Source organism: Sebastes fasciatus, chromosome 15 (assembly GCF_043250625.1).
Source record: "Sebastes fasciatus isolate fSebFas1 chromosome 15, fSebFas1.pri, whole genome shotgun sequence".
NCBI classification, from domain to species: domain Eukaryota; kingdom Metazoa; phylum Chordata; class Actinopteri; order Perciformes; family Sebastidae; genus Sebastes; species Sebastes fasciatus.
The window spans coordinates 10,683,732-10,805,722 of record NC_133809.1 but is presented as its reverse complement, the minus strand read 5'-3'; the positions used below and the strand labels follow the sequence as shown (position 1 = coordinate 10,805,722).

General features: G+C 41.4%; 4 protein-coding genes across 13 annotated transcripts; 2 read left to right on the top strand and 2 right to left on the bottom strand.

Annotated features, from left to right (window-relative positions):
- Positions 1 to 6,181: 6,181 nt before the first annotated feature.
- On the bottom strand, positions 6,182 to 79,364 carry ppp2r3a (protein phosphatase 2, regulatory subunit B'', alpha). Of its 10 annotated transcripts, none has more exons than XM_074661449.1 (14): positions 79,070 to 79,364; positions 78,696 to 78,840; positions 35,473 to 38,896; positions 15,791 to 16,099; positions 14,582 to 14,685; positions 14,389 to 14,491; positions 14,179 to 14,253; positions 11,928 to 12,171; positions 11,351 to 11,399; positions 11,163 to 11,252; positions 10,846 to 11,021; positions 10,584 to 10,702; positions 9,617 to 9,723; positions 6,182 to 9,446 (listed from the first exon to the last, which is right to left on the bottom strand). In XM_074661449.1, exons 3-14 carry the CDS (start codon positions 38,179 to 38,181, stop codon positions 9,350 to 9,352), a joined length of 4,182 nt encoding a protein of 1,393 aa, XP_074517550.1. In that variant the 5' UTR covers positions 38,182 to 38,896; positions 78,696 to 78,840; positions 79,070 to 79,364; the 3' UTR covers positions 6,182 to 9,349. The 10 variants fall into 10 exon arrangements, with proteins under 10 accessions (XP_074517550.1, XP_074517551.1, XP_074517549.1 ...); XM_074661450.1 differs by having other exon boundaries at positions 78,706 to 78,840; XM_074661448.1 differs by lacking the exon at positions 78,696 to 78,840.
- A 16,458-nt stretch (positions 79,365 to 95,822) lies between these two features.
- LOC141783859 (neutral cholesterol ester hydrolase 1-like) lies at positions 95,823 to 103,554 on the top strand. The gene is made up of 5 exons (XM_074661447.1): positions 95,823 to 96,110; positions 99,457 to 99,712; positions 100,145 to 100,214; positions 101,070 to 101,241; positions 101,339 to 103,554. The coding sequence occupies exons 1-5, from the start codon at positions 95,970 to 95,972 to the stop codon at positions 101,957 to 101,959; spliced, it is 1,260 nt and encodes a 419-aa protein (XP_074517548.1). The 5' UTR covers positions 95,823 to 95,969; the 3' UTR covers positions 101,960 to 103,554.
- Positions 103,555 to 107,977: 4,423 nt separating this feature from the next.
- LOC141783841 (tumor necrosis factor ligand superfamily member 10-like) lies at positions 107,978 to 113,667 on the top strand. Its single transcript, XM_074661416.1, has 6 exons — positions 107,978 to 108,248; positions 109,751 to 109,882; positions 110,321 to 110,366; positions 110,476 to 110,592; positions 112,227 to 112,477; positions 112,855 to 113,667. Exons 1-6 carry the CDS (start codon positions 108,135 to 108,137, stop codon positions 113,062 to 113,064), a joined length of 870 nt encoding a protein of 289 aa, XP_074517517.1. The 5' UTR covers positions 107,978 to 108,134; the 3' UTR covers positions 113,065 to 113,667.
- A 56-nt stretch (positions 113,668 to 113,723) lies between these two features.
- msl2a (MSL complex subunit 2a) lies at positions 113,724 to 120,758 on the bottom strand. The gene is made up of 3 exons (XM_074661413.1): positions 119,699 to 120,758; positions 116,223 to 117,634; positions 113,724 to 115,695 (listed from the first exon to the last, which is right to left on the bottom strand). The coding sequence occupies exons 1-3, from the start codon at positions 119,838 to 119,840 to the stop codon at positions 115,393 to 115,395; spliced, it is 1,857 nt and encodes a 618-aa protein (XP_074517514.1). The 5' UTR covers positions 119,841 to 120,758; the 3' UTR covers positions 113,724 to 115,392.
- Positions 120,759 to 121,991: the final 1,233 nt, after the last annotated feature.

Below are 121,991 nucleotides of genomic sequence, written 5' to 3'. Positions count from 1 at the left end.
TACATACGACGAAACAATCTTACCTCGTGGTCGATGTAGCTGTTCCGGAGCTTTCAGTCATATCACATGATCTTCATCAGAAGTTGCCTTCATCAGTTGCATTTCCTTTTTTCTGAGCACTTAAAGGACTTCTTTCTCCCTGTTGGTATAAAAAATATTTATAATATTTTATGCAATCTGCTCTTTTCTCAGCAGCTATCTTGACATGCCATTGCAGGGTAAACACAGGTGTAATGAATAACATTCACTATGGCCCTGTTCCATTTAAGAGGGCCATGGCTCTGGTATTGTGCATGCTGGCTCACTAGAATGACTGTGACACACTAAACCTGTGTTTTACCCTGATATGACCTGTGAAAAGGGCCTATACACTAATGACTATTAAATCTGAATTAATCACAAAAGGGAGAAGATGCATAAAGAGAAGCAGATGAGTTAGGGAAGGGCTTAGAAACTTTTAAACAAGTGAGAAGTGAATTGTTGTGCAACATGGGGCTGTAACTCAATATCAGGGAGATGTTTCCCACGATTTTGCACAGTGAAAACAGGGCACATTTGGGAGTGTACCGGCAGTGTGTGAACAAATAAAAAAAATAAAAACCTATTGATTCAAATAAACGTGTTAACAAAGCCAAAGTGGGGCAACCTTGAGTGACGTATTGGACCTTTACAGACAGCCAGTCACGTTAGATTAGATCTGTGGAGGAAAGTGGATGAGGAAAGACTGGAGGGAGCAGATCTTGGAACAGCGACGCAGCTATTTCCCCTGTATGTCAGGGCCAGGCCTCCACAACCACCAGATGTTTACCACCAACCCAGCTGCTTTCTCTCTCTCCCCTTCTTTCTCCCCGTCTCTCCCTCTCAGATTTTTTCTCTCCGAGTCTCTTTAAAGCAAGCCCTCCCTGTAATCATGCACACTCAGTTCACCAGAGGTCTTTGAAGTAAGTGGAATGTGTCCAGCCATATGATAGTGTGTACTGTATATTCTTATAGCACAGAGAAAGCAAAGCAGAGAAAGCGGAGAAGGAGATTGTTGGATTGCAGCCAGTCCTTTCGATGTGGTTTTCTGAATGTTAATTATGCCTTCGCCTCGCTCTTACATGCGTGCGTGTGTGTCTATCTATGCATTTATGTTGTGTCTACATGAGCGTGTGTGTGCATATGTTCGACGAAACGCCAGTCTGAGACGCCAGGTGACCGATGATAATGGGCGTCTGGCTGCAGAAAAGGCTGGTATGGAACATGGTGGTGCGTGCATGCACTCGTGTGTCTGTGTGTGTGTTTGTGCGTGTGAGGTACTTCCTCCCATAGATGTGAGGATGGAATTTGGCTCATCATGAGTTCAAAGGAGTCAACCCGAAGCTCTCTGCACACCAACAAGAGCAGGCATGCCTCTCTTCTTCTTCTTCTTCTTCTTCTCTCTATCTGTCTGTCTTTGTCTCTTTGTCAGCCTCTCTTTACCCCTCACCCCCCTCAAATAAGATGGATGTGATTTTGGATGTGTTATGATTCCATCTCTGATGTCCAATCAGCTCCTATCACCATTATATTCCTTTTTAAATGACAAAGCAGTTGAACATTATCAGGAGTAAATACTTTTGTTATGTGCTAACATGGCACACTGTGCAAAGGCAAACTGTAATGTCAGAATAAACTTGAAAATATGTTTTGTCTGAGTGAAATTCTTCTGCCTTTTCAGCCTTGCTTTTGCTACTTGGTGGCATGTGCAGCTTTGGCAGTAAACATGTGCAATGTACCACTTTTTTGAGGTAATATCAACCTGACAGAACCCCAAATTTTAAAGCTTTAATGAGCTGGGAATACACATAATGGGTCATTACTATATGTTGCATCAGTGAGCGAATCGCACCTTCATATAAATGAAAAGGTCACATATCACATATCTTTATATGAATTATACAAGGAAAAATAGTGCATTATTATCATATTTTTGTAATGCTATTCTTAATTAAAGCCACACGTGTATGAAATTTTGCCATCTGGTGGTAGCATCAAAAAAGACAGTGACTGACAACATAGAGGACTCACAAATACTGAGATGAATGGACAACACAGAGAATGCAACAATTTGCACCCTGTTTCATTACAAATATATATATTTATATGCAATCAGAATATTTTGAAAGATGCTATAATCGCCATCAACGGCCATAATAGCGGCTCTGTGAGGCTGCATGTGCACAGTGACACTGTTAGCTGTATGCTAATGTCATAATCATAGAACGGACATAACCGTCTGCCGTGGTCATTCGACTGGTACAAAAGAAAATGGCGATTGTTGTTAATTGTTGTGACGACTCACGTCAGTGGGGTCATAAAGTATGTTGCTCCGTCGCTAAGCCGGCAGCGGAGGTATAGTCACAAAGCGTTGTAAAGGGGACAGCCGGCATGGCGAGACTACACACACATATACACAATAGACGCCGACGCAATTGTTTTACACGTCACACCGGCACGAGTGAGTCCGTATCTTGCCGCAAGTCGGTTTTCATGGAAGTTAGCCCGCTATAATGGTTGCAATGGCAACAGTACATATAAAAATGGCCACCGCTCTGACCAGCCTGCTACGTTGAATGGGAATATCCGTTCTAGTTGTATTCTATTTCTATGCTCATAATGCTAAAATTTTCTAATTAACACAAAGTACAACTGAGGCTAGGTATTTCGTAATGAAGCAAAATATTGGAATCATTAAAACTTTTACTTGATGATGGTGCTATAGGAAATGTGGGCGGTTATTGAAGTTATCACAATAGTGAAAACATTTCACTCTGAACCAAAATGTCATGCTGCTGGTGGCGACAGAGAAAAAGTCAACAAAGTCATTTGGATTCAGTCGGGCCGCCACAAAATGGATAAAATTTCATTGCAAACAGTCCAATATTTGCAGAGATATTTCAGTCTGGAAGTGTTGGACAGACCAACAGTAGTGCCACGCTGCTAGCATGGCTAAAACATCTGTAGTGGCTTTAAATGTTTGGTACTGATATTTGTTATTTTATTTGTCTGATATCTAGTAGACCTATCTCTGGTATGTCTGGAACAAGCGAGACACCTGATTCAAAAACCACTCTGTTTCTCTTTGATAAGATGAATTGCTTCCAGTTGCTTCCTCGCTCTCTCCAGGACTTTTCCAAGCAGCTTTATCCAAAGCTCATGTTTCTGGGAATCACTGGTATGTCTGGAACAAGCACACACTCAAGACCCTTCGGTGCCCAGACACATCTCTCTGTCGCCCTTCTTTCTCTCTTTAATAAGATGAATTGGTTCCAGTTGGGTCTTCGCTCTTTTGGGAGGGATTTTTCCAGTCAGCTTTATCTGAAGGCTCCGTGTTCAGGGGAGATCCGTGTTTGTTCCAGCGCTGCCAATCATGTCATGTGTTCCCACTTACAGAACACCTTCCAGTCATGACATCACAGGGGGTGAGATCACACAGGCCGGGTCACACCACCATAGGGGTGGTGGGTGTTGTGGCAATCATGGCAGTGGAATGTCCATGACTCAAGGAGCTGAGCTGGGACTGCGATCTGGTTGGCTAAATTGTGACATTCTGACATTTGTGAAAAAACAAGCAGAGTGCCATTTCAAACAAAGAGCAGTCAACTCTGACCTTTGGTGGGAGGCAAATTGCTCAAATCACAACATGTTGGCATGCCAACTATTACACCAGTCCCAGGACAATCCTTGTATTCAGAACAATAAACCCCCATCCTGCCTACAACCATCATGGGTTTGCCATGGATTACATCTCTAAGAAAACATGTAAGTTCTATTAAGTCCCACATAAACAAATTCATTTTATGTAGGAAGAGGAGTACCAGTCAAGACCACTTAAACCGAGACCGAGTCATGACCAAGACCAGAGTGTAGCAAGACCAAGTCATGACCAAGACTTAGAGGGGTTGAGACCGAGTCAAGACCAAGACCAGACCACTAGGAGTCCCACACTGCATGACACACTTACGATAAAATGTGGAACATGCAAACCATAGACACTCCTAAAAATGATCTGAAAGATCCACATTCCCATAAAAACACCCACAGAAAACAAATTAAGATTCCTCTTCATTCAATTCTTTTATTGCCATAACGCTATAATGTATGGGTGTGTGAATGTACTATGAGAAATGTCTTCATAAAATAATCAAAAGGCATTGCAGAGGTGAATTTTATGCATGGGATTTGTTTTCTAAAACCAATAACAGACATGATGTTATCAAATAAACCAGACAAAGCACAGGCAGGTTAGTGATACCCCCGCAGTTGTTGTCTTATGGTCTTGTGGAAATAATATCCTCTAAAGTCCTCTTTATTTGAGACCGAGACAAGACGGAGTAAAAATTATGGACGCACCAATCCGACTTTTTCAGTTCCGATACCGATACCTGGGCTTTGGGTATCGGCCAATACCGAGTACCAATCCGATACCAGTGTTTAATTAATAAACTGCATGCCTCACTGTGTGGAAGTGACTGGATTAGGCTTAATTTAAACATTGCTTTCCTAATTTTGTAAAACAAAATGTAACACAGGAATACAGCGATACAATTTTACTGAATTGTATTGAAATAATAAAATCGTACACCTACAACTTGGTAAAAAAATCTTCAAAATTATCAGGAATTACAAATCATATTTGAGTCAGTATCGGCCTATCTGATCCAGTATCAGTGCATCTCTAGTAAAATGTGGTCGACTCTGGGACGAGACCTTCAAAAAGTGGTCTTGAGACCAACCTCGAATACTACAACACAGGAATCTACTCTGTCAGATAGAAGTGTGGGAACCAGAACATGTGATGGCTTCGTCCCAAAATGCTAACTATGCTACATGAAACTCAAATTCAGCCCAAATTTCAAAAACTTAGATGATTACAACCTGAAAACTAAAATGGCTCTATGGCAATGTCAGTAAATACCTGAACAGCTATTGGGTGGTGTGCCATGAACTTTGGTAGACAATGGTACTATGATTCATCATCTGGGCACAATGACTATCATTGTGAATCATAATGACTTTGGTGATTCTCTTACGTTTCCTGTAGTGCCCCCAGAAGGTCAAAGATTTTACATATCTGGTTCCCTGATGATTGCTAATGACTTGGGTGACTGTCTTGTCAGGTTCTGCCCTGTCCAGTCCAGTCTGTGTGATGAGGACAAAGATGAAAAAGACTGAAAGGATGAGGACAGTGGTACTAGTGAAGAGGTCAGTGGTGCCATATGGTACCACTTTGCTCCTGCTGGGTGTGGACACACTGACCAGTTTTGGTTACTGGTAACAAGTAGCATGAGAGAGGTATCCTGCTCCAAGGTAGGAGTAATAACACAGACATCCAGGCAACACTGCTGTCACGCAGCAAAGACGTCACTGCAAGCTGGATGGAGAGAATGAAGAAAGGTACCTTGAGTAACTCATCAGCTGACTAATGTTGTAACCAGTATCAGTATGAATCCCAGTCGGGAGACAGCTACACAATTTAATTGTACCACGTGACAATGACTATGACGTCTATGAGACTAGGTCAAATCCAACGACTGAGTGATTCTCAGTCAATGGGATCCTTGGCTGCGGTGAGCCTGGGAATCTCCTGAATGTTTTCTGCCAAAAGAACAATCAACAATGTGCCAGCCTCACCAGACACTTCCTGTTTAGGTCCGTGTTTGTCATGACAACAGTGACGCCAGCCACAGCGATTCAGCGCAAAGCTGCTGACGTCATGTATGCCAGACACAGTCCGAGCCACGCGGGTGTGAGAACCCTCAATGAACTGAGCTGGCATCAAATCATTGCCTGCACTCCAGGAGAAAACAGACTCCAAAAAAACTCAGCTACCTTCAAGCGTTGATTTCAAAGTTGGTTAAAGAACAGTTTGAAGTTTTGCTTAATGCTTATTAAAAACACATGGAAAGAAAAAGTAGAAATGTCTGAAAGGAAATCTGCCTTCAGGTAAAAAAAGGTCAGACAGGGCACTCAGCAGTTCAAAAGGCTGTAAAGTACACTCTACTGAGCACCGGTGCAGACAAACACACTTACTGTACGGTACACAGTGTGTGTACACAAGGAGGGTATGATGACGAACGAGTGTGTGAGAAAGATGTTTGCGTGTCTGGGGGGATAGGGGGGGGGGGTGTAACCGTAAAGAATATTCGAGGAAAATTAATATTCTTGAAACATCTTTATTTAAACTTCAGACAAAAGCAACAAATAACAGGGGACAGGGCAAAGAAGAGAAGAAAAAGAAGAGAAAGAAAGTCAAAGAAAGAGATAAAGAAAGAAAGAAATTAAAGTAAAAGAAAGAGCGAAAGAAAGAAAAATGATTGACAGAAAGAAAACCATGCCAATACAATAACCATCGGGATTTGAACACTTCTCAGCCGACTCAAGTCTCCTCTGCACAGAGGAAATACATCAAAATAAAAGTCTTGTGTCTACCTCTCAAAGTAGAGATGTAATTTCAAAATAAAAGTCTTGCATGGCTTCTTCTGTCCTAGCCTGATGCCGCATGTGCGAGTACCAGGACACAATCGGAGACGCCCCGTTGCCTTCAACAGTTCTTCTTAAACACTGTCTGGATGAGCGGGTCTCCTTGGGAGTGTGCGAGTGTGTGTGTGTGTGACCACAGCGGTGAAACATCAGCCCTCAGAGGCTTCTCATATTTTTTTTGTGATTGTCAGATCAGTCCTCCACAGGATCCCCCACTCCTCTTCTGCTGATGAAATCCGCCGCGCGTCGAACACACAAACGTACACACACGTCTAACATAATTTACCCCCCTATCCCGAGCCACACAGTGGCACAGCAATACAAACCATCAAAATACATCAGAAATCTGAGCCGTTATATCTATAATGGCTTATCATTCGTTATTATTATAATAATATAGTTTTAATACACAGTCAGGCACATTTACAATGGCTATAGAGCAGAGGGGGGAAACTTACAGCATCCACTAGCTCGTTCTCCCTTTCAATAGCAACTATAGTGTGGTGTGTTTGAGTGTAATCTGTGTGTGTCTGTGTACAGGAAGTGCCAGTAAAGGAGGTATATGCCAGTGAATTTGAAGCCATTGAGGACAAAAGCTGTCCCATTCCTAATTAAAAAGAGTTATACAAGCACACACACACACTGACCCCGGGAACACCATCCCCATGGCAACAACTATGACGTATAAACAGCCCGAAACTGAGAGCTACACATCACACACGCTCCTAAAACACACCCCTCTATCAGTAATTTTCTAAGCAAACACACGCTCCTAGCTATTACAGTAAGGGCAGTGTACACACATGCGTCTGTCCCTGTGAGGGCAGCACAGTAAATATTGGGAGTTAAAGGGGCAGTTCATTCAAATTTAAAGGCAAAATCTCACTTAGTGTCTCCGTCTATGTAAAAAGTTTGGATCCTAATGTATCCGTCTCTGAGATTTCTGATTTTAAGACAAGTATGGACAACTTACAGTAACACATGTCCACGTTACTGTAGGTAGCTCCAATGAAAACATTTTCATGTCAAAGAGGACCTATTATGCTCATTTTCAGGTGCATACTTGTATTTTGGGTTTCTGCTAGAACATGTTTACATGCTTTAATGTTCAAAAAACGGTTTATTTTTCTCATATCGGCTGTGATGCAGCACTCTGTTGTGATTTGTCAACCGAACCAAACTCTTCAGACTCCGCTGCAGCTCCGCTCTAACTAGCTTTGTTTGATGACGTGCCAAACTAGCCGCTAGGCAGGTATAATGCAAATGTGTCACTTGGTGACATCACCACGTTACTGAAGAAAAGGCGGGACTTTCAGGCAGTTTAGGAGCAGTGTTTCTGGCGGGGAGAGTAACTCCCTTTAGTGTGGACTTTGTAATAGACATTTTTTTAACTCACTAAACGAAAGGGGAAAAGCACAAAAGCAAGTAAGTCCTCTTTAAGTGCCACAAATTCCATTCATTTCCATTGTAATGTGGTTGAGGCAAAAATCTCAGAGACAGATTTCACAAAACTTCTGCAAATAAAACCAAAACTATCTGCAGGCTAGACACCACTAGAGACGTGAGAATATATGTTTACATAATTTGGGTGAACTGGCCCTTTAAGAGGCATCCTTAGTGGTGTGCTTGGTACTGTATGTGTGGTACAGGGAGAATGGACATTTCGGTGTATGACAATGAGATGTTTAAGCAGAAAAATGACAATTTTTGGCATAAATTTCAAAAGCAGATAAAAGTAATTACCAGGTACTGTACACAATCAACAAGGATGTGAGAAAACACACAGTGGGATGTGCTGGGTTATTGCATGAGACACACTGGACAACTCACAGTTCTTATGCATATCTATTGCGTTATTACAAACATGTTACAGGTGGAAATGTGTGGGCAACTCTACCAGAGAGTTTGATAATGTTTGCATCATTTTATGTGCACGTGTCTAACTGTGACCTGATTGAGAATTAACACAATGAAGTGGTACCTTTCAGTCTATATGTAGTCAGAGACTTTTTAAAAAAAGACTGCAAAGGGAGTCCAGAGGTGGAGAGCTGATAACGCCGCACTAATAATAGAGCAGCTCAGGTTGTGTGTGCAGTGAACTGAACTCCCTCTAGGAGAAGTTGGCCAGCACATTACGCACCGTGCACAACAGTGATGACATGCAGTAGCACAGACTGGCCACAGAGAGGTGCTGTTACAATCAACCCAAACTGTTACATGATTCCTCCCTGAAGAGGCCAGAGGTTTAACAGCTTCCTTTACAAGGAACACAGTGACACGCTGCACAGGCAGCATGTTTCTGATGGCAGTGTCTGTCTGTATGTATCATTATTGAGCAGATGACTGCAGGTTTTCAGTGCCTATCACTATAATTATCTGTTTGTGTAACTGACAGTCTACCTGTCTGTCTACCTTTAGATGATTGTCTTCTGGCAGGATTGTCTGTATAGAATTCATAATTACATTATTTTACAGTTTTGATTCCTTTTAGAGCTTATCACACACGTCTCCCCCCACCCCCATCGTAGGCTTTGTTCTCTTGGATGGAGCGAAGAGCTGGAGGCAGTGAAATAGTTTTCTGTACGTCTACAGATCCGTTATTGCACCAGACACAGAACAGTACTGGTTTTACGGTCACACACACACACGCAAAAAAAAACGAAAAAACGTCCGAGTCCGTTCTGAGGAGACTCCAGAGTCATCGAGAAACAGATGCCAAAAGCGTTTTCTCTCTCCGTCTTTACGTCCATGTATTTTTTGATGCATCCATCCAAGGGCACCTTCTATCACTGTGTTCCTGTTAGTTTTCCAGAAAGAAAGGCCCAGGAATTCCAGGGAAGGAGTTTTACGCTGACAGGTCTGATATGACCAGATTTTCCATTTTATTCCCAATCTCTCCGGATACTTGAAGCTCCTCGGATTCATAGTCGTCGTCAAAGGACCTGAGAACACAACACACATAGTACAACTTTCATTGTGTTGTCTATCAAGCTGATCTAAAAAGGGGTGTCTTCTTTAAATGCATGGAAAACACTGCAGCAAACTGAGAATGATTGTATTTCAATACTTGGAAATGCACATAGGCATGTATGTAAGTGTGAGTGTGTCGTACCCTTCATGTAGCTGTTCATTTGCAGTCTCCTCTGCTACCAGTATCTCATACTCCTCTGAGGCATATTTATCCCAATCAGATGGCTCTGGACCTTCACTGTCAATGTCCTGGAACGACACATGAACGCCACATATCAGTATTTTACAGGAGAGAGAGAGAATGTAATACATTTTTACAAAATAAAAAAGAGAAGTGGTTTTAAAACTATACAAATACTAGTTCTGTTTGGTACCAGCAATTGATGCCTGCAAAGTATGGCATTTGGGGAAGGAACCCAATATATTTTCATCTGGAAATGTTATATGTATATGTGTTTATATATTTTCTTATGTCTGCTTTGCAAACACTTTTGAGGTGAGAAATGTCAGGTAAAACAAGTAACATATAACAAGTAACAAGTGAAAGTGTCATTTTTCATATTTTCATTTGCATTCTCAATTATGTTTTGTGGGAAACGTATTTTCTCGATTACGGTCACTCTTTAAAACAGTTTTAAATGTGTGGTTAACGTTGTAAATTGAAACAAAACAAAACAAAAATCACCACAAAACTACTTGGTTAAGTTTAGTGAAACAAACATCATGGTTTGGCTTAAAAATGACTGAAATTGAAACGAAGCACAACAAAATTTAGGTTTACTAAAAAAAACATCATGATTAAAATAAGTGAATGTTGACTTTTAGTTTCACGCTAGAGACAAACAGCGGTCTCCTGGCCAAAAGTCCGGTGTTTCTTTGACCCACACACCACCCCGGCCTCCTCGCTTCATGGAGTTTCGCTGACAATCATTACAAACATATTGATGCGTCAAAAACAAACCGTGAAAAAAATTCACACATGCACAATTTTCTGAATTTTGATAGATTTGTTTTTCCTTCCCTCTATTGCAACAAGGAATCCCTGTATTCCCCTTTAAACTGACAGCTCCTGCAATATGGCTAAATATTACATAGATGTAAATTCCCACCTTTTGCACAGCAAATGGGTCTCTCTGTTCGTGGTCCAGGTATTTCTCCAGGTTGAAGAAGGTGTCCAAGAATATGTGAGCCATCCGGCAGCGCTTCAAATCACCCAGGGTTATCTTACCTGGAAGAAAACAACATACACACATATAGATGCACGTGTAAAGTTCAGATATCAATGGCAGGGTGCGGCTTTCCAATAAAAATAAATAAAAGATAACATGATTATAAAAAGGGAGAAAAACAGCAGCTAGTGCTGGCACTGACCTGAACTCTCAGGTTTGACCAGGTCGAGCATCTGACAGAGCAGATCCTGGAAGGGCAGCGGTTCGATGCCCATCCTTTCCATCCTCTCACACTGTTCCTCGTAGAAATACTCCAACTCAAACATGGACAGGACGCCATCGCCATCCACGTCCATGCAGCGGAACCAGTACTCTAAACTGGAGAGAGAGACAACACATGCATACAGAGTTACACACCACTTGTAAATGATGGAAGAAGTGCATTTGGAAAATAAAAGTGACATCTGGCTGGGATGTAATATATTCATGAGACACATGCAGAGAGAAGAAATAGATCACCTGGTGGGATTTTTCTTGTCTTCTTCAGACATGAGGAACCAGACGAACTCAGCGTAGCTCATCCTGCCTTCCCTCTGCACAGCGTTACCCCTGGAAACAAGAACGACAGCGTCGTTCACATCCAATACTGCCATCATGGTGAAGCAATCAGCTCCTCTGTGTTTGTTCATGTGCGTGTTTCCACTTACCGCGTAACGGCCCCTGAAAACAATCTTTCAATGATTCTGTTTGAGGATGCTGTCAGAGGAGAGAAGGAGGAAAAATAAGCAAACGTGATTTTGTTCCAAAGACACTGGGTACTGTTTGTGCATGCAGAGCAGTCACTTGCGTAAGTACTGAGTAAGTGAATTAAAATTTGGCTAAGTGGTCGTATATAATGCTGTTAACAATGTAATGCATTTCACATCAGACAGCATGAACGTGTTGAGCCCAGGACAAACAGCTGTTGTTTTCTTCTCTAGCTAGCGGGGGCCCAACAAATGGAAAATAAGCAAATGAATGTGCCAAATCCAACCACATCTGTTTCTGATTCTTTACTGGCGTCCAATCCATATTAAATACAATGGGACCAACACATTTTTTTATTTATTTACATACTGTAGCCCAATATCATAAATCAAAAATATGCCTCAAGGGGCTTTACAATCTGTACAGCATATCTAGGATAGAGGTCGATGTCGACCTTACAGAAACCCCCATGTGTCCGCTAGGGACGTATTTCATAAGGGGAAAATAAACCCTCTGCCCTATTCGAGTTGTTCTCACCATGGTCGTTGTATCTCGCCAGGTCTTTGGGGTCAATGTAGAGGTCATGGTCAGTGTCCAGCTCCCAGAACTTGCAGTAGATGACGTAGAAGTGTTCGTAGGAGAAGTAGTCAGTGATCTGGTTGATGTCGTCCTCCTCCTCCAGCAGGGCCAAGGTCTGCAGGAAGTTGCTCCTACGCAGCTCCATCATGGTCATACGACCCGTCCACGAACGGTTCACCACGTAGAATATCCGCTGGATCACCTGGGAAAACAGAGTATGATTCAAATGGTACTGATTAAAATGAAATGAAATAGAATTGTGAATTCTTTTTTTATAAAGCAGCACCACAAAAGACAAAATCAACATTTACGGTGAGAGCAAGCAAATGATTATCATAATGTAGACACTTAATCCATAAAGTATTTAGGTGTCGGGCAGCAACTAAGGATTATTTTCATTATCGATTAATCCGCTGATTATTGTCTAGATTAATTGATTAATTGTCTGGTGTATACATTTTCAGAAAATAGTGAATGTTTCTCAAAGTCCAAGGTGATATCTTTAAATGTCTTATTGTATCAGTCCAAACCCCAAAGATAATCAGTTTAATATGATATAAAACAGAGAAATCCAGGAAACCTTCATATTTGAGAGGATGAAAAAGGCAATTTCTGTCATTTTTGCATGGAATAAATTACTTTAACGATTAATTGATCAAAATAGTTGCCGATTATTTTTCTGTTGATTGACTAATTGATTAGTCGACTAATTATTGCAGCTCTATTTAGGTGTTTAAGGTATGGCAAGTTATAGATTTAGTCATTACAGGATTGCATGTAAGAGCTCCATAATAATGAAGTAAAGAATGATATTTGATATTTGCCTATATTGTTTTCATCAATACAGTATCACAAAATATAATATTGTGATTCTCATGTACTGTATATCGATATTTTCTTACACCCCTGTTAAGCAGCAGTGAAACACAAAACATGTGTTTTGAAGCACAAAGAACAAGAACACATCATATAATTACAAAACAGAAATCAAAAGCAAAACCTACATAAGTCAAAAGGATTTAAAAACAAGTTAAAAAGTTAAATTTTAAGATAATTTGAATAGTTGAGAGATGGCTGAGGCTATGAAACGTGTTTATTTCTGTTAGTTTTGGCTGACGGGAGTCTAAAAAGGGATCCAGAACGAAAGGTCTGACGCTGTGACAGGAGCTGTCAGGCTGGTTGGACTCTGCTTTCAGTCTATGAAAATAGCATGAAACTCATATGGGATCTTTCCAAGCCGTGTCATCCAGATTTAATAAACATATTCCTCATCTTTCCATGAGGAAGACCTACCCACCAACGTTTCATCTACAACCTATATTTGTGTCCTCATTCATAATATGAGTAAGACAGGTCTTTAGCATACAGTGGAAACAAGGGGGTCGGAGCTCCCTGTCCCTGAAACAGAACACTTAGGCTTATTAAAGAGCGGATTAGCACCCATTTCCTGGTACACAGACCTCCCAGTGCTACTAATGCCTCATACAGTAGCGGGTCAGCTGGCCTAAACTGAAGGAAGTGTCTTAATATGGGCATGTGGAGGGTCGGGGCCTCTGTGGGGGGCACCAGTGTTTCCGTGACGTTCCCATGACGCTTCAGACTTCTCTGCATCTCTGCACTTCTACTGTACGCAGCAAACCCTCGACTGCTAAAGCACGTGTTGCAGCTGTCCCGATCAACACACACACACGGTCTGCTGCTAAAGTTACTGGATGTGCACAGAAGCAGTTTCGCTGACAATGTAGGAGGAATGAATTCTGAGAAGTCACTGATATTTAATACTGATGGTTTGGACTATTTCATGCTCTGCACAGAGCAATGCTGGAGGAAGTACTCAGATCTTTTACCACAATGTAAAAATACATCATTACAAGTAAAAGTCCGTTAAAAATGTAATCTTATTTTGGGACAGTTTAATCTATAATAGTTCTAATACATGATATTTTATGACTTCATCAAATGTTTTGTATGAACAATATGTAATATCTGTAATATCTGTAAAGCTACAAGTTACTAAAGCTGTCAAATATATGCATTTTTTAATTATACTTGGATAATAGATCAGAAAATGTGGCTCCATTATATCCATCTCAGCAGACTAATAAAAGTTTGAGACTAAATGATAGTAGTCCTATTGTTACACTAAAATACACATGTATCATAACATCACATAAAATGCACAGCTGATATCATTTTTAATGCCGTTTACCGTTGTTATGTAGCGGGAGTGGAACTCCGGTGCATCCTTCAGAAATGTGAGCCCAGGATGCGTATCCACAATGTCCTAATCAGACAAACAGAATAAATAAATATAAATATAAAAATAAATAACAGAATAAATCATAATTCAGAAAAGTTTGTGTTGAATACAGAAGACAGCACAGAGACTATAAATGTTTGTGTTGATTAAGACATGCACCTGCAGTAGAGGGATTAAGTCCTCCTGCTCCAGGTAGTTACAGCTGGGTTTGGCCAACAGGGAGATGAACCTCGACGAATCATCGTGGCAGCTGTGCAACAACCTGCAGGAGAGGAGACGTTTAAAAATAACCTGATGACAGATATGATATCACATTTTTAAGACTCTAGATGAACATGATGGTGTGTCTTACTTCCTCCAGGTTGCAATGAAGGAGTGAACAGAGACAAAGCCCGTCCTCTCACCGCCTGCCGAGTAGAACATGGGGGCTTTCCAGTAGAGTGGACACCCGCATGCCTGGACGGAAAGACACCATTAGCTTACCATGAAAAACTATTGTGTACTGTACTTGACCAACGTGTTTGTTTCCTAGAATCAGTGATCACACTGCTTAGCAAGGAGTGGCAGCATAAAAACAGCCCTGCATCAACCAGGCCAATGTGTGTGCAATGACTTCTGAAGAATAATGTCAACCAAACCATTCATTCAGTGTGTCTACTATTATATTTTTTATATGTTACATCTTGTTTTTTTACAGTTTACTTATCTATCATATCCTGTTTTCTTTTTTTACTGATGCCTCTTGTTGGCACCATCCCCTTTGCTGTTGTAATTCTGCCAATTTCCCCGCTGTGGGACTAATAAGGATGATCTTATCTTATCTTATTTTAAGAAAAGAAAATGCTTCCATGGAATAAATCAGTGCGGTAGCTTCAAGGTGAAACATGGAAACATTTATGTTAATCTCCATATTACTGCCAGTAAATGCTTATGATGATCTTTTCATCTTTTATGCTTTTATCATACTTAAAAGTAGAAGTAAAAGGTGTTTCTAGAATTACGAGCACTGTACTGTCTGTTGTTAAACTGCTGACCTTTACTATACCTGGCAGCCCCTCTTATCTTATTTTGACCGACTGACGTAGTGTATTTCTGCAGACTAATAGACTCATGGCACATGAGATTTATTTCTCTCCATTAGCTAAAATTGATGACATCATAAAGTTATGTAAACAGAAATGACTACTAACAGTTCAATTTGTCCATTTGTACACGGTGCTTTGTACTTGATGTCACTGAGCTTAGTACTTACGAGATAACTGAAGACATCTTGTTTGAAGCATTGAGTATTTGATGTAAAGTTTATCAGCCTATTCATCTGTAGTTTGGGATTCATCCTATAATTATTATTACTGTCAATGTGTACTATTTATTATTTTATTTTGATTTATTGTTTTTAATCTTATTCATTTTATTTTTTTTTGTATTTATTTTGTTTTTTATTCTTTATCTATTTACTGTATTTATTCTAAAATACCAAAATATGTAGGGGCAATCATTTACATTTGTTACTTCCAATACATTACATTAAAAAAATAAAATAAAAAAGAAGCCTCCTGACCTTTGCGATCTTGCCCATTTCATATATGTCCGCCTTCTCCTCCTCAAACTCGGTGAAGGCCGCCTCGATAGCAGCGATGGCGGCGTCGTGGTTGGTGACCGGGCCCATGGCAGGGAGCCCACGGGGGTAGTAGAACCTGGGAATGTTGATGGCCGGCGGAGGAGGGGTGACTATCACTGGAGCCGGAGGAGGACTGGGTGAGCGCGGCGTGGGTGTGGGGGTGGGCGTGGGGGTTGGTGTAGGTGTGGTTGAGGTCAGGGTCGGGGCTGGTGGAGGTGTGCCTGGTTTCTTCTCCGGTTTGGACTGGACCTGAAAAGAGAGAAGGCCGATCAGGTGTGGAAATAGACAAGCAGGGTGGTGGGAACTTTACACCTGCTATTTATTGTTCATTTTAGATATTTTTTCATACGTTTTTTAAAGAAAATCTTAAAAGGAAGAAAAAATAATAATAACTCCTGCAACATCTTACATAGACAGCATGCTAATGACTGAAACACCACAGTCTAAGTATGCATGATGTGGCTTATTGTTCCAAATCAGAGCTACACTCTTGCATTGCATTTCAACTGACAGCACTCTTTGAGCCATATTGCTGCATGATCCAAATGTGTAAATGACCTCCTTTCCATAAATCCATATTCATATCTATGGGAAGTAACCAAGTGAAAAAAATTATGTACTTTTTCCAAAACCGGAGACAAAACACGACTTCACTTTATGAGGATAAAGAATCCATGCAAGGGTGGGATGTGGTGGAAACTCCCAGTGAATCATAAAAAAATATGTACGAACAATGAGAGACTTGTTTTATAGTCAGCACTTGGCATGAAAAGCTCCAGGTGGCACAAGAGTGTGGCAGTTAAGACTTAACTTAATTTATCCTGATCTCTGGAACCTTAACTAACTAATAAGGGAAAATAAACAACACTCACGGCAACAGTTCTGCTGTATTTATGATGGTTTGATTAAACCCTTTCAGCTTTAAAACTTTAAAACATTATGAATTACAAGAAGGGCCTTCTGGGTAGTATGCAGTAATGAGTGCATGAGAAAATAATAGTACAATTTATCTTACATTGTGAAGAATTATCAAATGGTGAGCAGGAAAGAGGACAAATGCTTCAGTGAGTTCCAGTCAGCCATCTCTATTTGATACCAAACACAAGACTTCCTTCATGTAACAAAAAATACACCCATAAGATAAGATAAGAAAATGCACCCATACATAGTGACCTATCCTCAGGAAAAGCTATTTTATTACTAACACACTCCATTATCTAATTCACAAAACAACAGAGGTGGAAGAAGTACTTATTTATTTTAGTAAAAGTAGAAATAAAACAGTCTAAAAGTACTCTAAAAATCCTGAAATCAAAATCTTACTTAAGTAAAAGTGCAGAATTATTATCATAAATATACTTCAAGTATCAAAAGTAAAAAGTCCTTTCAGAGTATTATATAATTCTTTTTTTATCACTTATGATGTCAAATAAATGTATTGGAGTAAAAAGTACAACGTTCCCCTGTGAAATGTAGTAAAGTAGAAGTATAAAGTGACAGAGAATGGAAGTAAAGTACAAGTATGTCAAAAATGTACTTGAGTACAGTACTTGAGTGAATGTACTTAGTTACATTCCACCACTGCAAGACAACAATGTCCACTACTAGCAATGACGAGGTGAGATGTCTGATACAAGACCCATTCGCTGTAGTTCAAGGGTGATGAAACGTTACAGCTTTCACAAAGTGAAATGAAACTATAATTTAATTCACAAATCAAAACTAGTCAGTGTGTTGGAGCAGGAGCTCCCTGACGGCTGGTGTGAGGGGCCTCCATACTGTGTGTGTACTGAGCAGGACAGCTGTAGCAGTCCTCCCTCCCTCCCACTCTCCTTCACAGAGTTCATTCTATCACTCTATTCCTGCACCTCCTGCCCTATTAATAACCTGCTGGGATCTGCCTCAGAATGGTCTCTGGCATGTCACTCTGTGTGTATGAAAGCAACAACACCAATCTACTGTATGTGTGTAGAATATATGAACATCTGTGATAAGAGTTTAGAGATAATTAGGATTTGAGTAGATTTCTCATGAGTTGCACGTCCAGACTTGCAGGTCCATCGTCCACGTCCATCCTGCTCATTGCACCGACTGACCTGCTGCTGCTGCTGCTGCTGCTGCTGCTGCTGCTGCTGCTGGAAGGATTTGAGTCTCTTCTTGAAGCGTGAGGGGAGGACAAAGTCACACCCCCTGGCCAGAAAGGCCAGCTCCCCCCTCAGGTCAGGGTCCCGGCGTAACGACGTCTCCTTGATCATCATGGTGGGGGACGAGATGCGTAACCCCCCACCAGACACGGCCACCGGTGCGGCTACTGACACGGCTACTACAAGCGGACCAGCTTGCCCGACAACTAAACAACCGCTGAGAGGAAATCAAGTGGACTGTAGCAAAGAAAGTCCACTTAACAGCTCAGATATCCACTAACCAAAAAAAAAAACTCAGGAAAGCATGTGTGTGACTTCAGGCCTTTTGACAATCACTCCACTCGCATGTACTGACTCCCAAAACGGTGTCCTGTAACGCAGTAATCCAGCAGTGTATCTCCAGTGCTGCTGTGTAGGCCGGGAGGCAGGACCATGGCACTGGGCTGTTTTATGACCAACCGCAGCCCCAAACAGCAGCTTCTCTCCTGGGTAGAAAGCCTCTGATGTCCCCCTGTCAGCTCAGGATGCATGTGTTTGGTGTAGTCTCACTGGTGCCTGCCGCTCCAAGCTGGGCTCTGACAAACTGCACTGAGAAACATGAGCTATGCCAGGGTCTGGCAACACACACACACAGCACACCGGCTGTCCTGAGCACTAGGGTGGGGGGGCAAGGGGTTCAGCCATGTTGCATATCTGTGTGTAGTGTTTTGCAGGATCTGAGCCCTCCTCAGTCCCTCCTTAGGCTAAAGTTAGCCGTTGGGAAGTTACAAGTCAAAGTGTGTCTGATTGAAATAATTTCGCTGCAGACAGGAGGCTTAGATCAGCGAGCGGCTAGGACCAGTACGCCAAAATATATTCATAGAGGTAATTTCGGAGGGAGTGATGAATCAGCAGGCAAAGCACCTGTTATATCTGTTGACATTCAGTAACTCAGCTGGGCTTGCAAAAGGAAATTTAATTTCCTTTTGCTAAAATATTTTAACATGTGTGAGTCACTCTTGATTAGAGCTGAAACAAACAATTATTATTGTTACAGTAAAGGTCCATTTGAGGACATCGCAAGGGGATGTCCTCAAATGGCTTGTTTTGTCCAAAATAGTTGCTGATTATTCTTCTAATTGATTAATCGACTAATCGTATGAGATCTGCAGTCCAATACCAGAAGATGTTTAGTTTACAATCATATACATCTTCATATTTGAAAAGTTGGAAAACCAGGGACCAGATATTTGATCGTCAAAATGTTGGCAATTCATTTTCTGTCATTTGACTAATCAATTATTCACCTAATCATTTTAGCTCTACTTTTGATTGACACCTGCTAAAAGACTCTAAAGGCAGTGGCAGGATTTAGGTTTCTCTCCTGATGCTTTTGGTACGTAGGTGCAAAAGACTACCTGCAGTAGTTGAGGTCCAATTCTTATAAATAAAGCAAGCCTTTGGTACACTCTTGGTGAATTTAGCAAATATGGTAATAGCTAATTAAAGTCACTATGAGGCACTTTTAACTGGTTATGAAATTGTCTCAATTTATTACTGATGCCTCTACATGGCCTACATAAGCAAACAAGACCATCAGCGAGAAGATTGGCTATTTCTATATAGTTATTCTTAATCGGTGCCACTGGGTCCGATTCTGGCGAAATCAGATGAAATCAAACAGGTTAAACCATAAACTCCTTCAGCTCAGACTCCAGCACCACCTTAGACCTACAGTCGGAGCTCCAGCGGGAGGTGGAGGGCTCCGCGCCTGGCGATCCCTACTGGGAGTAAACAATGACACCACGTCGCTGGACACCCAGGCCGTATTGCTGGGCCTGCTGGAGGGAAGTGAAGTACGGGAGAACCAGAACCAGGACTGCGCAGGGCAGACTGTCAAACCCTGCTGCAGCAAAACGAGAGGTTTTCTAAAGGGACTCTGGTGCTCGGAAACACTACTGCTTTTTTCCACATGGATCTCCATAATCAACACAAAACGTTCCTCATAGTAGCTTTAATATATGAGTATACATAATTAAATGTATACATTGCTAATACAACATCCTCCATCTTCCCTTTCTCCCAGCTATGCCAGATCAGAGCCCAGCAACCCCAATCTAAAGCCAGACAATGCAAGAGGGGATCCCTGAGGACAGAAAGGCGTGTCCTATTTTAAACTTGTCAAAGCTAAACTCCTTCCAAGACAAAGATAACACATCAAATGCATGCCATATAACTGTTTACACGTATTGTACTGTGTACAGTATATCAATGCTGGCCCGCTGACTGTCAAAGAAAAGGAAACCGTCAATTTCTCAGAATCTGTTGGCGCAGTAAACACAGATTCCACTATGGTTGTGTTTCAGAGCAGCAAAGATGGAGAGTCAAGTGCCCTCTAGTGCTATACTGAGCTCCATGAGTAAACATGTAGTAACTTATGAAACAGAAGGATATATATAAACACTGCTGTTGGATGAAAACTTTTCAGGAACTATTTTCACACCTGGAGTCATGAAGTGGACTAAGAACTTAAAGGGGACATATCATGAAAAGCTAACTTTTTCAGTGGAGTGCCTACCAACCCCCAAACTCCCCGTCCTATGTCACATGTAGACTCATCAGAATATACCGCCAACAGCTTGAGAACTACCTTTGCAAAGGTGCACCATATTTTTCTCGCATGCCAATCAGAGCAGACTGGACTTTTTCAGGAGGGGGGCTTAAAGAGACAGGCGCTAAAACGGAGCGTTTCAGACAGAGGGTGAATACAGGTATATTCAGACAGACAGTATGAGAAAAAATAATTAGTTTTTTTTAACATTAAAGCCTGTAAATATGTTCTAGTATAAACCTAGAATACAAGTATGAATCTGGAAATGAGCACGATATGTGCCCTTTAAAAGGTGCAGTGTGTGAGATCTGGTGACATCTAAATGGTAAGGGGGTACGGTTGCAGATTGTAACCAACTTAAATTTCTCCTGTGTGCCAAGCGGTACGGTAGCCTAACGTGAAACGTGAACGGCCCTATCTGGAGCCAGTGTTTGGTTTGTTCATTCTGGGCTACATAGAAACATGGAGGCTGGTACCGAGAAGAGGACCCACGCCATATGTAGATATAACGGATCATTCTAAGGTAACAACAATTCTTATTGTCAGGTGATTATACACTAAAGAAAACATACTTAAATAAAATAAATTAATATTATATTCCATTTCTGCCAATAGATGCTCCTAAATGTTACACACTGTTCCTTTAAGGGGTTCAAAAACCTTCAAAAAAACAAAAAATATGATATTTTCCGAAACCAGCAACACGTTACTTTCCTGCTGTTCCAGTGTGTATTTTTCTACATCCTAAATATACTCTTGTTATTTGTTTCTACTCAAGCTTTCCTACTACATTTCAATGGTGTTTCATCCCCTGGAGTCCCCTGTCCTTGCTGTCCTTTTGACCCATTTCAGCATCTCATCACTCCAACTGTTAATGTCCCGGCATCATAGACAACATTGTGTGCTAATAACAGATGAGCAACAACTCTCTCACGCTACAGACATGTAGAATGCGTCCTGACATTTTCCAGAGAAATCAGTGAGTCACCTTGGGGTTTTTAGGGTAACTCCTCTCAGCTCCCTGCACGCCTGGCCCAGTGAATTCTTTGGAACAACTGGACTCTGTACTGGAGCCAAGGTCACATACCGATCCCACACACTCACACTGACACACACACACACACACATTGTCTCCTTTCTGGCCAATTCTCACCTCAGTGCTGCAGGGGGAAACATTATACAATCACTATCTCGTGTCTATCAACAAATGAGCACGATCTGAGGAGCGCCATCTCGCCAGTCTTGCATGTCATGTTGAATCCCTCACTCCTCCCTGTCTTTCCCTCTCTCTCTCTAGTTCCCACCGCTTTCTCTGCAACGCCTCATCAGCGATGCACTTGTGATATCATAAATCTCTGTATAAAGAGATACGTGTGTACATGGAAGTGTGTGTGTGTGTGTGTGTGTGTAAAGGGAGCCAGGACAGATGCCATTGAGCAGCTGTGTGCTCTTTTCCTCTCTGACTGACAGTCGGTGTAACTCTGCCCTCTCAAAAAGTCTCCGCTTGGTCCTAAAACCAGTCTCTGTGTATGAATACTGAGTGTTAAACCAGCAAAATGAATAAAATGGCTAATTTATTTATCTATGTGATGACTGCGAGAATGGCGTGTGGTAACCCAACTCATTAAAGATTCTTAGATGTCCCACTACAGTATGTGGGACAGTAGCTACTCAGGTGACATGAAGGCAACTTGTGGGACAAACTGTTCCCAATGGGAGGGACACATAAGGTCAGCAGTGATGAGTGGGTCAATTCTGTGGGCATCCAAATGTGTTACCTATCCATAACCAAAAGGAACACAGACACAGTTAGTTAGTTAGTTAGTTAGTCAGTTAGTTTGTGACTAGCTGGTGAACATAGTGAGGAGTTTAGCAGCTAAAGAGTCACATATTTCTCTCAGGGGTTGGTGGAGACCAAAAACAGAGCTAAAAAAGGAGAGTGAACATTGGAATTCATCAGGTGACCAGAAACACGACTCCAAATGTTGCTCTGTGTCTGCTGGATGTGTATATAAAGTAGGTTATTTTTGCTTTAACTACTTTCCAGGGTAATAATATGTCAATGTTGAGTTTAGAGCTTGCTCTTCTACCCCCAAGTAGCCAAAACTACAAGCCACATGATAGAAAAAAAACTTTTTAAAGTCAAATGTGCAGCCCTTTTACTTATTTCCCTACTGTTCAGACAGATTAAACATTAAGGTAATGGCCCTGATCCAAATTACCAGATCTTTTAATACAGTCTTTTAATACAACCTGGGGGTTGGGACCCACAAGGGGGTCGCAAGATAATTTTTGGTGGTCGCCAGATATATAAAATAAATAAAATAACAGACTGGGGGATAGTTTTTACATTAAGGGCGCCTGCACCAGTGATACAATTTGCCACAGAATAGATTTTATTAAGTGTGTTTGCGAGAGTCAAAGCGTGTGTGAACATGAGTTTCTGATTTCGAGTGGGTCAGGGAGAGAGAAGAAGTCACAAAACGCATTAAAAATCCCCACGGTGCTAGTTGTTCAAACTATACAAACCGAAACAAGCAAGCACCAACCTGATTTATTCTAGGGGGTGCGACTCAAAAAGGTTGATTTTAACACACAGACCAATGGATGATTCAGACACATGGATGATTTTGATGCCATTGTTCTTATATTTTAACTGGAAAGTTGAGCCACATGTAAATTCCCCCCAAAAATGAATGTATTCCTTGAAGATGCTCGCGTCGGGAGAGAAGAGGCAGGCAGAGAGGGTGAGAGGGATGAGGAAGAGAGGGCAGAAAGGGCTGATGGGAGTTTATTCGGGGGTTAGAAGCTGAGCAACAGGTGTATGTGAGTGTGTGTTGAGTGTTATGTCTGCAAGTGCTTTCCTCCGTCCACCACACAGACCTAATCCAACCCCACTGCTACAGGAACAGGTGAGTCAGCAGCCTTCATGGCGTTGATCAAATACATGCATGATGGGAAGAGCGAAGGGACCAAAGCAGAGGATCAGTTGTCCCACAACAACTGTCGCCTTCGTCCAACTGTTACACACACACGGGACGTGCACACATGCCCTCTTAAAAGTGTCTAACGAGTCATGCAAATCATTTGTGTGTGTGGGTTTGCACGTATGCCTCGATGGATTCAGTGAACAGGAACCGCTTCTTCCAGTCCTTCAGAGAAGTTGAATAGTGTGAACATAACAACTTCCTCAACACACACACACACCTGTTCGTTGAAATTGGCTGTCTGCTGTGTGTAAAATTATCTGTGTAAATATAGCCACCGATTTCATGTTTATTTCTGCTTCAGGCACCGGGCAGACTTCACATGTGCACATGTGACAACACACACGCACAAGCATTAGGTTGGCTTGCAATTTAGGAGATTTTGCTGATAACTTTGTAGAGTTATGATCAGGTATTTAAATGGACTGTTCAATCACATTAAACCTATCACTGTCATTTATTGTTTAATTTTCCAATTTAAAAACTTTCTATTAAATTTGTAATGTGATTTATAACTACATTTAAAAAATGCTTTGAAAATATGCTTTTTGCTAAATTTAAAAATTCAATTATTCAGAAATATTTTATTTGTTTTTCCACTAAGTATATATTTCTTTTTTAATATTACTGAATTGGCAAATGCATGTTGTTATGTATGTCAGCCTTATATTTGTAGGTAATGTTATTTTTAATACTTGCAGTGAAAGTTTTTACTTGAACGTGATACCATTGAAAGAGGCGACTCCCCCTCCCCATCTCTGTGATTAAACACACACTCACTTTAGACCGGGGCCTGCCAAATGCCATCTCCATGGCGATAACCCTTTCCCTGGATTGAGTGGCGGGTGGAATGCTCCCAGGGTTACCGTGCCAACAGCAGGAAACGCAGTTCACATCGCAGCTCTATTCTTTATTCCCAGTCTCACTTCCTCTCAAGAAGGACACACACACACACACACGCATACACACACACACAAAGTTGCCTTGGGAACCTCCTCTCTAAACAGCGGAGAATGAACCGAGTTCAAGTGCTGCCTCCGTGATAGATGAAGTGAATCAGTGCTCGACACGGTCTACCTCACATCCGAATCAGAGGAGGACAACATGGGAACAGTTAAAGACACAGCTGCTGTAGCTGTCTGAGAGGAGGAAGAGAGGCTGTCCACCTGTAATAAACATGTCACAAGCTCAAGCACCACAGCAGCCGACGGCCCTCTATGAAAACACTAAAACTGTCATCCGGTGACATTCTTATTTTTACATAACATGAACACACATAAAGATACTCCGACTGCCACCGCCAGTTGGTTTGAGTTGAACAGTCTGTTGCTAGTAGCAACAACTACGAGAACAATTCTGCAGCATCTTCTGTTTTCATCCACCAACTTGTCAGATCTGTGACTAAGCAAATATTACACACTATAGTCAGTGACTCAGTAGCTATTACAGTATCTCTATTTACAAAAAAAACATTGTTGTGACTCATGGTTTAGTTTTTCTGCAACAATTTCTGAACAGTTATGTATATGTATTGCTATATAACTGTTGATATTATTCATTTTACCCGTTTTACTTTTACTTCTGTGGACCATATGTATGTAGGTGCCAAAATGTGTATTTAGCCTGTGTTGTTTATTATTATTCATTTAGGCTGCACCCGTTACTTCCAGTAATTGGCACAGGGGTGTGGTTTCTCTTTATTTACCTATTCACTTGTTCTCTTCAGACAAAGAGTCTACTTTCCTACTTTAGTTATTCCAGTTAATTTATTGCTTGTAATTCTTTTCATTTTAATAAACAGCATAAACGCATCTGGACGTATGGATTCATTTGAACGAGTCACAGTTAAAAGCCTACTTGGCCTCTTAGCTGCTTTTGATTGATAGTAGTCGCGACAATGTATTTATGTATTTTCACTAAATTAACTGCTGTGTCATACTTCATACAGGGACTTAAAGGAATAGTTCAACATTTTGGGAAATACTTTTTTATTGTCTGGCAGAGAGTTGGATGAGGCTACAGCCAGCAGCCGTTAGCCTAGAAATAGTCCGGTACATAACCCGCTGTAAAACTATTGTTGATTTCTGCATGGATTAAAAAGAGATATGTGTTAAAAAGTGAGCTTTAGAGAGCTTTCCCCCATTTAAATACCAGTAAATATAACACAATAGTACAGTAAACATCATTTGAATTTTACTTTCTCAAACAATGACTATATAGAAAACACATAAAGCTATATACAAATTTAACTGAGCATGGAAATTACATACAAATCCTGCCAGTAAAAACACTTCTACTGTTTATTTCTTTGCCATTTCTTTTTGCATATTTGCCAACACAATATAACTGTAACAACCCGATATCGGCTGACAATATCGGCCTGCCAGTCTCTACCCCACTCTCCCAGTATGTCATTCTGAATAACTGCATCTCACGAAGACATAAAAAATAAATGTATTCTGAAATATTAAGCCAACAGAGCTGCCTCAATAATCACTGTATGAAAGGCCTCATCATGCTATGAAAAAAATCGATTTTTACTTCACTGCCTATATCTGCGAGGGTTGCCCACCAGAACAACGGCCCAGTGAACCACCTCCCTCTGCAGGAACAGCAGCCTGTCAACAAGTAATCTTTAATAACAACAAACTCCTGGCCTTTGTTGGCCAGCTTGGCTTTTCATATTTATACACATGGCTATCAGGGCAGGTTTTGCATTACCTTCCCATGGCTATCTTAAGATATAGAGTAAGTGAGCTAATCCTACATCAGCAATAGTGATGAGCCTCAGCCTGGAGCTGCAGCGAGAGAGAGCTGTCACTGCTGTGCAGGAAGAGACTTCACACAGCCAATGGCAGAGCAGAGCAGTTCCTGTTTCCTGTCTTTTTCAGACGGAAGAGTAAAGATAGACAGGAATGTGAGGAGGGAGAAATGTGTCAGCATATAGAAGTAGCCGCTGCACAAGGCAGCCACATTTTGCTGCAGCCCTGCGATATTAATAACAAATGTAAGAGGGAGACGGTCAGATAGCAGTGAAGAATGTGCAAGAAGAACCTGCACACAAGGAATGCTAAAAAGTATGTTGCATAAGTAATGATCCTATACCCTACAGACCATGCACCAAACACACCACCTTAACATACCTTTGCCCATGCACCTTGAGGAGTATTTTCCCAGCAATCTATATAATTCAAGCAAGGAGTATTCAGAAGTAAAAGTACTGCATTCAAAACCCTATTTGAGTAAAAGCATGCAAGTATTATCAGCGAAATGTACTTAAAGTACTGAAAGTAAAAGTATTGATAGAGAAATTAAATGTTCCCGTCAGTGTTTTACTATTTTATATGATGTTTCTGGATTAATATTAATTAATATTACTGCTGCATTTATGTGTATGTTGCATTTAAGTGCTGTAGATGTTTTAACTGCTTTATATTACTTAGTTTATTCTACAGCAATGCATCATATTCTATAAGATCATCATGTTTGTAGCTTCGCTGTCCTGTGAGAACCACATTATCTCAAAAAAGTCAACTTTTCATGTTGTCAGAAAAACCGCCCTGCTTTCAGCTTTGTGACGATGCATTTCCCAGCTGATTCAAGAGGGATTTTAAATAGTTTATTTAGTTTAGGAGAATTTTCTCAACACATAAAGAAACACTTCATCCTTCAGTTCATCACGAACCTTCAACATCAACACATCTGGAGATATGTGATTTCCACTGGAAAGGAAGGGGATGAAAAAGTGTAATCTGAAAAGTAATTAAAACTGTCAGATAAATTTAGAGCGGTAAAAAGTACAATATTTACCTCTGAGATGTAGTGGAGTAGAAGTATAAAGTAGTAGAAATTGAAATACTCAAGTATAAATACCTTGAATTTGTACTTAAGTACAGCACTTGTAAATGTACATTCCATCACTGCATACAACATAAGACAATAGCCTCTAGAAACACTTGTCTTTGACCCAGAATAGTGCTTTACCTTGCACCACCCTTTCCTCCCAACAGTTACTTCATGATAATGTCACAATAATGGCAGATTGTGTTATTGTTTCAACACAGGACAGGTTTTTCATGCCTCTACTTCACTAAAAATAAGAAGAAATAATAAGCATTGAAAGTAGCTTGAGAAATAGAAGAACATGTGAAAACTGTCTTTGGGAAATAAACCTGATTGTGATTTAGATCCTGACAAACTAGTGTTAGTTCACAGATCAGCCTGTAGATGGAGCTATAGATCCTCTTCATATCAATAAACAGAAGTGAGGTTGGCCTGCAAGCCAACACAGTTCCCTGCGGTACAGTAGGGTCTGAGCGTCGCTAGAGGGTAGCAGCTCTCTGCTGGTTACCATGTCTAATCTGTCCAACACTGGAGCCTCACAGGTGAGCCTGGATCTGACAGGAGACGCTGGTTTCTGCTTGTCTTTGATCCGCTCGGCTTCAGCTCCTTCATCTCATCTTATTCAAGGCCAAAATTCCTGCTATCACCTTGGCTGACAGAGTGAGAGGTTTGAATGATGAAAACCATATGCTTATGGATCATGTAGTGGGAACCACAGCTTCAAATATCATTCTTAACCCTCCGCACAGACCCCAGAGGTCTACTTTTTCTGTCATATCTCACAGGTGCTGTATTCTAGCATTGCAACTTTTCATGACTTTGTCAAGCAATTTGCACCTAATGACTTGACACCAGTCAAACGCACCTAATTGCAGCCAATGCAGTGTTAATAACTAAAATAGAATAGATGGATAAAATGTTTGCATGGGTCCTAATTTAAAGTATGACACACTATCAGGAGGGGGAGGGGCACGCTGTCAGTCATTTTGAAGGAGACGGACACAGATCTCCTCATGTGCTATATCTATTTTTGTTTAACTCAATATGCAAATCAACTGTAACTTTCCTAAAATAATGATTAATTATATTAATTACATAACTAATAGAGTGCTACAGGAATGAGTCCTAAAACCCTGAAATGAGTTAGCATTTTATCACTTCCGGTTCCCTCGTCTGGAAGTCAATGTTTTTTAGTTAGATGCCTGAAATAAGGTCTGTGCGGTTAACAGAAGCTGAAGAGATTTTAATGTTTTGTTTTATGACATAAAATACGTCAGTAAATACCGCACTCGTGAATTTTTAAGCCTTTATGTTTCTTAAAAAAGGCGGTGGCTAACAAGTAGCTAAATGAGACTACTAAACGTCATCACGCCGACTCGTCTGGCCTTACAGCCTCGTTGTGTATACTCGCGCTCATGCGACCGTGGTGTAGTTAATTTAGCCTAATGTTAGCTTTTTACTTCTGGCGATTGCATTCACACTTCAAAAATCATAAAAACGTTCATGTCTTCATGTCTTCTTGTCATTTGTGAAGATTATCTTGCTGTCAGTATCATAAACGTGTGTTTGGAACAGAGCTTATTTTATGCAATAATCCAAAACTCAATGGAAAAATCCCATTGTTTTTTTGTCGAGGGAACCAGAGCGATGCTAACTTCCTGGTTGGCCTACAAAAAAAACGTCATCCCTGAAGCACTCTATTACATTATCTGTATAAAACAGATGTCTTATAATGTTTAGAGAAGAAATAAGTTAACATTTTGATATGATGGTTGTTTCTTACAGTAGTTTATTCTTGGGGACCCCAGTCGGTAGTCCTTGTGTGTTAAACAGGTTGTTACGATGATGGATATACAAACACCTTTAACAAAAGCTTTTAAAAAAGTGCAGATTTGTCATTAGTGACACTCTACAAGAGGTTGTACTTGTTCTAGAAAACTTTTTTGTGCATTACAATTTAGAACACAGGCAGACCCTTGGCCCAGTTTGGGTGGAGCTGGGTGAAGGGTGAGTTCAAAGGGAGAGGTTAAACTGGGAGGGAAATGGGTGGGTGGGGGGGCAGGTGACACCCAAGCCTCCACCGAGTCATAATGTTCTGGAACACTGGCAAACTATTTCACATGGAAACAGACACGTACACAAAGCCGGCCACACCCACATCAACACAGTCAGTATTCAAAAATAAACCTAAAACACATCCAGTCTCCATCTGATCTCCCCTGGTGCCACGATTCTGCGGGGGAGCCCCCTCCACCGGCCAATCCGATTGCACAACTGATATTCTGAGGAAGGGGAGTCCCATCAGCGAGCCTAACATGTTGTGGTGGTTTCCATGGCGACACAGAGGGGAGGCCCAAAGGCTTACGCAGCGATGCCTCCCACTGAGCTAAAAACATTTCAGATGAAAAAAGTAACTTGTATTAAAAAAAAAAAAAAAGGTCAGGCTTGCATATGTGTGTGTGTGTGTGTTCGTGTGTGTGTGTGTGTGTGTGTGTGTTCGTGTGTGTGAGCATCTGTGAAAGTGTGCACTGGGGACAGCAGTTGGAATGTATCCCAGCCTGCACTGGGAGTGGTTAATCATGATGTCACTTGCTTAAAAGTGCTATGTGTGTGCGAATATCTCCCAGCCAAGTAAAGTTAATGAACTCCACCGTTTCTGAGTGTGTGTGTGTGTGTGTGTGTGTGTGTGTGTGTGTGTGTGTGTGTGTGTGTGTGTGTGTGTGTGTGTGTGTGTGTGTGTGCGTGTGTGTGTGTGTGTGTGTGCATCAAAGGGCTGGGGTGGTGAATATTTCATTGTCCAGGCTAACCTTGGGTAGAAGGAACTGTATTGGAAAAGTCTTCGCACACATAGCAACACAGGCCCCCGTCTGGTCGTGCATTGTGTGTGTGTGTGTGTGTGTGTAAATGAATGCATTCATTTGTGTGCTTGTGCACCTTGAAACAGGCGTCTTTCTTCGCTTGGCCAAGGTTCCCACTGTGACCTTATTTCCTGTGGAAGCAGCCGAGGAATGATGTCATCCTCGGCCGACCCAAAGTCAACAACTGTACGCTGCTAACCCCCCCTCACTAACTCCATCCCCTCCCCCAGCACCACGAGTCTCTTTCTCATCTCCGCTCATTTTCTACATCTGTTCCTCTTCTTCTATGACTCCCTATGAATTCCTCTTTTCTCTATAAGTTACAACTTCTCAAATGACAAGAAAAACTTCTCCCTCCCGCTGGTCTCACACATTCATTCATTCATTCCTGTCTTCCTGTTATTTCCTTTCTATCTCCACGCTTTTCTTTATCACTCCTGCTATCCTTATTTAAAGCCTCTTTGTGCCAAAACGTAGCAGCTTTCTTTCTAAAAAGGTCAACAATTCCTTTTCTCAGCTGGCTAAAAAATATGGGCAGGAATAGTCATAAAGAGGAACGCTCATGTCTACGTCAGCTACGAGCTGAAATATGCTGAATTGCCCTTGAGTGGGATTCACCTCCTCAACACTTTAATGAACGCTGTGACTCACAGAGGAGGACTGTTGAACTGTTATTTTCAGATGACAAAATAAAAGAACTGTACAGCCATGAAACACAGGTTTCTCAATAAACTAATTACACTTTTATTAAGTAAATTGTAAACCATCTCTGACCACGCAGCTTAAACAGCACAGGTTCAGATTTCCTATTTAACCTTGTGTGTCTCTTGTGTGTAATCGCACATGTGAGTTTTTATGGGGCTCAACAGGACTTGAGCAAAGTAAGTGTGTTGCAGTCTTACTCGGAGATTTTAGCCGTGTTTCCATTCAATTTTTTAAAGGTCCCATATCATGCTCATTTTCAGGATCGTACTTGTAGTTTGTGTTTCTGCTAGAACATGTTTACATGCTGTAATGTTACAAAAACGGCTCGTTTTAAGGCACAGTTTCTGAATACAGGCTGCGTGTATTTTTCCATGGTTTGAGCGTTTCAATACTTTCACAGCATTTATACAGCGCTTAAACCTACTTTATAATTAAAACAACATTACAACATTGGGACCCTTAAGCAAACTTATGGCAGGTTTCCCTCAACTGGTTTGAAGTGAATTAAATCAGCGACAGCGTAGTTTGGTCAGAAGTTGGCGCTACAGGGTATGCATGTCTGTAATCCACTAGTAAACACAAGTTGTCTTGGCCATCTAACCATCTACGAGAGAACAATGGAGAGAGTTCTTCAAGAATTTGTTTCAATTGGGGAAGTTTTAATTGTTATTTCATGTCAGCTAGTATTGGCCATGTTTCATGCTGTCCGGAGACAAAGACAAGCAAAAAAATATGTGAACGGAAACACGGCTAGTCCATTTACTCACACAGTGTGTTGTTGCATCGATGCTACAAAGGAAAATGAATTCCACTGAAAGACAGCACTCAGTTTGGCAATGGACATGTTAGCAGTTACAACCAAAAAATATACATTTTATTTATTTTAATATACCATTTTCTCACCAATTTCCTCTCCAGCACGCCCTAACCCGAGCCGTAACCGACCAGCACTGTTCTAGCCTAGCAACATGTCCACAGCAGTTGGCAAAAACGCTCAAATCAGCGGCGAGTTAATTAAGCCATCAGAATGGCAGCTCCGGATACAGCCAAGAGTCTACGTGTGTCTGTAAATCATGTCGCCGTTGGCTGTCCTGGAACAACCCGTCACTGAAATAAAAACATACAGGTCAGATTTAGGCGAAGGGGAAATGTGATCTCATATCTTGTCTTATATTCGCCAAAAACAGAGAGAGAAGGGAAGAGAAAAGACAGACCAACTGCTACTGGAAGGCCATTGACCTCAAGTAGCACTAACAGATTTAGTCGACTGCTCTACTCTCAGCATCACCGCTGCCACGTCTCCCCGTTCCGGGTCTGACTGTTGTGGCCTTGCCTCTGATTTATATCAGCTGGCTTCCTTGTATCCATGGAGATTAATGGGTCGGCTCTGACAGGTGCAGAAAGCCCTGTATTAGTCTGTCAGCAGCAGAATCAACAATAAACACACAGATGAGGATGGTACCGCCTGAGGCCGGTGTCATCCCCAAGGGCTTAGCAGAGCTTCCTATCAAAGCCATGACAATGCCAAGGGAAACTTCAAATCGCCAAGGTGGAGTGTGTAAAGTGGTTGTGTATGAGAGTGCAAGGGCATTGTCATACTTGGTGTGTGTGTGTGAGGGGGGTGGGGGCCTTGTTTATAGTTTGATTGGCAGTTTAATGTGCAACTGAGGCAGGAGGCGGGGTTGGCTCTGAGGAATATTAGCATAATTCCCAGAGTGCCAGAGTCAGTATTGGGTGTCAGAGAGCTATTCCCAAACTCAGCTGTGACCCACAGTAGCTGGGTCAACTTACAATCAGGCCAACTAACAGACACACACACACGCACGCTTGGTCACATTCATTCAAATGGGATTCATATGGATACACCTGTATGCACATATGAACACATGTGTGAATGCACACACATATCTGAACATCTGGGCATGTAAGAAAGCTCGGATGCACACACATACACACACAAACAAACACCATCACACACACACATATGCATGCCATCACACACACCCACACACACCCACATGCAGGTCCATTTACACTGTGGCGACAGTGAGTCTGTTAGCGGGATGCCATAGTACAGAGGGGTGGACAGATTTAGGTCTCCCTCACACCTAGCTCTGCCAGGGGGGGTGGAAGGGGGGGTTGGAGGGTAACGATACCGTTAACACTCGGTGTGCCAACAAATGCCCCCCCCCCACCCTCCACTCCACACCCTACCCCACCTCGCCCCGCCCTCCTCCACCCCCCTCCTGCTGTGCTCCAATCAGCACCTCTCATTGGGTTGCTCTGCCCTCCACACAGCAACAACTGTTATTCAGCGCTCCCAAAATAACACAGCGGCCAATCACAGGGCGGGAAGAGAAGCGGTGGTCAACGTAGACTGACTCCAGGTGAAAGAAGGACACCATTAAGGAGAGGGAAAAGGCACACAGGAAAGAGAGGAACAAAAGTGGCAGAGACAGAATGAAAGATGGGCAAGAGATTAAAAGAAATGTGGAGGCAGAGAGGAAGGAGGGATGGATAGGCAGACAGAGGACGGAGGAGGAATAAGATCGTGTAATGATGTGTTCGGTTGCTGGCTGTTCTGTTCCGACTGTGGCAGCTACCATGGTAACCTCATAAATAGGTGCCCTACATATCTGCAGGGCATAAGGTTACACAGCTCAGTAAATAAACACACACTTACAGCAGACTGGTGAGGAGAAGGAGGGATGATGGGAGAGCAAAGATATTTTTAAAGAAAGGAGAAAACAAATCAGGATGTGAGGCAGCCGGTGTTAATAATGTGTGTTTGTCTGTCATAGATAATTACCTAAATCCACAATGTGTTGCTGAACGCCCACATCAGAGACAAGCTGAGGTAAACCCCCCCTTCTATGTTTATTCACGGCAGAGTCACACACACATATAAACACACGCTCCACTTGCCTCGCTCTCTCTCGGTAGCGCAACCCTAAATTACCTTAAATATTCCCCAGGGTGGAAAGGAGAGCCAGCACACACACATGCCTGCACACACACACACTCACATATACACGTTCACGTTACAAAACACAAGTTAGAAACCAGGAAAAGTCAACAAAGAGCCACTCCTAACACAATGAGCTGTTCTGTTCCACCAGCCTTTTTTATTCGAGCCCAGATAGGGAAACTGTATCAGCGTGTTCATCGCAGCTAATGAATACTATTCATCACGGCCCATCAATTACAGTGGCATCAACACCGTTGTGTCACAGCGATAAAATCCTCGCCTGGGCGTTTAATACGACATGTACTGAAAGCAATAGAGGCTTTCTTTCTTTTAAATAGTCTATTCGCAGTTTAATGCTGTCAATCACTGTTTCTTGGCTCCTGTATGACCGTCACTTACTGCCTGTCTATCTGCTTTTGACACCATGGCAACAGAAAACAGTTAAGATACATATTTAGATGATGTTGCTGTGTATTATGATCCATCATCAGTTTACTCAACATTTGACATGATGTAATAGGGTTGGAAAACGATTAAAATAGTTAATCACGATTAATCGCAAAGTAATCGCTAATTTTTTATCTGTTCAAAATGCACCTTAAAGGGAGAATTTTTAAGTATTTAATACTCTTATCAACATGGGACTGGGCAAATATACTGCTTTATGCAAATGTATGTATATATCTATTATTGGAAATCAATAAACAACACAAAACAATGACAAATATTGTCCAGAAACCCTCACAGGTACTGCATTTAGCATAAACAAAATGCTCAAATCATGACATGGCAAACTCAAGCCCAACAGACAACAACAGCTGTCAGTGTGTCAGTGTGCTGACTTGACAATGACTTGCCTAAAACTGCATGTGATAATCATAAAGTGGGCATGTTTGTAAAGGTGGGTACCCACAGAACCCATTTTCATTCACATATGTTGAGGTCATAGGTCAAGGGATCAAGTTTGGAGCGTTATTTAGCCTCCTTCCCAACAAGTCAGTATGACATTATCACGTTAACTTTGCCAGCCCTAAATATTAAACATATTTACTATGTGCAACTACAGTGAACGTGAATAAAACCAAACCTGCACAGAATGCAAATATCCTCCAAGGGAGTTGAATAAAGATAATCCACTCTATCTGAGACACTGATTTACAATAGATTTGTATGGCTCCATACTCCAAATACAAGAAGTGACATTGTCTTCCACAAAGCAGCAAGCTAGTGTTTAAGCCAGAGAAAGTTGGACTCAATAATGACTGATTTTGTTTTTCACCAGACACAAAGAATGATAATTCAGGTCTGAGATGTGCAGTTTGCTGACATGACATGATTTAAACCCCAGAAATTCCTATTCCTCCATTTCCTGGAGGAGTTTTAAATAACTGAATGTGCTAAAATCTCACGTGGTGTGTTTATACAGCTGTAACAGTGTGAAACTGTAATGTTAGGTTGTGTCTCTGGCTGTCCATTAGCTTGTGCATTTGTCAGCAGTTTTAATATGAAGGTGCGTCTTTGACTTACCCTGATCACCTCTGGAGTCTGCTGGATGAGGAGGGTTGAGCCAGTGTCTCTCACAGCAGCAGGGTCGCCAACGGCAACAGCAGCATCTCTTGCGGCGACCACAGTTGGGATGGCAACAGGGGCCGGAGCTTCAGGCGCAGCCACAGGTGTGGGTTCACCTGAATGTGTGGAGGAATGCAAGCTCGCAGGTGTAGGCGTTACAGGGACAGGGATGGATGTTGGATCAGTCCCACCCGTGGAGGCTTCTGTAACTTTATCTGTAGCCGCAGTTGTAGGCTCAGGTATGGGTGTAGGCAGAGGTTTGGGGGCAGCTTCGGGTGTAGCAATGCACGCAGCTTCAGATACTGCAGTTACAGGTGTTGGTGCAGGTGAAACCGCAGGTGTATTTGCCAGGGAGTGTTTTGGTGGTATAGCTGGGATCTGTGTGTGCATGGACTGAGCAGTGGGAGCAGCTGGTGGGCTTATGCTCTCCACAGGGGTATCAGCCCTGCCAGTGGTGGCCAGTGTATCCTGCAGGAGCCTCATCACCTCCCGCTCTTTCCCACATTTCCTCTCAGCACTCCCCGTGCTCCCCGCCCCCGAATCCACCAGCTCCTGGGCAAAACTCTCAATGCTCTCCAGGATCCTCAGCAGCAGTGCCCCATCCTCCTCCTCTCCCACCACAGCGTCACTGTTCTCTCCCCGGGGGGGAGTGAGACTCCTGGACGTAGGGCCATTCATGGCTAGGTGGTTGGCTGGCTTCTGGACTTGGAACTGGGCCATTTTAGGCTGAGTAAAGGCCTCACTGGAAGTGACTCCTTCCCTCTTCCTGGTTTTGGCTGGAAGTGGAGGCTCTGTGTTTCTGGGGTGGCTCATACTCTGAGACAGATTCTCCAAGTCCATCAGCAGTTTGTCAATGTCATCATTCCTGTGTGAGACCGCTTTGGGTGCTGAGACTGTTAGTGAGGCAGAGGAAGGCCACGCGGGGCTATAGCCGGTGCTAGCCGGCAAAGCATTTGAAGAGTTATGGAGCGTGTGTGGATGGGACAGGTGCATGTGTTGACCCAACGTTATCCCATTTTTGTTCTGGGTAGCATTCACCCCTCTGGTTGGAGTGTGTGAGATTTGTTCCGGTGTCTTTCCCACATCTGCTTCCTCCTCCTCGATATAAAGAGTCTCCATGGGGGATGCTGGAGGAGTGTGTGCATACGGTGGTGTCGGGGAGGTGCGAAGAGGGGAAGGGGAGTGTGTTGGAGAGGAGCCGGATGGAGAGCATATGACAGATGGGGGAGAGAGTGTGTGTTGCGTGATAGAAGAAGGATGCGGTAGTCCATTGGTTAGTGGAGTGGCTCTGGACGGGGAACTTTGGATTGGTTTTGTATGGATGGAGTCTGATTTCAAAGAGGATGAGGAGGAGGGAGTAGACGATGCTGAATGAGAAACAGTCTTTGGGAGGGGAGGTGACAACACCACGTCCTCGTAGCGAGGAGGTTGCTCGTTGCCAAATATTGGAGAGTACGGCCCCTGCTGGATGGAGTGAAGAGTGTTGACCAGCTCGGCCAGATCGCTGTGTCCACTTCCAGGTGCGCCCTGACCCCCCTGCCCACTGCCTCCCAAACTTCCAATTCCCTCCAGCTCCAGAGGTAATCTCTTCAAATAGGAGCTGAGTCGGGTCATCACGGCCCGATACACGCTGTCAGGACTGGCTGCTCCATCCTCTGGCCCTCCACCAGCTTTGTGTCTGATGCACTGCTTGATGATGTCGGTGCATTTCTTTAAGTCTTCAGAGCATTTGAGCAGGATGTCAAGGCAGGCGCGGATGTCCTCCCCGCCCGAGCCTGCCTCCGCTCGCGTCTTCTCCAGGAGACGGGCGATCAGGTTCTCCTCTCCCAGGGTGTTGCGGTACAGGGAGGCCATTGTGTTCAGACTTTGGTCCAAAGCACCCATACTCGATAGGCTGCCTGTCGATCCACCACCCACTTTGGTGATGGCTGACAAGATGGCTGTGCTTCCCTTTAGCTTCGTCTCTTCCAGGATTGCTACCTTCCCTGGCACAAACGGTGGCAGGTTCTCATCATTAGGCGTGCCCGTGCCATTTGTCATGCCATTAGTAGTTCCGTTTGTGGTGATGTTGGAGCTGAAGTGGCCGTAGATGATCTCCAGGTCAGTGGAGCGGCGGCTGAGAGAGTCGGGACGGACCTTACGACCTTTCCGGAAGGTGACGTGGCTGGAGGAAGAGAGGCGGAGCTTGTCAAAGGAAAACTCTTTGAGCTTACCACTGGCCAGGTTGATGGCCTCTTCGGTGATGTCCTTCAGACTGCCAGAGGAGCTCAGGTTCCCAGTCGATCCACTGGCAGTGGGGGCCTTTTTACCACGCCATGTGGGGCTGTCCTCCCCTATAGACAAATTGCCACTGCTGTCCGCCCTCTCTATACCACCATTATAGCTAGTATCCATAGTAACAGTCATTTTACCATGGTTGGGAAGCTGTTGAGTGATCATGTGATGGGAGTGTATGAGCGAGCTGTTTGGGTCAGTGTATGCAGCGTCGGGTGCAACGAGCAGCTCGGAGCATTGGCCGCGGTGTGCGACGGTACAGTCTAATCCCTGGGACAGCGCCCCACACGGCCCCGAGCAGTAGTGCACGGCATGGGAGTGAGTGCGCCGGTCCACTACCACACTGTTGTAGCAGCTCACACTGCTCACCACGACACGATAGGCTGCTGCCATGGCGACCGATGTCCCTCAGGGCATAGGACGGTCAAAATAATATCAAAGTGTAAAAAACAATATAGCTTTAACAAAAAAGTGGATGGACTATGCCAATACTGTATTATAAACAAAAAACACCTGAAAAACAAATGTCTAAAACAATGACTTCCAAATTCGATATCCTTTCATGATTGCATCCGAAACAGCTTTAAAGGGTTTCACGTTCTTGCAGGGAAAGAAAGAAGGAAGAATTCCTTGTCTGAGAGCTCTGGGCCTCTTAATAACAGCTGTGAGGTTCCTCCTCTCTCCACAGGCACCCTCTTCGTTTCCTCTCTAGCAGCAGCTCATTAGCCACTAATGACAGCTGTGGAAGATGGCGACAGCGGAAGATCCAGCTGGGGTATCACCCATCCCTCCGAAGAAGCAGCCCCAGGGGCCTAATCCGAGGCCAGCGAGGCCTTAACATCGCCCCAGTCGAGGCTCGTTCCCCGAGGCAACGAAACGTAGGGAGAACCCCCTTATCCCACTCCGTGGTTTGCGAAGTCCTGACGGAGCCGAGAACCGTTCGCTGACTCCAACGCAGCTGCAGAATAGCAGGCGGATCGACCTCAGATGGCCGACTGCCTCTTTCTTTCTGGATCTCAGTCAGTCCCGTACTCACTCTCGCCCCTTCCGTCTCCCGCTGTCAGCCATGTGTCAGAGGGAGTGTGTGTTTCTGACAGGAGGACGCCACCTGCGAGTCAGCAGAGAAGGGAGGGAGGGACGGTGCAAAAGAGGGAAAAGGAAAACAGAAGAAGAGAAAGTAAATCATTAAGACAGTTATCAAGAAGTGGATAATTGTGAATGTGAGTGCATATATATGTTGTGTATGAACAACATCTCCCTCCAGCTGTCATCAAGATGACAGCTGATAAGAGGGCTTGCGAGGGCTTACTCATCAAAAAAAACCTGCACAAACCGCACTTAACTTCCTGCCACATCAACATCAAATACACACACATAGAGATCAAAAGGAAGGGAGGAAGGGAGGCATTGAAGCGTGGAAGGTTAAACGGGCAAAGTAGAAAACAAGATGTGACTCCCTCTCTGGTCACAGGAGAGCTACAAAGACTTTCGTCTGACCCCGCTGACAAATCATGACTCAGTAAAAGAGAGGCAGGTGTGTCGGAAGGGGAAAACACCTGTTGCTTTCCATTCCTGTTTTTCCTTTTTTTGTGCCTGTGCTCCAGAGCAAATCCTGTATTATGTCTGTAAAGGTGTAAATAAAGATGTATTTTTCTGTTCTATTGTGTTTTATTCTATTCAACTTCCATAAAGAGCCGTCACAAACTCTGTACACTTTAACAAACAAAGAGCTTCATCCCCGCTCCCTTTATTACGAGCCTAAATAAAGCAAATGCTCCTCACAGAGCTCTTTTGGACCAACAGATCCACCTATAAGGTACATCTTTACAACCGAAAGCTAGAAGACAGTAGGGCTGTGTATTGGCAAGAATCTGGCGATATGATACGTATCATGATACAGGGGTTATGATTCAATATATTGCAATTATATAAATCTAATTTTAGGAAAATTGTCAGTTTAAAGAGCACACCACCATACACATAGTTTACTTTTGTATGCAATTAGAACAGTGGGATCTGTATTTGCATTTATCCCAGTCCCTGTAACATCCAACATCGTAGCACTACTTTGAGAAGGCACATCCCTTTAACCGAGTTCATCTTTGCATGTAAACTATTAATCAAAAACCGATACAGTACTATAAAACATAATATCACAACACTCGATATTTAAGATATTTTCTTATACCCCTAGAAGACGGTGGGAAAGAAGTTAGGCACTTATAGATTTCAATTTTGATCATCTTTAGCTTATGATTTCAAACTTTTTTAAATGAAAATTTGAAAGTAGAGGCAGCTTTGTACAGTAAAAGAAGTCAAGCAATATATAAATACCAGCAAGGTGCCACATACTGTATCAGGAACTAACAGAGCCTGACTGGGTAAACACACTGTGTAGTAAACCTTGTACAGTTCGGCTATCTCCCTCTCTTTCTCTGTTGTGTTTCTCTGTCATTCTCTCTCCCCCTCTATCAAATACTTTTAGTCATTTTTAATTTACTTCTCGTCTCAGTTTCAATTTCTTTTTCTCTTTCTCCCTCCGTTTCCCTCCCCCACCACAGCGGCAACACATTCCTCAGAGCTCCTTATGCCCATACTTACTGTAAATACATGCATATACATTAACTGTAACACTGCGGTGAGACGGCACCACTCTGGCCACAACCACACACACGTAATCTAACCTCAGGCTTAATCTCAACTATACAAACACACTGTGGAGTTAGAGAAACTCTCAGGGTATGTAAGACTTATTTGCTGTGCAAATGTGAATCTACAAAGGATTTAAAAAGAAAACCGAAAAGAAGCCAGGGTCTTGTACTCAAATAATTGATTTTAAGAATTTTTTGACACCGCTGATAGTTTATATATGTTCAGAACTGCATACCTGAGGGATGCAGGGTTTTCAGCATAACCACAGGAAGAAAGAACAACACTGACTGAGAGCGCGGACATATGATCCGTCGTGGGTTCTCGGGGGCATTAAGGAGCCAGAGTTTCCTACTTAAAAGTGTGAAAAAGAGCAACTGAGGAGAGGAGGGAGGAATGATTGGTGGGCTTGTGGGGGAGAGGGGCTGGCAAGGTGAGGATGGGGGTCTGTGGCACCTGGAAAAACAACTATTAAAGGATGGAAAAAACAGGCGGTCGCCTCATCCTTCTGTCTCGCTTTCTTTCTCTCCACACAAACACAACAGCTGGATGCTGCTGAATCAGTCTCTCGAGCAGGAAATTACACTTCCTGGCAAGCTGCACTTGAAATCTGGACAGACAGTTAGAAATAGACTATTATAGGATGGTAATGCACACAAACGTGTCCACTCAAACTCCTTCCTCTTCGCTGTACACACACTTAATATCTGTGTGTACATCTCGGTAAACGACAGCTTCCCCAAGTGATACCGAGCATGTAAACAAACTCCACTGGTGTTTATAACACCAAGCAACCTCCACCCACACACACACACACACACACACGCACATGCACGCGCATACATACACCCACTCATGAATGCCAGCACATGCCTCGCTGACACACATTACAGAAAAAGATGATTCACTTGTGAACACACATTCTGTGGTGTCTTTTCAAGCCTTCGTTGTGATTTAGTGGCAGCTAAGTGATGTTTTGTTTTTTTCTGGAGCTGTTTTATGGGCGAGTTAGCGGAGAATGCGTGGAGGTATCAGCTTTCAGTTTAACGTCAACAAGCCGAGCTGAAATCAGGAATGTCTTTATGAAAAAAATTTGAGTTTATTTTTAAGAGGTCTTGAAATAACATAAGAGTAAAACTGACAAAAAATAAACGTGTGCTAACTCTCATAATCTACTAACCCCATGTGTCCCCAGATATTTAGTATGATGAGGAAAAATGCCACAACATTTGTTCTGATTGGTCAAAAGTCTTGAAATTTGGTACGGACATACTTTGAGCAAGTATCTAACAGTACAATTTGAAATTTTTAAATCACATGAAAAATCACACTTTCATTAATAGTCAAAGTCAGGGTTTTTGAAAAATGAGGAAAAATGCTAACATTGTGCTTATTAAATGTCTTTTTGCACTGCATATGTATGCATATCTTTGATATTCAACTTGTTATGAGTCCATAGATACCATGTGCTCCTTGTAGTTTCTGAAATACAGCCGTTTTCTTATAGAGATGTTCCGATACTATTTTTTCCTTCCCGATACCGATTGCGATACCTGAACTTGTGGTATCGGCCAATACTGAGTAACAATCCAGCACCAGCGTGATAAAAAAATATATTTAGTTATAGTTATTATTATTATTATTATTATTATTATTATTATTATTATTATTATTATTATTATTATTATTATTATTTGATCCCTGATCCCGAATTTTGGCCAGTATCGGACATATTTCCAATATCGGAAAACAACTCTATTTTCTTATCATACTATATCTAGTCTGTGGGTACATGGGACTACTGTTTTTTCCTTAAATATAACAAAACAGTAGTCCCATGTGCACAGATACTACATATGATAAGAAAAACTCACTTTTCAGGCGGTTTAACCAATTTTGAGAATTTCTTCAAATTTGGGCTGAGGCAAGCCCAGAGAACTCTTCCACCAAGGGAAATTAAAAATGTCATTTGCGGGCACAAATGGGTTAACTTTAAATACAGGTAGCAATATGTTTTATTTCATTGCTAAAACGAAACATTTTCATCAGATTGAAACTACTATTATTGACCAAGTACATAGTGAAGGTTATCTATTAGCTCAGGGCACCGTAATGCAATTTGCAGTGGAATGCTTATCCGTCCTCTTTATCCTTTGCTTCCTCCACTTCCTATTTCTTTTATGGCTCTCTGTCTGTGTGAATGGATTCAAAAGCAGAACAAGAAGAGGTAGATTGTGTTCCCTGAGGTTATTTGTGACAACCTTTCCCCCCTCTCTCCTCCCAATCCTCTCTCCTTCTTTCTTTGCCTTTTCTCCCTCCCTCTCTCTCTTCATTCTCCTCCATCTAAAAAAGTCTTTCCTTCAATGTGACCTTCACCAGGAAGCACTAAATCACCGGAGGCCACTTCTGTCACAACCTCCACTCCAGCCACCAAAAGTATGTCTGAGCATGTGTGTGTGTGTGTATGAAATGTGCACAAAATGAGGTTGTGTGCGACTTTGTGATCACGTGAATACATGCAACATGTGTTGGGGGCCAGGGGGGCCTCACAGAGGGGAAGTGGGTCTTTGTGAAGAAGAGGGAACCCCAAACATACCCCGAGGGAGAGAGGACAGGTCTATACTCGCCCTCTCACTGTACACACACACACACACACACACAGCTTGATGCACTACCTCAGTGTTGCTGCTGCGATCACACAGAGAACAGAGAGCTCTGCTATGCCATGCTAATACTAAATAGAAGAGAGACTAACAGCTTCATGGGTATTGACTTCTGCTTGACAATGGGGGACAACAGTAGCAACAAAAGAGGGATTACTGGGCTTCATACAATATTATTCCCCACTGAGAAACACACATACTCATAAGGAAATGCACACAAAACACATGCAAACTGTACTACAATGTGCAGTTTTTATATTCAACAGTTATAAATGATCAAATATTTAATAAGAGCATTTCTTTCTTTCATCCATCTAGCCTGTCTGTCTTTCATTATTTCTCCCGCACTGTGATCTTAACTAATGTCCAACGAGCTAACTGCAGTCCTGACCCACTTCTCTGCTTCTTCTCTGTAATCCTCACATGCATTATTTATTGACTCTGCCTGTTTTCCTCCACACACACACACACACAAACTACACAGTCATATTCTCTTGAAAATAGAGTCCGATTTATTTTTGTTCATCAGCCTGAATCAATCAACTGTTGTGATGTCATTTTCTGGCAGAGAGACACAAGGTGGTGCAGACAGATAGATAGAAAGATACTCTGGCAGACAGCTCTGTTCCCGTCAGGCCTCAGCCGCGCTTTCACAATTATCATCATCATTTTCTGCGTCTGCTGCAGAGAAAGTCAGACTGGGAAAAGAGGGAAAAAGATGGCCTGTCTGGCAATCAGAGAAACAATTGTCTGACTTGTGCAGGTGAAAAACTGCAACCTGAAGCTATTCGGCACAAGAGAAAAGCCGTAAAACTACGGCAGGGAATTGAAATACAGTTGTTTTTTCGGCGTTATCAGTTGTTATAAGCCCTATAGATATGGGTAAGTAGGGGCCTTCTGCACCCTCTAGTAGGTTTTATCATCTATTCACATGGTAGACCACCGAAAGAAGGTATAAAAGAACATGACAGCGACGTCTAGCGACCGTAGTAATTATGACAGGAGCAGAAGCAGAAGTCAGGCGCTGTAGTATAGACAGCGTGAAACTTCATAAAGGGCGGAGGATGGGGATGATGGATGGGACAGAAATCACAGGGTTTTCGAGCAGGAGACTGGAGTTTGCATCCCTTGTGAAACCAACAATGTTGCCTGAACCTAAAAGAAGTTGTAGTTTTATTGCCTAAACTTAAAGAAGCCTTTTCTTCTTCTGTGTTTGTGTTCAAAACGTAGCGTTTCATGCAGTTTTTTACGTGTTAGAACGTGTTGCTTTTAAGTTTCGCTTTCACAACGTAGTAGTAAACCTAAAGAAGTTGTAGTTTTATTGACTAAATCTAAAGAAGCTGTAGTTTTATTGCCTAAACCTAAAGAAGCCTTTTCTTCTTCTCTGTTTGTGTTAAAAACGTAGCGTTTCATGCCGTGTTAGAACGTGTTGCTTTTAAGTTTCACTTTTACAACGTAGTAGGCCCCTTTTGATTTATGGTACTTACAGCAACTGGTAACGCCTATTTAATGGCCTGATAACAGTCGAATCGGGTGTTTTTTTCTCTTAATCTGAAATCAAACTGTTTGCAGAGAGTTTTGGAGGCACAAACCCCGTCTTCACAACTCTTTAGGTTTGAATCCTTCAATCATCCCCTCCCAATCTTCCTCTCTGCCTGTCTACTGTCTAATAAAGAAAAAGTACCTTGAAGTTAAATGTGTAATTTAAAACACAGCAGGAGGTTTTATGTTGACCAGATGCACAAAGCTATTAGTCTTTCTTGAGAAGGAGAGCTGGAGTTTTGGAGCCCTGGATTGCAAAAAAAAAGCCCTGCCAGGTCCCTCACAAAGACGAGGAGGGAGCTGCAAACCAGACGTCTGTACACGGGCCAAAACAAAACAGGCAGTAGAGGAATCAGTGGGGATATCTGACACAATTAAGGATCAAGGGACGGTTATGGTGTTCTCAAGCCCTCAAGTAAGAGAGATTATGTGTGTTTGTTTAGATTTTACAAACAGTAGAAAGCATAAAAAAGCCATTTTCTTACATCGATGGATGGTAAACGTTTAAGACTGAATATGTACAGGGGTGATGGTGTGTGTGTGTGTGTGTAGAGAGAGAGACTGCAGAGACTTGGGGGTTCTCTAGTTATGTCTGCCAAACTTATTGTCTGGATGAGACCCAGAGCACAAATCACTGCACTCTGTGTGTATGTGTGTATGTGTGTGTCTCCACACACACACATCCACACACACATCCACACACACACACACAGCTGTTCATGATGAAACCCCGTCTGCAGGCTTGATCGAGCACATCCCACAGTAATATCACTGGGCTTTATAGGTCAGAGCAGCAGTCAGGGCTGAACAGGTCCAGACCCATAGGGACAGTTTTATAGAAATCACTGTGGAGGCATTTTTCATGTAAACAGAGAGAGGAAGCACGGGACAAAGAGAGTATTGGTTTATATTTGTATAGTTGGTATTCATCTTAATGTTATGACAGAAGTTGATTAATCTGTTTTCTATTACTTTTCCCTACCAGGCAACAAAAGTCGAACGGTCTTTGTAGGTCAACGCAGCAGGCAGCAGTGGGCTTTAAAGGCATTTCTGCTGATGAAAATGGCTTCATACTGAACAACCAGGACGTTACACGTGTTTCACAGACCAAACTAAAAACATGTGTGAGGTAGATTCCATTGAACGTCGATAAATGATAACATTAAGTTATTATTGCCCGGCTCTATCGCTCCAATACTCCTCAAGATTTTAGTGTAACTAATGATGACCATTATAATAATTGCTACCTATGTGGGGGAAACCATCAGCAGAGAGACAACAGCCTATTTCCCTACAGTTTAGAGAAGGTCCGACACGATCCATAGACATCCATTTAGAGCTGCAACAATTAGTCGCTTAAATTATAGCCAACTATTTTGATAATCAACACTTAAAGTAAAAATGACAAAAATGAGCTTGCACCAGCATCTAGTAGGGGTGTAAACCACCAGTTTCATCACAATATATTATAACGATTCTTTGGACAAAGATACAATATTTGCTGATATGACAAAGTTTGCCACAAAACTATTTAACTGTTTGATTTAATTCAGGGGCCCGCGATCGATATGAAACGATATCATGTTTCATATACAGTATATTTAACACAATCAGTTACATTTACACTCACCGGCCACTTTATTAGGCACACCTGTTCAATTGCTTGTTAACACAAATAGCTAATCAGCCAATCACATGGCAGCAACTCAATGCATTTAGGCATCTAGACGTGGTGAAGACGACTTGCTGAAGTTCAAACCGAGCATCAGAATGGGGAAGAAAGGGGATTTAAGTGACTTTGAACGTGGCATGGTTGTTGGTGCCAGACGGGCTGGTCTGAGTATTTTAAAAACTGCTGATCTACTGGGATTTTCACGCACAACCATCTCTAGGGTTTACAGAGAATGGTCCGAACAAGAGAACATATCCAGTGAGCGGCAGTTGTGTGGACGGAAATGCCTTGTTGATGTCAGAGGTCAGAGGAGAATGGGCAGAGTGGTTCGAGATGATAGAGAGGCAACAGTAACTCAATTAACCACTCGTTACAACCAAGGTATGCAGAATACCATAAAAGTAGACCTCCTGTTGTTCACTAAGTGCCCCATTTCTCTGTGCAAATGTTTTTTTATCAGTTAAGAATTTCAAAATAAAGGCGTATCTTAAACATGACGATATGTATCAATGTTTGCACTTTGCATCGTTGATATTGGTTCGTTAATCATTGAATTGTTAAATCGATCCAGATCAATGTACCATTACACCTCCAGCATCTAAAATGTCAGGATGTGATGCTTTTCTTTGTCATACAGTACATCAACTGAATATTTTCTGGTTTTGTACTGTTGGTTGAATAAAACAAGCTATCTGAACACATCTGATTGGGCTGTGGGAAACTATAACAGCGTTTTTCACTTTCTTTCGATCGTTTTATGGATTCATTCAGAAATGAATCCTTAGTTGCACCCTTCATTTATTAATAAAGCATAGTGTCAGTTAGTGAAATTACGCTCGCATTAGCTGACAGCTGTTTTATTCATGCTTCGCAGTCAGTAGCCATTTACTATGAAGGATCGGTTCCTCCACGTGTTTCTGACTGAAACTGAGCTAAGCCAGGCTAACCCAACATTTAACATACCTTCACATTGGACACTGAACATACATCTTTGAGTTTGTCTGTAATAGTCTGTAATATAGCAAATTACCGTCAAACTAAAGCATTCTTCTAAAACATGTTCAGTTTCCAGTAAGTACAATGAATACTCTCTTCCTCTCGCTCTCACTCGGTCCATCATTTCTGCCTTTCTCTTTCCCTTTTATTCTCCTCTTTCCTCTCTTCATTATCTCCTCTTCTCTAGCTGGCAGCACGCTCCCACTTTACAGGCTGAGATGGCACAAGTGCTCCTCCACAGTCTTAAAACTCCAGCGCTATACCAGCTGTTCCTCCAGCACTCTTCACATCTCTCGGGGGGGAAAAGTGGGCAGTGTGAATAGCTCACCACCTCATTAGGAACAAAACAGCAACCCCAAGGACTACAGGACACACGGACACACACACACACACAGAGTATATCCCCTCAGGGAAGGTGTTCATAGGGCAGCGTAGAGGATGTTTTTGTGCTCCTGAGCAGATGAGGGAAAACAGTGACTCACGTCTTTTCTTATCCTTAAATGTTTCCCGGTTTAAAAAAGCGTGGCCTTATAAGGCTAACACACAGTCTTGATCACACACACACACACACACACACACACACACACACACACACACACACACACATCCTGCCGTTCCACTGCAGAGGGCAGAAAAAACATGCCGTGAATACGCAACACTGTAGGCCACATGAGACGACGATGATGAAAGCTGGCATCTGCTTCAAAACATCCAAACCAGGACTAACACATACACACAATAGCAAAGAGTGCACACACACACAGTAGCAGATACAAACATACACAATCAAACACACCTCTGCACTACGCTCATACACGTTAATTCAAGCATGCACAAGCACACACCTACACACAAACAAAAACAAACACCTACACACACACACACATCTGTCCATCCTGCCTCGCCTGCAGCTCCCTATGACCCGTTCTCTGCATTGCTGCTAATTTAAAAAGCACATTTTGGGTGATGTCATGCTTTTGGCTGTGTTCTGCTAATGCACATGAAAATCAAACATCATACACACCCACATAAACACACACGCTGGCACAGAAGACAAAGGACACACTAATAAATCTAATGTAATGTACAAAGACAGCTGACCTGAATTCAGCCAGTCAACAGTTTATTCCTACCACCTACCTACGATGCAGTATCGACCCAAAGGCAACCAGCTTACACCAACAACTTCCAACCAGAAACCAGACAGCTGAACGCACACACATGTCGAAAACCGCACACTGAACCTGAGGAAATAAAGCAGGAAGGAAATGGCTCCGTGTTTGGAGCAAAGTCAATGAGCCGAAGCGTTAATCAGTGCAATAAATCAGTGATGCACTGAGAGCTTCCTCGCTATTGATATTCATAAGAGTGCATTTTAACAGATCAGTCACGGATCAGTTGGTTTATCAGTGTATACTTCAATAAACCTGTTTCCGTTCAGGATCTCAAAATCTGATCCCCGTCGTCCTTTAAAAGAGGACGCCACCAATTTTCACTCTTATAACACTGTCAGACTCACGATGGACAGATTATGGGGGGAAAAAAGATAAAAATCGACCAGAAATATAATTTCTTTTATTAAATGCATTTTTCTTCCCTGTCAAAACCTGGCAAGGAAAGCTTACATTACCCACAATGCAACTTGACCACTGACAGTTCGGTCTGACATACAGTATATAGAGTACTGCAGGAATGAGTCCTAAAACCTGGAAACACTTCCAGTTCCCTCGTCTGGAAGTCGATGGGTTTGTTGAATGTTTTTTTAGTTAGATGTCTGAAATAAGGTCTGTGGTTAACACATGCTGAAGAGATTTTAACGTTTTGTCCTACGATATAAAATTCATCAGTAAATATCCCACTCGTGAATTTTGAAGCCTTAACGTGTCTTAATAAAGATGGTTGCTAACAAGTGGCTAAATGAGACTACTAAACGTCATCATGCTGAGTCATCCGTCTTTACAGCCTCGTTGTGTAAACTCGCGTTTATGTGACCGTGGTGTACTTCGTTTTTAGCCTAACTTTAGCTTTTTACTTCTGGCGTTGCATTCACACTTCAAAAATCATAAAAGTGTTGTTCATTTGTGACTTGCGGAAAAAAACTTGGAAGTATCATAAACGTTTGTTTGACACAGAGTTTATTTTTTGCAATAATCCAAAACCCAATGGAAAAATCACATTGGCGTTTTGTCGAGGGAACCAGGGCGATGACAACTTCCTGGTTGGCCTACAAAAATACGTCATCCCTGCAGCACTCTTATTATATTATCCGCATAAAACAGATGTAAAAAACACTTAACCAAATATAGGCCTATTGGAAAAATAGCAAAGCCAATCCCATTGAGAATAAATATGTTTAACAGCAGAGGAGTGTAATCTAGTAAAGATTTATCAGCGGTACAAAAATAGCTAATATGACAAATTAAACGGGGTGAACAACACAATTAATAATGAGGTGTTGAGTGTTCAGGCGCACTTAGAGCCCAAAAAGGAAGAGAAGTAGACCAAGACTAGACCGCATGGAGCCAGAACCAGACCATGTCCCAGACCCACTGCTGGTCAGAGCTGAATGGCTTGTTCCAAAACGTTCTGGACTCAGACATTCCCCAGATACCGCAGTGTTTTTTTTACACTAACAGACATCATTCAGAAGTAACGTGCACTGCGATACACAGACTCACTCACACACTCACTGAAAACAAACTGCAACACCCGTGGAAATGAAGTGACAAGATGATGGATCTGCCAACAAGCAGCTGATGGTGGGACACATCGGCGGTGCAGCCAGTTAAGTCGAGATGTATGGCGAAGTGTGTCAAGTTTGGCATGACAGGCTGTGAAATGACAGCATGATGTTTGTACACAAACACACAGAGAGAAACTACCGAGGGTGACTCAGACAGAGGAGAAAGAGAGAGAGAGAGAGGAGATCGAGCAGACATCGCCATGACAGATTTTGACGACTGCCTGCTGTATGATTTCCAATCACTTTCTCATAGTTATTGAACTGATAAAATGCAAGAGGTCCAAAATCAAAGCTGCAAACTACATAAAAACCTGCCTTCAAGGAGAACAGAGGCAGTTTGTTTTCCTGTTCTTCTTCCCTTGCATCTATTTCCTCATCTTTACATAAACATAAAGGTTATTAATAATATGCCGATTAATATAATTATGCGGGTAATAAGGCGGCTTTCAAATAAATTGTGTTCTTTTAATAAGGGTAGATTTAAAGTCAGGCTCTAAGGAATGTTTTTTTTCTGTGCATTATCATCATTATATTTTTTCAAACTGTTGTTTTTGTCATGAATACTTTCACAAGGACGATTTTTGGGGGTTTTCGCACCGCAAATAAAAGCATCAACCAATCACGCTGTGCAGAACGGGTTGAGTTGTGCCTATATTTATAAAACGTTGTGTCTAGAAGGTAACCCCCAAGTTGTGAAACTCTTGCGAGATGGTTAAGGTTAGGCATTGACCTCGAATGGTTAGGATAGGTCGTCGGGCAGCGAGTCTTGCGAGTGTTTTTGCACATTTTCGCAGCTTGGAGGTTACCTTCTAGACACGATCTTTATAAAACAACAACTTAGAGGCTCCATAGTCCGAACACTGGTCCGAACCAAGACGACAAACTTTATTACTCCTTGACCTTCACCTTGACAGAGGCAGCGCAGACCAAATCCACTCCTTCCGTTCTTACCTTTCACAATAAAAGCCCTAGACATATAATATTCACAGGCGAGTATTTCACATTTTCGTGTTGTTTATTCGTCACAAGGTTGAAAATATTTCAGGAAACTTTTTTGTCTGTTGTTTTTAGTCATGGATTTGGACGCTATCCATAAGAAGGATATTTCTAGTTTTTACACCATATCAGATGGAGTTTCGATTTTTAATGAAGAAGGACAGCTGGAACATAGCAAGTATATAAAATACTGATGACTGTCTTAAAGAATGTCTAGAGTTCACATCTTAAACACCTCCGGCCTCCCTGGAAATGTAGTCTGGACGTCCAAAAGTAGCCTCTTAAAGACGTCTCAGTGTCACGAGAAGACATATAAAAAAACTTTCTTTCCCGCTCCCCTTAAAGACGTCTTCTGGACGTCAAAACATACCATCTTTCAGACATGTTTGTTCTCACTGTGAAGTTACATGTAGGCAGCAGGATTATGTGTTTATAAAGAAAGAAAGAGTGGAGATCTCCATATTTTAACAGAAATCCATATAAGAGCATGTTTAGACTGGAGAGCCGAAGCTAGACTAACTAGTCTGAGAGCTGTCTGTCTGTGTGTGTGTGTGTGTGTGTGTGTGTGTGTGTGTGTGTGTGTGTGAGTGTGTGTGTGTGGACTGCTGTCCCTGTCCATCAGAGGGTCACATGAGGAGCAGATTAGGGTTTCTAACCGCAAACCCCTGTCGCCATGGCCCCATCGTCACAGAGAAGGTGAGGAGAGTCATCGTGTTCCGAACCACCACTGACTCACCCCTCCTTATCTCGCCGCCATGCACACGAGTACGCCGAATGCACACACACAGAACCACATCTAAATCAGGACTTTGTGGCGCAACCCATCTCACACGTTCGTCATCCCTTCTGCAGCTTCAACATCTCGACCAATCACGTCAGTTTGAGCCAGAGCAGATGAATGCCATCAAGATAGAGCTGCATATGATTATTTTCATTATAAATACTGATTATTTTCTCAATTAACCAATTGATTGTTATATTATAAGAGTCAGAAAAAAGCCATTTTGATTTATTTATGGATCTAAAAAAACAACAACAACCTTGTCTACCTCAAAATGACGTTCCCATACAACAGAAGTCTGAGTAGGGAGGAAGTCGGGGTGGTGGACTTCCACCCAAGAGACCGCTGTTGGTGTCCCGCGTGAAACTGAAAGTCAACGTCCATGGCTGAAATATCATAGCAGACGTAGTGATTTAAAGCCAAACCATGATGTTGTTTAACTAAACCTAACAAATTAGTTTGGTTGCTTTTTTTGTTGTTGTTTTTTTTCAATTTACAACATTAACTATGTGTTTGAAACTGTGACCTTAATCCAGGACAATCCAGTTTAGTTGTATGTGAACATAATTTTTAGGAGACCCAGGGGCTGAAAAAAAAAAAGCCAATCCAAGGGATAACATGTTAAAATGAGAACACTTGGTCCCAAAATGTGAAAAGACACACAATTAAACAGTAAGACTACAATCTTACTAAATAAGTGCAAACTAAACAAAAAATACATACACAGCAAAAACAGTTAAATAGCAATTTCAGTCCAATTTCATTAATAAGCCATCACCTTATTCCACAAAAAAGCTCTGACCTGTCTTCTGAAAGTCCCTCTTATTTATATCAACTTCATATTTAATGGAAAGCTACTCCCCAGTTCAGCACCAGTATGTAACAAGAAGATATTCAATGAGAAAAAGCAGCAAATCCTCACATTAGACAAACTGGAATTAGGGAATGTTTGACGTATTCGCTTGGAAAAAAATGACACATCTTCTGTTAATTGACTGTTTTAATCATACTTTTCCTTTAATACCCTTTGATAAAACAACAACAACATGTGGCAGATACAGTATCTCTACTAAGTCTTCAAGACTGAGGTTAGTAAGACTTGCTTAACACTTCACGCTACATGCTTTTTGCTGACCATCGGGCCTCACCAACCCTCTAATCAGGATTTCCATGATATATGCTGATGTGGCAAATTTGGTCTAAGTCGTCCCAACAGTAATCTAAATCCTCCCTACTGTTAGTGGTTTCCATCTACCTCTAGGACCCTGACTCAGTCTGCTTCTTGTTGTCTTACATGGGGACTACTCATAAACTGGCACGCCAGGCCTTGCGGGTTTTTATTGAAAGCCATAAAAGACGGAGACGATGTCATCTAAACCATAGTTTTGAATTTGAGAAGTGAAATAAATCATCTTAATCATTTGGTTTCTAAATGTTTTACCGTATACAGTACAGTTTCAGCAGGACCGGGTATGGCGGTCTGCGGGACCAGCTGTCACTTTAAGCCTGTTAGGGGGGTATTTACAACCCTACATACAAACAAGCCCATAAAACTGGACTCCCCTCACCTCTCCCTCAACTCTCCTCCCTCTCCCTCCTATTAAACTTGAGGCTGCACACAACCTCAACTGAAGGAAAATTAGTGGGAACAACAGTAAAATCACAACTTGAAAGATTTAATTGATATTAAACGGGATTCATTATAGCCAGGGATGAAAGAAAGACTTAAAAAAGTAACTGCTTTTGCTTATTTATAAGCCTAGTTAACCCTATAAATAAATATATAGCACAAACACACATGAAAAACACATGAAAAACGCCCAAATCTGCCTCTCTCTTGCTCTCCCTCACACACACATGCCACATCCGCTGTTACTGGGTTATTTTCTTCCCCAGTGTTTAGAGTCTATTCTTGGACTTGTGTTTGTGCATGTGACCCCCGTCGCTGCTCACGGTCAAATGTCCGGCTGGCTTTTCATCTCAGGGTACAAATGTGTGCACGTCTGTGAGTCTCACTGTCTCTGAGTGCGTCACACACACAACCTGATCCACAGAGACGGGGCCCATGTTTGCACCTTCTGGTCCATATCACCACAGGCCACCACCAAAATCTTCCCTCTTGTCCTTTTCCTTTTACATCCCAGTATACATGCCTACAATCTGCACTCGAAATTTCTCCTATTTTCGTCCTCCCATGCACACTCCCTCTCCTCTTCTCTCTTAATCAACACCTCTTTAGTTTTATCCACTGTGAATCACACCCCCCTCCGGATCCTGAAAGATAAATACCGACAGTATCCCCTCTCCTCCTTTGTGTACTCATGTTTTGCTGAGGTTTTCCTTGACATTTTATTTAATCTGTTTGAGACATCAATGCACACCAGCAGGGTGTTTCATTCGCTTGCCCATAAAGCCTCGGTGTGTGCCAAGTGCATACAGTCTCCGGCTGGGATGTGGGTTTAGCCGAGCATGTGGCTGTGTGGCGCTGCTGCCGCTATAAGCCCGAGGTTTAGGTCTAGACTTTCCTAATGAGAAGCAGCCCTCTCTTGTACAGCACGCCACAGTCAAAGTCTGGGGTAATACTGTACATACAGGAATCCACATGGATGCATGCGAATGAGCAGAAAAACATACATACATAGCAAGAGAAGCCGGTGTAACCAGCTGTTTGCGTGTTCAAACTCAGCCGAGTTAAAGCTTAAAGGGACTGTTTGTAAGAATCAGAAATGCTTGTTAACAGCGACACCTGTGGCCGTTAAGTCAATGAAAGTCAGCGTCGGGCTCGCGCTTGTGCTCGCTCTACATAGACATGAACGAGCATCGCTCAAAACAGTGAGGCGACACACGTCCGCTAAAACCACATATCACTCTATATTTCAGCTGCTTGGCAGTAATGTTAGCTGACCAGACGAAGGTCTCTCCATGAATCAATGCTGATCCTAGTGTTGGCTTTTCCTGCTTCAGCCTCCCGACCGCGGCCGGAGGGAGACACCGGCACCCGGTCAGAGACGATAACGTTTCTGGCTGCGGAGCCCCGTTTCTTCACAAGACACAGGAAACCTCTGTTGGTCTGGAGGAGGGTCTGCAACCAGATTTAGTAAATCACTTTTTTTTTAAACTAGCTAGTAGTTAACTTTGGGAGGGCATTGCAGATGAAGTCGTTGATTTCAGATTAGCTGGTTAAACCAAATCTAAGTGAGCAAAAGGGAGGAAGATGAAGGAAAAAAAGAAACAAAGTTTTCAAAGCTGCTACTGCCTCAATAAAAAGGTGTGGAAGCTGAGATTTAAATCAAGAAGCAACAAGTTAAAGAGAAGAAGAGAGAAGGAGGGCAGTACAAGTAAAGACAGTGTGAACAAAAGGTAATAAGAAGGCAGAGTAAATCCTAAGTGGCCGCATAAAAAGAGAAATGAGCATAATGTACTATACGACGTAATGAAAAGAGCTTGTTTGTCCATGCAGGTTAGAAAACTGGGTTTGGTCTCAACAAAGATTCAAAGCAAACATAAGAAGTGAAGGAGAGGGTGTTTTTCCTGGATCCTAAATATAGCTGCAGGCTGTATTTACGTGTATCTACAGTGAGTGTGTGTGTGTGTGTGTGTGTGTGCACATCTGTTTGTAATATGGCTGCACAATAACAAAGATTTACTGCACGAGCTGACTCGAGTATGGCTTATTAAAGTCCGATAATGTCAAACCAGGACTTAACAGAGGGCTAGAGGAGGCTACCTGTCTATGCTGTCATTACACACACACACACACATAGACACATACGCAAATACACACACGCAGCTTCTTGACAGGCCGCCCAGTCTTGTAAGCCAACGTTTACAAAGTAGACCGAGCATGGTGGTGATCTCATATGAGACAGCGCTGTGTATAAGGAAAGTATCTGCCCTGGGGCGATATATATCCGCACACACACATGCATTTTCTTCCTGGCTTGTTTCTGTCACCTGGAGGCTGAGGAAAACAACAAGACCTTTGGTTAGAGGCCAGCAAGTCAAGAATACAAAGACAATGGCTGCAGCACGTATGACTCACCGTGCCACAAAGACACACACGCGCACGCACGCACAAGCACACAACCTCCCTTGGGTTAGGCTTAGAAAAGAACATTCCCTCATTATAGCAGCAGTTCAAAGGCAGAGTGGGAGCACTGTGCTGTTACTATGGCTCTAACTGGCTGCAAGCCCTGGACCTTCACACCGACTACTGTCACAATTTATCATGCTAACACACTGACCAATAGCCCGGCAAGTCACACACACTGTAACGCTGGCTGGCCAACAGTGATATCAATTATAGATCACTGGATCATCAGTAAGTGGCAGGTCACGAGTAGAGTAAGTTCCTTTATATAATATACAGTATAGGTCCTTTGAAGCAGTGGGGGAGGAAGTATTCAGATCCTTTACTGAAGTAAAAGTACTAGTATCACACTGTAAAAAAAAATACTATGTTACATGCATTGAAAATGTTAGTTTAGTAAAAGTATGCAAGTATAATCAGGAAAATGTATTCAAAGTATTTAAAGTAAAAGTACACAATGCAGAAAAATGCCCCCTGTGGCTGTTAAACTATTATATATCATTATGTTATTATTTACTGTTGTAGTTGGTTGAGGTGGAGCTCATTTTGAACTATTTTGTATAGGACTGCAACTAATGATTATTTTCATGATAGATTAATGTGCTGATTAATTTCTCTATTAATCTATTGATAGTTTGGTTTGTAAAAATTCTGAAAATAGTGAGGAATGCCATCCCAATTACCCAGAGCCCAAAATGACACCTTGTCCAACCAACAGTCCAACCCTCTGAATTATTACACATACATTATTATTATTATTATTATTAAAAGGAAAAATGGAAATGATAAAAGTATTTGCTAATTAATGATCTGTCAATTCACTAATTGACTATTCAATTAATCATTTCAGCTCTATTTGTATATACTGTTGGGTAGTTTAGTTTATAACACCAGATTTTATACATCTTCTAGTGAAGTAAAAAGTAAAAAATTTCCCTCTGAAATGTAACGGAGTAGAAGTAGAAAGTGGCACGTACAAGTACCTCAAATTTGGGTACTTCAAAATTATAAATATTTTAAGACAATGAGTCATGAAAAAAACATGAACTGCAGACGTAATGCAAACATGGAAAAAATTACAACAAACACAGCCTAAATATCTGGAGCTGCTTTTTTAAAAAGGTCCAATGGGAGTGAGTTCCAGACCTCAAAGGCTGATCAGCTTTGGTTTCAAGTCTGAGGCGATACACTCAGTGAGCCCGGCTCAGAGGACTTAAGTGGTGCACTTGTGATAATAGAGCTCAGAAACATACTGTAGAAGGTCGCCCCCGCCATGCACAGCTCAGAGAGTGAGAGAAAGGATTCTTAATTGATTTCAGAGTTTGACGGGGAGCCAGCAGGAGAGAAGCAAATTTGCATTTGAGCATGGAAGTTCATTTTTGACCCTTAGGAACAAGTATCTACTGTACATAGAACTAGAATTATATGCTCATGATCCGTAGAGACTTACGGTATAACTGACATGTAAGGCAGCATTTAACACCAGGGGAGGGAAAAAACATTTAGGCTTTATCATTATGATGACCTAAACCTCAGGTGATGCTACTCTCACCACTACGTACTGTTACTGTGTGACTTATGCCTAATTTATACTTCTGCGGAAAAGATTGCGCAGAGCTCCCGCAGAGCCGCAGTGATTGTTTGCGCAGAAACCAGAAGTTTGATTGGACATCGGAGCCGGGAGGTGGCATTTCAGGACACAACAAGAACCTTATTAATTTTAGGCACAGGAGCTCCTTTGCATCATCCAACTCTTCCATGATTTTTCTGCCAGCCATGGAGCTGTGTTTAACTATTGCATCACGGCTGTCAAATAAATCAAAGGCCTGACAAAGGATGTGAAAACCGCGAGTCCAAATCAAAAACAAATTACATGCTATGCTCAATCCGCCGCAGTAGTATGTATGCCTGGCGTGCGCCAGAGGTGCCTGCAGGCAATGCATACTCTACATGTAGGTGCACAGCCGCAGGAGTATAAATCAAGCGTTACACGTTATAAATCTACTCCAAGAGCTAAAGCAGAGCGGCGGGCTGAACCTGAAAAGACGGTATGGACTGGATTTCATCATCATCACCACTACTGTGAGTCACTATGAAGAATGAGATGCTTCGCAGTATGTGGCTGTGTAAGGTAGGTCAGAGGGAGGCCAGCAGCCTTGTTAGCCCTGCCTTATCTGGAGTGGTGCAACACACACACACACACACACACACGTACTCGTAAGAGGCAGCACACAAATCTCCAACAAAAACCCAAGTCAACTCCTCATCTGCCTCAAATCCCTCATGCGTTTGGTATGACGGCATGCCGTATGCTGCTGGGAGGTGTCGTTGGCTCATATCTCAGCGCGCATGTATGTGTGCGTGTGTGTCTGTTCCCATAAAAGTTGAAGGGGGGGGGAGTAAATTATGTCAAGTAGGCGTGTGGATGTCTTTCTTCTTACCATTAGCTGCCAGTAAATACTATAAATGTAAATGTGAGTGTGTGTGTTTCCATATAACATGAGCAGGCAGCGCTCACACTGTGATTCCAAATGTTCCAGTCAGAGTTACTGAGCTGCTGCTGGCAGACAGAGGAGGCAGACACACAGTCATCCCGTCGGTATACTGCCAAGTCTTCCATGTGTCCGCGTCGCACATCTGTTTGCCGTTACACACACGTACGCAAACGCACACACACTGTAAGATGCATTCAGTCACAAACGCAAGACACACACTGACACCTACGCTAGCACAGTTCGGTGCAGAGAGAGAGAGGTTTATAACGCCCACACAAACCACCCGCACAAGTTCACGGACCAAACTGACAGGACTGGCTGAAAGGAGTGTGTGCATACTTTTGCAAACCGCTCATGGACACATTAAGTCACATTCGAATGCTTGAAAAGAAAAGAAGTATAATAATAAAAGGCTGTATATCAGACTGAATAAGATTGGATCCAGACCTTTTTTTTATTGCATTAAATGTCCTCTATACGATATCCAGAGCATTAATATAGCAGCAAAACAACTATTTGCTATGTAAAGATATAGAGGAGTAATGTCTACCTGAGCAGAGAATGAAGTCACTCTCCCTCTGTGTGTGTTGTAATCCGAGCTTCTCCTTGCTTTGTTGACATTGCTGGGCCGGCTGCATGTGCCTTTTAATGCATGTTAGACGTTAGTCTCTTGTTTTTATTTGAAGCACATTGAGTCTACGCCTGTCGTAAGAAATGTGCTATATAAATAAAATTTGATTTGATTTGATCTCCTCCATCCAACCAGCAGACCGGCACCTGCCTGCAACAGATGAACCTGGAACAACATAATCAATACTTACACCTGAATATAGTAAATAATCATTCTGTATATCTATCTCTACAATTTCCGTTCTCAGAAAAGAGCAACAAGCCATGGTTACTTCTTCAATTGTATACCTGCCATCTTGCCTTTAAGTGGCCCTTTCAAATCGACAATCTCGAGGTCTAATTCCCCACCACTGGAGATGCACACACACAAACACACACACACTTGTGATCCCCTCAGGATTTGGCTCCACCAGCAGCAGTGACAGTGTGACTGTTTCGGCCTTTGAAGTCAGGAGTCAGTAAACCTCTGGGAAACTGGCTTCTTCGCCCCGTCTCCACCCCTCAGTCAGCAAATAAAGAGCCGCTTCCCGAAAAGCCTCATTATGAAGTCAAGAGAGGAGCCTCAAGTTATAATGATCCATTCAAAAAGCCTCGGGCCTTTGTGTCAAGTTAAGTCCAGAGATTGTTTCATCTTTTGGCTCATTTCAAAAGCATCAGTCATCCGTCCGTGTCTTTAAAAGCTTCCCATCTCCTCAACTCTCTCTTTTCTCCCAGTGACACGCTGCACTGTTTGGGATTAAGACTCTGGGTTTTAGCAGAGGAGATATTCAGACTTAAAAGAGTGGAATTGAAGAAGTCCATCACGCTTAGTGAGACAGAGAGGAAGAGAGAGACTTTGACATATTGAGGAGAAAGAAAAACTCCACAGACTTGAGTTAAAACACCTTTTTCCCTTATAGCTCCTCACATCCACACGTGTTCACTCAAAAACACAAAGATCCTCACGCCCAACATCGCCAGCAACACGTCCACGTGGACGAAAGACCGAGCAGAAGAGAAAAGGGCAGAAAAGAGTAAACATGTGTCATCTCTTCACCTCAAATGTTAGTCTCTGTTTAGACAGTAGCTTCTCTTTTTACCCTTCCAATTTTCAATCCATCATCATCGCGACACCAAGACGGATTTAGGATTCTTGCAACATGACTTGTGACTTATGAGGAAGCAGCCCCACAGTGTGATTAACATGCTGTAGGTGTATGTTGCATCCATAGGAGGAGGAGGAGGGCGTACAGAGGGCAACGCTGGCGCCCTGAAGTGTGCAGCCTATATATAAGTCGTGACGCCTGAGGGTAGAGTAGCCTGCATTCCCCTGATTCAGCCTAAAAGATGGATACCTGAGATACCTTCTCTCACTGTCACTGCCTGGCCAGAGGCTGAATCATAACGCTCAGCTTCTATCGTCACCTCCTTCGCCCTCTTCTACCCACGCATGCCAGGAAATGTGTCACTTGATCCCCATATCTTTACTGGACGCAACAGAAACAAATGGAAACAGGGTTGGACTGTTGCATCATGTGGATGGACGGCTGTTTTCGTCCTTTAATTGTAAAAATAGGCTTCCACATTCTAAATACTAAGGCTGTCCTCGACCAAAGAAATTCTTAGCATGCTAACAAATGATTTTATTGTGTTGAATCTATTCGTTGATTTAATCGACAGATCTGTAAAACTGAGTTTCTCCACAAAGAATCATACAAAAGCACCACTTTAAATCTTGTGTTTACCAGAGATGTGCTCATAAGTTTCTCGGAAATAATTCATTCAGCATGAAAAAAGGCATAAAAAATGACTAATCGACAAAAGAAGACCAAAACGACCTAATAGTTCAGCCCTACCGAACACAAAAAAGTAGTGCAAATATTTTCATCATCGATTAATCTGCCAATTATTTTTTCAATCAATCGCTTGGTCTATAAAATGGCAGAAAATAGCAGGAAAAAATACAGTTTCCTAAATGTTCAAATGTCTTGTTTTGTTCGACCAATAGTCCAAAAACCCAAATATATTAAATTTACCATGATATAAAGCAGATTAAAGTACCAAATCCACATATTTTAAAAACTGGAAAATGTTAGGCCTTTTTGCTCAAAACATGACTGAAATAATTAACAGATTATCAAAATACTTTACATTCTGCTATGTGCATGCCTGGTTAATTTTGATCCCATATAATCATGAAAACTTTTACTTGTAATGTTCTACAGGATCATTCAAAATAAAGCAGGTGACACAATGTGGAAACTTACTTTTATCTGCTTTTACACATATGGCAAAATATGAAATTTAGATGTTTAGACGTCCCTAACAAATACACAATTTTTTTCATTCAGTGTTAATCAGTGGTTCCCAACCTGGGGGTCAGGACCGCCACAGTGGGTCCCGTGATGATTAACTGGATAAGAAAGGAGAAATCTTTATTTTTTTTAAAAATATTTTTTGATTTTCCCCTTACATTTTTTTTTTCGCTTGTGAAAACCTGGATCATTTTACCTCTAAAAGATATTCAAATAATGAAAGAAAATCTCTTTTTGGTTTAACTGGTCGTCACTGGTAGACATATGGAGTCACAAGAAAATAGGGAAGCAATGACTACGTTTACATGCACATGCCAATATTATTTGGGTTTTAGGAGCATTGTTTGGTCATGTATACACGGCCCTTTGCCTGATTACGTCCAGCTCTGTGCATTGTACACAAACCAACTGGCCAACAGTTTGCAGAGATGCATGCCCAAAAGAAAAGCCCACATTTCTGGTCAGAAGAAGAAACAAATTTACTTTTTAAACATTATGAAAGACTTGGATATCAACAGGTTTTAGCCCACCACCGGTTATGTTAATTGGAGTATGCACGGTTGCATGTAATTAGGAATATTAGTAGGAATTAGTCTTTTTCAGAATAAGGGCAAAATTTTGCGCATGTAAACGTAGTCAACTTAGTCACTGATGTATGTAATCAGCTCCTTAGCAAAAACAGTTTTTATGACATCTTCTATACTGATTGTAAAGAGGGAAGAAGGAGGCTAGAAGAGGAATCAAGGAAATAAGGAGGCGACTTAACAACAAAGTACCAAAATATTCCCTGTGCGACTGAAAGGGCAGATGACGGAGGAGGCTGAGGTCTATTTGTTGTGTGTTTTTTTTGGCTCCGCTCCACGTCTCTGAACTGCAGCTTTCATGTATTTGTGTGTATTTATATGTGTACTTCTGTACTTAGAGTATCTGATCGGAATATGGGATTTTCAGGCAGGAGCTTTTCTCCGTGTATGTGTGTGTGTGTGTGTGTGTGTGTGTGTGTGCTGTAATGTTTTGGTCCCAAAACTGTGGGAGTGCGTTTATCAACAACAGCACCAGCAGTACAGTCCCAGCCCGGGTCCCCGAGGACGCCAACACTAAAAGCCCCTCTGGTTCCCATGAGCGCACAACCCACGCAGCAGCCTCTCACTGGGTTGTGTAGCTTTCTATTGTGAAACTCAGTACAATGTTGCTACAAATAAACCAGTAAAAAAAACAGTTTAATCACAGCGTTACTACGATGAAATTACAGTATAATTACACACACGGGCCACATCAATGTAGTCAACATGACGTTGGTGCTGTCACTCTGTTTCTGCTTTAAAACTCAGCCTTTAATCAGGACGCAATCAAAAAGTACAGACTGGGAACACCAGGGCATATAGGGCTAATTTTACCTTGTATGTTGACATTTTAATGCACTGAGACTTCTAAACATAACTTTACTATTATAGTCAATCCTCATGGACAGTACAAATCCAAACAGAAAGATATTTTCCTTTCTGTCTTAATGAAATATATTGAGTTGTGCGTGTGGCAGGAGATATGTGGTTCATCAGGAGGAATGGCAGGAAAACACAAATCATCTTTACAAATCAAGATTTATGCCCTTCTAATGACTTAATGTTTGTGTGACATGGGAAAATTGTTAGGAAGAGAGAAACAAACAGAACAGGGAATCGAGCCAGTTCATGAGCACATTTACAAATAAAACAAGCCCGGATAAGATCCCCTGCATTCCACGGCACATCAAGATAATCCAGATATTTATCGTTGTATAATCTAGAAGAGCAGACTGACCCTCCCGGTTCTGCTAAACTCCCAATAGATAGTTACTGTAAGATTTATTCTCCATGACAGATGGGAGGACAAACATTTCAAACACTGAAAGCTGATACAAAAACACAAATTTAGGGTTAAGTGCCTCTTTTAAAAGAGGCACCGATGCAATTCACCAGGTCAGTATTTGGTGCCAATACTTCATTAAGCAGGTCAGGTACTAATCATGAGTTTCTATCTCAATGTCAAATATATAAAAGTTGCATTAATTCAGTCTCAGCATGCCGTAACTATCCCTGACCTAATGTTACCTCACATATAAATAATTCCAACGAGAAGCTTCATAAAATATAGTGGTGGTGCAGGGTGTCAGATATTAATGTAAAATTAAAATATAGGGGTTAAAAGGATAGGTTCATATTTTAAATAATGAAGTATGTCACTAATGACTAATGACACTGTCCTCAGACAGTTATTGGTATCTGTAACCGTTTATTCTAAGGCCCAGACAAACCAAAATAACATCAGAGTACTAGCGTTCGCCTCAAGTTGCCTTTGTCTTGGCCGAAAAGTTGCACTCGAACACACCGCAAAGACTACAGTCAACGGCCGACTATACTGTTGGAATGATCACATGAGATGAAGATGAAAAATGAGAAGAGCCTTTTGTGTTTTTCCTCCTGACTTTCCTCGTTTGCTTGCTTTCCTCACTTCCATTTCTCTTCTTGTGCACTGATTCGTTTAAGCTGAACAGCCAATCAGAGTGATTTCTCTCACCGACGGGCTTCAACATGCTGAATCAGCCAAAAAGCTTCCCGACACTAGGGGCTGCACGATTTAGAAAAAATATCTAATTGCGATTATTTTGACTGATTTTGCAAAAGCAATATGATTTGACATCATTATTCTCATTTTCATTGAAAAACATATCGAAATGATTATGGTGTGATTTTTGTGGGGATCTGTACCAAACAAAGATGTTTTCTTAAGTCTGCAGAATATGATGTGTAGGCTGCAGGACATCTATGCAACATGACAATATCTAATTTAAAAATGGTATTTTGACACACATTTCGACACTTTAACGAACATTGCGCCTCCTGCGATTTGAAAATTGCAGTAGGTCCCATTGCGATTTCCATAAAATTTTGATTAATTGTGCAGCTCTATCAGACACGGGACTGATAGGGTTAACAGTGCAGAACACACCACAAAAACTAGGCCGACAGACGCTTGGCCGTCGGCTTGGTGTGTCAGGGCCTTAAAGTGATTTCAAGGTAAGTGATGGAGGAAAAGATCCACAGTTCCTCCACGTTGTTCTACAATATTCCCTCTTTGTGTTCCTCTCCTTTGACTCCCCTCCAACCTTGGAAAAAGAAAGATGGCAAAAAAAAATTAACAAAGCCCAGAAAGCTACAAAGACAGCAAAACAGTAGGGAGGGAAAGAGAGAGGGAAAGAAAGAGCCAGTAGATTGAGTGTGCAGGTGATGTGGCCACAGCTGCAGCTGTACAACAAGCTGTCTTTGATTCACTGCAGTTCAAACACATAGCAGGAGAATCAGCTCACTGATGAAAGAGCGCCAGTGATATCAAAACTACCACATCTTAGCTCTCCCAGGTATGGGGCACTGACACACACACACAGAGAGTAACAGTGTGAGAGCATGAAGATATTTATACCAGCATTATAAAGGCAAGAGTGCAGCAGTTCCTCCACTATACTGTATATGGACAAATATTCTACACACACACAATTCCAGTCATTCAGTGACTAACGATTCTGGTGTTCCCTCCCTGAGGGGCCTGCCCTGTACCTGGACAGATGAGAAGTCAGAGGAAGAAGATACGGGGGGGGAAAAGTGAGGAAGAAAGCGTTGTCAGGGCCGTCTGATCCGATCAGAGGACAGATGAAGGAGATATAGAAGACAGAGAGATAAGGAAGGAGAGGGGAGGAAGGGCAGAAAGAAAGAAAGAAAGAAAGAAAGCAAAAGAGAGGCAGCAAAAGTAAAAATCAGTGAAACCTACCCGTCCTCAGTCCTTAAGGCTGATTCCAGAAAGGCAAAATAGCTGGGAGGAAGGGTGGGAGAAGCTATGTTTCCATCCTACTGTCTAGGGACTTTTGAGTGAAAAAACAAACAAAATGCTAAAATTCCTCATTCCCAACAGCTGGGCTTAAGTGAATAAACAGACTTCCTGAATGTAATAAAAAAGCATCCACAAGGAAAATGGAAAGAGAAGCTGTTATTGTCTTTTGATTGTCAGCAAATGTCGCTCATATTTCATCCAAAAAGCATCAATATTTCAATGCTTATGCATTTATAAATATCCATACAGCCAGATGAGGAAACTCACACGTGCAAGAAGCAACAGGTGATGTTTCTGGGAGGTTTTCAAAGACTCTGAGACAACATTACAAGACATTTCTGTGCCCTTGCATAATAAAGCTGAACCAACGCGACCGACCGACCGATCATGCCAAACCCATATCATTTTTAAATTGAATCCACTTAAAAGTCGGAAAACTGTTTTGCATGATTGGTTAGATTTGATCTAAATTGTAGCTTTGCTTTAACTCAGCAGAGACGGGTGAAAATGTCTCTGATGTCTCTCCAACACATCAGAAGAAGAGACAAAGAGGGAGAGAAAAAAAGACCCTTGTTAGAGGATTTCTTGGGTCTCAGCTCTCAGCACGACGCAGCTCTAACTACCGGTTGAAGTTACTCTCATCTGTCTGGTGTCGGTGCGTGTCTGTCTCACAGCAGGGATCCGGAACGGTCTGTAACCATGGAAACCACAAGGATGTAGCGCTCAGACTCATAGGAAGTGATGCTATATTATACCGATGCCACACACGCACGGAAAAACCATCTTCCCGTGATTAAAGTGAGGGAAAAGTCACGCAATCGGCGTCCTCAAGAGTCAGCTGGGACTTTCTGTTTTGTTGTTGTGAAAATAAACTTTTTTTTAGAAGGCGAGCTGAAGCTGCTTCACATCCACACAGCTGCTGTCGGCAAAAGAGCAACTCCACTAGAGTTGTTGAAGTTCAACGCGTTGCTCAAGAGCATCTTGACCTGTTTACTTTACGCCTGTTTACTTTCCTCGCCTAGACTTCCCCTCGCCTTTCTCAACCCCGGCAGTCTTCTGGTTATGAGCCTGCTGCATCAGCTCCAGTCACCCAACATAAAACTTCTTCCCTGGAACTCCAGGCCACAAAAACAAAACCACCTCCTTTATGAATTAGCAATCATAACCCTGTGCATGTTACGCAAGGTTGAATCTGTTATAGCTCTCGTATTTCCCTCCTTTTATGCCGCTGTAGACTACCTCATAAAGCAGAAATGCTGTGAAAGTGGGGTGAAAAGATTAAACGGTAATATACTGTATAACAGACATGATCAGTCAAGTCCAAATTGTGGCAAGCGTGTGTGGAAAAAGATGGATCATTTGGATTATATCCACTTGGTTGAGCAGAGGAAAGATAATGGGGGAGACAGGTGAAGACAGCAAAGAGAAAGATGGAGGGAAAGACAGGAAGAAAGACGCCGTCCAAAGTCACGGACGGCGTGTTCGTAGATATACCTATGAAAAGTAAACGCACCGTAATTTGTGTATGTCCCACGTACGTAATTCATGTAATCATGAACCAGGAAATATAAAGAGCAGCGAATGCCATATAAGTAGGAGATCTGGGTGGATGGATGGGTCAAAAAATACCAGACTTTCGCCCAGGAGACCAGCTTTGTGTCCCGTGTGAAACCAGAAATCAACGTTGATTTATGTGTCACGTAAATTTACAGAGGAGTTTTAAGTCAAACCACAATCTTCCTAATCCTTCCTAAAAGTTGTTTTGTGGCCTAATCCTAACCAAGTCGATCTTTTCCTTAGCCTTACTAAACAGTTGTGTTGCCTAAACCCACGGAAGTTGTTTCCTGTGAAGACGGAAGTTTATTTTGAAAAGACTGTGTGCATGTAACGAGTAGAAATTGACACGTGTTGTCATTAATGCATTAATAGAACTTGTGATTTTTAGGTTGTAGCTCAGTTTTGGAGCTAGAGTGAAGATACTGGCATCATATGAAACTAGAAATGAATCCATTGGTACCAACCATGTCATACTAGCTTGTTGCAAAGGAGGCTAAATAACGCTCCTAACTTGCGCTACATTTTGGCAAGGAAAAACTGGCATGGCCATTTTCAAAGGGGTCCTTTGACCTCTGACCTCAAGATATGTGAATGAAAATGGGTTCTATGGGTACCCACGAGTCTCCCCTTTACAGACATGCCCACTTTATGATAATCACATGCAGTTTGGGGCAAGTCAGTCAAGTCAGCACACTGACACACTGACAGCTGTTGTTGCCTGTTGGGCTGCAGTTTGCCATGTTATGATTTGAGCATATTTGCCCACTCCCATGTTGATAAGAGTATTAAATACTTGAAAAATCTCCCTCTAAGGTACATTTTTAACAGATAAAAATTGTGTGATTAACCGCAATTAAATATTTTTAATCAATTGACAGCCCTAGTTGAATCACTACATATTTACTTGATAGTGCCCTATATTTACTCTCAGGGGATTATAATATGAAGCATCGCTCTCCTCCGAAAGAGCTGCAAACACACACTTATGCAAACACAGAAAAGCATGCATGTCATGTTAAATATTCCCCTCTCATAAAATATACAAAATGAGCAGCTATGAGAGAAAAATGCAGAGCAGATCCACACAAGGTTTTGTATGAAATTATCTCTGGTTTATGCAGTTGCACTGAACTCCACCGTGCTGTGAGCAGTTACACACACACACACACACAAACACACGTAGCCACTAGTGGTCAGACTGGCAGGCAGGAGGGAAGCTTGAGTGTGCTGGGATCTGACCAGTTCACCGTATACTGCCTGCCAACAATCCACCACACACACACACACCACTGTTTTGTCCAACCACAGCCTCTGAGTGTGTGTGTGTGCACAAGTGAGCGGGAGTTTGACCTTGTTTTTTGTGTGCGTGTACCGCAGGCCTGCGTATCCATTTATACAAGTGTGTGTTCTCTGTGTGTTACAGTGTCCTCTAAGTATGTACGCATGGGAGTGGGGAGTTAAAGACACAGTATAAACAATGTAGGGACTCCCTCGGCTGTGTGTTTACTGACCGAGATAAAGGCTGTCATTCGTCTCTCACCGCCAACCTACTGTACTTCCTCCTCGTCCAACCGGAGAGAGGCAGAGATGCACTTAAGCCTTGGCAATGTCAGAGCGATCTTATCTTGCCAATAAAGCCTCTTGAATGGATTTAGATGAAGAGAGAGGGGAAAAACAAGAGAGGGCAAACTGGTGCAATGGGGTCATTTCCCCCCCCATGAGAAGGACTCCTGCCCTCCTCCTCTTCTTCTTCTTCTCCTCCCACCTCACATGTTAATGTACTTACAGCCCTGCAAAACCTTCACTCTGCCCCGAGATGCTGGGTGGCATAACAAACAGGAGCCTGAAATAGTCTCTCCCCGTTTCCCATGGAGGTATTTCCGTGGTAAAGCGAAATCCCGACGTTGGATCAAATCATCAACCCGCTTCTCTGTCTTTCTACTTCCCTCTCTCTGTGAGTTTCGCCGGATTACTGTCAGTCTCCGTCTGCCGCCTTCCCTTCATGTCTCATTCCTCTATCTCCCCAATTTCTCCGAATTTTTTTCCCCCCTCTGCCTGTGGTAGGCAGTGAGACGCATGGTCTACCCACACCAACCAATAAAAAAGCAGCCCTTTGCCTCTGTCATTTAGTCAGCCTGTCTGTTATACAGCTCAGGATGTTGGACACCTCAGAGGGGCAAAAAACACACAGACTGTCTCCTTGTGATGTCACAAGTTTGGATTCCTCATGACCTTTCCCGCAAATGGCAAGCCGTTTTTAACATTTAATAGCTAAGCTTGACTATCTGGAATTAACATTAGAGATGTCCACAATAGTATTTTAGTCGTAATTGTGACTAGTCAGAATTCTTATTCAAGATATCTATAACGTCATTCTGAGTAGTCAAAACAACAGTTAGAAATATCTGTAATTCAGTTTTGACCATCCTAAATAAACAGTTACAGATGTCTCAAATGTTATTATGACTAGACAGAATATGCTCATGCAAGGTTGGCCCAACAAAGCATTTGAACAGTGTTAGGAGAAGCTTTTGCTGGATAGTTCGGCAAAGTTGGAAAGATATTCCCAGATTCAAACTTCCCAGATCAATAACTCATAAGCGAAACGATGTTAAAACACAAACGACAGCTCTTTCTAACTGTAGTAAGGTAGACAACGAGCTACAACCCCATCTTAAACAAAGCGAGCCGTCCTCCGAGCTGGACACATAGTCGGGGACCGCTGTGGATAAGATAGTTAGAAAATGCCATGATATAGAAAGAGCTTGTCAAGGAATTTGTGGCGAACGAGCGCTTTGTTCACTAGTAGAGATTTGCAGCGTATTGTAGATATTTTGTCTCTGGACACACTTTATAAACCCATACGGCTTCAGTGCCATAGTGCCATCCCATCCCGCCCCCTTCTGACGTAATTACAGATATCTGCAACGTCATTTCTCCTAGTCAAAACTCTAATTCTAGATATCTGTAATTACATTTTGACTATCCAGTTTTAGATATTTACAACGTCATTCTGACTAGTCAAAAAATTTAATTTAAGACATCTAAAAAGGACAATGTAGATATCTTCAATTGAGGGGAATTAAAGATATCTTGAACTGGAATTCTGCCAAGTCAGAATGTAATTGTATTTATTTAAATCTCCTGCTTCTGTTTACCAGTCTTTTTACCCAAGGGGTTACTTGCACAAATTTACACCTCGAGTAAATGCAACCACAAGCCGACTCTATAAACTCAGAAATGCTATTAAACGCATCCTAATGCAGCCCAGGCTTCGTTTGCTTCCACTGAGAGAGAGAAACACAACAGAGGAGAGAAGTAATGAAAAGAACAGGAGGAGTAAAAAGGAGCACAAAAAAGCAAAGCAGTAAAAATATTTTTAGCTTCGGACTCATTCATGTCTGGAACCGGAGCCAGGAAGAACCGCACTGCCATGACTATGAATGGTACTGTTAGTTAGTTTCTTTCTCTTTCTCTCTTGGCAAGTGTCCTGCCACTGGAGGAATGCCTGGTTCACATTCACATGTGTGTGTATTATGTGTGTGTGAGTCTGGACAAAGAGAGCCAGTGTGGACAACAGAACACAATCAACCACTCAATGGATAGCTATTAACTCATCGCACACAAATGCACACAAACACTCGCACACACAAATTCCAGAGTCCACGGACGAGAAGCAGTGACATTCAGAGCCGACCGACCAATCGGTGCGCTTCTGCCGCAACCACAATGGAGCCAGTCAATGAGCAGCAGAGGATGATGGGAGATGTGTGAATCAAAGTGTCCGGCTCCTCATCCCTGTCTCACTAATCTTCCGTCCTCCTTGTTCCCAGGGTGGACCTCTCCGTGGTTAAAGGTGGTTAGAGGAGGCCAACGGGCACAGTCCACCTCCCACACACTCATGTATGAATCAACCCATTGTGGGCTGGGTTCCATTCCTAACACTGGTGCAGGGATTTATTGTGACAACCACATGCAACTACCCAGGGAGTTGTTTTTTTGTTGTTTTCTTTTTTAGCCCATGTTGGAATGGGCGCAGGCTAAAAAGAGGTGATTCACTATAAAATTAGACCATCAAGGTCATCAACCTTTAATATCAAAAGAGCTATTTATAGCCCAAAAAAGAAAAATATAAAAACGAATAAGTCTAATACAGTGAGGACCAAAGTGCAAATGAGAGGCCGGACACTAGACACTTGACAATAGGGATGTCACTATACCAGAAATGTAGTAGTCGATACCAATACTAGTGAAATTCCACAATACCCAATTTGATACCACGCTAAAAAACAAAAACAAAACAATAAACCCCATGTACTTCAACATAAACTCCTTTATTATTGTTTGCATATTTGCGAATGCATTATTAATCCCTGATGATCTGAATCAAGATTACATTTCAACACATCATGATAAAGTTATAATTTACCTTCGCTCAATACCAACACATTCTCATCCCAACTTGTCCCATGCCACTGCTTTGTCCCGCCCCTCGGCGTCACTTTATATTTGGCATCAAAACCACTATAGTTACTCTTGGCGTCACTAAAACTACTACGTTTGTGAAGTGAAAATTCAACTGAATGTCGTGAACACGGGACACGAACGAACAGCTGATTGTAAAGTGAAAGTGAAACTTAACACACGGGATACAAACATCGGTCTCCTGGATGAAAGCCTTGTGTTGGTTGGACCCATGCGCCTCCCCTCCCTCCTGCCCTCAGTGTGTCCTTTCGCTCTTAAAACTACAGTCGGTGCACTTCTCTCTGAGTGTTTACTGTTGCCGCGGATGGGTTTGCATTGTAGTTAATGGAAAGCCCGGTGTGTCTCATACTGGTGCTCAAGAGTGCCTTGTATCAAATGTGCTTTAATCTTTAAAAATCTATAAACTTTAATCTCTGTTTTACGGCCACAACTATGCACATAAGACCCAGAAGCTGTGATAAAATGGAATTCCTCTTTAACTTTGTGTAAACTTTAGATGTTGGTCTAGTAAGAAAACACTTGCCTCAATGAGATGCACATGGTTTTCACTTTTTACATGGTACTCAATATAAGTAAATGTTATAACGTATCAATATCAAGAAAAAGCTAAGATAATGACAGAAGTTTTGCCCACATCACCCACAACTACTTCAAGGCAGCTTACGGCTACCACCAAAACTGTCAAGTCGTCAACCTTATCCAACCTTCCCCCTGTAACAGTAGCCCACTTTTATGGTCTGCCACAAACCACGACATGCAAAAACAACAGGTGAGCTGCTCGTGACTTCACTTTGAAGTGTCTCCTCTTTCCTTCTCCCTATCTTTGAACTTCCCTTTGTTGATTTTCTCTGCGTCACTCTCTCTTTCTAAAAAACTTTCATACATTCCTCTATTGCAAAATTGGAATTGTGATATGAAGGTTACCAGTATGAGTCTATCTAAAACAAATCTGACAGGAAAGTTAGAGAATCTATTTGACTACTCGACACCTGATGGCAAAAGGCAAAGAGATAACCGAGCAGAGTAACCTCGGCTTATTGAGATGCAGCTCGCCCCCCCACCCCAAACACACACCCACACACACCCCCACTTCTCACTATCACACTCACACGTTCCCTGTCACGTCTTCATTTTTAGCAGCCGGCGGCGTTGCATGGAATATGAGACGACCACCCACACACACACACACACTCTCACACACACACATATGCTGCTGGGAAATGTGAATGACTGTGTCGCTAAAAGTGACGTGAATACGCTAAATACAATAGTGCCTTGTGCTGCAGAGATGAGTAGCTCTGTGTGTGTGTGTGTGTGTGTGTGTGTGTGTGTGTGTGTGTGTGTGTGTGTGTTTGTTGCACAACTAAAAGCAGGCGAGCACATGTGGGTGCCAAGAGAGCCACATAAATCACACTCTGAATCAATTAGAAAGCATAAATGTGAGAAGTCCTGCAGCAGTTGGTGGCCTGGTATACAGTTTAATGCTGGCTTGATTACAGACACACCACACCCATACAACACACACACACATCCAGACGAACAGCCAGACACACAGCGAGGGTGTGGGTGTGATGGAACGCCTAATTACACATGAAAGTAATCCAAAAATGAAACTTAATTAAGATTTTGTATTCTTCTGGATTCCTCTTTATGTGCATCTCTCTGTCTCTGTTAATCTTTTTATTACCCCCTTACGTAAAACACACACACACATGCAGACAAAAACTCTCCTTCACACACACAGCGTCTGTCTGAGTTAAACACAGTAGCAGGGAGTTGTCCTGACTTAACCAAAGAGGTGTGTGTGTGTCTGTCCTTTTTAGTTCAAACACAGTTTCCACCTCTGGTTATTTCGCTGTTACATAACACCATGTTATTGACTGCACTCCTTTTGTCTATGACCTTGCATGTCTGTGCTGGTGTTGCCTTCAGATTCGTAACATCTGGATCTGTTGAATTTATGTAACCAGGTAATTTCCGTGCTATTCTCCTCCTACCCTGATTAGAAAACGGCGATAGAAGGTTGTTTACTGGAACTATGTCTATAGATAGATCAGTAGTCAATAGATAGATAGTCAATAAAGACAGATAAATAGAGGTTAACCAAATTAGGGCTGCAACTAATGATTATTTTCATTGTCAAGTAATCTGTCGATTATTTTCTCGATGAATCGATAGTTGTTTGGTTTATAAAATCTCAGAAAATGGTGTAAAATGTTGATCAGTGTTTCCCAAAGCCCAAGATGACGTCCTCAAATGTCTTGTTTTGTCCACAATTTAAATATATTCAGTTTACTGTCACAGAGGAGTAAACAAACCAGAAAATATTCACATTTAAGAAGCTGGAATCAGAGAATTTTTCGTTTTTTTTCTTTAAAAAAATGACTCAAAATGATTAATCGATTATCAAAATAGTTGATTAATTTAATAGTTGACAACTAATCAATTAATCGTTGCAACTCTAAACCAAATATTTGGTCTTTTACTAGACTAAACTGTCCATGATGCCAATAAAGAGCTAAAAGACAGAAAAGGCTGACAGCATATTGCACTCTGCTATATGCTTAATTGAAAGTACATCCTGTGATTTTTTTTTTATAATGTCCAACAACACTCACAGATTTCTACAAAGTTCATAGATGTGGCATGTGCTTGAAAAAATGGCTTATATTATTCATCCATTATCAAATGAGTTGCAGATTAATCGACTAGTTGATCAAGAAATAATGACTTGATTAATTGCCTTATTAAAGGGGACATATCATGCTCATTTTCCGGTTCAAACTTGTATTTTGGATTTCTACCAGAACATGTTTTCACGCTTTAATGTTCAAAAAACACATCATTTTTCCCATACTGTCTGTCTGAATATACCTGTATTCACCCTCTGTCTGAAACGCTGTTTTAAAAAGTTCTCAAGCTGTGGGCGATATATTCTAATGAGCCTGCATGTGACATAGGACGGGGAACAATATGAATGACTTGTTGAATCACATGTTTTCTGATCTAGGCAGCCCACAAAAAAAAAACTGACTGTGTTGTCTTATTCCACAGTTTGTGGGTTGGTTGTGAGTTTTTCATGATGTCGCCTTTACCAAGATCAGGTAATTGGACAGACATGACTGATTCACAGCGTGGAAGGAAACAGGGTGTTATGAGTCTACGTTTTGTGACTCAGCCCACTGATCCCACCTTCATCTGTCTGCACTAAACCCCCACAACCACAGTCATTACTCCATTACATCAGGACACTCCCAGTATGTTCCAATGGGAAGTATCGTTGCTAGGCACTCACTGTCCTTCTACACCTATGTGAGAAATGGATAAAACCCAGATTAATATCACACATGCATGCACACACACACACACAGTTGTGCACACAAAGCTTGGGAACAACAAGCACCTGTGAAAAGACGCACATCTGTGAGGGACCATTGGCTCATATAAATGCAGATTCAAAACGGACTCCGTCGCCCATCCACCCACCAATCCACCCACAAACCATCCATTCGAGCTGCAGCAGACCGAGAAGCTGATCAGTCAATTTATCTAGAAGTTAAAAACACATAAAACAACCTCCTCCGCGATGTGTAGATCAAAAGAGCGGAGAAATCGAGTCTGAGACGAGAAATGGTTTAAAGCGGGGAAGGCGAGGGCTGCAGCTATTAAAATGTTCCGTCATTTAAATGGATCAATTGATTTCAGTGGCCCTGATAGATGTATAATGATGGGAAAAGGCAGCATCTCGTATCAAGAATGACAACTCTGGCTCTGGCACTGAAAAATTCCGTGCTCATCATCCGCTTATATGAAAGGATTTCAGTCTGAAAACCACAACTACCACAACTGGAGGAAGGAGGATGCAATCTGTGAGTGTGAAGTTACTCATCGCGGGTTGAGATAAGTTTAAACACAGGAGACGTCTGGCCCCGAGCCAGTTTCACATCATGTTTCACACCAGTAAAGCATTCTTCTGCATCAGTCCATCCATGAGGAGAGGTGAAAAACACACGTTTGTTTCTCTCATGTATACATAATCACACTTCAAAGATGTATTTCGTCTTTCTGCTTAAAAACACACAAGTTCAGATTGAGAAGAAGGTGCAAAGCACACACTGTTTTATTACAGACCCGTCATCAACACATGATCTGTCTAGGACTGCAACTAATGATTCTTTTCAATATAATTTAATCTGGCAATTATTTTTATGATTAATGAATAGGTTAGCCTATAAAATGTAAGCAAAAAATGCCACTCACGTATTGCTAGGGCTGCAACTGTTCGTTGTCGATTATGTTCTTGATTAATCCCAAAAGCCCAAAATGATGTCTTCAAATGTCTTGTTTTGTCCACAACTCAAAGATATTCAGTTTAGTACAAAAAACAGAAAATATTCACATTTAAGAAGCTATAATCAGAGAATTTTTAGTTTTTTTTCTGACATTTCCAAACAATTAATCGATTAATCAAGAAAGAAAATCGACAGATTAATCAATAATGGAAATAATCAATAGTTTAGGTATCAGAATTGGCACTGGGAGCAAATCCTTTGAGTATTTTTGCCTATAGTTTGTCACAAAATTGTCATTAAAAAAAACAATCATAGTATATATGTCATAAAAAGTCACAAAAAAGTGACAGTATTCAATTCAATTCATTTTTATAAAGCGTCAAATCATAACAGAAGTTATCTCGAGACGCTTTTCATATAGAGCAGGTCTAGACCGTACTCTATAAGTATAGTATGCCATAAAAAAAGTCATAAACAAGTCAAAGTCATGCCATGAAAAGGTCCTAAAAAGTGTCAAAAAGGTTATAGTATAGTATGCCATAAAAAAATGTCATACTATATGTCACAAAAATGTCATAGTAAAGTTTGCCATAAAAATGTCACAAAAATGTCATAGTATAGTATTTCAGTTCAAGGTCTGTCACTGATTGTGTTTCTGATTATAATGGCTGTGATGGTGTCTGTGGATGAGTGTGTGTGTGTGTTAAGGAGTTGGTGATGGGATGTTTATGCTCTCTCACACACACATACACACACACTAACTTCCACATTCCCCACAGTTCATGCAGAGCGGTCTTTGTGGCCTTCCAAGAGTCAGTGTGTCCAGCCAGGCTCGAGTTACAGCAGACAAGATCCTCTCACTCCTTCTCTCTCTCACACACACACACACTTTCAACTAGCATCCATCATGTGAACAGGCCAGCAACAAGAGAGCACTGGTTTGTTCTTCTAACATGTCCTTCTCTGACTCATGCCAGCCATTCTTCACAGTCTAGAAGAGCAGAAAAAGAATAGCCATACAGCAGAAAGACTATCTGTCAAGCTGGCTGTTGTGTCAAAGTGCCCTTCAGCAAGACATCCCGACCAGCATCTGTAGTGATGCTATGAGACAGTTTGACGCCCACTGTGCTCATCTATAGAAAAAATAACACCTGTAGTTTAGAACAAAACCAGAGAGGAGAGGACTACATATTATATACTAAACACATATTCACACACACCGTCTTAACTGGACTTGACGGAGCTGAAATGTAATGATGTAACGGATGCATGTAAATGAGACTTATAGTTGGCATCAGCATCAAGGAGAAGAACGCGGTCTAACTTGAGAAGACAACGTCACAGTTGCTATAGTCCTTCTATTCGTGGAGCGTTGAAATAAAGTGGATTTCAGGCTAATAAGCTACAGCAGCCTCACACATCATGAAATCAAAGCAGGGAGGTTATTATGGTTTCATCAATCATTGAAAAAGAAAAGTCATTAAGCTGACTGAAGATGGGCTCAAAATGTGTGTGTGCATGTCGCATCTATTCTCGGAGAATTCCAGAGGGGAGACCCTGTGACTGACCCCCACCTCCCAGGATCTGACAGGATATCACCACCCGAACACACACACACACACACACACACATATAGATATATATATATAGGCACATGCACATAGAAACAAACAAATGATGGGCGTGTCAAAGGACATACACACAACTTGCATGCAGCGGAGACACACAACAGTGATAAACTGCATGTGTGTATGCAGGCTAGCCACACCTAAGTTGATTTTATGTTCTTAAATGGCATTAAATGCATTTCTTTGCCTTGTGTAAAGCACTTTGAGTTGCCTTTTCTTTTTAAAAAGGTGCTATAGAAATCTTATTCAGCACGTACAATGACTAAACGGTGCTTTAAAGTCAAATATCAAGCTCTAAAGACAAGATTAATAGGATACTGGTTTGACAATTAGACCAAAAGCTCCCCTAAAATTTTAAATCTAATCAAAATGAGTGTGAAAACATCTGGTTTTAGTGCTTTCTGTTCAAACACAACTCACTTTTTGGACTTCTGCAACATACTACAGTCTGTATCTTGAAATCTAGACAACAACACATGTGCTTTAAAGTCAAATATCAAGCTCTTAAGACAAGATTAATAGGATACTGGTTATCCAATTAAACCAAATACTTTCCTAAAATTACATTCAAAAAGAGTGGGAAAAATCTGGTTTTGATGCTTTATGTCCAAACAACTCACTTCTGCAACATACTAGAGTCCATATCTTGAATCTAGACAACAACACATGTGCTTCAAAGTAAAATATCAAGCTCTTAAGACAAAATGAATAGGATATGGTAATGCACTTACACCAAAAGCTCCCCTAAAAGTAAAAATCCATTCAAAACGAGTGGGAAAAATCAGGTTTTGGTGCTTTCTGTCCAAACACAACATACTATATTGTCATACTATCATGTATCTTGAATCTAGACAACAACACTTGAGTTGTGCTTTCTGTCCAAACACAACTCACTTTTTTGACTTATGCAACATACTATAGAGCCAGTATCTTGAAATCTAGACAAAAATACATGTGCTTTAAAGTCAACTATCAAGCTCTTAAGACAAGATTAATAGGATACAATTACACCAAAAGCTCCCCTAAAAGTAAAAATCTATTCAAAATGAGTATGAAAAAATCTGGTTTTGGTGCTTTCTGTTCAAATACAACTCACTTCTTGGACTTCTGCAACATACTAGAGTCTGTAGTCATAGGATACTGATTGTCCAATTACACCAAAAGGTCCCCTAAAAGTAAACATTTGTTCAAAAAGAGTGAGAAAAATCTGGTTTTGTTGCTTTCTGTCCAAACACAACTCACTTCTTGGACTTATGCAACATACTAGAGTCTATAGCTTGAATCTAGACAACAACACATGTGCTTTAAAGTCAAATATCAAGCTCTTATTAGACAGATACATAGGATACTGGTTATCCAATTACACCAAAAGCTCCTGTAAAAGTACAAATCCATTCAAAATGGACAACATACTATAGAGCCTGTATCTTGAATCTATACAACAACACATGACTAAACAATGTTTTTTAAAAGCACATAAATCAAGGAGTTAAGTTGACAAAATGCAGCAAAACCAAAAAATGAAGTTACCTGTGCATACTTCAATGCCAGCCTTTTTTCTCAGGAAAAATGAGACTCCACTCACATGAAACATGAAATATAGTGCTAGTTGTTTTTGCAGGTTGCCCTCTCTTCAATGATCCACAACAATCTGAGCCTCCAATCTTCAAACTTCCTGTGACACAACCAGAGGATCCCCCCTTGAAAATGTGAAATGCACACACACACACGCATGCATAGGCGCGCGTAAAAGAGGGACTACTTTAATAATAAACACGCCCTGGTTGGTGATCAAACAGCCTGCAGCTGACTGATACACGAGAGAGACAGCTGGAGGAGGAGATGGTATAAACACACGGTAAAGTTTGTAAACAGAGAAGAGGAGAAAACACCACATCTCTTACCTTTTCTCCTCCTCCCTTCCTCCTCTTTTCCTCCACTGCTCCTCCAGCCGTCTCCAAACTCTGTCACGACGAGGCTCTCCTCTCCTCTCCCTCCGCCGCAGACTGCGAAACCTTAAACAGCCGCTTCTCTCTGCTCTTCTCGGTAACCGGTGGAGCAGCAGAGACACACGGTCGCTCCGACATGCAGCAGCTCTCCGTGGGATTGAATATGTGTATGTGTGTGTGTGTGTGTGTGACAGCTCATGGAGAGAATGAGCAGAGAGAGGAGAACCAGAGGAGAACCGGGGAACTTAGGGGGAGTTCCCGTTAACAGGCAGGCGGGGCGACGAGAGTGACAGGCTGCTCAGAGTCTAGCTCCACAGACCATTTCTCTGGTAGTATAGTAGGTTATATATTCAGTATCTTATTAGTACTAGAGGGGGAAAGTGTAGTATGTGTAGCCTACTGTAGGATCTATTGTTGCATATAATGTAAAATGAATATAAAGTGGGATACTTTACATTGTATCTCCATGTGTCCAAATAGTACATTTATATACTGTATACTTATAGGTAGCCCATGTCACAAAACATATAAGGTCATAAAATATGATAAGCTATTGCTATAAATTAAAGCCACAACCAACAATAATTTTCATTATTGATCAATCTGCTGATGATTTTTTATTATAAAAAAAGTGAGATTTTCATGTTTTTTTTATTATAAAGCAGGCTTAAGTCTTATATAGTATCGAAACACTCAATCCACAGTGAAATACACACAGACCTTATTTATTTATAATTTCTTTATTTTTGTATTTAATTTGTTTTTTCTATATCCTTTCTAATTCAATTGATCGTTAACTAGCCTACTCCTTTTGAGTATGGTTCTTTTTCAGTTTGTATGTGGGTTGGACAGGGAGGGAATTTGGAGCCATGTTTGTGTGAGTTTGTGTTTTGTATGTTTTGTATTTGGTTAACTAAAAAAAATTTGAAAATAAAATATTCGAAAAAAAAAATACACACAGACCGTATTCAGAAACTCTGCATTTGAAACAAGCTGTCAGGATTTCTGCCCATTCGTAATGTCACGAATATACAATATTTAGACCCTAAACACAATTTTAAAACGTAAACATTCTAAACGTGTCCCAGTTTATTTCCTGGTTGCAGTGTATGTGAATGTCATCAGCTGACAGGATGTACACATGGACCCAAGCTGTTGCCTAGCAACACAATTCTGTTGCAATTCCGCCAAAATGCGCTAAAACGGAGCATTTCAGACAGAGGGTAAATACAGGCATATTCAGGCCGACATTATGAGGAAAATAAAGCTTTTTTGAACATTACAGCATGTAAACATGTTCTAGTAGAAACTCAAAATACAAGTATGAACCTGAAAATGAGCATGATATGGGACCTTTAAGTAATTGATAATTTGGTCTATAAAATGTGAAAAACTGTCCAAAAACCCCAAACATCTCAAATGCATCAGAGTAAAGCAGCCTCACAAGAACTTTAAAATTGAATTTAAAAAAGTCTAATGTATCATTTAAATCATGGAATATCAAAGAATCAGTAAAGACAACACTTAGATGTAGCTGTAAATGTATTTTTTTTGTGCTGGTCCACTGGTTAAGTGAATGGGATATTTCAGTCAAATCTCCTTTCTGGCTATTTAAGGTCACACATCGTGTACATTTTTCAAAAAAACAGACTTGATGGGATCTACACATCGGTTTCAGTTATTTGTGACTAAAGTGAATCAGCTGAGAGGACCTTGACTCATCTTTTCCGGGCTTGTCCTAAGAGAGGAAATATTGTATTTATTCATTCATAATTTGAATAATATCTAATCTAAAACTGCCTGACGAGACACAGCAATCTTTAATGTCATGTAAAGCTAAATGCTCAATGATATGGTTCCCTGTCTTTATTTGGAGGAGAGTACTCCTCATCTTACTCGCTGTAAATTTGTTAAGATTCGGGGGTCCTTTTTATTGATTATATCAGAAAGCAAATGGACTTGACTGCCACTAAATAGTGAATATTGATTTATGCGCCCCTCTTGAGTGTGGCTTGATGTACAGTTTATGAAAGATGTACCTTTAAATGTGTAGTCATTGGACATCCCCGGACTGTGACAATGTACAATATGTACAAAATAATTACAGCTGCGTAGGACAAACAGTACAACTGGTTAACACATTGGGGTCCAGGAACCATTACAGGGTCTTTTTAAAGAAGCCTTTTAATTTCACTACAAAATTAAGCCTGTGAGATAACACGTGAAAATGTCTAATTTAATCACGGACTGTCACTATATCAGTGTTTTACACCAAATCAACAACAAAGCAGTTACTCATTTGGGGGCCTGAGCTCTAATGTGTAGCTTTTAGTGGTCCATGAGCTTAAAAATCTTACAGTCTAAGTGTGTGAGATTTATGCCTTGGGCCTCTTATGATCAATAACTTATGAATTATTAAACGGAAATACAGTGTTCATAACAGGCAGCAGGTATAGTTTAACCACACAGCTTATTTAGTGTGCTGTGTTAAGAGAAAGTGAAAATCTGCTCCCATCACACATGCACGACCTCATGCTATTAGATCCACATGGTCAAAAAAGGGGGTTGATGGGACTCCTGTGTCCTGCATCAATGTTATGAGAAGTGGTGGTGACGCCGGCGCCGCTTGATCGTGGACTTGAAACCACAGTTTTAGCAGATGACCCCAAGAGGAGGGGGAAAAACTAGCTAAAACGGGATATGGTCTGTGGTGGCGTCGTTGCTGGCGGTGTGAAGTTACCGTGCCGATGAGTGAGAGTAAGACCTGCTGATGGACGATGTGCGGTGGATTTGATTTAAAGCACCCTGGCTCTTTACACACACACACACACTCACACCCAAGATCGCTCTCCAAATCCTGATGGAGTGTGTCTCCTATAACAACATTACTGTCACAAGGCCTGCATCACATGACAAGAAGGGCCCATTTGTGTGTGTGTGTCTATATATCTCTTGGATGGTGTGTGTGTGTGTGTGTGTGCATGATGGACGGTACCTTGTTCTGCCCACAGGGTAAAAATAAACACTCAATCAGGGGAGGAGCCAGTCCAGCGTTACAGAGAGAGGACCGGATAGAGGGACGAGAAAGAAGTTGCCCTAAACATTTTAAACCTCTTACACAACGAGTCCCTGATGGCAGCAGAGAGCACAATACAATTTTACCCTGCATCTAATTTAGTTTGCCATGCCCGGGAACACTTCCCAGATACATTACCGCATGTATTGAACGCAGGAAGAACAGCAGTAAAGGGAAACCTTAAAGCTTGTTTACCCATATTACCTTAAACACATTTTCTCATTTACCATTAGTGGTATTTAGCCCCGGAGATGGATTTGGATTTAATTGCACAGCTTTTAGATGCACAGTCTTTGTGATTTATGCCTCCACCCCAATGCAATTTAATATTGTTGTGGTGCTTACAGCATTGAAAAAAGAAATAAAGAAAAAAAATAAATAGTGATATATGAGTCCAGAAATAATGTCCCCATTGCTCTGGATGATCCACAAACCTCGCTCTGGACAGTTTATTGGAACTACTTTCTACCCAAGTTCCTTATTAAAATATTTGACAGGGAGGTCTGTGGGTAATCCAGAGTAAGAAGGTTGTTTATGGAAAAGCCTGAAATGAAATGCTGTTTAACATCTAACCTAAACTTAGTTTTGCCACATCTGTTCACTTTAGCTCGGAGAAGCTGCAACCGAACATCAAACTAAATGATAGCTTTTACGGGTTATACATTTCAATAATCACAGACTATAAACCGCGTTCTTTCCACTCTGAGTATTAAGAAATATCACTAAAAAGCCAAAAAGTGTGGACGCGAGTCACATGGGACTCGAGTCCGGCTCGAGTCACAAATTTAATGACTTTACTGTAGACTCAACTTGAAAAAATAAAGAAAGACTTGCAACTTGACTCAGACTTTAACAGCAGTGACTCGTGACTTGATACCTTTCAGCCAAAGATTAAAAAATGTGTTATTTAAAAAGTGTGTGCACGAAGACGATCAACTGCCCGGTACCGGAAGTAACTCCAACAGCATCGGAGATGTTGGGTTTATTTACTTTTTGAGAGATCCTTTATGGGATTTCTTTTGGGGAAGAGGATCTACTCGTAGGGGGAAAAACTGAAATGAACAAACTGAATTTATATATTTTGTTGTTTATTGCTGAATCCCAGAAAAGTGGTGTTTTTTTTATTATTTTTTTGGTGAATATTATTAGGACTTGCATTTTATTATCTTATACTTAATTCCCCAGATCCACTTTGGTTGAACCAATCTGACAGCATCCAATCAAGTTGCAGGAGAAATCGGCTTAGCACCTCACCTAATTTTAGCTAATTTTGTCACATTAAGAGAGAAAATGCAACTTTAATTCTGTTGTTATCCGTGAAAATAATTACTAGTGCTGCTAAGTGAAACCAATAATCAGCAGCTAGTGGCGAGCTTTGTTTCATAATGACAGTTAACAAGCCTTTTGTGAGGGAAATCTGAGGAGCGGAGTATCAGCTTTATTCCAGAGAAAAGAAAAAACACCTTGTCTAAAACTGAAACAAAGACTGAGCCATTCGGACCTGGTGAGGGCTGCTGCTGCGACACAGAGCTGAAAAAGAGATGGAGGAGAGAGGGCTGTAGGGGTAAAAAAGAAAAGGCGATGAGGGTGCTGACACATCCTGACAAAATGGAACAGGGAGTGTCACTCAGCACCTCAAACACCAATACTGTATATGCTGTACATGAGAGCTCGCCTGCAGAACAAGGCACCTGGATCTAAGCTTCTGCTGAAAGCAACAGATGCCAGAAATACAGCATCACATATAGCGCCAAGGACACAAAGAGGTCACACAATCACCCACACTTTCACACACGGTCTAGCTATCCAGGCTTGAATCTGGCAGACGGAGGTGAGCTTATTACGAAGCCACAGTTAATAAAACCCTCGACTGCGCAAGCATTTTTACAAGGTGAGCCCTCTCGCCTGCGTATTCGTGAGTGCTCATTATCAGCAGGCTTCGTCGAACTGTGCATCTTTGTGTGTTAGTTTGGGTTTTGTCTCCACAGGGAAATGTTAGTAAAAGGGGAAGAGTTTTATTAGGGTGTTGCATGATACCAGCTGTCTAAACTGGCTCCTTTCTCTAAACCAAAGAAGCTTTCTTCCTGTCTTCAAGCCGCCCGACTCTTCAGCGAGTGTGCAGCTTCTCAACATCTCCTCCGCTGCAGCTCCCGTGTCCAAATGTTCTCATCATCTTTGCATGTTTGAGGCACTTAAGCTACAAATTAGCTTCAAGCAATCCCGCAAGCCACAACCACAGACTTATGTGCTGATAAACTGGCAATCGCTCACATATTTATTTGCTGGATGTGTGTTCTGAAAGTGCCCCCCCACCCCCCACCACCATATGTGTGAGTTATCTGCCTATTTATCTACGTATCTGTTCTGGCTGCTGCCTACTGCATCAATCACACCCTCTCACCGCCGCAACAGCTGCCTCTTGTCAACGTCGCTCCGCAGCTGAGGGTGAGGGGAGGAGTGCGAAACCGCGTTTAACAGCCTCGGTTCTGGCTGAGGGGAATGTGTATGGGGAGAGGGGAGTGGGGGTTAAAACCGAACATCAGGATCCCATTTAGACCAGAGAGAGGCTCATGGGAGTGGGACGGGGCGTCGGCCGATATGCCAAGGAGGAAGTGCGATTTCATGTGTGTATGTGTTATTTTTTTATGCATGTTTAATCACAGCTGCTGTGTTAATCCCTGCAGCCTTATGAGCTCTGCTCTATTGTCTTTAATGTGGTTGTTTTTATTTGCCACTGTTTCCATTGAAGTGTCATAATGAGGTTGAGCGGGTGTGTGTTTGTGTGGCGAAAAGGCTGCAGCTCTCCGTAGCAGAACAGTACAGCACTGTCCTCAAACACGTCCAGGTTAAAGGTCAGAGCTGAGGCATGTGGCTGTCCACATCAGTCCCTATTTGACACTTGACCTTTGACCTCTCTCTCTGCCCAGGCCGGCTGCCAGCCTGATGCTTTTTCCAAACTGTGGGATGCAGAAACTGGAGGAAACTGATGTGCTGTCTGCTGTTGGCAACAGTGAACGGACTGTACCATCCGCATCCCAGTGGAAAACTTGAGTCTGACAGTAGCTAGATATGAGCTGGAGTTGGTGGTGGAAAGACTTAGTTGGGAATGGAGGGGCGGGGTTTGAAAATAAATGGGGAGAGAAATTGTGAAACTAGTGATGAAGAGCTTGTGAAACTTTTTCCCACCTCTTCAACTGAATCTATTACTATCTTTTTGGCAGAGACCAGATCAGACCAGGTGTTGTTTTCACTTTCACTATCTCCTCCTCTCATTTACAGTAAAGCCAAGACTTTAATTCAATTCCTGAAGATATTGTTAGTCAGAGCCTGTCTTAGCTCGCCTTCTGGCTGTTTTGCGTGGGCATTTAATACAGTAAATGAGATCCGGAAAATCTCTGTAACTTGTTGTTAGCTGGCCTGTGCACTATGACTCAGAATAGCCTCTCACATCATTATTTCTTTATCTGTTTTCAACAAATGATGTGACAAAAATAAAAACAGAAGTAAAATGTAAAAGTATAGCTACAGACTAATAGTCTACGGACTCTGTGAGGCTGTACTCAGCTCATAATGACCATGCTAACATGCTGATGTTAAGCCTGATGTTAATGCTTACTATGTTCATCATCTCAGTTTAGCGCATTAGCATGCTAACATTTGCTAATTAGCACTAAACACAACGAGTACAGCTGAGGTTGATGGAAATGTGATTCGTTTTGCAAGTATTTACAGTTATTACAATTCATCCTAAAGAGATGACCGTCGCCATGTTCTATTTTTGTGCAACCGAACGCTGAATAAGACATTTTCAGGCGAAAAAAAGTTATAATTAACTTTGATGAACTGAAAACACACTGTGAAAGGGTTAAAGTTGTAAGACAAAAAAACGGACAGCTACCAGACAATGCCATTTTATTGACCTGTCAATCACAAGGTAGCCACGCCCTAAAGCATCCCCTGCTTTATGGTCTATTTGACTCTAAATGGGACCATAATTTACTAAATTAACATCATGCTGTATTGAAGAAGACTTGAAACTAGCAATTGAGACCATAAACTCATGTTTACAATGTTTACTGAGGTAATAAATCAAGTGAGGTCATTTTCTCATAGACTTCCATACAATCAGACTTCTTTTTGCAACCACAGGAGTCGCGCCCTGCTGGCTACTAGAGAGAATGCACGTTTAAGGCACTTCCACATTGGCTTCACTTCTCAGACTCGGAGGTAGCCCTCTGGTCTGTGCCAAGTTTTATGGCAATCCATCTGATAGTTGTCAAGACATTTGACTAAAAAACAACAATGTCAACCTGCTGATGGCGGTAGAGGAAACGTCAGGGGATAACCTAAGTCAGTAGGATTCATCCGCTCTGAGTCTGAACCATGAATATCTGTACAAAATGTGATGTCAATCCATCAAATAGTTTTGAGATATTTCAGTCTGGACCAAAGTGGTGGACCGACCGACAAACTGACCATCAGACAGACACTGCCACTAGCACGGCCAAACATCCATCTATCTCCCTATCGACTCAATAAAGGAAATGAAAACCACATTACACATGTACTAACAGCCGAGCACAATGTGTGAATTCAGTCTAAGAAATGATTGATTCCATCATTATCAGTTCTTCTGTTGCTTCATCTTGGGTTACAAGACTGATTGCAACTATTTGTGGCCTAGTTTAACTAAACTGTTAATTTACATAACACACATGTGGCAGAACAATCAGTGCGTCAGCGTTCCTCTTTTCTTTTCCGTAGCATGCCACCAACATACTCAATAAGTCATCAGACAAATTAAGATAAAGTAAAGGATCTAATCAAGAGTGTTTACAGTATGCCATTTAGAAACAGATTAGCAACATCCCAGCATAATGCTGTTGATGTATTGAGCTGGAAACTTACAGACGATAAAGCCGAATGCTGAAGAGCAGAGAAGTAAAAACTGCAATAGAGATGAAGAATTAAATATGAACCGATTCTACCCTGCTAAGATGATGACTGTGTTTCTTCAGCAGCAGAGCAAATAGCCTTCAACCAATTAAGAACATTGTGTGCTTGAACGCCTCGCACCAACAACAGCATGCCACCCAGCACAAAACTGAGCCTGCTTCTGTTCCCGTTCTGTCAGACGTGACACCGTGCAGTTTGCAGAGGGCAGATAACAACAGGTTGTTGTTTGTCATTTCAGAAATAGAGTCTGTGTTGCAGATGAAGCACACCAACTGGCCTGCTGTCCATGACATTCCCGAATGCCACAATGCATTATTGTCACCGTGTGTATGCGTGTGTCTAGTGTGTGCACACACACGCAAGCACATAATGCATATCTCATATGTGAGGTATGTTTAAAATGATCTGTTGAAGGGGAACTCCACCTGTATTTAGATTTCCAATATCTTATTTCCATGGTCTCATACTCAATATGTGTACTATCGTTCAACATACTTGTGTGAATAGTATGTATCTTTTCGGACGCACTGCAGTAATTTACTCTTACTCACTTCTCTGAGAGCCTCCTTGCCTGTTGGAGATGTGTAACCATGGTAACCCCTGACAACCTCATGTAAGAATCATAAAGTCTGAAATGATTTAAAAACTATATTACGCCCAGCAGAGTGGAAACTTATACTTCCACTCAAATTGAAGTGTTATTGATGTTACAGAGCTGTGCACCATTGTCTGTTATGAAAGTTGTCGTTACTAGGCTACCGCATTGCATTATGGGATATTTATGTCACCGTAGTGTCCAGTGTTTGCATACTGTAATATTTCACCAGAAATAGTATGCAATTCACGTACTATTGGTTTCATACTAAGGTTTCAGACATACTAAAAAATCTCACCCTGTTCATCGGTGTATGGAGCAGCTCCAGACTATATACCCTGTCACATCACAAATTTGAGTTTTAGCACTCTAGTTTTTGGATTTGGGAGAGAGTTGTTCATGTTTACTAATATTTTTGGAGTGTCTAAGTTTAATTATGAAATGGGTGAAGTCCCCCTTTAAATAAAATATGAAATCCTAGCTTTTAAAAAAAAAAAAAAAGTTAAAATAAATAAATAAACAAACAGGTTAAAAAAAGGAAAGTTGTCTTAACATTTCTAATTTGATTAATCACCTGCAATGCCAAAACAAAGTGTAATGTTTTCTATGCCATACAGATTCTGCCCTGTCATGACTCTATGCACACAACAAAGACACAAGGAAATTTGCATGTATGTGCTCAATTCAAAAGGTTTAAGTCTATTCAGATTTGCCCAAGTAAACGTGAGTGTAAAAATACTCCACAAGTAAAAGACGTACATTCAAAATAAAAAAAAAAGTGTCAAAAAAGTAGTAATATTTTCCTCTAACATGTATTGGAGTAGAAGTATGAAGTAGCAGAAGATTGGAATACTCAAGTACCTCAAAATTGAAATTAACCACAGTATGCAAATAAATGTACTTAGTTACTTTCCACCACTGATTTTCAACTACTTTTCTCCAGCTTCTACAACGGCAACATAGTCAAGAATGACTCTACAGATAAAGTGCTGGTTCCTCTGAATCACTGTCCACATCTCAGATTGCTTCAGCGACTCAAATAGAAAAAAGTGACAATGAAATGACAACTCAGTCTGATTATCAGGATGTAGATGATGTTCTATCTTGGTGGCTATTGTCATGAGATCAGAGAATAGGAAATGTACCAGCTGCAGCCTCCACTTTTCATATCAAAGACTCACTTCCTAGTGAGGTAGTTTCCTCCTTTACAAGGAGCAGTGGCTGTGGTCAACTTGAATTCATGCCAGTTAGATTTGAGGTGAAATATCACTTTATCCTCCTGTTGGCTCAACCAGTTAGTGGCTACATATTTAACATATATTCATTGCCACCTGCAGAATCATGAAAGTACAAAGGATCCTGTGAGGATATCATCTGCTCCTAACAAATATCCAAATAGGTCTTTTTCACCGCAGACATTTTAACTTGTCATAGTAGAAAAAGCAGGTGTTACTAATAAAATTAATGATGACATCGTTATATTCAAGTGTCTTAGTAAGCCAAGACAGTGATTCAGCTAAATGGTATTCAGCCATCATTAATTTCTATTACTTACGCCTGTGCACAGTAGGAATACTGTGACATGTCCTCTGTGAAAAAGGTCTGTTATCAAAGTAGAGGATCTGCTCCAGTTGAGTCGTTGCTTCCTCAGACATATCCGAGAGAACATTCCTAATTTTACGTGCACATTAGCCGGTCAAGATGATGTAAATGATGTGTGCAAAAGTAGTTTAGTCTCCGTTGAAACAGATTAAAAGAAAACGTAGTATTTGTCACCATTTTTGTCACGGTCACAAGCACAGTTGGGCGCGCATCAGCTTGAACAAGATATATTTGTTATCACTCCTTTTTAATCGTTTTAATCAGTGCCTATTAGCTTGTATTCTCTCATTTCTACTTGCAGCAAGTTGTTGCTTAACATCCGTTACGACCTTAACTTAATGTCTAGTGGAACACAAAAAAAATTTAACCTACACAGCAAGAAAAGGTTTCTGAAGCACTTTAAGTGTAACAGTGTGTGACATTTATATGAAAATGGTTAGAGAAATCAACTAATATTACAGAAACGAAGGCATCAGGGTCTCCAAGGACAAATAAACAAACAAAAGGACCAAAACTAGTAAATAAAAAAAGCCATTATTCTACTGAATCAAACAAAAAGACAATACTTATCTCTCTAACTTGTAGCCACAAATTAGGAAAAAAGCAGAAACAAAATAAATAGCATAAAGAACCCCTACAAGGCTTCTTTAATAAAGTGACACAGACCAACAAAGACAAAGGATCAAGAATTAACAGAGCCATGTCAACTCCAGTCTGTGTGTTCCAATACCCGTACTACCATACTATTTAGTATGCCAGAAAAAGATTTAGTACGTCCCAATACATAGTATGTCAAATGCAGTATGCTAAAAATACCAGGATGTCCCACTACATTCGGTCGCATTTTGCAGTATGCAAGCCAGCATGCTTTTCTGGCTATTCTGACCCACAATCCTCTGCACAGTGGATATATGAGCAAGAGGGTCAAAGATCAAGGCGCCATGTTATAACGAAGTAGTATGACCCAATTGTATGCATACTGCATGCAACAGTACGCACTTAGTAAGGGCAGTATGTACTAAACGTAAAAAGAAAAAGTATGCGATTTGGAACGTAGCATTTGTTACACCAGTTAATCAACAGCAGCAACAGACAGCTCAGAGGCCAAAAGGGCAGGATCACTGTTTCTGGGAGTAGATAAACAACTCCACTGATTGTTGAATGAGATTCAGGTCTGGGTGATCAGGCACTGAGAGAGGGGCGTGGCAGACCTGAAACACAGAGAGAGAGAGAGACCGCTCTCTTCCAACCAAGAGGCCAGAGGAAAAATCAGTGTACGTAACACAACATCCTTTCAGCCAAGTCCTTGATAATCAGAATACCAGATGCGGAGCAGTTAGTTCAAGGTGCTGTTTATTGGTAAAATCTCTTGCCATACTCCGCCCAGTAATTCATGCTCAAACAAATGTAAAGTAAGTGTCAAGAAAGAGGCTGAACAACGAGACAGGACTGCCTGAAATGGAAAACCTCCATTTCTGCCTCCTGCGTTAAGTCATGTTAAATGACCATAAGTGTAATTCCAGTCGGCGACACAAGAGAGGCCCTCTCTCTGCCCTCCATACCACAGACTGGAGGGAGACGCCAGACCAGCACACAGGAGGGAGGGGAGGAGGGCGGCAGGAAGAGGGAATTTTAATGCACACTCCTCACACACACACACACACACACACACACACACACATACACACACGAAAGCACGTATATCACATTAACGTTTACAATCTAAGCTTTCTGCTGACGCTCTCGTTCAGACAGCTTTTTGGACAGAGAGCAAGAATGGCATCTGTGTCTGACTTAAGGTGATCTTTGGAGTGTGACCCCCCCCCCAGCAGGGTCGTAGGATTTCAAGATGACCGCAAAGAGTTTGTAGTTTCATGCGTCACGAGGAACACCACCAGCTGTGTCAGATTTAAGTGTACTGGTTGCAACGGTGACACGTTTTAAAGTATTAAAACTTCCACTTCTGCAGCACAATCCACCTTCTGCTGTTCATCCCTAAATACTTGTTTCACCAAAATATGCATAAAAAAAACCTACATACCATTTCTTCTTTGATCTATAATTAGATTGCACTGTACGGTGTGCTTACTTAAAGTTGTATTTCATAGATGAAATCAAATCAAATCAAATCAATTTATTTTTGTATAGCGTCAAATCACAACAGAAGTTATCTCAAGACGCTTTATATATAGAGCAGGTCTATGACCGTACACCATAGTTTAGAGACCCAACAGGATCCACCAAGCGCACTGTGGCCAGGAAAAACTCCCCGATTACTGGGAAGAAACCTGGAGCAGAACCGGGCGCAGGGCGGGCGGCCATCTGCCGAGACCGGCTGGGGGGATAGATAGATAGAGTGAGAGAGAGAGAGAGAGAGATAGAGAGAGAGAGATATAGAAGCAGCCACAATAGCAGTCTAGCAGCTGTAATAACTAATACAAGTAGGGCTGATAACACAAAACCAATAGTGGTGGATGGAAAGAGTGATAATACAACTATCGGAAAGCCAGCACTGTCCAGCATCTGTCCTCAGTATGTCCATGTGTATTGGTGTGGGACGTCCCTGCGATCGATGCCCGTGCGTTGGTTCCTGCAGCATCAGCATGCTTGCTGGGGGCTCTTGATGTCTTTGGCAGTGATTGAGAAGTGTTATTCTCCAGGCTGCCACATTGTCACTAGGTGTTGGAAATCCCTCGTTAGCATTGGTAGTCCCTCGTACAGACGTAGTTAATTAGGGATGGTAGCAGTTGGTGTCAAGCAGGCACCGACGCGGCAGCAGATGCAGCCACAATACCGGAGACCACCAAGATCCAGGTGAAACCCTGCTCCAAGTGTGCCCATGCTCCAGGTATAACCTCGCTCCAGGTGTGACCCCGCTCCATGTATGACCTCGCTCCAAGTGTGACCCCGCTCCACGGTTAGCTGCGAGACAAGGAGGCACAAGGACTCCCGGGAAGGAATGAAGTTAGTAACAACATGGACATGGGACATGAGTATATACATAAGGAGAGGGGAGCTCAGTGTGTCATAGGAAGTTCCTTATGACAGTGTGTCATAGGAAGTCCCCCGGCAGTCTATGCCTATAGCAGCTTAAGTATAAGCGTTATCAAAGAGGAAAGTCTTTAGCCTACTCTTAAATGTAGAGACGGTAGATGAAATCCTTTATACTAGTTTGACATTTTGGGAAATATGCTCATTTGCTTTCTTGTTGAGAGTTAGATGAGAAGATCAACTCCACTCTCGTGTCTGTATGGTCAATATGAAGCTAGAGTAGCCTTATTTTGAAACATCTTGACATCCTTTTGGAGCTCAAACTACACAAACAACAGAGTTAAATGTTCTATCACTTTCCAATATTAACACTCACATTTACAATTCTCTAATTAAATATTGTAAAGACTATATCACTGACCCTCTGCAGCCACCTCTCCATGTCTTCTTCCCCACTCTGGTCTTCCAAGAGGCTAATCTGACATGGTCTGGTGGTCTAGCTGCTGCTGTGTTTTGGAAAACTGGTCCAGTGCAGGCCAGGGGTCAGATCCTCATCAGCTCCGATGTTTGTTTACATTCTCACACAGGGCCACCAGGGACAGACAGTGCCCATTTAAAAAGTTAAACCGTGGGAAGAAACAGGGCGATAAATAGCACAGAGAGAGAGCGAGAGAGAGAGAGAGAGAGTGACACTGAGACTCTTTGCCCCGCAGTCTAAGATGCACACCACATAATTGCAACATCCTCGATTTGAATTTGGCTGTGGGCCTTTGTTGCGTGACTCCCCTTTCTCTCTCTATCTGAACTCATGTTCCCTGTCAGATTGTCTTCTGTAGAAAATCGTCTGCCAAATCATAGCTGTGATCAATTAAAAAAAAAAGTGATGCAAACAGCATGTTTTTCCAGGGTTGACACGTTTAGATATTTTAGTGGTGTCAAATTTGCTGTTGATGTGTCCCAGTGCAAATATTGAACACCAAACCAGACAAAAAAAAAGAGAAGAATGACCTTTTATCAGACAGAAAAGTATTAAAAGGTAGAGGGATCGATAGCCTGTGAACGATCACGAGGAGTCTGATCTCTGTTCAACAACTCGCACCACTAATCCATTCCAGTAAAACTTCAGTCCAGTATTGATGTGTGTACACATAAAAGGCATCAATAATCAGTGAGTGAAGCACTTCTGACTTTACCAGACATATAGGGCTATGATTTCACCCCAGATCATTCCACCTGTTATTGACCTTAACAGCATTAACTGGAATTGACTGTTTTCTATTTATGAACTAATATGCTGTGTATAAGAATGAACACTTTGATTTTTTCTTACATTAAATTAGTAGGATTATTATAATCATTAGGAGCATATTTTTATGGACGTAATGTTGTGTTTTTTTTTACATTAACAGGAAATTGCCAAATTAAGAGTTGCAGCATGTGTGTAAGGTAGCTGTTGCAGAGAGGTGGTGTTTTATTTCGCTTCATGGCCAGTTTCCTCACCTCCAAGTAATCACTAACATATTTGCATCTACTGACCTGCAATATCAAGTCTACTCTATACATCCTCCTGCAATTCAAGAAATTCTGCATTTACCTGTCTTTGCACGCTCCAGTGTACTCTCCTACATGGGAAGATGTACAACAAGCTCCAGGTGGAGCTGAAATCTTCATTTAATTGCATTTATGTGGTTCAATTTGATCTTAATTGGGCCATAAACTGTAAACACTCTAATTTTGCATCATCTGAGCTGATAAATAAAAGATCTATGTGTCTCCACATGTTATTGTTTTCTTAACCCTCCTGTTGTCTTCCCGTCGACCATGCAACTTTTGGTCTGGTTTGACTGTTTTTAAAGCATACATTATAAATTATCACCCAATTCTGTATTACACCTTTTTGGCCAACTTCATTCCAACTCATTACCACAAGTTTTACACTTTTTTTTGGAATTCATGGTCAATAAACCTCATTTATATGAAATTAAACCTCATTTTTTAGCAAAAAATGCAGAAATTATGAATTATTTAGACTATACTCAAAATTGGAGGAATAATGTAGATGGATTATCAGACCGGTGAATGTCAACGTTTAGTCAGAATATTACAAATATTATAATATAAAAAAAATGTTTAATGACAGTGTGACAGTTTCCAAAGACCATAAGGGAACCATCCATGTAATTTGGGGGAAATTAGGTGAAAGACATTCATATTTATGATATAATGAAGTTTGAAAAAGTCTCAAAATTGACCCGAAGACAACAGAAGGGTTAAAGAAAAAATAATTAAATTGGATTAAATTAGCATTTTCAAAACAGTTATGTAAATATTTTCTATTATTAAAGTAGTTTCCTAATTTCCTTTCTTTTTTCAGTTATTATATTTTCACCTTGCAAAGTATGATGAAACTATAGATAAAACCAGATTTAGGTATGGAGTCCTGGCTACACTCTGCAGCTCTATAGTGCCTCTCCGTGGTCACATGTATGTAATACAACTTTGTACCAACCTGCAGATGTCACACAAAAAACTCATTTCCCAGACGCCCTTTCGTTGCTGCCTACAGCCTTCAAAATAAAAGCGTCAAGTCTTGCCAGGTTTCTGAAGAAGAAGAGAGGACAATTATACCCAAATACTGTAGATTTGTTTGTAATTTGATTAAAATCTAGCAGTAAAAAATTCTGCAACATAAACAAATGTGTAGGCTGACACAATATTGGTGGCATACCTAATATTAATGAAACAGTGCCTTGCAAATTAGTTATTTCATATTTCATTCCTACCTTTGAAATAAAAACAGCAACCATATTTATTGACTGCAACAGGTCGAATCTGAAACGATTTAGGCCAAATGTTTAAAACATAGCAATTAATTAAAGGTCCCATATTGTAAAAAAGTGAGATTTTCATGTCTTTTTTATTGTAAAGCACGTTTAAATGCTATATAAATACTGTAAAAGTATCAAAACGCTCAATCCACAGAGAAATACACACAGCCCGTATTCAGAAAACTGTGCCTTTGAAACAAGCCGTCAGGATTTCTGTAATTTTGTGATGTCACAAATATACAATATATCAACCATTTCACAGTTTTAAATGTAAACATTCTAAATGTGTCCCAGTTTATTTCCGGTTGCAGTGTATGTGAATGACATCAGCTGACAGCAAGTAAACATGAACCCAAGCTGTAACCTAGCAACACAATTCCGTTCCAATTCCTTTGAAATGCGCTAAAACGGAGTGTTTCAGACAGAGTGTAAATACAGGCATATTCAGGTACACAGTATGAGGGAAAATAAAGTTGTTTTTTTTAACATTACAGTAAACATTTTTTTTATAGAAACATAAAATACAAGTAAGCTATGAACATGAAAATGAGCATAATATGGGACCTTTAATTTAGTTTGCAGACAACAGGCTCAGAGTAAATATAGATGTCAATACAGATTTTATTTTGAAGGTTTTCAACGGAAGTCTCCATGCTCTAACGGTCCCATAAAGTAATGTGTAGTGCTATAATTAGTGTTACCTCTGGAGCCTGGTTGGCCCTCGTAGAGAGCATCAGAGTCAGTTTGGATCCTCTGTCAGCTCGTCCATGAATCACAGCTGGAGACACTGAAGCTGTCAGATCCAAGATGAGGCTGCTTCCAGCTGCTGTTACTGTGTCACTAACGGTGGCCGTCGCTTATTTCATCTACATCCCGCTGCCTGATGCCATCCAGGAGCCCTGGAAGCTGATGATGCTGGATGCTGGATTCAGAACAACGATGCACCTGGTGAGAGATGAGATGTTTTCATTGGGAATGGTGCATGTGCTTGTAGGTACAATAGTGAGTGGACTGATGAGTAACTTCAGCTATATGATTATGATTATCTGCACAAATAATATCATTGAAATTATATTGTTTTCCACATAAAAAGGTTATTTGCAAATACTGCATATTGGAAAACAGCTACTGTAATAGTGGTTTTGAGAAAAGACACACCTGTTAGCCTACAGCACACCTAATCTGTGCAGACATGGACTTTGATCCTACACACCTAAGCCTTGTGTTGCCCAACTGTAGCTCAGTATAGTTATTATTGCATAATCAGTGCCTTACAATGTGTGTTTATTTAAAGGTCCAATATTGTGCTCATTTTTAGGCTCATACTTGTATTTTGTGTTTCGACTAGAACATGTTTACATGCTGTGATGTTAAAAAAAAACTTTATTTTCCTCAAACTGTCTGCCTGAATATGCCCGTATTTACCCTCTGTCTGAAACGCTCCGTTTTAGCACATTTCGACAGAATTGCGACAGAATTGCGATGGAATTGCAACAGCCTGCAACAGCCTGCAACAGCCTGCAACAGCCTGCAACAGCCTGTGACTCAAGCTGTTGCTCGGCAACAGCTTGAGTCACAGGCTGTTGGGTCCATTTATATGCAACCAGGAATAAACTGGGACACATTTAGAATGTTTGCATTTAAAACTCTGTAATGGTCTAAATATTGTATATTTGTGACATCACAAATGGACAAAAATCCTGACGGCTTGTTTCAAATGCAGAGTTTCTGAATACGGGCTGTGTGTATTTCCCTGTGGATTGAGCGTTTCGATACTTTCACAGTATTTATATAGGACTTAAGCCTGCTTTATAATTAAAAAAAAACAGGAAAATCTCACTTTTTATAATATGGGACCTTTAAGTATTTTCAGAGCAGATGTCATGTACATGAATTGACACACAGAGAGCTGTACAAATCAAAATTCATGTGCTGAAACTCCCTCAACATTGTGTAACTGTTATGGATGTAAGTCTACAGTGCTTCTCTTTACTAGAAGGTATTTTCATGCTTGTATCCATTAAGGCACATTAGTAACAGCAGGGTAACATGTACAAACTTTGTCAAAGAGCTTTTTCAGTTTGATTTTGAAACTGTAACGCCGATTGCTAGTCTGTTGCAAATCAGCCATCTGGATATTTATTCTGGGCTTGAAGCGACAACAATCTCACCTTTGTTCTACATTTTGAAAGTCTCACTGTAGGTGAGGAGTCATGATAGGAGTTATCATTGCCACACTGGCTGAGCAAGTTGTTCTACTTATTATTATTATATAACAGATAAAACTCTTTTATTTATTTTTTAAGTCATTTAATATTTAATCTTATCTTTATGTTCCAAAAATTAAGTATAAAAGATCCATTGAGATAAGATTAAATAAGTCCAACTGGTCTGTCATTGTTATTTAAATATTTGGTCTTCAATGTGTTCTTTTATAACATTTACTATGATATACTGTAGAAGAAGAAGCGTAAATGGTTTAGAACTAAACACTGAGATAAATTGCTCTTTTTTCCTTTGTGTGTTTGCATATTTTAAATATACTAAAGTAGTTTTAAATAATACATATTGTTTTATATAGTAGTTATATATAGTATTGTTTTTGATAATTGTACAGAACTTAATTGTCCACCAGATTGGAAAATTGCAGCTCACCAAAATACAAGAAAGTGTAACATTGAAAAAATATGTTAACGCTGAAACACGTACTAAAAAGTACCTAAAACAGAGCATTAAAAAGCATTAAAACAATTAACTAAAATAGTGTGGAGCAAGATTTGTGTCTCACTTTATTAAGTCTTTTATTCCTAGCGCAGGTAGATAACGAGGTTTACTAAAATACATCCAAAGAAGGGGTGTAATGATCTCATGATACTGACTTTATTAAAGAAAAAGTACTCCACTGATTTAGCATCGCACTAACATTGCCGGACTCATGATGAACCGTTTAAAAATAAATGCCTACAGTAGAACGAGGGGGGCAGGACCCAAATGCAGACGGTTCAGGCAGACAGGAATAGTTCAGTGATTTATTGAAGAAGTGAGGCTACATAAGCTTACAAGAAGGCACGTACGGATAAGGGTTCAGGAACAGATACAGGGTACAGGGTCAGGAACAGATACAGAGTACAGGGTCAAATACAGGAAACAGGTTCAGTTACAGGGTCAGGTACACATAAGGGTTAAGGTCAGGAACAGATACAGAGTACAGGGTCAGGGTACAGGGTCAAGTACAGGGTCAGGTATTTCGGGTACAGGTTCAGGTATTCCGGACCATAGGAAGACTAGCTGGTGCCATTGGTATCAGCTAATGGGGATCCTTTTTAAATAAAGAAATAAAGTACAGAGTACAAGGTCAGGTACGGGGTACAGGGTTCAGGGTCAATTACAGGGTTCAGGGTCAGGTACAGATGGCTAGAAATTCAAAAGTCAAATATCCCGCCACATTGGTCGAGTTTTCTTGCCCGGGTCCAGACCTTTGAATCCGCCTACATAAGTTCATTTCATTTTTAATTCTTCATCTCTATCGCAGTTTTCCTTCTCTGCTCTTCAGCATTCGGCTTTATCACCTTGTATTCTAAGTTTCCAGGTAAATACAGCAACAGCATTATGCTGTGATCATGTTAATCCATTTCAAAAATGGCATAAACACTTTTGAGTAGATTACATTCTCTTAATTTGTCATATGGCTTGTTGAGTATGTTGGTGGCATGCTACAGAAAAGAAAAGAGAGGAACATTGACGTACTGATTGTTCTGCTACATGCGTATTGTGTAAATTAACAGTTCAGTTAAACTGTGCCCAAATTGTTGCAATCACTCTCGCAACACAAGATGAGGCAACGGAAAAACTGATAATGATGAAATCAACCATTTCTTCTTGTGTAAGTGTGGTTTTTATTTCCTTTATTGAGTGGATGGATTGATAGATGTTTAGCCGTGTTAGTGGCGTGGCTCTTGGGATGGCGGTGTCTGTCTGATGGTCAGTTTGTCGGTCGGTCCACCACTTTGGTCCAGTCTGAAATATCTCAAAACTATTTGATCCATTGCCATTAAACAGCTGTGTCTGCTGGCCTTGGTTGAACCAGACAGTCTGAGTTGTTTGTGGGGAGGAGGGCAGACATACGAGGACACATCAGTCAGATACAGTGCAGAAGGACAGAGGGGACTAGGTGAGACAGTTGTGTCTCAAGTCCCTGCCAAGAGATGATTGCAATTTGTCTTTTCCCGAAATTCCTTTCTCCTACTTTTCACCCGTCGTCTGAATACGTCTTGAATGTCTTCTCTATCTTCAGGCCTCTTTGAAGGCCTGGCTCGGCTTTGACCATTACATCAAGACAATCAGGGATTCCACAGAGGGTTTCGACGGCATGATGGAGGGGCTGCGCAATTCTGAGAACGACGGAGAGGTCTTTCCCGGAGTTAAAGTCAGCGACATCACTTTCGCCGGCGTCCCGGTCCGTGTGTACGAGCCCCCGGCTGGAGGGGAAGGTCATCTGAGGAGAGGGTTGATGTTTTTCCACGGAGGAGGCTGGGCCCTCGGCAGTGGCAGTGAGTATCGACGTTCCTATCGACGTTCCTATCGACGTTCCTATCGACGTTCCTATCGACGTTCCTACTGTCTTTAAGTATAAGGAGAGGAAATTAAATCAGAAAAAAAAGAATTATCAAATTCATTATTTTGTCTTTTAAAATGAGTTATAAATGCAACTATAAACACAACATTAAAATCTTAAATTTAGCCTTAGGAAACCTGCAGATTGACAGTATTTTTGTTTGTTTTATTGAATGGGATCTGTTACATTTTCTGCCTTTAAGGGAAATGATTTGTCCAGATTCCAAAAAAGGAGTTTGTGTAGTAACTTATGTGTGTGTGCGTGTCTTTGTGCCTTTCATTGAAACTTCAAATAAGCAAATAATTCAGCAACAAAATGTTTTTTGTTCACTTTTCCACACACCTCCACCTCTCTCTCACTTCCTCAGAGAAGGGGACGTATGATTCGATCAACCAGATGTTGTCCGACGAGCTCAACACTGTTGTGGTATCCGTTGAGTAAGTGTGCAACACTAATCTACCGTTTCAAAATGTTTCTGCTCACAGAGACAGAAACACACTTTAAGAAATAGAAAAACATATTTGTATGTTAACTCCATAGACTGTGTATATATAGATGGACGACACGTATCCACTTCCTCTCACTGTACAAAAGTGAAGCCAAAATATCCCGGATACGGGAGCTGCCATCTGCGTCATTTGGAGCCAGAGTCTGTGCTGTAGTGATCGGGGGACTGGAGCCGCGGTATCGAGGTCCCACTTCATTTATGATCAAACTAACACATGTTCTATTACACAGATTTTTGACAGTTATGGAAAGTTAAAGTTACATCTCCTCTCTCTTACAATTCCTGAGCCTCCGGCTGCGTGACTACTTCACTCAGAGCAGCTGTCAATCATGATGTTTCAGCCCCTTTTAATAGCCTCAAATAACTCATTAAAACCAAACTTATCAGAAAAATGAACACTTAAAGTAAATGAGCGTGATAAGAATTACCTAAAATGACAGAAACCATCTTTGGGAAAAATGTATTTGATGTGAATTTTTAAGTTTGGCCGATGTCCCATCTGCTAACATGGAGGGGTCAGATTTATGACATATACCGCAGCCAGCCACCAGGGGGCGATTGAGATGTTTTGGTTTCACTTTTGGGGAGTTGTCATGTTGTCCATCTTTATATACAGTCTATTTTTAACTTAAACTTTAGACAGCTCCCTTCAGAGACACAGATGATGAAGTGCTTTCACGGTTTGAATCGTACTCCTGTAGACAAGTGACCCTTTAACTATAGAGAGAGTGCTTCCAGTCACATTCTCCAGTAAATGATCATTTTGCAACCAATGTCTCTATAGGTATCGTCTGTATCCAGAGGTGCACTTTCCAGTGCCGTATTTGGACTGTCTCGCTGCTGCCAAGCACTTCTTGTCCCCAGAGGTTCTGGCCAGGTATGCCATCGACCCCGAGCGTCTGGCTGTGGCAGGTGACAGTGCTGGAGGAAACCTGGCTGCTGCGGTCTCTCAGGAGGTACATACCGAAGCAATGTCATGTTGAGAGCGTGTAACAATGTGCTGTAAATATAAATCAAAAGATTGAGGCCTTATATGTTTTTATATTTCCCCAGATTGCCATAGATGAAACTATGAGTGTGAAATTCAGCGTCCAGGCGTTGGTCTACCCAGTGCTCCAGGCTCTTGACTTCAACACGCCCTCCTACTTGCAGAATGGAAATATCCCCATCCTGTACCGGACCCTCATGGTCCGCTTCTGGCTGCAGTACCTCAATGCTGACCTCTCCCTGCTGCCCCAGCTGCTGGCTAACAACCACAGCGCCTTACACCACTCAAACATCACCCCAGAGCTGAGGGCGCGGTTCGACTGGACCGCCCTCCTTTCGCCAAAACACAAGAAGAACTACAAGCCTGTGGTTGTGGAAAAAGGTTCCCAGGGGGCGGTGAAGGAGATGTCCGGGCTGCTGGACGTGAGGGCGTCACCACTGTTAGCAGGACCAGAGGTTCTGGCTAAATGCCCTCGAGCATACATCCTAACATGCGAGAATGACGTGTTGAGGGATGACGGCCTGATGTACGCGCGGCGCTTACAGGACGCAGGCGTCGCAGTTACCAGCGAGCACTATGAGGAGGGCTTCCACGGATGTTTCAGCTTCATATCTTGGCCGGTGGAATTTGATGTAGGGAAGAGAGCACTCAGGGGTTACCTCAACTGGCTGCAGAACAACTTGTAAGAGTGTGTATGTGTATGTGTATGTGTGCAAGTGAGTGAAAGTGTCTTCATGCGTGCATGCATGTGTGTGTTTGATACAAATGCACTAGTCTTTGCTTTATGAATCATGGACTTGCTAAGGGCTAATACATCTGCTCTTTGTTTAAAAATACAAGCTCAGGGACCTCATGTTCCTGTAGAATACACACACACACCACCTGGGTACATATGAAGGTTTGTTAGCACTGTAATGTCTGTTGGCAGTGGAGAAGGGCAAATATGTTAACATTAACACTGTGACCAGCTAACAAACATACTTAACAGATGCACAGCCACTAATGGATAAATGAATCAGCTGCTTCCACTGGGAGGAACCAAATCAGTACACCGATTCTTACACATGAGCAATAGATGTCACATGTAATTGGTTTTATACCTAACTTTTAGAATAAAACAAACAGAAGTTCATGTTAGCAGTGGTTTAAACTGTCTGAAGCAATTTAAAAAAAAAAAAACAGGAATTATGTTTTGTCCATTTTGGTCCCGACTAAAATATCTTAAAAAGGTACAATGTGTAGGAATTGGCGGCATCTAGTGGTGTGATTGCAGATTGCAACCAACTGAGTACCCCTCCACTCACTCACTCCTCCCTTTCCAAGGCTGTGGTAACGTGAGCCGGCGAGTGCAAAACTGTGGTAACGCCGCTCAGAGGCCGTCCTTACCATAATAACATTACTTTAGGAGCAACAAAAGTCAGACGGCGGCTGGCGGTACCACGTTTTTGCACTCGTTTAACAAGCGTGTCAGAGAGCTACGGTGGCCTTCAGGTAAATGTGAAAAGCTCTCTCTAGAGACGGTTTTATTTTGGTTTGTCCGTTTTGGACTACTGTAGAAACACCGCGGATGATGACGGATGGCGGATGATGCTTGACAATCACTTAACAAAATGCACTATTTACTTTAATTTACTTTATCTGAGCATGCTCTTAGTTTATTATGAATTAAATGTTTTGTGATTTAAATGCCTGAGTAGGAATACTTATGGAACATGAATGAATCACTGGACTTACAAGTTCACTTGACAGTAGCCGTCCTAAAATTTGTATTATATCAAATTTCCCTATAATCTCTGCTCTGCTTGGTCAGCACTGTTGTCAGAAATCTACATTGTATATAGAATCACTCCTACAATATTTTAAAAGTAACATGCAGGACGACATCTGAGGTGCAACACTTGCTTTTTATGCATGTATTTCAACTGAAGGGCTTCAAATAATGTCATCTTACCTCTAAATTTAATTTTCTTCTTCTAAATGTTATGTCTTTTAAACATTTCACGTGGGACAAACTTCCTCTGTGTCTCTGCTCTGCCAGCTGTTTGTGATTTATGAAGGAGCTGATGAATAATAATAAATACTCATGAAGCACAAATTGTTTTGTTTCATTTACTACTAAAAGAAAATCTATTTCCTGATATATTGTTGTGCATCATCAGCCTGTGATGTTCAATATATGAAATGTTATTTTGTAACTAGGTGTATCTTTGTGTTGTGTTTCCCAGAATGCCTTTTAACAACCGTGATAATAAAGGTGTGAATGTTGCACCTGTACTGTACATGGAGGTTGTGTGTGACTGAAGTGACGCTCACTTTGACTGTTCAGTACATGACGTGTTGTTGGCGTGTTGAACAAACTTATACGTTTGTGTAAAAAGTGCAAACATTAGAATTTGAACGAAGAGTTCAAATAGACGGAAATAAAAGACAGAATGACGAATATTTTAATTTACAATTGATTGTTTCCAGGGCCGTCATGCATTAAATGTGTCATCCAACTGATGTAGTTATCATAGGCAACGTTTAGCTTATGTATGAATACATAAAAATACTCATAATGTATATCAACTATTTTTGAGCATGCTTTCCAACTTTAAAAAAAAAGACAATGAGACAAGAATGAGGGTAGTTTTGATGACGCAGATGGTAAATAGATAATTCATGTTTCATGTGTACTCCACATTACTACTACTAGAGAGTCCCCAAATGATTTCACATCCACACCACCTCTCAATAATATTCAAGATCAGACATGTTTTTGTTTCCTTACATAGAAAGAGAGTGCATTTCTGGGCCAATAATCAATGCAACACCCCCCTCTAGTGGATTGAGCACATCATGACCCTACCATGGTCTTAATCTAACACACATTTGGTAACCACTAGTGGATACTCAAGTACTGTAAGAACAACTTCGAGGTACTTCCAGAGGCTATTTCCTCTACTACTACTACTACTGATATGACACATCGTTATAGATTAAACTATCAGACAGTATGTGAAGTAGTTAAAATTAGAATGAATTAAGCATGAATGATTTAACAAAATTAATCCAATAATACAACACACAGTAATAAACACTCACGGGGTCTATTTGTCTGCATGTTAAATCATTTTGATACGATTGTGAGTGAAACATTAGTCTGCATTGGCTCTGTTTCTATGCTCCCACATTCACATACAATAGTTTCCTATTGGGGAAACACCTTTCCACGGACACACTAGCTGAGTCACTGGCAACTTGTGCTGCTGTAGCAGTTTTCAGCACTAGTCTTTGTTTCATAAATGAGACAATGAGCAGCTGTAATGCTCAGGCGGGAATTTAGGGAGATTCCATGACTTTACCGAGAGGAACGTTGGGAGGAGAAGCCTCAGGGGAGGGGAAAAGGGGAGTGGAGGACAGAGGAGGGTTGAATGGAGCGTGATCTGTGCTTTAAATCTATAATAACATATGTCTTCTGGGTGTTATTTTAAGTGTTTCGCTACAGGGGGGGAAGCTGCTTTCATTTCCAGAGAAGCAGCAGCTCTCCTTATGCTTTCCTGTTTCCAATTGTTCTTGTATTTCAGATTTACGGAGTTGGAAAATAGTTTCGTCAGCGTCACTGAGTCTAACAATTTCACAGTACTGTTGAGTGTTCCTCACAGAGAGACACACGTTTTTGATGATTTTGGTGCTGACCAACATTTGTTCCACTTATAAAGCTACAACCCTTCATATTTTCATGAATAGCAATAGCTATTCAATGTATTTACATTATGTAAATAGCTTTCTATATGTTAGATTTCATGGTTAATGGCGGAGTCCACCATTCCAGCACTTGATTTGATTTGCCTTCACACGCCAGAGGGATCACAGGAAACGATGCAGCGTTACTGTTTGTAATTTTATCTCATTGATGTTAGCCGCACTGATTAGTGTTCACTCCCCCCACAGCCAGAAATAGAAAATAATAATAATAATAATAATAATACATCCCTGCTGGCTGTAGTTTAATATAATAAACGTAAGAGTGGTATCGAGCATCTCATTTCACGCTCAGCTAGAAAGCAAATAAACATATTTCCCCAAATGTCAAACTATTCCTTTAAGTTAAAACACCAGAGGATTAAAGCCAGTTGCTGCATGTCTGACAGAGGTCAAAGGTCACCGGCTGATTGAGGATAAAAATAACAATAATATGATAGGATTAAAAATATTTAAACATAGTTTTACTGTCTCTTTCTCTCTGTGTGTGTCTGTTTGCCGTGGGACTGTAGACAGGCATGTCTCTCAGGGTGTCATCTTCCACGCCCGAGGCCAGACAGTCTTCAGCTATCACTCATGCTCTCTCTGACAGGCCTGGGAATTGACGCACCTAAGGGAACACAGGAACCTCTTATCACTGTCTCTGCCGCATTTTTAGATTTTAATCAGTTAAAGGAAACAAACATAATACTTATTTTCCTCTGCTGCTGCTGCACTCGCTTACACTTCCTACATTTTTTCAGTTTGGTACAGCACTACCTACATGTGTGAACATTACGGCAGCATGTGTGCCAGTGTGAATGTGTTACACATGCTTTTTAAGGCAGGTCTTGATTGCTGGGAGGGTCGTGCACATCCAGGAGCTGTGAACTCCTTCAGCTCCACTCTCACTTCCTCACACTGACAATGGAGCCGGGATTAGAGGTGAAGGAATGAAAGTAAAGGAATCACTCAAGGTTAAGCTCTGCACATTGAATGACTCCCCTGGGACAAATGGTACTATAGGGCTACACATGAGCCCAAACAATGGCGGGTCATTTGGCACTATAATCGAATAACATTCTCTCAGATCACTTCACAATAGCAGGAAAGAGAAGAAAAAAAGGGTTCTTTTTTCATCTTACTTTCAGATGCTGAGTATCTGTTATCTACACTGCACTCAAGTGATTTTGGTCATATGACAACATGACTTTGTTTTATCTTTTTTTCAAATCAAGCAACAGCCAAGAGTCGCGAGGAAAAAAACAGCCATCAGGAGAAAATAAAGTTTGAGTTGCACACAGTATTATTTATCTGCAGCTGTTTAACTGTGAAACACCAAGAGAACACAAAAGTATCACACTGACAAAAAATGAAAAACTGAACAAAGACTGAATGTGGATTAAATTACACACAAAAAGCCAAATATCTTAATAAAAACATCACATTTTTATTACTGATTCTTTCCAGAGCCTCCATGCTCACCCCAAATGCCCCATTCAACAAACACAGCTAATGCTGCCTTTGACTTCTAGTCTCCAACTTTGGAGACTGGAATTCATAAAAACAATTTGTACTGCACTGAAGTCTTTCTGACTTGAAATGAACCCAGTTACAAATTGTGGCAGATGTTGTGATTGAAGTTGAACAACGATATTATGAATAACAGAAAGGAGTAAACAATGTCAGATACTGAAAAAACTGCTGTCTCCTACAAGCATCTGCTACACATAACTAGACCTACGGGATTTAACACATCAAAACGCTATTAGAACAACACAGGACAGAACACAGATCTATTTTTTCTCTCTGTGCAAAGCTCCTATCTGGTCAACACACTTGTTTGATAACTCTCTGTTTAGACATCAGTCACATCCACTGGTGTAATAGAGGGTATACACAGCTATACGGAGTATACCCACTTCTTTTTCTGGCATTTTACAGCATACCCACCTACATCACCCAAAAAGCCATTGGAATATAAAGCAGAGTACACCCACTTCCTCCTCAGGTAACCAATAGACTACCATCTATCTCGTACACCCACCTCATCAACGACCACTATCATGGCCATTTTCATTGGGGTCCCTTGACCTCTGACCTCAAGATATGTGAATGAAAATGGGTTCTCTGGGTACCCACGAGTCTCCCCTTTACAGACATGCCCACTTTATGATAATCACATGCAGTTTTGGGGCAAGTCATAGTCAAGTCAGCACACTGACACACTGACAGCTGTTGTTGTCTGTTGGGCTGCAGTTTGCCATGTTATGATTTGAGCATATTTTTTTATGCTAAATGCAGTACCTGTGAGAGTTTCTGGACAATATTTGTCATTGTTTTGTGTTATTAATTGATTTCCAATAATAAATATATACATACATTTGTATAAAGCAGCATATTTGTCCACTCCCATGTTGATAAGAGTATTAAATACTTGAAAAATCTCCCTTTATGGTGCATTTTGAACAGATAAAAAATGTGTGATTAATCAAGATTAATCAAGATTAATCATGGACAATCATGCAATTAATCGCGACTAAATATTTTAATCAATTGACAGCCCTAATTAATATAATAATAGAATGAAAAAATTAATATTTTGAACACATATAATGCTCCATCTGCTGATGATGTGGTGAAGATAATGTGTAGTAGCCTTGTTTGGTAAAAAAACAAAACAGAAATCTTAGGCTATATACTAGCTGTCAGTCTTGTCAATGGTATGTGCATCAGCAATAGAATATGAGTAAAATATTTCAAGGTTTAAAAGGTCCACATTATTATCTCTTTTGGGTTGCTCAAGTGAAAGTTTCCACATTTCCTACAGCACATGAAGGCGTCATGAAGTTACATGTGCAGTAATAAGCTTCCAGCTCATTTCTATCTAATAACAGATACATCTTGAGGCTGTTAATCCTCCCACCCTCTTTCTCTCTCTCTCTCTCTCTCTCTCCCTCTCTCTCTCTCTCTCTCTCTCTCTCTCTCTCTCTCTCTCTTTCCCTCCCTCCCTCCCTGTGGAGCAGAAATGCAGCAGAGCTTGATCTGACTTGTCCTCCCTGCTGGCTGGAAGAAGTGTCTCTTTGCTCCTCGGGAACTTTATTTGGGTGCCTCACTAACTCACTCCAGCAGTGTGATATGGCCGTTTCTGTTTCTCTCCAGTGTCTGGGGCTCATCATGCTCGCAGCAATCCTCCTGCAGACCATCGCGGTTGCCTTCAGCTTTGTGTACTTCAACAAAGTCCTGAGCACGGTAAGATATGCTTTCACTTTACTTTACAACACAGAGCTTGGTTTGCCATGTCTTTTTTACAGGGATACCAGACCAGTGACACAACTTTATATCCTCTGCACACAAACATTAACTGTGAAAGTACCACAAACATGGTGTAGTAGTAGAACAGTATGGGAAGGTATAGTAAAACCTTATGCCTGTTCCTTCAGGGATTAAAACATTGCAGGATTCATATTATACAGAAGTGTATTTGGAGGTTAAAAAAGCACCACTTATGCAATGATTTCTGCCATTTTTTTAAAGGCTGGGCAATGAGAGAGGAGAAAGTTGGGAGAGTAGATAACAGAAAACAATGGCAGGAAACGAGACTCTGGAGGTTGTGACACCCAAAAGCAACATTCATATTTCAGATTTGTTGCAGATATTATGAAAAGAAAAGCAGAAAGGAGCTGACAGATTCAATGCTGAGCTCTGATTGGCTGAGTGACAAGAAAGAAACGCCCACCTCCTCACCTATGACCACGTCAGAGAGTTAATTGACCTTTCATTAAGCCCCGCCCCTTAGAACGTAAGCCAATCAGAGCGTAGCATCAATTAGCTCCGACTTTCAGATTTTCTTCATTTTTCAGGCTAGTTTTGTGGATTTCGAGCTAGTTATGGTTAAACATTGTGTCTGGGGGCATGTGGAATAGTGATACATGTTACCCGGAGAGGTTGGAAAGACATATACGTTTCTAAAACGTAAAACGTAAAAATGCTACGCTAGCTACTGAATGTATATACACACACTTAGCTACTGCTTTTGCTTATTAATGATTGTAACAGTGAATAATCAGTAATCAATAATCAGTTTGACATCCTAGATATATTCTTCCAACATATTGAAGACCCTTAGCAGGGAGTGCAGTGAGTGACAGTGTGGGCTCCATGGTAACTGTTAGCTCTGATGGCGTGACGTAGTAGCAGTGGGGGGCGGGGCTTACTAATTGGCATCCACCAATTAGGTGATATACCACTATTGTGTATTTTGCTTAATAACCAAGGAACTTTATTGTTCTGACCAAGAATGTTTTTTAATTAATCAATATTATAAAAAAAATTGTATTGAAAATGTGTGTTCTTATAATGATTATGTGTTGCCTCCTTATTGTCGAAGCCAAAGGCCAAAATTAGAAGGAAATTAGTTTGTACTAGGTCTCACAGCTGTACAAAATATCATTCAACCATGGAAAATCATGCTTGTTTGTGCTTGCTTACCTTTGCATGTGTGCTACCCCAAGAGCTGACACTATTAGTCAATTAATGTAATTGATTGTTTCAGTCATTTTTGCTGTTTTATGAGTCTCAAATGTGAGTAATAGAAAATTGTAAATAAGCCTAATCAAGAAAATAATCAACTGATTAATCTATCCATCCATTATCTGTAACCGCTTACCCTATTCAGGGTCGCAGGGGTGGGGGGGGCTGGAGCTGGATCAAAAGTAAAAATTTGGTTTTTTATACCTTTTTTATGTTGACAGATGCAGGAGAGTTTCTCCCGCAGCAGTGTGTCCTGTCTGATCAACGCAAATCAGCTCAAAGATTCAGCGGAGGACAAGAAGAGTGATCCCTGCTGGCAAGTCACGCAACAGCTCCACTACCACATAGAGAAGGTTTTTTTTATTTCTTTCTCTTTCACTACCTTCAATTCGTTTTCCCTGATTACAAATTCTACGTGCGAGAAAGTTCCTTTTTCAAATATTTAAGACACCAGTGGCCACGCGGTGCATGTTGAGAAATTATATTTTATTTCTGCATTACATGCGGTTACTCAGAAACCACTGATTGGAGCTGGAAAAATGATGCAACTCCACATCTCTAAATAACAGTGACTCACCCAAAGGGGAATACTGCTATTCCAGGTCAACAGATGACATATTTATTGGCCCAGAGGGAGAACTGAATGATTCATGGGGGTGACAAGGCCCCTGGTGAATAACTGAATGTTAATTTAGATCTAAAGATACCAAAATGGCATAATAACTGAAGAGGTCAAGATACTTTAACTCTCTCTCTTTTTCTTTCTGTCTCTCTGGCTGTTTTTCTTTCAGACGATGGCTGACAGATTCCAGAAGGAGATATCCACCGCTATGAGAAGTGAGGACATTGCCTCCCTTGACTATCAGTCATTACTAATAATAGGAGTAAATCTTTTTTCCACTAGAAATGTCTTGTGTGTGTTTCTTATCTGTCTGTGGTTTCACAGATAAGCTGACGGGAGTGCTGCCTTTCCTGAGCCCCGGGGTCCAAGGGGTCCCTCTTCCTAAAGTTGCCGCCCATGTGACGGGTGTCATCTCGTCCACAGATCCTCCATCAGCAGACGGTGAGGATCCTTTAAAGTAGTACCGTGACACATATTCACAATGCTCGCACACCTGTGAGAGTGCTGTGTTGTTTCATTCATACCTTTCCAGGGCAAGAGGTGAGGAATGTGCTTCAAGGCTCCTCAGGCTGCTCTCACATTCACTAACGTCTTCATGTTTGTCAGGACCTGCAGATGTGCAGCTGCTTTGTCTTTGTCAAAATGTCCTGTAGTTGTCTTTGTGACCAGTCAGTGTCCCAATTACTCTTTGTCACGATATTTAATTAAACACATGCATTATCTTAAGACATTAGTAGTCCTTACCTAGTATGATTTTTTATCTTTTTATGATTAGATTTATGGCATTTTCACCTTTTATTTGGCATTACACAGACAGGGCGATAACATGCAACAACGATTCCTGGCTGAAATTGTAGAAGGATATGTGTGACAGACACCCCCTAGTTTTAATCTTTTTTTACTCAGAAAATGTCTATTATCAGCAATTTCTGGGAAACACACCTTTCTAATAATGAGGAAAAAGCCTCTCACCTCAATTCCTTAAAAGTTACTTCCTTAACAGTTTTAAGCTTCTTCAACCATTTTAATTAGTTTTTGAATGATTTATGGTATTTATCAGTTCTTACCAGACAGTTACGGCAGCTGAGTTTAGTTTTTATTTTAATTCAGTTGAGCCAGTTGCAAATACATTTGGTTTCACTCCAGTCAAAGCATTTTTCAAATTGTTCTAAGATTTTAAATTTTTTTTTCTGGAAAAATGAGTCATATGATAATAATATGATATGTTATTAATTGCTCCATTCATATGAGGAGGTCTGTGGGAAGGAGGGGGCATGTAGATTAGCAGCATGCATTGCTCTCTGTCACAGTGTCTGTTTTGATACGACCACTGGGGGACGCCAAAGTCAATTCCTTTCTAATTCTACATGTTTTGGCTTTAAAGGAAAACTCAAGTAATGTTCTATATTTTTCTTATTGTAAATAAATCCCATGAAATGACCAAAACCAGCAATGAACTGATCCTACTAACAAGTATTGTCGCCTGGTGCTCCATTGTTGACCCAAAAACTATTAACAAAACACATCATTGGACCACCCTACTGCACTGGTGTTTCTTCATCATCATAAACCTGGGCACTGTAGTTTATTTTTGAGTCTATCCCACGTACAATATCCTGCTGCTGTAAATAATCACTAGACTAGAGCACCAAATGTGTATTAATCCGCAGCTTAAAATAGTCCCCGAGAGATGCACTATTTACTCCTGTTTGAGCGAAATTTGCGAAAAACTACAGTGCCCAGCTGTTTTAAGTAATTATTCAGCCTTTTTTTTTTTTTTTAATTAAAGTATAGAATCATGACGCGTTCTTAAAGTCTGTAATAGGAACCAAAGTCAAAAGTATTAAAGGACTGACTAACACATTGTTGGTTTTGGTATTTTCATGGGATTTGTTGCTTTCTTTTTAACATGTGGCTGTTGTCTGTGAACTTAAAAAAGCCACTAGTCTGTGAGCACATCTGTAAGCATTGTTGTCACACTGAAAGTTTGTTTAACATTTGTTTCTTATTCGAATAACAGTGACTGGTTATTCTCAGTAACACTCCACTGTGTGTGTGTTTCCGTGCTTCTGCAGGCCCGCGGAGCAGCAGGGGCTACTTGGGGGAGCGAATCCGAGCGTGGGAGGGCCAGAGAGGTCTGTCCTTCCTGCAGAACATGGAGCTGAAGGAAGGAGAGCTGCTGGTGCCCAGAGAAGGCCTCTACTACATCTATGGCCAGACCTACTTCAGACTGCACTCCACGGAGGAGACGGATGGGGATGCAAAGGGGGAGACGGGGGAACCAAAGGAGGAAGGAGCTCAGCTTGTCCAGTACATCTACAAGAAGGTTAGGCTTTGACATGAAAAACAATAAAAGGTCCTTAATAAGCCTCTGACCTCAAAATATTTGAATGAAAATGGGTCCTATGGGCACTGACGAATCTCCCCTTTACAGACATGCCCACTTTATGATAATCACATGCAGTTTGGGGCAAGTCATAGTCAAGTCAGCACACTGACACACTGCAAGTATATTTGTCCACTCCCATGTTGAGAAGAGTATTAAATACTTGACAAATCTCCCTTCAAATTACATTTTGAACAGATAAAAAATGTGATTAATTTGCGATTAATCTCGATTCAATATTTGAATCGATTGACAGCCCTAAAATGAATGCTTTGATTATGAAAGTTTTGATCTTGTTTTTGTGATCTGGCCCACAGATGAGTTCCTACACGGTGCCCATCCTGCTGATGAAATCGTCCCGGAGTGCCTGCTGGCCTCGTGGCCAGGAGCCTGGCCTCTTCTCCCTGCATCAGGCCGGTACCGCCTTTCTACAGCCTGCTGACCGCCTCTTCATCACCGTTAGCAACGCTAGTGCAATGGAGATGGACGGGAGGGCGAGCTACTTTGGGGCATTCCTCGTGGGCTAAAGAGGGAAAACCCCCCGGATAGAAGTGTCCGGGACGAGGACGACTTGATACAGACGTCAACAAGAAGTGAACCCAAAGGTCAAGGGGTTTGCTTGATAATATGAGGAGCTGTCTGGGGGTACAGGATTGGAGAAGAAGAACAGACTCTGAGGAGTGCAAAGGACTTCTTCGGGACCACGGAGCTGTAAGGATATGATCTAACGGAGCTGCAGCGGCAGACTCTCAGTGGCCCAATATGGCAAGGACGAAGAGCCATTTGCTTTTCAAGGCTAGTAAACAGGATGACAGAGCAAACGTGGATTATGTGGTGCATTCAGAGTACGGGGCGATTGGACAAGTACAATAGATGCTGATTAAATGTTGCGCTCTCATGTGTGAATGACTTCTATTGAGGACAGAGAGGGATGCTTTGCCTGCAGGTCAAACAGTCAACAGTTATTGAGTTGACATTTAACTGGTCTGTTATGAAAAATGCCGCAAGACGAGATTTTATAAGTTCAGTATTATGAGTGAAGCCTCCTTTTTGTTTACAGGTTGAATTTCCTCTTTGTGCAATGTCTTGAATAAATGTGCGGCGTGACACAGATCATGTCATGCGGCCTTTTAGTTAGACGTCACTCGCGAGTCAAATATCCCCTCTACACAAAAAGACACAGAACTGAAAAAGTAAAAAACTATCATTTAATTCATGTTGTATTACATGTTTCCATATTATGGCAGTGAATGTTTCAGCAATAATAAGAGTCACTCCTCAAACAAGAGCTTTTTTGACATAAAAAAAACAATACCAAAAACTAATCAGGGTTCAAGTAATGCCCAAAAGAAATACATTTTTGAAACATACACACGCGCAGGAAGATAGATCATATTTGCTGATCGCTCTGTAAATCCACCTGCTACTTCCTGCTGGTCTATGAGTTGAGAACCAAGGTGTTTTGTTTGGTCAGCCTGAGTCCTCCCGCTCTCTCCTCCTTCAGTCTCTTTTTTGGTCACCGTGTCTGGACTGACAAAAAACATGTTGTAGATACAGCTGAGACAGTAAACACAAACACAGACAATACACACACACACACACAGCCGCTCGAGTTATAGGAGGGCTTCAAGGTGCTTTAACCAAAACACAAAAAAAAAGACAGTGGTACCAAACACTTGGTATCAAAAATAGTCTCTGAGTTGGTCTCTAATCAGTCGGGACACTACAACTGGGGGGGAAATGCACACGCAGAGGGATATTTTGTCTTGTTAATGACAATCTATGGCTTCAGTTTATCTAAACACACACGCACAGTCATGTACAATCCCATACTCAAACCGTAACGGTGAAATATTTTTAGAAGACAGTCAGTTATAATCTATATAAATGGCAATACTGTAAACAACTGCGTGTATGCACGAGAGCTGGGAGGCTCCTTGTTGGTGCTCCTATTGCTATGGTAACCAAGAATGGTTTTTAGTTGTAATTTGGCCAATCAACCAGACTAAGTGCTTGCAACCCACCATCCATCCCCCCACCCCCCTCCCACTGACATTACAGTAAATCTCAGCAGGCACACACACACACTTACACACACACAGAAACCGTGGAGCCAGCCAAGTGCTTTGACATTATCTTGCTGCCTGTACAATGCCTGCATCAGTCAAGTTCATTAAGACAAATTCATTATCAGTCTAACAGTACTTGGATTGAGTGAGTTAATGAGATAGAAAAGGCATAGAGTCTTGTGTGGGACATAACTTCTCCATTAGATTAGTCACAAGATTCATTCATAATTAAGGTGTGAACACATATGGGGTTAGTAAGGGCCGTCCTGATACCACTTATGCATTAACACGGAGTAACACTCGGAACATGGAAAATGCTGCGACAGGTGAGATATGTTGATGCGTTTTTTTGTTATCATTATGCACTGATAATCACACAGGCGCACGCTGAAATCTATAACGGTGCGCACACACTAACAAACACAAAACCTGGTATGGGTTTCCTATTGCCTCTTACAGTATGTCTGTGGTCTATGAACAAAAAGCACCTCTTGGGAGTACAGAACAGCCTTGGAACCGAGTATAAGTGTTTAACTACAGACAGGCAACGATACACACCGGCACACAGGCACAATACAGGAGGCTTTGGCACACCCATGCTAGTCTTACTACTCAGCATTTTCCAACACAGAAGAGCAGGTTACAGAACAGGACAGACCCATAGCTGCCTTAGATTGCCTTCCCCCCCTCTGGAGGGGTGGGGAGGTACAGGTTGTCAATGATCAGCCGTCACATTCAATCAGCATCGAGCTGTCTGTTTTTTCAGAGTCCCCCCCCCCCCGCCTCTCATCCAATCAGCAGCTCCAGGCTGTCCTCGTAGGTGGGCTCTTGCGGGGGGCTGGGGGACAGGAAGGCGGTGGTTACGGGGGTCCCCGTCGCCGTGGCGACGTTGAGGAGGGTGTTAGCGCGGATGCTGGTGGTCGCCGGGTTGCGGAGTGCCGCGGCCGCAGTGATGCTGGTGAGGTTGATGCCGAGCGTGAGCCGCGTCTGCTCCAAGGCTTTCTCTGGCACGGCGAAGGCCTCGAGCTTCTTCTCCCCGTTGGCCATGTAGGAGTTCTGGCAACCTCGACAGATACAATCCAAGCACGCCTGAGAAAGATGACGAAAAAATAGTCAAGGAACATCCGTCTATTTAAATCACACCAACGTCATGTTAAAGCTGCAAAATGACTGATCCACCCCCGAGTAACTTTAGATATAAATATGACTTTGTAAATAGTGTCATTATTAAATCTGGTTTACAGAGCACATAAATCACAGGTGGCAGTTTTTGTTAACAGATTAAGCAGATTAAGATTAAGCCCCTCTTCAAGATTTACGACTACCATTGCAATGCAGATATCAAAACAAAGAAGTTCAAAGACACCTTAAAATCAAAGCATTGAGACAGGCCATTTAATTTATACTTTAATCAGACAAGTTTATTTGAATTCACATTAGTTGTGTGTTGAAATTTTTTTTACACGTATACTACATAAAACACTAATCTGCACCCAATCACATAATGATGCCATTACACTTCTGAAGTGCTGATTGAATAGAGACATTTTAGTTAATAAAATCAAGGAAAATTGATTAAAAAAAATATTCCACACATGCAATGGTTTTCCTCTCACCTTGCGGTTTGAGTAACAGGGACAGCGTTGCCCCCTGCAGGTCAGCACAGATGGATTCTGGGTGGCCCTGCCACACTTACAGCCCTTCTTCTCCACTGGCTTCTTATATGGAGGCCTAACGGGCGCCGGGGGAACAAGGCAGCCTGACATCAACCGCTGGTCTTTGCTTCCGTCCTTGGTCTTGGAGCCTCCCCCGCTGCGGGCCTTCGCGTGGGGCTTTTTAAGGCCCGGATCGACGTGTTTCCTGGCACCTTTATTGTGGTTCGGCGTGGGGCGACTGAGCTTGGGGGGCGCCCCGTTGGGAAGGGACGAGTATGTGTGTGCTGGTACAGTCAAGGAAGGTGTTGGTGGTTGCATGTACAGTGTCTGAGAGGGGTTTGGAGTGTGTAAATGTGACGAGGGGCCCTGTAGGATGGAGGCGATGGGGAGGGGTTTCACCTTTTCCCTGTCGCTCTCTGAACGAGAGCGTTTACGTTTAAGGCGGACTGGTGGGGGCTTGGAGGTTGGAGGAGGATCGAAAGAGGATGTATGTATGTGAGCACCATGACTTGCCACTATGTTAGTCCTGTCTGTTTGGATCTGCGTGTAGTTGTGAGCTGTGTCCAGCTGTATGTACATTTGAGCGTGCGCTCTGTCCGTGGTTATGTGCGTGTGAGTGTGCATACGTTCTGGCTGTAATAGAGGAGAATCTCGACCAGGCTGAAGGGGATCCAAAGTCTGTAACACCTCCTCCACACTGAGGAGCAACACCTCTCCCTCCTCCAGCTCCCTGCTGCTAGATTCCCCATCCCTGAGTGAGCACACAGTGCCTGAAGTTGGGGCTAAAGGTCCAGTGGTCAGACTCAGTTCCAGACCACCACAACCAGTATCGGACAAAGACAGGCCTGCCTGTGGCTGCTCCTCTACCAGCTCGCATACTTCCAGCTCAGGAGAAGAGGGTTCCAGGTCCTCCAGCACGTCTCCATTGCATTCCTGTGGTCCATTGGAACGGGGAGGGTCAGAGGAAGAGCTCTGGGGTACAGCTGAGAGCTCTGCAGGAGCAGGTGGTGCCTCTGTGGGGGTGAGGGACTCAGGGGCAGATGGATTCATATCTTCCTGCGCCAGGCTCGAGTCCTCTGTCTCTAGCTCCTCTTCATGTGACATTAGCACCTCCTCTAGCAAGGCCATAACCTCTGGAGACCCTCCCACGTGGCTGCTGATCGGCTGCAGCAACGGCGAATGAGTTACATAGAGGCAGAGCTTCCTGTAGCATTGCACCAGCAAAGAGAGCTGTTTGTTCTCCTGGAAGCAGGAATAGTCCTTACAGCGGCTGCACGACGGCCTGATCTGCATCTTCTGGCCTTTACAGCCCAAGCAGACATAATGCTGACACTCTGCATGTGTTGGGGAAAGGGGATCCTGGAGCAGTTTACCTGAGAGAAAAGCAAGAGGGAACTGTTAATCCACGTGTTTATCCACTTTGCATTTATTTATGTGGAGAAACTATGGCACAATCAACTAGCTGGATTAGTCATTTTAAGTTCTTTCCATTCACCATCATGCCTCTCTAGAAACAGATGTAATTACCATTTGAAGTGATTAATCTGTCAATCATTTTCTCAATTAACCATTTGGTAAAACATTAGAAAACAAAGGAAATGGCTTGATCTGTCCAGCCAATTTCAAAATAGATGCTGAATAATTTTCCGTTAATTGACTACTCAATTGATTAGAGATGCACCGATACGACTTTTTCAGTCCCGATATCAATATGATACCTGGGCTTTGGGTATCGGCCGATACCAAGTTCTGCTCCGATACCAGTGTTTAATTAATAAGCTGTTTGCCTCACTGTGTGGAAGTGACTGGGATCATTCTTTTATGTGTAAGGCAACATCAGGCTTGACTTCTACATTACTTTTTTAACTTTGTAAAACAAAATGTAACAAGTAAATACATAGATATAAATGTACTGAATTGATATTTATCATTAAAGTCGTAAATCGTACACCAGAAACTCGGTAAACAATATTCAAAATTAACAGAAATAACAAATCAAGAATAAACCTTTATAATTCATCAACAAATTGGTCAAAATTTAAACAAATTTTAATTCCAGTATATAATGTATACAGTATGTATAAATAGAATTGAATTGAATACATCGGCTCCACTGTCACCGATATCCGATCCAGCTATTTGAGTCAGTATCGGCCCGATATCCGATCCGGTATTGGTGCATCCCCACAATTGATCAAATTGATTGCTTCAGTACCAACTGATGCATTTCAAGCAGATCAGAGAAATCAATAAACTCAATACCAATATCATGATGTGTGACTAATCTGAGATTTTTTTTTTTTCTACACCTTAAATGTTGGTGCTTCTTGCACTTTTTTCTGAATTTTAACTTGTCCGTTTATTGACATAAACAAATGAAGGCTCCAACCTGCCTAAGCTTTATGTTGACATTACGGATTTTTTTACTGCTTACATCACCCAACCTGTTGTTCTGGTTAAATATTGCACGAAAGAGGGAGAAAGTAATCATGCTAAAAACACCATTACATAATCGGCAGAGGTCAGAAATATTGTCATTTTATCATTCTGTCAATATTGCCCCATCTCTAAATGCAAGCTGTGCCATTGTTGATATTCCACTAGCTAAGCGGAGAGAGTAAATAGAGCATGAATAGGAAACACATGGCTCTGCAGCAGACACAACAACAGAGGAGTCATCTGTCTTGACAAGAGGAGGACAGATGACTGGTGCTGCTCAGCCTCGGTTGCTAAGGAGACCACGGGTTGTGGAGCACGACAAACCGCTGTGCACGCCCACAGACACTTAAAGTCAATTTGAGATTATGAAACACTTAATTCATTTTTAGTAAACTGAAACTTGAAAATGATGATCATCTTGCAGTGAGGTGACATAAAAACAGTACTGCTATTATTCAGTGATATTTTTTTTTTATTTTCTATTAACTTATTTGTTGATTTAATTTATTATTACTCTCGTATTTTTGTATTATTATTGGTTTTTTTTTGTTATGTGTGTCTTTTTTGTTTGTTGTTTTAACTCTATTCTTTCTTTTTGTCATTATTATTATTGAGGTGACATAAAAACAGTACTGCTATTATACAGTGATATTTTATTTTTATTTTCTATTAACTTATTTGTTGATTTGATTTATTATTACTCTCTTTTTTTACATTATTATTGTTTTTGTTTTTTTGTTATGTGTCTTTTTTTTATTTATTTTTTTAACTATTCTTTATTTTTTACATTATTATTATTGTTATTTCTTTTCTTGGTTTTGTTTCGGTTTTATATGTTGAGATTGTTTTCTCTCTAGTGTACTCGATGGGTTTGTATGTAAGCTCATCTACTTAAAAGTTGGTTTATAGACTGGTGTAATTACGAACAGTGGATTGCATATATCAAAACAGCTTTGAAAAAAGGGAAAAGATAAAGTGATATTTTGCAGGATGCTTACCACAGACATGGCATGCAAGCGCCTGTCTGAAGAAGGGCAGAAGCGTGTACATCTCTGCAAAGGTGTGAGGCTGCCTCGGGTCACTCTGCAGCACGGCCCGGCTGGCGGACACGTACAGAGCGGTTGCATTCACCGGGTTCATAGCGGTTCTGGTGTGTGATCCGTCTTGCAGCCTCCTCAGGGAAACAAAAAAAAAAATCCAGCCACTTGCTGCTGCTGCGACTCTAAAGCTAAAGATAGATAGTCTCAGGTTGGGTGGTGGATGATGATGGAGGAGGAAATATAAACTGGCCTCTGGTGGAGCAACAAGCAAGTCACTCCAGTGTGTCAATACAGGCACATTAAATAATAATAATAATAACAGACATGCTTGAAGCTGAATCACTAAACGTTAGCTCTGCAGCTAGCTAGCTAACGTTAGCATCACCGGTTCGTAGTAATGAGATCTTTTAGATCATCAAGTTTCTATTAATTAGGACCAACTCGACCCTATGTTTTAATTACTCACATTCTCCCTAACGCTGCTCTAACAGCTACCAGTGATCAATCAATCGATCCATGATCAGGTTAGCATGTATGTAGCTAGTTAGCTTATCAGCCAAACGTTTTAAACCAGAGAGGCTCGATGCTATAGCCATAAATAAAGCTCATGTATAACCCAACACAGTCTCCTCCTCTCTGCGATGAACCAAACGATGCTCTTAAGATCGCATAATTGGTTTGGTTTATCAATCAGCTAACACCTCCCAGGCGCGCACCTTGATGTAAACAAAGCTAGCGTTAGCATGGCTAGCTAACAATTAGCTAGCAGGAAATCCAACCGTTATCTCCTCCTCCTCTAAGGGCCGCCGCCGCTGCCTTTATGCCTCGCACTCACAAGCAGGAGGGTAAATGCAAGCTATAGATTGAAACCCTGCGACTCTGGTACGTTTTGCTATAGTACTTGGCGAGCAGCGAGCGAAACATAGCTAACTAGCCGCTTTACAGATGCATCAATCATTCGATTCTCCACTTTTCTCTCGCATCAAGCGCTCAACCTCTCGACAGGCATGAGCATCATCTCGCGAGACTTTCCGCTAGTTACCTTGGTTACGGTAGTTTTCGAGGGGTTCACAGCGACTTCAGCTTGGCTTCATTCACTCACCTGCTGTCCTAAACGACACAACACCTGCTGTCCTAAACGGCACAACACCTGCTGTCCTAAACGACACAACAAATTCATTAGTTGAACGAATCTAGAGTTTTCCTCATTATTATTATTTATTATTTAATTTAATTTAATTATTTATTTATTTTATTTATTTGTTATTTTTATTGTATTTTTATTTTTATATATTTATTATTTTTTTATATCTATTTTTGTATTTTTATTTTTATATATTTATTATTTTTTTATATCTATTTTTGTATTTTTAATTTTTAAATTTATTTATTTTTAATTTTTAAATTTAATTTAATTTAATTTAATTTAATTTATTTTATTTTATTTTATTTTATTTTTCTGCACAATCTCCTGTTCCACACTCCAGTCCAGATGGTGGCGGTAATGCATTTAATTTAATTTAATTTAATTATTTTTAATTAATTTATTTTATTTAGTTATTTTATTTTATTTTTTTGTTTCTGCACAATCTCCTGTTCCACACTCCCGTCCAGATGGTGGCGGTAATGCACGTCTAAGATTGTTTGCCAACCGCCAATAAACACCAAAAAAAGAGAAAAAATTCAATTAATTCATTCTTTCAAGAAGAAAGTGGGAAAAGGTAATTAAAAGAGTAAAATAGAAACGTGGAGACATATCATATTATGTTATGTAGGCTATCCTAAACCCTGCTACTCTGGTACGTTTTGCTAGCGAGCAGCGAGCAAAGATGCATCAATCATTCGATTCTCCACTTTTCTCTCGCATCAAGCTCTCAACCTCTCAAGAGGCATGATGATCATCTCGCGAGACTTTCCTCTAGTTACCTTGGTTACCGTGGTGTTCGAGGGGGTTCGCTTCATTCACTCGCCTACTGTCTTAAACAGCTTGCCAGTTAAAAATTAAATTCTTTAGTTAAACGAATCTAGAGTTTTCCTCATTATTATTAATTATCATTTAATTTGATTAATTTATTATTATTTTTTTGTATTCATTTATTTTGTTATTTATTTATTTATTTATTTTTTTTATCTATTTTCTATTTTGATATTTTATTTTATTTTCCTCCTCTAAGATGGTTTGCCAACCGCCAGTAAACACCAAAGAAGAAGAAGAAGAAGAAGAAGAAATTAAATTCATTCATTCTTTCAA

Coding starts and splice junctions, on each gene's coding strand:
- LOC141783859 (XM_074661447.1), top strand. CDS start 95,970: ATGAGGCTGCTTCCAGCTGCTGTTACTGTGTCACTAACGGTGGCCGTC. Junction 99,713..100,144: donor CTGGGCCCTCGGCAGTGGCA/GTGAGTATCGAC, acceptor TCACTTCCTCAG/AGAAGGGGACGTATGATTCG. Junction 100,215..101,069: donor ACTGTTGTGGTATCCGTTGA/GTAAGTGTGCAA, acceptor ATGTCTCTATAG/GTATCGTCTGTATCCAGAGG.
- LOC141783841 (XM_074661416.1), top strand. CDS start 108,135: ATGGCCGTTTCTGTTTCTCTCCAGTGTCTGGGGCTCATCATGCTCGCA. Junction 108,249..109,750: donor TCAACAAAGTCCTGAGCACG/GTAAGATATGCT, acceptor TTATGTTGACAG/ATGCAGGAGAGTTTCTCCCG. Junction 109,883..110,320: donor TCCACTACCACATAGAGAAG/GTTTTTTTTATT, acceptor TTTTTCTTTCAG/ACGATGGCTGACAGATTCCA.
- msl2a (XM_074661413.1), bottom strand. CDS start 119,840: ATGAACCCGGTGAATGCAACCGCTCTGTACGTGTCCGCCAGCCGGGCC. Junction 117,635..119,698: donor GCTTGCATGCCATGTCTGTG/GTAAGCATCCTG, acceptor CTTTTCTCTCAG/GTAAACTGCTCCAGGATCCC. Junction 115,696..116,222: donor CCTGTTACTCAAACCGCAAG/GTGAGAGGAAAA, acceptor CATCTTTCTCAG/GCGTGCTTGGATTGTATCTG.
- ppp2r3a (XM_074661449.1), bottom strand. CDS start 38,181: ATGGCAGCAGCCTATCGTGTCGTGGTGAGCAGTGTGAGCTGCTACAAC. Junction 14,492..14,581: donor TTCATTGCAACCTGGAGGAA/GTAAGACACACC, acceptor CCTCTCCTGCAG/GTTGTTGCACAGCTGCCACG. Junction 12,172..14,178: donor ACTCCCGCTACATAACAACG/GTAAACGGCATT, acceptor CTGTTTTCCCAG/GTGATCCAGCGGATATTCTA.